Raw genomic sequence first — 144179 nt, 5'->3', positions numbered from 1 at the left:
ATCAAAAATCTGTCTCAGCCTTGGATATATTCACTGCTGTCTGGGGAAGAGAGCTCAATAATAGTCCTCTGAGAGATGAAGTCCTCCTCATCTCTGTCTTAAATAGGAGACACCTTATTTTGAAACTGTGCCCCCAGTTCTAAATTCCACCACAGGGATTCCCCCTAGCAGCACCCACACTGTCACTTCCCCTCAGAATCTAATATTTCAATAAGATCACCTTTCATTCTTCTAAACCCCAATGAGTATAGGGCCAACTGTTCAATCTTTCCTCATACGACAATGCCTTCAACCCAGCAATCAATCTAGTGAACTTTCTCCGAAATGCATCACAATTCAAATATATTCCTCATTAAATAAGTAGGCCAAAACTGTATGCTGGGCTCTAGGCATGGTCTCTCCAATGCCTGCACAGTTGTAGCAAGACTTCCCTACTTTTATATTCCATCTCCCTTGCAATAAATGACAACATTTCATTTGGCTTCCTAATTACTTGCTGTACCTGCGTGCTAATTTTTTGTGATTCTTCATGTAATGAGAACATCCAGATCCCTCTGTACTGCAGAATTCTGCAGTCTCTCTCCATTTAAATAACATTCTTCTTCTCTATTCTTCCCCCGAAGTGGACGTCACATTTACCCACAGGAGACTCCATCTGCCAAATTTTTGCCCACCCACATAACCTTTGCAGCTCTATGTGTCCCATCACTTCCTAACTAACTGGCCTTTAATTTCCTGCTTTCTGTCTCGCTCATTTCTTAGATAGAAGTATTACATTTGTGGTTTTCCAATCTGCTCGAACCTTTCCAGAATCTAAGGAATTTTGGAAGATTGCAACTAATCCATCAATTATCTATGCAGACACTTCTTTTAATAGTCTTAGATGCAGGCCACCACACCCAGGGAACTTGTCAGCCTTTAGTTTCATTAGTCTTCCTAGTACTTTTTCTCTAGCGATGGTGATTGTTTTAAGTTCCTCCCTCTTTTCCCCTTGATTCTTGGGATGCTTTTTGTGTTTTCTACCATGAAGACTGTCCTCTTGAAGTTTATTACTGTCCTCCTCACAATTCACAATATTTCCAAGTTTTATGTCATCCACAAATTTTAAAGTTCTGCATCGGACACCCAAGTCTACATCATATATGTATATTCGGAAAAGCAGGGGTCCTAACACTGACCCCTAGGAAACCTCACAGTATACCTTCCTCCAGTCTGGAAAACAATCGTTCACCACTACTTCCTGTTCTCTGTTTTGTATCCATGTTGCTACTCAGCCAATTTTGTTTCCATGTTGCTACTGTCTCTTTTATTCCATAGGCTCTAATTTTGCTGACAAACTAGTTTGTGACACTTTATCAAATCCCTTTTGGAAGTCCATGTATACCACATCAATCACATTATCCTTATCAACCCTCTTGTTAGATCATCAAAAATTTGAAACAAGTTAGTTAAACATTAGTTAAATATTTGTCCTTAAATGATTTGCCCCTTAGAGAATGAGGCTGGGGAAATAATAATGGGGAACCAGGAAATGGCAGAGGAATTGAATAAATGCTTTGCTTCAGTCTTTATGGTAGAAGGTACAAATAGCATTTTAAAAATGCTAAATAATCAAGGGGAAAAGAGGGGAGGAAATAAATACAATAACTATCACTAGAAAAAAATATTCAGGAAACTAATGGGCCTAATGGCTGATAAGTCCCCTGGGTTGCATCCTAGGATATTAAAAGAAGCAGCTATAGAGATAGTCGGTGCACTGGTAGTATTCTTCCAAGAATCCTTAGATTCTGGAAAAGTCCCAGAGGATTGGAGAACAGCCAATGTCACACTCTTATTCAAAAAGGGAGGAAGACAAAAAACATATCTATTGGCCAGTTAACTTAATATCTCTCACTGGGAAAATGTTGGAGTCTATTATAAAGGATGTTAAAGCAGAGCATTTAGAAATACATAATCTAATCAAGAAGAGTCAGCATGGCTTCATGAAGGGGACATCATGCCTAACAAATTTATTAGAATTCTTTGAGGAGATAACAAGCAGGATAGATAAAGGGGAACCAGTAGACATAATATATTTAGATTTCCAAAACGCATTTGATAAGGTACGACACAAAAGGCTACTTAATAAGATAAGAGCCCATGATATTGGGGGTAGTGTATTAGCATGGATAGAGGGTGGCTAACAAATACAAGATAGAGTTGGGATAAGGCAGTCATTTTCGAAATGGCAACCTGTAACTAATGGAGTGCCACAGGGATCAGTGCTGGGGCCTCAATTATTTACAATATATATTAATGACTTAGATGAGGGAAGTGAATGTACGATCTCCAAGTTTGTGGATGACACAAAAATAGGTCAGAAGGCAAGCGGTGAGGATGACACAAGGAGTCTACAGAGGGATATAGACAGGTTAAGTGAGTGGGCAAAAAACTTGACAGATGGAATATAATGTGGGAAAATGTGAGGTTATGCACTTTGGCAGGAAAAATAGAGGAGCTGAATATTACTTAGATGGTGAAAGACAGCAGAAGGCTGCAGCATAGCAGGATTTGGGAGTCCTTGTGCATGAATCCCAAAAAGCTAACATATAAGTTCAACAGGCAATAGGGAAGACAAGTTGAATGTTGGCCTTTATTTCAAAGGGAATGGAGTATAAAAATAGGGAAGTTTTGCTAAAACTATACAAGGCACTAATTAGACCACACCTAGAATACTGTGAACAATTTTGGTCCCCTTATCTAAGGAAAGATATACTGGCTTTAGGGGCAGTCCAGAGAAGTTTCACTAAGTTGATCCCGGGTATGGAGGGATTTTCTTATGAGGAGAGGTTGAGTAGTTTGGGCCTGTAGTCATTGGAGTTTAGAAGAATGAAAGACAGCCTTATTGAAACATATAAGGTTCTTAGGGGGCTTGACAGGGTAGATGCTGAGAGGTTGTTTCCCCTTGTGGGAGAGCCTAGGAGCAGAGGGCATAATCTCAGAGTAAGGGGGCGCCCATTTAAAACTGAGATGATGAGGAATTTCTTCTCTCAGACAGTAGTCAATCTGTGGAATTCTTTCCCGCAGAGGGCTGTAGAGGCTGGGTTGTTAAGTATGTTCAAGGCGGAGATAGACAGATTTTTGATCAGTAAGGGAATCAAGGGCTATTGGGAAAAGGCAGGAAAGTGGAGTTGAGGATAATCAGATCAGCCATGATCTCATTGAATGGCAGGGCAGGCTCGATGGGCCGAATGGCCTACTTCTGCTCCTACATCTTATGGTCTTATAGTCTAAAAAGGCATTGCTGAATCTGCATTTGTCCAAATGAATGTTCATTTTTTCTCGAGTAATTGTTTCTTAAAGCTATTCTGCCACCAAGGTTACATTGACTGGCCCGTGGTTACTGGGTTTATGCTTATACCTTTTCTTTAATAAGAGTGTAACATTTGTAGTTATCCAGTTCTCTGGACTACCTTGTACTGCATCAATGTATAATAATATACATTGGTGCACGTTGTGAAAGACACATATTGCGGTATTTACCCAGTTACTAATCTTTCAGCCTTCAACTCCATTCTTGTCCATAGAATTTTAAATGCATTAGTCAAACAGACTCACTAGCTTCCATAATCCTGACTGCCTTAGCAGTATCTCAATGCTAGCTCTTACTGCAGCAAATGGTGTCTGAGCAACTGCCTCTTTAACTAGGTGCCTGGTTCTCACTGTTATTCTCATTTTGCTCACAGAGAAATAAAGCTTCCCCTTTTCTCAATATTCACTCTCTGGAAACATGCTAAAGCACAGCATGCTGGACTACTTTGCACATTCGAATAAAGTTTTTTACTTTTTCAGAGCTTGTTTAATTGAGACCGACAAGGATATTATCAGCAAAACAATACAAAAGCCCCAAATTCCAAGGAATAAATCCAAAAATAAATGTTTAAAGAGCTATAAAAGTTTTATAGGGCTATATAATAGTTTAGATATTGTGGTCAGTGGTGAAAGAAAGGCAACAAACATTCATTACATTTATAATTATCTACGGATTTTCCATGGGATTTTGCATTGGAACTTGCTGTGATTAGGAATCGTTATCAGCACAGTGCCCTCTATAGGGATTTGAGACCTGTGTGAACAGGATAATAATAATAGATTATTTCCTAAACTAACCAGATGCAAGAATTCTTAATGAGACCTGTGTAATCTAAACCAGGAATATGTTATTCAGTAACATTATTCGAGTAACTCACCTCCTGACTCCCCAAAGCTTGATTGGCACCACATCCACAAACATTCACTCCCTCCACCATCGACACACAGTGGCAGCAGTGTGTACCATCTACAAGTTGCACTTCAGGAATTCATCAAGTCTCCTTAGACAGTACCGTCCAAACCCACGATCATTATCATCTGGAAGGACAAGGGCAATAGATAGATGGAACACCGCCACCTGGAAATTCCCTTCCAAGTCACTCATCATCCTGACCTGGAAATCATGTACAGAAAGTGAAATAAAGAAAGGCAAATAAAGATTTGATTAAAGAGAGAGAGGTAAAAGTAACAGAAAGAAAAAATTTGTAAGCACTTTTTTATTTTTTAAATTTTCAACGATAATTAAAATGGGAAAGAATGTTACTCCACACTTGTAAAAGTTCATTTTCAATGCCAGATATGTTGTTTCAGAATAATTAAGACTTATCATACAATTAAAAATTTACATACACCAGAATGGGCAAACCCCAACTTTTTCTGATGTCTTTAGTGGTGATCTATCACAGGAGGTACAGCAATTTCCTGCCATTCCATGTATATCAGTGGTGAGTTGCTGTTTGAGCTATCACAGTAGGACACCTTTTGGAGGAGCATGGCAACTCAGACAGTGGTTTCCTGATTTCCGTGTTTAACATTTTTGTTCCTTGGAAGTGGATGTCCGAATTATTCTACAATAACAGTGAGCACTGTTAGACTCATTTATTTTTACCACAAAATCTGGTGCCAAAGTTACTTTATAAAGGCTACAAGTTGTTAGAGGTCAGTCATCTCAGCTCCAGGACATCACTGCAGGAGTTCCTCAGGATAGTGGCCTCGGCCCAACCATCCTCAGCTGCTTCATCAATGACCTTCCTTCCATCAGAAGGTCAGAAGTGGGGATGTTCGCTGATGATTGCACAATGTTCAGCACCATTTGCGAGTTCTCAGGTACTGAAGCAGTCCATGTCCAAATGCAGCAAGACCTGGACAATATCCAGGCTTGGGCTGGCAAGTGACAAGTAACATTTGTGCCACCCAAGTGTCAGGCAATGACCATCTCCAACAAGAGAGAATCTAAGCATCGCCCCTTGATGTTCAATGGCATTACCATCATTAAATCCCCTATTATCAACATCCTGGGGGATACCTTTGACAGGAAACTGAATTGGAATAGTCATATAAATACAGTGGTTACAAGAGCAGGTCAGAGGCTAGGAATCCTGTGATGAGTAACTCACCTCCTGACTCCCCAAAGCTTGATTGGCACCACATCCACAAACATTCACTCCCTCCACCACCGACGCATGGTAGCAGCAGTGTGTACATCTACAAGATGCACTGCAGGAATTCACCAAGTCTCCTTAGATACCACCCTCCAAACCCATGACCACTACTATTTGGAAGGATAAGGGCAGCAGATAAATGGGAACACCACCACCTGGAAGTTCCCCTCCAAGTCACTCACCATCATGACTTGGAAATATATTGCCGTTCCTTCACTCTCGCCAGGTCAAAATCTTGGAGCTCCCTCCCTAACAGCACTGTGGGTGTACCTACACCAAATGTACTGCAGCAGTTCAAGAAGGCAGCTCACCATCACCTTCTCAACTGTAGCTTGGGATGGGCACCTAATGCTGGCCCAGCCAGCAAACCCGGTGAATGAATTAAAAAAAGGGGAAAATGCTTGGGATTGTTTCAATTAAGTCTTTGCTGAATTTATGCTGCATTCTGCCAATCCTGTCTTCAAACATGAGGTAAGGATATCATTATAGGCTATAATCTGAAGTGGAAGCTCAGGCACTCCAAGGCTTTATGTAAATCTGAATGTGTCGATGCAGACTCGATTGGCCGAAGGGCCTCTTCTGCACTATGTGATTCTGTAATTCTGTTAATCCACATTTATCAGGAAAACCTCCTCTTGAATTAGATAGAAATGACTATTATATTCTGATTTTTGATAACATGACCAAATAGTCCTTCCATAATAAATTTATCAGAGGCCCAAGCCAGGAATTAATTACTTCTTGGCTAGAGAAATTTCTATTGTTAGTCCTAAATATGTCTTTTACCAATTCGAACTATGTCCATTTGTCTGACTGTTACGGTTTTTTTAAAGAACACCAACTTCACTTTTTCCTCCATGGGGTTCTCTTTTAATTGCCTCCTATTAAAATTATTTTTTCTACAGCTATTATTCTTAACTCAGGTTTCTGTTGGTATGAGCCCGTCTCGTGGCTCCTTGTACCACTCTGCCATTTGAAGTCTACAATGTGTCGCAGTAACCAGAATTGGATGTAGCAACTAGGTGCAGTCAGTGCACCATACAGTTTTAGCAATGACACCCTCCAGCTTAAACTTGCCTGTTTTGATCACATGGTTCAGCATTTTATTTGCTTTGTTGCTAATGCCCTGTAGTGGCCTGAAACATCCCCAGCCAACTATTTTAATACCATTCACTGAGTATGTAGTTTGCCCATTCTTTTCTCTTATTAACATTTTACACCTATGCTTCACCTGCCACTGGTTCTTTCATTTAAAAGATGAAAAAATCCATTTATACAACATGACCACTGAATGTTTTGCAGCATTTCACAGCTAATGAAGTACTTTTCAAACGTAGCCACGATTGTAATGTAGGAAAATCTGTTATGCAAATTGAATACCATAAGGCACTAAATTTCCTCTGGTCGCTACTTATTTATAGTATTTGTCTGTGCTTTAAATGGTCAAAAAACTGATTTAAGTAATGTTTATGAATGTAAAATGTGCATTATAAATATTGGCTCACTGGAAATTTCAAAGCTAACAAACCAGTAAAATCAATATAGATTCTAATATCATGTCACTGCTATTTAATCTTGTAAAGTGGGTTTGACTATGATGTCCAAACGGCCGAATGACCTACTCCTGCTCCTATTTTTCTATGTGTCCTTACATTGGACATTGCACTCTGTTTCATGTTTTCACCACGTTGTGAGAAGTTTTCACTTATTCTATGAATGACTTGGAGATAGTCAGTATATAGCTTTTCTTGAAACTATTTATTTGCACTATTTACGATGACCTCATGGTAAGTACATGGTTCTGTGGACACAGACTGTTCTGTGTCATGTTCCTAGGAGCATCTTGGTCATCTGGCATGACGTCATGCTGACATCATCACTAATACATTGTCTCATTAACATAACCATTAACCCTTTAAATCTACATCTCGCCCAAGTATAATCTCAAAACTGCTACTTTATTTTGTTAAACTATTTACATTATGTTCTCACCATCTTTGACCTCATATCCTGTTTACAGTTTCCATCCAACTCCTACCTCCCCTTGTTCACAACCCCTTGAAAAGGAATTCAATAAACTGAAATTCTCTCTGTAGTCTTCTTCTGCATTGCACACTGGGGAAGGGTGAAAGCACCGGCTTGAGAAAATGAAGCACATTCGACTCCAATGAAGAACATCGAAGCTGTATCATTCATTGCTGCTGTAAAAATAAGGAAGGCATTTAATACCTGAGGCATGAATGAATCATGTAGATGAAAAGAAGAACGAAGAACATCCTGAAGACATTGTAGGATATGAGGAAAGGAAGACTTCGAAACTACTCTTAGGGTAGGAATTTCACTTGCTGTAGGTGGTGGTATCATTTCCACATTTGCTTCAGCATGAGACTGCTTCGCTGTAGACATTGAGATCGCAGTGTCAGCATGAGAAAGTAGGATTGCACCATCAACAATGGAATAAAACACCGGACCAGGATCTATATGAAAGTCCTTCAGCTGTAAACTGGTTCAAGAAGGCAGCTCACCACCACCTTCAAGGGCAATTAGGGATGGGCAATAACTGCTGGCCTAGCCAGCAATGCCTACATAGCATAAATTAATTATTTTTAAAGCCCTATAGTTTGGGTTTCTGCTTCTTTACTGAAAGAAGATTTGAGTGTATGAAGTCAGCTGCAGGCAGGGGTGGGCGGGGGGATGGTTGCAGGGGGGCACATTTAAAAGGACACCAGGAAGGACACTGGGAAGACTTATGGAACAAATTTAAGACTTTGTGCAGTGGCAGGACCCTCTTCAGAGGTGGTTAATTTCTGCTATCCTGCAGCACAGGCAGGACCAAATTGTTGAGGGATTTGAGACATGATGACCAGAGGACAAAACCAGGCTGGTGGCAATGGAAATGTCCACACGTAAACAGCCCCTCGTTTCTCTGATGACTGCTTGCAGGCCCTCCTGCAGACAGTCAGTGATCGACAGGAGATACTGCTGCCAGATGATGGTGAGTGGAAACCTCCACACCTAACCAAGAAAGCCTGGACAGAGATGGCGGGGATAGTGAGCAGTGCACTGGGTGCAGTGTCAGAAGAGGGTGAATGACCTTCTCCGTTCTGCAAGGGCGAGTAAGGTAGGCCGTTCACAGCTTGAATGAATGTATATGTGTTAGCATGCATTTGGTGGGGCTGGAAGGTGGTACATGATCAGCCCCAGGTGCAAAGGAGCCCTGTGCCCGGCCAGGCTGTTTAGGACTAGATAGGATGGCAGGCGCGCCTAGAAGGGAAAGGTGCTGCAATGTGTTATGCACATGGACCAGCAAATTTGGGGAGGAGCATGTACACCTCAGCCATATAGAATAGGGGCTCAGTAATGTGCTCTTGTCTTCACAGGAGAAGAGGAAACACAATGTGCTGGAATGCAACAGTAAAGGTGGTGGAGTCCCAAATCTGGCAATGCTGACGCTGATGGAGGAAGTCATTCTAGAGTTGGCGTGCAAGCAGGAGGTGAGATCTGCTGGTGGAGGCGAGGCGGGGTTTATGTGGAGGGTGAGAGTGAAGGGGATACACTTTCAATGGGAAGAGGGTTTCAGAAATGGAGGGCTCAGGGGCAAGGGGTTCAAGGGTATCTCCTCTGTTCCTCTGTGTTCTTGCATTAGTATATGTTGGAATTGCACAATGCTCATGTGCAGAATGTGGCAGCAGCTATTTATTCTGCTTATTTAATGCCCGTATTCTCAGTGCTGTTTTCTATCCATCAGATGGATCATCGTCCACACCAATTGAAGATCCAGATGGTCCACCATTAACCTCAGGAGGAGAGACCTTCAGATGCTGCTGTGTCACATCCTCACTCCGCACTTCACACCACCTCAGATACTGGCACCTCAATGGGGTTGAGTGCATCAGTACAGACAGTAGCACATACTGGAGGAAGCATATCACATTCGCCTGAGCTGCTGGCAGAGATTGAGAGTTCCCAGGCCTCTGACAGTCAGAGGAGTGTTGGAGACCAGGAAGATGCTGAGTCTTAGGCAGACTCTGAGCCTCTGAAGTCATCCATCAGGCGCCAAATGCTGGATGTCCAGTGGGAGGTATGTGGAGACCTGGCGGAGCTTCCAGATGGTATGTGAGCCCTGGAGCCCACGCAGGGCATGGGTGCTATGGTCACCCTCTCCTCTGAATGTACAGCATCCTCCATTGAAAGATTGGCAGTTCTCATGGACAGCCAGCTCCAGCAGCTTAATCAAGGGTTTCTGAGGTTGTGTTCAGGCCTGCAAGCCCACACACGGACAGTGACCCTCCAGGGCATTGCCAGTGTAAGAGATGGATGAGGGAGCCAGTGTCTCTGCTATCTTCTTGTCCATCTACGGTGAGCCGGGAGGTCCAAGCAAATCTTATGTTGGTGGATGAGTGGCAGCTCTCTGTATCTGAGGGCTCCTCTCAGGGTGCTCCTGATGATGACAGCAGCTCCTCCGCCCCTCTGCCAATGACAGTATTGTCTGAAGAGTCCGCGATGACCGAGGAGTGTCCCACCACTGGGCAGGACTCTCCTACCCAGTCGGGGCCCTTGCAGCCTCCGGCAACCAGAGGATGCCTGCCAAGGTCATCCAGGCCAATGGGGCATCTGAGTCAGCAGCCCGCCTTTAATGCAGCTGCCAGCAACGGGGGAGCACCAAGACGAAACCCTCATAAACGATTTAAGGCAATCACAGGTGAAATCTTTATCTGTGTGACTTGTGCATTGTCCCACATCACTTTGAAATTTGATATTTCATAAAGCTAACTGGAAGCTCCTTTGAATGAGAGCTACCCTCATCTCCCTTACTCCCAAAAGTTGTTGTCCTGGTGGCTCCTCAACATGCCCCTATGGCTGTGCAGGCTCTTGCTCAGAGTCTGTGTTGGATCCATCCTCAAACGTTTGCGGCTGTACATCGCAGTGTTCCTCCATCTGATCTCCCCGAGAGAGAGCCAGATTGTGCTGGGCACAACACACAATGAGTGACACGCAATCTGGAGCATATTGAATAGATCCCCCAGACCGGTACAGGCAACAGGACCTCATTTTGAGCAGTTCAATTGTCCTCTCGATTATGGCCCTCGTGGAGGCATGGCTTCAGCTGTACCTCTCTTCAGCGGGGATTTGATGATATCTTTAAGCTGTAATCAGCCATCTTCTTAGAGGGTATCCTTTATCCCCCACCAGCCAGCCATCCAATCATGTAGGGGAGATGAAAAGCCTTGGAACCTGGGAGTGTCGGCGAATATAAGATTCATGGCAACTCCCAGGATACTTTACACAAACCTGGAGGATCTGTTGCTTGTGATCACACACCAGCTGGACATTGAGTGGGTGGAAGCCTTTATTCACAAAGGCTACTAGCTCTCCAGCAGGTGCCTTGATCAACACATGGTGCAATCAATTGAGCCTGAATCTTTGGGAAGCCTGCAATAACTGCCAATCCTCTTGCACGCTCTGCCTGGCTATCCATATCTGTCCTGAAATGTATGAAGAAATGTATGAAAATGTATGTCTGAAGAGTGCATCTGTTACAAGCTTTATACAGCTGTGTGCTGCAGATTGTGACACATTGCTGAGATATTCTGGAAGGACCCCGAGAGATAAAAATTGAGGGATGAGAGTCACTTTCAGTACCATAGACACAGGATGCCCCTCAACACAGCTGGGTGCTATCTTAGGCCCAGTCATTTCACAGATGGAAGTCACAGTCTTCCTTGAGAGGCAGCGGATCCTTCTTCTGCACGGCACCTTGGTCATGTCCAGACAGCTGGATCTAACTCTGTATACTCTTCCAGCAGAGTAATGGTGTCTCTGCTGGCCGCTTCCCCCTTGCAAGCCTCACTGGCCTTCAACCTCTTCAGGGCGTGCTACTTGGTCTTGTGGGTAGACACGCTGATGGTGTCTCAGGCCAGCTGATCTCCCCTCTCCTCCTCATCTGAGGAAGAGCCTCCACCTGACAGAACAATTCCCATTTTTAAACCATTGGATTGCTGAGGTGCTGATTTAGTGATACTATGGCCAGTCTATAAATGTCTCTTTAAGGACAGAAGCCTCCTTACCTTAGAAAAAAATGAGCAATCTGTTTCACAGAGCAATCAAAGTCCAGACTTAAACAAGAAATGTTTACTCCTACCTCCACACTCTTTGCTCCATCCTCGGCCTTATACCCCACATAGCATTTAGAAAATCCTAACTGTGCGTTCCCCACCTGCCTGTCCAGCCCATGCACTGACCATTTAACTGCATGGGATGCTTTAAATTGCAGTGTATTGCCTTTTTAATTGGATGAATTGCCCCTTTAGTTTATATTGGGCAGGCTACCGACATTCAGCCATGCCCACCCACCAAAATATCACAATGCGGCATGAAGACATCAGGAACTCCTCCCAACGTCATCACACTCTATTTCACAGCACATTGAGAGTACTGTGTGTCCGTACCCATAGAGTTAAGCACTTCATTCTCCCTGGATAGCTTCCTGCTGTATGTTTGCAATTGTTGATACATGTCATCGGTGTACTCAGTGGAATAAGTAAACAAACTCACCTCTTCATTGCTTTCTTCAAAAAAAGGATGGTTCCCAAAAGAGACACAAAGACTTCAAGAGGCATTGGCAATGGAGTCAAAGAGCATAGTAAGATCTAAGACCTCTTCTTCCAACAGATCATCTACTTCGGCGATGGCTTCATTCCCTTGAATTCTATCCCAAAAGAGTCAACCAAGATCTAGAAGTTCCTCTAGTGGACGGTTACCATCTTGTTCAGTACAGTACTGTTTCTGCTTCTTCTAGCTTGTCTTCAAAGAGAAGTGAGAGATTTGCAATCTCCTCCTGTCGTCCCGTGGATGGTGTTTCTGCAATAAAGACTGGTTCACTGCATATGAGTCAACTTCAATTTTGGCTGCAGTTTTGAGGTTTCCCAGACCTGGAAACAACTTTGGAAATTCATCCCTGAGTATTGCTCCATCGTCCTCTACCTTTACCTCATCAGCCTTCTGTAGAAGACCAAGTCCTAAACACGCTGACCCACTAAGCATAGAAATTGGTTGGTTCTGTAATTTCTTTACCTTCATACCTAAGGGTTGTAGAGAACTGACCCTTCACTTTGAGGTCTCTGAGCTTTATGTTAATTAGAGGTATTTCCACTTCTTTAAACCAGGCCTAAAGCCAGTCCAATTTGTCTGATAAGACTGTCATCCCTGACCCCGTGTCCAGTTTAAATTCTGTTTTGTATTCTTGGACTTCCAGCTCTACAGACCAGAACTGCTTATTGGGCTCTTTAATTTCTCCTAGGAAATCAGGTTGGAATGCTATATTTCCAATTTCCTGGACTTCAAAATGATTGGAAGCTTGCTCCAGCTTTCTTCCCTTAAAATGTGCTTTAAATCTGCAGAATTGTTTAAAATGTCCGGGCTTGCCACCAAGAAAGCATTTGGCTCCCCTTGGGCATTTTCAGGTGGTGTTCTTTGGTGGTGTTCTTTGGTGCCGCATCTGGAACATCTTAATATAGGTGGAAGGGTTCTCTTGGACACTTCGGCAGTTTTGGTAGGCTTTCTCATGAGCTTTCTGGTAGGCAGGGCTCCTGACTTTGGCCTACATACTGCATGTACCCCCTCCCGAGCCTCAATGTCTCCCCGAAGTATGCTGTGATTCCGCTGTCACAGCTCCGCCTGTCTTACGAGCTGTTCATTATCCTTCTCTAACATAATCCTGGTTGGTTTGCTAAAGGTCTGACAGCGCATCATCGAGCACACTGACTACGATGTGGTCGCAAATTAACTCATGCTTTAAAGCCCTATAGCCACAACTACTGGCCAATCCATACAAGTCGTTCATAAATGAATCAATGGATTCAAATGGCTTTTGGCCCCTCTGGTTGAATCTCCATCCTTCAATGACTAGATTCTTCTTTGGGCTGAAGTAATTTTTGAAGGCCCTCATGACCGCATCGTAGGAGCTGAGGTCTCCTCAATTCCTTGTCTCGCCAGGATATCATCGGCTAGGGCCTCAATACAAAGGGCACAGGCTTGTTGTTTTTGAGCCTTTTTTTGTAAGCCTCAAGCTGTTCAGTACCTTCGTTGTCCTTTTTGTAGACCCTCAACGTTTTGGAAATGCTGTGGAAGGGGTAGTGGCTGTTCAATGGCTGCTGACATTGTGTGTGGTTCACTGTCCCCTACCAAGGTAAATTGTAGTTTTGTACTTCTATGTTGTGAAGTCGAGCTGTCTTCACCTGTGGGTTACCAATCTGTGGTCTCGGTTTCTTAAACTGCAGCCTCCAAGCTGCCACCATGTTATGAGTTACCACCATGTTTTGATGAGGTTTCACTTGTTCCAGGAGTGACTTGGAGATAGTCACTATATAGTTTTTCTTGAAACCAATATTTACAAAGACCTCATGGTAAGTACATGGTTCAATTCTGTTTCTTGCTTTCTGGGAGCCTCTTGGTTATCTGATCCTGATGTCATGCTTACATCCTCAATAATATCATTGTCTCATTAACATAACCATTAGCCCTGTATTCTACAGTCCACACAGTGCTAACCTCTCAATGGAGTAGGTTTTCAACTGAGCTGTGCTCTCAGTTAGAGATACATCAGTGAATTTGTACTCACAATGGAACAATCTGCAGCCATATCAATGCGCATGTTGATATACTGTTGATTTACAATATCTTTGTACAAAAACCTGTTACTTGAATGATTGCTAGTGACATAAATACTATACAGCCCTAACTCCTCTTCACTTAAACATGCTGGATTCACTTCAAGATTGTGAACTCCTTCTTGTGATGTTGTTGTTTTACATCATCACTGCAATGGGTTCTCTTCCCTGCTTTGGCCTTCACTCAGCAAGCATTTGCAAATGGCCTATCTTTTGGCAATTAAAGCATTTTGCATTTCTATACTAATATGTCTGCGCTTTTTGGTTGACATTACAGCACTAAATAAGGCACTAAAATACTACCACCAATACTCTTCTGACCAGGTGTCCCTATTTCAGGCTTGGCGAAAGCCATCTGACTTGGCAAAAGCAGTGGAAAGAAACTGCACTAGTCACTTGCTAGGATGAAATTCCTTAGCATTCTTTGATGCCATCTTACATACTATTTCAAATGTAAGATCTTCTGTTTTTATTAACTATGATTGGATTCCTTAGGCCACCAATCCACACATAAATCTGTATTGTAATGCATGATCTAAGAATGTGTCAAAGTAGCAAGATAAACTTCAATGCCACAAGGAACTCACCAACTGTTTCTCTACTTTTCTGTTTTCTGGTTCCAAATTTGTAACTTTCTGCTATCACTAGTGGCCTAGGATTGAAGTGGTCCTCCAACTTGGTGATGATTGTTTTGTATGGCGCATCTTTTACCTTGTTGGGAGCAAGAAGGTTTGTTAGCATGTCAAGCACTTCCAAGCCAAATTCCACTAAAGAATTGGCAGCATCGGCGGAGAAGAAAAGAGTTGACGTTTCGAGTCCTCATGACCCTTCAACAGAACCCTGATGTCATGTTCTGTTGAAGGGTCATGAGGACTCGAAACGTCAACTCTTTTCTTCTCCGCCGATGCTGCCAGACCTGCTGAGTTTTTCCAGGTAATTCTGTTTTTGTTTTGGATTTCCAGCATCCGCAGTTTTTTGTTTTTATCCACTAAAGAATTACCTTATCCTGAGTTTTGACCTCTTCATTTTCATTTTTGCGTTCCAAAATGTTATTACTTCTGAAACATGTGTCCATTCTTTCAATGTATAAATCAAGTGGTTTTTGAACTCTCTCATATGTCCACAGACTTCTGATGTATCACATGGGTGCAGCCATATTGTCCCATTTCAAATGCAACATTGATGTGTATCTTCACTGTACCAGTCTTTAACAGTGATAAAAAGCTAAGTCAAGTTAGGTATAACAATCTCAATCAAAACCATCTAGTCAGTGGTTGAATCAGATATTAGAAACCTGCAGCAGCCCATTTGACTGAATGTAGCCACGCAATGTCAGGGGCCATGAGGCTCAGCACAATCTAGTTTAAATCTCCACTATCCAGGCAGGTAGGTCACCGAGAACCAGCTAATTGTGTTCATTACAGACCCTAATGCTGTTTGCTACCAATCAAATGGCCAACAGCGCTCTGGTCGCAGCAGCACCCTCAGGAGCAGGGGCCACTGCTTGGATTGCATCCATTATCTGCTACTTTAAGGGCTTCAATTTGCCCACCGGCCTCCCAACGCCTCCCCCACAGTGTGTAAAATTGCAGTGAGGTCGGGGATGGTGGCTAGATACTGGGAAAGATGCCAATGGCATTGCACCCAACTTTACAAGCCTCCCTCCAGCAAGCTTGACCCCAAGGAGCATAAACCTCAGCCCCTTAAATCAGTGTCCTCTGGTTCTTGACCTTCCTGCTAATGGGAGCTGTTTTTTTCCTATGTCCAGGCCCTTCCTGATCTTGAATCTCCACCAAATCTCCTCTCAATTTTCTCCTTTCCAAAGAGAACAGCTCCAGCATCTCCAATCTATCCATGTAACTGAAGTCCCACCTCCCTGAACCATTGTCATAAAATGTTTTTGCATCTATCTAATGCCTTTGCATACTTCCTACAGTGCAGACTCCAACATTGGACCAAATACTCCAGTTGAGGCAGAACCAGTGTTTTATAAAGGTGCCCCATAACTTCCTTGTTTTTGCACTCTATTGCTCTATTTATAAAGTCCAGGATCCCATATGCCACTTAGCCACTTTCTCGTCCAACCCTGCCACCTTCAACAATTTGTGCACATAAACCCCAGTTCCCTCTGCTCCTGTACTCCCTTTAGAATAGTACCCTTTAGCTTATATTGCTTCTCCTTGTTCTTTATACCAAAATGTATCATTACACACTTCTCTGCATGACATTTCATCTGCCTCTTGTCCACACATTGCACTATGCTGCACCTTGAAGGCTATCACTATACTTTTTACAACTCACATAACTTATAGTTTTGTGTCATCTGCAATTTTGAAATTGTGACCTGGATACCTGACTCTAGGTCATTAATATAGATTAAGAAAAGCAGTGGTCCTAATACTGACCTCAGGAGTCCTCATGTTTACTTCCCTTCTGTCTGAGAAACAAGTTCATCACTACTCTCTATTTTCTATCACTCAGCCTAATTTGTATTCATGCAACCACTGTCCATTTTATTCAGTGGGCTTTTGGTTTGCTGACAAGCCTGCCATATGGCACATTATCAAGTGTCTCTTAGGAGTCCATATACACCACATCAACCATATTATCCTTATCAACCTTCTCTGTTACCTCATCATAAAATTCAGTCAAGTTAGTTAAAAATAATTTACTCTTAACAAATCCATACTTAGTTTCCCTAATCATCCACAATTGTCCAAGTGACCATTAATTTTGCCACGGATTATCATTTTTAAAAGTTTTCTGAAGTTAAATTGAAAGGCCTTTAGCTGCTGGCCTTATCCTTTTTCCAACCCAATGGTGCAGTTTGGTGCTTCAGCCATGCTCTCTGCCTCCATGCATAAATCTCTTTTTTGGTTCCTAATCAGCCCCACTCCTCTTTTTACCACTCTTTTACTATTTACATATAGATGTTTGGGTTCCTTGTTATGTTAGCTGATGGTCTCTTCTCATACTTTACCTTTGCTGTTCTTATTTCTTTTTGCAGTTCCCATCTAATCTTTGTACATTCACTTGTATAGTCCACCTGACATCTGTCATCTGCACCCTGTGTGTACTTCATTTTGTCTCTGCATTTGTTCGTCCTAATCTTTTTCCTCATTGAAATGTACCTCAACTGTATCCAAACTATCTCCTCTTTAAAGGCAGATGATTGTTCAATTATATATTTGTCTGCCAGTCTTTGATTCCAATTTGCTTGGGCTAGATCTATTCACATGCCATTGAAATTGGCCCTCCTGCAATTAAGTAATTTTACTCTGGATTGCTCCTTGTCCTGTTCCATAGCTAATATGCGACTATGATCACGTTCTCCTAAATGTTCCCTCATTGCACTTGATTCACTTGACACACTTTATTCCCCAGAACCTGATCCAGCAACGCCTCTTTCCTCATTGGGCTGGAAATATATTGATCTAGAAAATCCTCTTGAACACACTTCAGAAATCCTTCCCACTCTCTGCCCTCAAAATCATTGTTATCCCAGTCTATATTAGGATATTTAAAGATCCCCAATATATCTTTGGTAGCTCTCTGCAATTTTCATGTATTTGTTCCTCTGCTGTGTATCTTTCCCATTAGTTGCCCATTGATGCACAGTGACATCAGTGTTTACCATATACAAGATACACTGCAGCATCTCATCAACCTCCTTCAACAGCACCTTTCAGACCCACGACCTCTACAAACTGGAAAGACAAGAGCAGCAAACACATGGGAACACCACCACCTCCAAGTTCCCCTCCAAGCCACACGCCATCCTGACTTGGAACTATATTGCTGTTCCTTCACTGATGCTGGATCAAGATCCTAGAACCCCCTTCCTAAGAAGCATTGTGGATGCACCTATACCAGACGGATTGGAGCGGTTCAAGGTGACAGCTTACTACTACTTTCTCAAGGGTAATTAAGGATGAACAAAAAATGTTGGCCTTGCTAGCCATGTCATATCCCAAAAACAATTTTTAAAAATAACTTTCAATGCCTGGGTCTTGTAAATATTGCAATCAAAACTTGGCATGAATATCACTGCAGAGATCATTGCACTGAGTGTTGGCATACAATTCCCTGGATATCAGTGAACCTGTCTATGGCCATTCTTCCTTTGTGGGCTTGGAAAGTGAGAGTTAACAACACTGGGTCAAAAACATGGAACTCCCTTCCAAACAGTACTATGGGAATACCTACACCAGATGAACTGCAGCGGTTCAAGAAGGCAGCTCACCATGACCATCTCGAGGGCAATTAGGGATGGGCAAAAAAAGGTGGTCTTGCTAGTAATGTTCACATCCGATGAAAGAATTTTTAAAAAAGGTTGGTGGCTTATAGAATACGCCCAGTAATGTAATTGTACCTTTCATGTTTCTTATCTCTAACCAAATAAATTCTATTGACCTCTCCAGGACATTCTCTCTCTCCAGCATAATATTCTCCATAATCAATACTGTCACCTCTCCTCCTTTCTTTCATTCCCTATCATTCATGAACACCTTGTATGCAGGAATATTTAGTACTTGGCCCTGCATTTTTTAAGGCAGGTCTCCATTATCGCGATGCCAACATATTCCCAAGTGACTAAGTGCACCTGCAGCTCACCAACCTTATTTCCCAGACTCGGTGCATTCACACAGATGCATTTATCTTACTCTGACTCCACCTAATACTTCACAATTTCTAACTCTAAGGCTCTGTGTCTCTCCCAATTCTTTGTGTGTTTTGTCTTTCCTCTCTAATGTTACCTTTTGGATTCCAATCCTTCTACCAGTTTACTTCTACTTAGTTTAAACGCTCCCAATAGCACTAGCAAACCATCCCGCAAAATGGTGTGCTGGATATTGTTTCCAGCACTTTTTATGTGCTTTTCATGAATTGCAAACATTATGCCCTTGTTCAAAACAGGTTGTAACGATAAGCCCAGCACTTACAGACCAGTCATTGTAACTTCATTAGTGGGGAAGCTTCTTGAGACAATTATTTGGGATAGAATTAATAGTCATATGGAAAAATGTGGGTTGATTAGGAAGAGCTAGCATGGATTTCTAAAGGGGGGATTGTGTTCAACGAACTTCCAGGAGTTTTTTGAAGAGGTAATGGAGAGGGTTGATGAGGGTAATAATGTTGATGTGGTGTACATGGACTTTCAAAAGGCATTCAATACAGTGCCACACAACAGGCTTGTGAGAAAAGTTATAGCTCATGGAATAAAAGTGTCAGTAGCAACGTGGATACAAAATTGGCTGCATAATAGGAAACAGAAGGTAATAGTTAATGGATATTTTTCTGGCTGGAGGAAGGTTTGTAGTGAAGTCCCCCAGGGTTTGGTATTGGGATCCTTGCTTTTCCTGATACATACTAATGATCTCAATCTTCGTGTGCAGGGTACAATTTAAAAGTTTGCAGATGATATGAAACTTGGAAACATTGCAAACTGTGAGGACAGTATAGAACTTCAAAAGGACATAGACAAGTTGGTGGAGTGAGCAGATAGGTGGCAGTTGAAGTTCAATGCGGAGAAGTGTGAGGTGCTGCATTTCGGTAGGAATAATATGGAGAGACAATGTAAAATAAGAGGTACAATTCTTAAGGGGGTTCAGGAGCAGAGGGACCTGGGTGTATATGTGCATAGATCATCGCAGGTTGCAGGACAGGTGGAGAGAGCAGTTAATAAAGCACACAGTATACTGGGCTATATTAATAGGGGCATAGAGTGCCAGAGCAGGGAGATTATGCTGAGCTTATATAAGACTCTAGTTAGACCTCAGCTGGAGTATTTATTTATGTACAGTTCTGGGTGAACGCATTGGAGAGAGTGCAGAAGAGATTTACAAGGCTCCAGGGATGAGAAACTTCAGTTATGAAGATAGATTGAAGGGGTTGGGACTGTTCTCCTTGGAGAGAAGGCTAAGAGGAGATTTTCTAGAGATGTTCAAAATCAGGAGGTGGCTGGATAGAGTAGTTATGGAGAAACTGTTCCCGCTTGTAAAAGGATCAAGACTGAGAGGGTATAGATTTAAAGTGATTTGCAAAAGAAGCAAACGTGGTGTGAGAAAAAACTTTTTCACACAGCAAGCAGTTCAAGTCTGGAATGCCCGGAAGTGTGGTGGAGGCAGGTTCAATTGAGGCATTCAAGAGGGTATTAGATTATTTGAATAGAAACAACATGCAAGGGTATTGGAAAAAGGCAGGAGAATGGCACTAAGTCATAATGCTCATTCAGAGAGTCAGTGAAGACACAATAGGCCAAATGGCCTCCTTCTGCGCCATAACATTCTGTGATTTTGTGATTCTGTGACCCTTTCCAGTCTGTATAGGTCTCCCCTCCCCAGAACTGGTTCCAATACTCCAGGAATTTAAAGCCTTCTGACCTATACCAGGTCTCCAGCCATATATTCACCCGCTATATCCCATGTCTATGCCCACTAGCATATAGCAGCAGGGGTAATCCAGAGATCACTAATTTTGAGATCTTGCATGCTAATTTCTTTCCTAGCCCTCAAAAATCTGTGGGCAGTCTTCATCCTTCTTTCTATCTATGCCTATTTATGGACCATATATGGTCTATACTTGGACCACAACTTCAGCAAACTGCCTACAATAATGTTGCAGATTAAATGTTTTTTTCTCAAACCATACTACTAAAGTCTGGAAAAATCAAATGGGTTAATACTAGAATTCTAGGAAGGGTGAGCAAACACTGTGAGAAAGATTAGCAAACAAAGAACATTTGGATTTAGCAGCTTCTTTCAATTAATGGTACTAAGCGGTTGGAGCTAAGTGATTCCACTGAATAAGTAAACAATTTTATCTGCCCAGATAAGGAGTATCTGGTGTTATCACTGCAAGGTTATTCTCTTATCTCATTACAGTTTTATTAGAGGGCCAATAAATATGGGATTCAAATATCTTCCCTGACAGCCTGGTTTTCAGAGCATTCTCTGACCTACATATGTTTATATTGGAATGAGGCTTAAAATGAATCTGAGGTAAAATGCTTGGTTAGTCACATAGCACATGTGTATGAAAAGAGGGTTTTTCTTCATTAAGTGAATTGTTTTTTCCCAGCCAAGCATCAAAATTTTTGTATGGAAGAATCTGGGAAGTTTCAGAAGGCTTAGGAGTTTGTCATAGTTTTTCAAACATGTCTTGAAAGTCAAGAAAATGTTCCTGAAAAGCTTCAAGTTTACTCTTAACGTCAATGTTTAAAGTATATCTCTCATTGTTGGATAACAGTTCACATCTCTGAGAAAAAGGAGACAAGAAGTAAAGTGTAATAACTCAGTGAGGTATATTGAATAAGGCTGGCTACAGTAGGAAGAGAAGATGATGACGAAAGAGAAGAGGAGTACTATGTCTATGGATATGAAAGTACCTATGGATGTCCAAGAAAGAAATCCAAGTGTTCTGAAGGGAGACCAGGAGACATGGTTACATGGCACGTTATTGTTAACGAAAAATGTCCTAGTAATTCAAAGCTGTTATCCCGCTAGCTGTACAAGGAATTTAACTGTAAAGCAATCTTGCATTGATTCTTGGACAAACTGTTAGACTTTATAAAATGAAGCCCAGCTAAGGTGAAATACTGTAATACACTTAAATGATGTTTACACCATAACACTTTTAGCACCTGTCAGTTAATAATATATGCCTAAACACTAGCTGATAATTTAGTCAATGATATGGTAATCTAACTTCATTTTAATTGATATTCCTTCATGCTTTGTACATTTATCAGCTCGGGCATTATTGCATTTTGAGGGCTTGTCCATAACGTGAACTGACCGATATTATTTGGAGCACTATAACTATTAAGCTGGGTTTAATTTGATAAAGGCCTGTGTGGCTTAGAATTTATCTAAGAGCAATTGAGTGAATGCCGGGAAATTGGAGATTGAAGAAAGTTGCAAAAATTTGTGCTACAAAATGCTCAGGTTTTAGCCAAGTCAGAAAACTGCTTCTTAATGTTGAAAGGTTAGCTGCACCTTAGAGAATTGTCTGTGAAATAAGGGTTGGAGGACAGTACACAGACAAAAAAAAGTTTTCAAACTTGCTTTCTAGAAGTGAACCAAAAGGAATTTGATTTAATGCTTAAATATCAGTCCAAGCCAGCTTTAAACTGATTAATTTGATACTGTCACTATGACTCATGAATTGTTCCATCTAGACATGGTCCCCTGAAATTATATAGAAATTGCATGTTACTATTACAGTACAAGAACCCAGAGGAGAATAGGATACTTGGCAAGTCTAAGTAGAAATATTCAGAAACTTTATGATAACATAAAAGGTACACAAAGGGAAACAGGTTGCAAAATTGGGCTCCGTAATGCTGGTAACTTCAATATTTTGGACGCTGGTTTGGAAGCAATGTGTATATTCCATTTTCGCGCATTCCAGCACAGCCTGTGCTGAATGCCATCTTGATAAGGACATTGGCACAAGCATTGCAAGCTTGCGCTGAAAGTATATAGACTAGGAAGATTATGATGTTAGTCAGCTGCTAACGCTAATTTCACGCCACCGCTGTCATTTTGGACCTAGCCACTCTAGTCAATGCCCCCTCTTATCCATGTACAGTTGCATATGCCTTCAGCAGCAGGAAGGAATATTCACCAGTGCTATTAAAGGGATCATCAATAAATTGGAGCTTTGTTACTCAATACTTTCTACTGGCTCTGCTTGAGTTTGTGGACATGTTGGGTGTTTGGGGGAGTTGCTTAAAGGCGCTGAAGACTTCAGAGAGTGGTTCTGTGTGTGATTAAGATGTTACTTGCTGCTGCAAGGGCTCTGAGCACAACATTTGCTACCAGTTGTTGGTACCAGAATAGCAATCACTCTTGGGCTATTGTATGAGAGGGATATGTTGCTGCAGAAGCAGCAAAGCAGAAGAGAAGCTGCTCACAGGGAGAGAGGGAAGAATGGCTCTCAGCAGGAGGCCTTGCCCACCAAGGGACTTTCAGGACCCTTCTTCCTATCTCCACCTAAGCCAGGAGCAATGCATTTGGCAGCTGTAATTCACAAAAGGAGGCAGTCACAGAACTCTGCCACCTATTGGAACCAGACCTGCAGCCTCAGAGCTGTGTGAGGACGGCACTGCCAATAGTGGTGAATGTAACCATAGCCCTCAACTTTATACAGCTTGGGATTCTTCCATGTTGGAACAGGTGACATGGCTAACATCTCACAGCTTGCCACCCATTGCTGCATCCAGGAGATGACAGATACTCTGTATGCCTGGAGAGGGGTGTTACTTTCTTCTTTCTAATTAAAGGGCATTTGGAGTGTGTACATGACTTTTCCAGGAGATGGGGCTTTCTCATGGCATTGCATCTCAATGTCGAGGCCTCAGCCTGAGCTTCCACTGCAGCATTCAGACATTAATGAGCTTCTGTTTGTGCTGCAGTGAAAGCTGAGATGCTGGTTGTCAGATGCTGAATTGTGGTTGAGTCCACAAGTGCTGTCATGGAGTTGGCTACTACTTCCACATGGAAAGGATGGGCTCCAAGTCAACACTAAACCCTATGCCAAGTTGGTTTCACCATGCTCCTTTGGAGTGACCACAGACTTTCTGGAAGGCCAGCCAAAACACAAAGCATTTCTGTGTGCAAAATCATCAGCCTTTCTCTATATGCCAACAAATCAAAGTCCTCATCTGAGTCCATTGCAGCAGCACTCATGTGTAACCTTGTCCTTTCCTTCTGTGCTGACTGTATACAACTCATTCCCAGTGACTCACCCCGTTCAGAACCTTCTAGAGTATAAACAGTGCCAATATCTGATCTGCTGGCTGAAAATGTCAGATCAAGTGACAGTGTGTTCAATCAGTCCCTTCACCCTTTAGGCTTTCAGTCTCCTTTATCAATGGCAGATCATGCAGCAGTTGTTTTTTTTTTGCTGAGATGTGAACACCACTGGAAAGGTCAGCATTATTGCCCATCCCTAACTGCCCTTGAGTAGGTGGTGGTGAGCTGCCTTCTTGAACCTCTGCCTCCATGTGGTGTACGTACACCTACAGTGCTACTGGGAAGGGAGTTCCAAATTTTTGACCCAGCGACAGTGAAGGAATGGTGATATAGTTCCACATCAAGGTGTGTGGCTTGTAGATGATATTATTTTCCTGCATCTGTTGCCCTTGTTCTTCTAGGTGGCAGAGATTATGGGTTTGGATGGTACTGTTGAAGTAATCCCGGTGAGATTCTGCAGAGCATTTTAAGATTACAATAGCCAGTGGTGGAGGGAGTGACTGTTTAAGGCAATGGATGGGGTGCCAATCAAGGGGGCTGCTTTGTCCTGGATCAATTTAAGCTTCGAGTGTTGATGGATTCATCCAGGCAAGTGGTGAGTATTCCATCACCTTCCTGACTTGTGCCATGGAGATGTGGACAGGCTTTGGGGAGTCAGGAGGTGAGTTACTTGCACAGAATTCACAGCCCTGCTCTTGCAGCCACAGTATTTATATATATAAGATCCTGAGGGGTTTTGACAGGGTGTATGTGGAGAGGATGTTTCCTCTTATGGGACAATCTAGAACTAGGGGCCACTGTTTAAAAATAAGGGGTTGCCCATCTAAAACAGAAATGAGGTGAACTTTTTTCTCTCAGAGGGTCATGAGTCTTTGGAACTCTCTTCCTGAAAAGGTGTTAGAAGCAGAGTCTTTGAATATTTTTGAGGCAGAGGTAGAAAGATTCTTGGTAAGCAAGGGGGTGATAGGTTATCGAGGTAGGCGGGATGCAGATTTGAGGTTACAATCAGATCTGCCATGATCTTATGAAATGGTGGAGCAGGCACGGGAGGCTGAATGGCCTACTCTTGCTCCTTGTTCATGTGTTCATTTGTCCAGTTCAGTTTCTGTACAGTCAGGATGTTGATGGTGGGAGATTCAGCGATGGTAATACTATTATCATGGGGAAGAAAGTAAATGAGAATTTATGGTAAGGGAGAATTCATTTTAAGGGAATTAATTACTTAAATTAGAATCTATAGGCAGACCAGCGCAAATCAGTAAATCAACAATTAAACAGTTAAACCAGATGAACCTTATACACTCTCAAACTTTGTACACCCTCAGGGTTTGCAATCACTAGCAAGGTCCTGGTTGTTAGACTGGAGTCAGAGGTGGCAATAACATAGATTAAGTGTGCTCTTCAACAGATAGGGGAAGAACAGATGGTCCCAGCTTAGATAGGAAGGCAGGTCTTTGCCTGGGTGACAGTAGGGTCAGATGATGCATGTACCTTTGTACCAGAGACTTGTCTGTTTAATGTAAACCTATATGTTGACAAGATCAGAATCTGGAGGATGTTCTTGTACGTGACCAATAATGTATAAATATGATGAACACTTGTAGTTTAGCAGAGTACTGTCTCAAACTGTATTGAGATGGTGCCCTCCTTGCAATTGTTTGAATAAACGATCGTAACTTGTACCTGAGTCTCCTGTGGTCCGTTCATCAAAGACACCACATCACTACTGAACGTCAAGGGAGATGGTTAGATTGTCTTTTATTGGAGATGGTCATTGCTGGCACTTTTGTGGCACAAATGTTTCTTGTCACTTTCCAGCCAAAGCCTGAATGTTGTTCAGGTCACAGACTGCTTCAGTATCTGAGGAGTCACAAATGGTGCTGAATATTGTGCAATCATCAGCGAACATCCCCACTTCTGACCTTATGATGGAAGGAAGGTCATTGATGAAGCAGCTGAAAATGGTTGGGCCGAGGACACTCCACTGAAGAACTTTGAAGCAATATTCTGAGACTGAGATGATTGGCCCCCAACAACCACAACCATCTTCCTTTGTGCTCGGTATGACTCCAACCAGCAGAGAGTTTTCCCCCTGATTCCTATTCACTTCAATTTTGCTAGGACTCCCTGATGCCACACTCGGTCAAATGCTGCCTTGATGTCAAGGCCATCATTTACACTGACATCATGTCTGACATCATGCTTTTGGTCATCTTTGGTCCAAGGCTGTATTGAGATCAAGAGATAAGTGGCCTTGATGGAACCCAAACTGAGTATTGGCGAACAGATTATTGCTGCATAGGTGCCACTTGATATCAATGACACCTTCCAGCACTTTGCTGATGATTGATGGCACACAGATGGTACTTGGTCAGATTGGATTTATCCTGCTTTTTGTGAACAGGACATACCTGGACAATATTCCGCATTGTTGACTGGATACCAGTACCATAGCTTTACTGGGACAGCTTTGCTCATGGTGCAGCTTGTTCTGGAGCACAAGTCTTCAGTACTACAGTTGGGATGTTGTCTGGGCCTATAGCCTTTGCTGTATCCAATGCCTTCAGCCATTTCAAACAATGTCTGGATTTTAAAATTCCAATCAATTTTTTTCAAATCCCTCCAAAGCCTTGCCCCTCCTTATCGCTGTAATCTCCTCCAGCCCCACAATCCTCTAAGATATCTGTGCTCCTATGATTCTGGCATTTTAAGCATTCCTAATTCTAATTGCCCCATCATTGGTGGCCATCCCTTCAATTGCCTAGGACCCAGGCTCTGGAATTTCTTCCCTAAATCTCTCTGCCTCTCTACCTCACTTTCCCCCTTTAAGAAACTTCCTAAAGCATACCTCACTGAACAAGTTTTTGGTCATCTGACTTAAAATCTCCTTATGTGGCTCAGTGTTATACATTGTTTTATAATGCCTCTGTAAGTGCTTTGGGACATTTATGTTAAAGGCATTAGATAATATATATTGTTGCTGTTGTTACTTGATATCATGTGGAATGATTCAAATTGGTTGAAGACTGGCATCTGTGATATTGGGGACCTCAAAAGGAGGCTGAGATGGATCATCCACTTGGACCTTCTGGCTGAATATGGTTGCAAATGCTTCAGCCTTGACTTTTGCATTGAAGCGCTGGTCTCCCCTATTATTGAGGATGGGGATGTTTGTGGAGCCTCCTCTTCTGGTTAGTTGTTTAATTGTCCACTATAATTCATGACTGAATTTGGTAGGTTTTTAAACTTTTGATCTGATCCATTGGTTGTGGGATCACTTTGATCTGTCTATTTCATGCTGCTTCCACTGATCAGAATGCATGTAGTCATGTATTGTAGCTTCACCAAGGTGACACCTCATTTTTAGGTATGCCTGGTACTGCTCTTGGCATGCTCTGCTGCACTCTTCATTGAACCAAGGTTGATCTCCTGGCTTGTTGGTAATAGTAGAGTGAGGGATTTAGGAAAATACATAAGAACAGAAGTAATAGGGGCAGTGGTAGTCCACTTGGCCCCTTGAACCTGCTCTGTTACTCTGTTAGTCAATAAGATCATGGATGATCTGGTTGTGGTCTTGAGTCTGATTTCCTGCTGGTCCCCATAACCCTGACTACCTTGCCAATCAAAAATCTGTCTAAATCAGCCTTGAATATATTCAGCCTCCACTGCTTGCTGGGAGAGAGAATTCCAAACACTAAATACCCTCTGAGAGAAGAAATTCCTTCTCATTTCCATCTTAAATGGGAGACTCCTTATTTTGAAACTCTTCCCCTAGTTTTAGATGCCCTCACAAAGGGAAACTCTCTCTCAGCATGGACCCTGACAAGACCTCTCAGAATTTTTTATGTTTCAATAAGATCACCTCCCATTCTTCTAAGCTCCAATGACTATACGCCCAAGCTGTTCAGCCTTTCCTCATAAGATAACCCCTTCAACCCAGGAAGCAGCCTAGTGAACCTTCTCTGAACTACCCTCAATGCCTTCTTAAGCAAGGTGACCAAAGCTGTGCACAGTGCTCTAGGTGTCGTCTCACCATGCCCTGTACAGTTGTAGCAAGATTTCCCTACCTTTATATTCCATCCCCCTTGCAATAAATGCCAACATTCCATTTGCCTTCCCAATCACTTGCTGTACCTACATGCTGACTTTTTGTGATTCATGTACAAGGACACCCAGGTCCCTCTGTACAACAGCATTCTGCAATCTCACCATTTAAATAATCTGCTTTTCTATTCTTCCAATCCAAAGTGGATGACCTCACATTTTCCCACATTATACTCCATCTGCCAAAATTTTTGCCTATTCACTTAATCTATTAATATCCTTTGCAGGCTTTTTGTATTCTCCTCACAACTTGCTTTCCTACTTATTTTTGTATCGCCAGCAAATTTGGCTACAATCCAGGCCGATATGCTGGGGCATGATGTGCAATAGTCACTACTACGAATACTGTCATGGACAGATGCCTCTACAGCAGATTGGTGAGGACAAGGTCAGGTAGGTTTTCCTTCCTGTTGGCTCTCACTATCTGACACAGACTCAGTCTGGCAGTTATGTACTTGGGGGCTTGGCCAGCTCGGTCAGTGCTGGTGTTACTGAGCATCTCTTGGTGATGGGCATTGAAATACCCTACCCAGAGTACATTTTGTGGCCTCTCTACCCTCAGTACTTCTTCCAAGTGGTGTTCAACATGGAGGAGCACTGATTTGTCAGCTAGGGAGCACGCTAGGTGCTTACCAGCAGAGGGTTTCCTTGCCCATGTTTAACCTGATGCCATAAGGCTTCATGGGGATTGGGGTCAATGTCAAGGGTTCCCAGAGCCACTCCCACCCCTTTACACAACTGAGCCACCACCTCTGGTGAATCTGTCCTGCAGTGGAAGAGGACATAACCAGGTATGGAGATGGAGGAATCTGGGACATTGGCTGTAAGGTATGATTTTATGAGTATGACTATGCCAGGCTGTTTTTGTTGTCCCAAACTTGACACAAGTCCAGAGTTGTAAGAGGACTTTGCCAGGTTGACAGGGCTAGTTGTGCCTTTGTAGTTTCCGGTGCCTAGGTTGATGCCAGGTGGTCAGTATGATTTTATTCTTATTCATTTTTTCTGCCTCAGTTTGATACAACTGAGTGGCTTGCTAGGCCATTTCAGACACAGGCCAGACGAGGTAAGGACAGCAGATTTCTAGTATCTGAAAGCATAAAGGTACAAGAGCAAGTTTTGGTTGAAGCAGTGAGGGAGCACAAGATGTGCATGGTTACACCATCTGTAGTTTGTAAATCCGAAGAGATTGTGGGATGAGGGGAATGCGGGATGAGGAGGATTGGTTATGAGCATACGGCCATCTTCAATGGTTTCAGCCCCAGCGCTGCCCATTGCCTTAGATTTTTCCAGTACCGTCTCCATCATGGAGGTGAACACATGCAGCTGTGCCTGATCTTTGCTGGTTTGCTGCTGCTGCCACCTATTATGTGCCACCTTGTCAAGCAAAAGAGGAGGAAATTTGTCAGTGAGTGTAATGCACTATGTTTGGGTGATGTGCCTGCCACAGTTGAATAGTTAGCAATATGAGGGTGTGAATGGCAACAGTGCTAAGTGTGTGAGGATGAGATGGGACTGTGAAGGTGAAGTATGAGTTATAGCTGAAAGAAGTTTTTGGTCGATGAATGCTCAGGGTTTGGTGCATTGAGCAATATGTGAGGCTATCGGTGCAGTGGTAGGATACGGCATATAATGATGCATTCGCTGACCTTGGCCACTCATGTGAGATCATTAACCTTCTTTCAGCATTACATACAAGTTCTCAGAGCTAGACTGCTGGCATTGACTGCAACGGCTCCCTGCTCTCAGCGCCTTCTCTGGAGGGCCTTCTGGTCCCCTGAGGGAAGAAGCCCTTTCTCCTCTTCTACACTTCCTCCACCACGGCCTCCAACACAGCATCCGAGAACCCTGGGGCACACTTTCTAGTCTGATGTACCATCTCTCTATATTCTTTGTCTCTCTTCAGCCAGTTTCAGCCCTGCTGCAGCCATAATGGCCCTCACCTTTAAGATGTGTAGTCTGGCCTTAAGTAATGCAGGGTAGCTTTACCAGACCTTGAGCCCTGTGATGAGCCATACTCCGCTGAAGAGCTCATTCAGCACTGGACTGCACACTGCAATAATTATAATTGGCAGGCAACAGAGAAGTTTGAATGCTGTCAGCAACACTTTGAACAGGAGCAGGTTAATCGCCCATTGCAATCCTTCCACCCAGTTTTGGGAGCTAACCGATTTAACACCCAGAGATTTTAAACAATTGTTGAAAATGGGATCAGGCTATAAAAGAATTAAAGAGCATTTAATTCACATGGATGTAGGGGCCACAGAAGGAGCGTTCATGCTGCGACCCCTGTCAGGCATTGTATAGCCTGCGAATCCTTTTACAATGCTACACCCAACTCTCTCTCGACCCAGAGCCTGGAGGGACAAGGCAAGGGAAGGTATACCGGCATGACAAAAAAAATCAGAGATATGGAACTCAAAATGATGAAAGCAAACAGGAAACAAAAATGAAGCAATTTAAAGTACTTAGAACATTTTTGTGGGGGGATCACTTTCTGCTTAAATGATACAAATGGTTTCTCAAAATTACCAAAAAGATTTACTTTTCTAAACTAATAGCTAAGATAGCCCATTAATTAAGATTCCCCTCTCCACCCACACTGGACTAATATGAGGCTTCCACGTGGTTCCAGGGGGAGGGGCTTACTCAAGAAGGACTCATATTTCCCTCGGCAGGCCACCTTTTACAATTCCCTGGAGGTCATTTGGATAGGTGTAGAGACATATCAAGAGGTCTCCTTTCTCATGCTTCTGCACATCACCTACCTCAATGTGTTCCAGAATCAGGCAATTTTATGACTGTGACTCATTGTGGCTTTATAGAAAGACCCTTTCTAAATTTATAAATTTCCCTAGCGTGTGAATATCTGCACTGGTGCGAGTTTCAAGTCATACTGATTACGCTGCATGTTGTGGTGAGACTAGCTATAAGATTAGCTACTTGCTACTTCTGAAGTTCACTCCTGAAATCTAGAGAATAAGGAAATGCATCTGACGAGCATATGTTGCGACACAGATTGCACATGGCATTTTCTTTTTGCCAGACAACAAGTATAATTTTACACCCATAAAAACATGTTTGCTCAATTACAATTGTTCAGACAAGAAGTATAATCATCTTCCAGGTTTAGAATCATCAGAAAGGAAAAGCCCCCTATTCCATTATCTCCATGATTACCTCCTCTAGGCTAGCAAGGGGTTACAAGTGATGTACTCCATTGACAGTTTGACCTCAGTGGTTTCCATTGAATGCAGACTTCAGATAAGAAAAGAATATTGTACTCCTAAAGAACGGGTATTTTGTAATATGTATTTTTGATGTTAAACTTATCTATGTTCCCTTACAAATGCTGACTGATTTGTAGTGCATATCCATCATTTTACATTTTATCATCATGTTTTTGCAACATTATGCATAATGTACAAGAATGTAAAGAGCTCTGATGAAAGCTTATTGGCCTGAAATGTTAACTCTGTTTTTCTCCAAAGATACTGCCTGACCTGCTGAGTATTTCATAAACACAGGGGTGTAGTGCTGCCGGAGCGCCACTCCAGCATTTCCTGAGCACTGCTGGATGGTAAACTCTCCTTTGGTGATTGGCCATCCGTTCTGCTGCCCCATATCCAATTGTGATGGTGGTGGTGGCCAGGGCTATGCGGCCGGAGGTCCAGCTGGTTCTGTCCGAGGGGCAGCAGGAGCTGGCGCTGCAGGGTCCGGAGGTGGAGGAGCAGGTCCGGGTGGGCAGCCTGGGCCATGGACTGTACCAGCTGTCGCTGTTCATTAATCTGCAGCTGGAGGCTGACCTGCGGCAGCTGTCGCCTGAGCTTTGCAGCCTGAGCCAGCTCCAGAGCCTGGTGCTCAGGTCAAATCAGCTGGTCACCCTTCCCACTGAGCTGGAGCACCTCCAGGCCCAGCAGATCCTCAGTGTGTCCGGGAATGAGCTTGGCTCCCTGCCCAACAGCCTGGGCCTCCTGGAGCAGCTCAGCAGCCTGAATGTGAGCGCTAACCACCTGAGCAGGCTCTCCCCCCATCCACGCTGGCCTCGGCCGCTGCTTCCGCCTCAGCAGCCTCAATGTGCCTGGGAACCAGCTGCTGGCCCTGCCTGGGGACATCTTCTAGCCTGACCTCTCCCTCCCAAACTCCGTCACTGCCTCCGATAATCTGATCAAGGAGCTACCGCCTGGAGTTAGTCACCTAACAGCACTGAGGGTAGGTGTCAGCTCAAAATACACAGCCTTTGATCACCTTTCTATAGCAATAGAGATTATCCTTATATAATTATATATATTTAATAACCTTTCTATAATGTATAATGTTGCAACTAAAACCCAACCCTCTCAATGTGACCTCATAGTGCTTTATCAGAGTTCTTTATTCTTTCATGGGATGTGAGCAGCACTGGCAAGGCCTGTATTTATCCTGAAGAAGAGCCATATTGGACTAAAAACATTAATGCTGTTTCTCTCTCCACAGGTGCTGCCAGACCTGCTGAGTTTTTCCAGCACTTTCTGTTTTTATTCCAGCATGTACTGCCCTAATTGCCCTTGAGAAGGTGGTGGCGAGCCACCCTCTTGGCATCTGAGTGTTAGGGTTAGGGTAAATGTCTCGCTTATCTATTTCCAAGGGTAGATGCTGGGAGTTAAGGCCACAATCAGATCAGCCATGATCTTACCGAATGGCCTACTCCTGCTCCTATTTCTTATGATCTTATATGCCCCACTTGATTCTTCTTTCCACTGATCTCAGTGGAATCCCACTCCGTTAATTGTCTATCTGGATTTTCAATCTGTAAGATTGGTGTTGATTTTTACCCTCACTGACTCCAATATTGAAGTCACTGTTTCCAGGAGTAACACATGCAGGAAGTTTTGGCTCACTGATGGCAACAATTAGAACTGGAGAGAAATGCTCTCGCAACCACGTGGGGCTGTGTGACTTGTGATGCAGAGGCAGCTGGCACGGGGACCATGTCGAGTGACTTCTACTGCATTATGATGTGGGGCACAAGGGCAAGTTTGGCCACAAGTTTCTGGAGTTTTAGTTTAGGCCGGACAGTAAGAGTTGACTGAAATGTCCGGATCCTGCAGTGTGGCCGTTAATCCAGAGCCTAGGGAGGTTAAGAGGTAGCAGAAGGAAGGCTGGGCCCAGGGTCCCAGGCCTCACATTGTGCTGAATGTCTCTGAGTCACTGTGCAGCAGCAACAGCAGTAACCCTCTTGTACAGCTCCCTGACTGTAAACGAATACCATTAAAAACAGCAGTAACCCTCAGCACACAGCTTTCTCATAAACAGACATTTTCACTGCCTTTGAAGCTCAAAGTTCCCAGGATCTAAAGCAGCATCCTGTTGCGTTTGCCTACTGAACCTTAATTCCTTGACCGTGAGGGCCTGAGCATGTGAAACACAATATAATGTTTGTATTCCCTGCTGGCAGCTATGTATGGAATTTACAGCAGAGAAACAGGCCATTTGGCCCACCTCATCTATGTTGGTGTATATGTTCCACACAAGTTTCCTCGCACCTTTCTTGATCACACTATCAGGATAACCTTCAGCTTTCTTCCTCATGTGTTTATCAGTTTCCTTGAATGTATCTATACTAGAATCATAGAATGGTTCCAGTCCAGGAGGAGGCCATTCAGCACATTGTCTCTGAGTCAGTTCGCTGCAACAGCAACTCAGCTAGTCCCAATCCTTGATCTTTTTCCTATAGCCCTGTAAAATCTTTTCTCTTAAGATGATTATCTAGTTTCCTTTGGGAAACTGCAAGTTAACTTGTCACCACCACATGCTCAGGCAGTGCATTCCAGATCTTAACCACTTGTTGCATAAAGAAGTTTTTCCTCATGTCGCCTCTGGTTTTTTTGTTAATCACCTTAGGGTTCTTGACCTCCTGATGGGAACAGTTTCTCCCCATTTATGCTATCCAGGTCCAGGACCCTCATGATTTTGAACACATCCAGCAAATCTCCTCACAACCATTGCTTCTCCAAGGGGAACAGCCCCAGATTCACCAATCTATCCACATAACGGAAGTCTCTCATCCTCTGAACCATTCTCGTAAATCTTTTCTGCACCCTTTCTAAAACCTTCACACTGAGGCTGAACCAGTGTTTTATGAAAGTTCGTAACTTACTTGCTTTTATACTCTCTGCCCCTGAAAACCAAGATTCAGTGTAATTTGTTAACTGCTTTCTTAACCTGCCCTGCCACTTTCAATGACTTATGTACATATACACCCAGGTCCCTCTACTCCTGCATTTCCTTTAGAATTATACCCTTTATTTTATGTTACCTCTCCTCATTCTTCTGACCAAAATGTATCATTTCACATTTCTCTACATTAAATTTCATCTGCCACATGTCTGCCCATTCCACCAGCCTGTCTATATCCTCTTGAAGCCTATCACCATCCTCCTCACAGTTCACAATGCTTCCAAGTTTTGCATCATTTTCAAATATGAATTGTGCCCTGTACACCAGTCTAGATTATTAATATAAATCAAGAAAAGCTTGCTGTACCTTTAATCATTAATCAACACTCTACACTGTTAATGCTACTTTGCCATATGCTCACGCATCGGTTATTTAAACTTTTTCAGTAAACTGCTTTGTGTTTTATGCATTCCCAGCGATCACCGCCCCCATCCCCGTTCCTGTCCCCGCCGTCTCATCAAATTGTACACTCCATTGCTGAATGTTCACCTTTATATTGGTTAATTAAATGTCTTGCTGATTCATTTGTATTAGATCAGGTAAGTTTGCAGTGGTCAGTGTGTATTAATTGATGTGGGAATCAAACAAATTAGTCATTTTAGTGTAATTTATCAGGGATTTGCGCTGGTCTCACACTGTGTCATAAACACATACATTGTGGGTAATCCCTTTGGGATTTCTTAATTACCTCTAGATACCACCCCCCAGTCAGAAGTAAATAAAGATTTCTGCAATTCATGTTTTTAATAGGCTTGAATTGAATAATTAAACTGTTGCTTAATGAAATTCTAGCTATGCTAAAGACCAATGATTCAAAATACCACATGGTTTGAAATAAAATGCCTACCATCACAAATACTTTTCACTTGAAAAGCAGTTTTATTGATGTTTGGGAACTCAAATGACAAATACATTGGAGAACAACGTAATAGCAGATTTAGAAATGATATGGCCAATAAATTGTCTTAGAGCTCCTGCACCTCAAAATTACCCACTATACCACTGGGTAAGCCCTAAGCAACTGTTCCACTCAGAACTCAGTCTGACAGGAGACTCCCTGGAGGACAGCAAAAGTGCTTTAGGGATGTCCTCAATGCATCTCAAAAGAAGTCAAACGTACCCACGGGCTCATGGGAGACACGGCAGAAGCAAAGTCAAGGAGTTAGAAGGAGCACACAAGCCCCAAAGAACTCACCCACCCAACTCTTCAAACACCACCTGCTCCTTCTGTGGCAGAGTCTGCAGGTCGTGTATTGGACTTATCAGCCATTTCAGAGCCCATTGAACTGGAATGGATGCAAGTCATCCTCGATCCCGAAGGACTGTCATGAAGTTGATTTCCAGATTTTTTTACCTCAGGTTTCCAGTATTCACAGTATTTTGCTTTTGTAGAGTGTAAAAACCTTTGTAAGTAAATTAAATGTATTGAGATTGTCAAACCTGCATGTGAATAATAATGGATAGAAATCTTTTTGGCAGTTACATCTGTTTCCCTTTTATACCTGCAATTATTTCGTTATTGCAATGCCAAGGGCGACTGGGTCAATTTGGGTTTAGCATAATTAAGCTTGGAAAGAAAATCTTACTGAAATGTGGAACTAACATTGTTTGGGTTCCTGTCTCCACCTGTGGCTGCCTCAGTTTACTCGCATTCATCCTTGTTACTTATACTGTCTTCTTCCGTCCTCGGGCGTATGACGTGGAGAGGCACTGGTCTATGATAGCCTCCTATGCCTGCTGTACCGTTAATCGTTAATCAACGCTATAAACTTTGCCATATGCTCATGCATTGGTTATTTAAACTTTTTCAGTAAACTGCTTTGTATTTTATGCATTCCCAGCTATCACCACCCACACCCCGTCCCAGTCCTCGTCGTTTCATCAAATCGTACACTCCATTGCTGAATATTCACCTTTATATTGGTTAATTAAATGTCTTGCTCATTCATTGGTATTAGATCAGGTAAGTTTGCAGTGGTCAGTGTGTATTAATGGATGTGGGAATCAAACAAATTAGTCATTTTTGTGTAATTTATCAGGGATTTGTGCTGGCCTCAGTGTGTTATAACAACATACATTGTGGGTAATCCCTTTGGGGTTTCTTAATTACTGCCAAACTTGTTGTGATTTTGCATGAAGTAGGTCTGAAATACTGCAGTTCTTCTAACAATGTGAAATAAAAGGCAGCTTTCAGAAAAAACGTGGAACTAATCTGGGAAGAAACGTTTACTCGGCAGCTACTGTTTTGAACCCTATAGTTCTATAAGGGGCGCTCGAAGGTAAAATCTAACTAGCACTACAATTTCCTGCCCTGGATAGAGCTGTGACACAAGGCATGCACACAGCGTCACTCTCAGCCGCTCAAGCTAAATATTCAGCTACTGCACGCATTTAACGAATTCTTTGTAAGTTTAATTGTCCAGGAGGTGCAAGTCTTTTAACACTGTTAAATCCAAGTGGCGTTAAACTATCTCTTCCAGAGTCAGGTCAGGCCATAATTGATGGTCTCACTAGGAAAGATTATCATTAAGTACTAAACTTGTACCTTTTAAAAATAAATTCCATGAGTGACGGTGAGTACTTCGAAGTGTATCTAACCAACACTGGGAGCGACACTGTTGACAAGAAAAACATTTCTGCTAGTTTAATGTCCGTATTACAATTGCAACTGAAATGTCTGATCCATGTTGTGGGTCGGAATAATCCAAATGTATCATGTTGCATTACTAACCTCGACTGAAAAAATCGTGTTTCCGAATTCGTTCTCCAACGATCTGTTTATACTTTCGCCCCGATTTGTTAATTGAATTTTGAACACTTATACGTTATGATCCTTTACTCTTTTGAGTATAATGTGCCATTCGTTTGAATTTGACTTGAGTTACACTCCTTTTAACGAAATCATTGTGACTCCTCTAACCCATCAGAAATCATGTCAGACCTTTTTGGAGTTTCCGTCTGCAATTACCAGGAGCGGTCCGTGGATTTTGGTCAGGTCCAATCTACATTTTCCCAATAAATCGAAATAAAACGGAATAAAATCTAATAGTTTGATGAAAGAAATCAAGATACAAAGGTAGGATTCTACACATATAGATGCGTCCTATATATATCAAGTAAACTTTTAAAATATTAACTATTATTTCCGTGTCGTTATTTCATCAATTTAAATATGTCATATTCGTTAAATCAATTTATGTAGAATACCACCACAACACGGAAATTATGATCTAGTAAATAGAACAGCCCGTCATTTAAAAGTTTTACTTGAAATATGTAGTTCCATACTCCAAATAGCAAGTCTGACAGCATCTGCGGAGAGGAATACAGTTAACGTTTCGATTCCGACTGGTGAAGAGTCATACAGACTCAAAACGTTAACTGTGTTCCTCTCCGCAGATGCTGTCAGACCTGAGTTTTTCCAGGTATTTTTGTTTTTGCTTTTATCCAAATAGCAAGGCTGGACACTGGCTCGCCCTGCTTCCCCCACAGGGACCATCTTTGCTACGGGCCTGTCTTTCATTCAGTTACTCGCTAAGCTGTTTACATTTTCATTGCAGACAGTTGGCAGTTTGGTGTCGCTCGCCCGCCTCTGCTTTCCTCTACACTACCTGAATAGAGGCGAGAATCACTTGCAGACACGCAGAGATTAAGAAAGTTGCAATTGCGCCTCGTGAAACATATTGAAAGTTTAGTAGGCTTGGTTCCGTGATGAACTGGACCCGAACCCTCCCGATGGCTGCTCTGTACAGCTGGTGGCTGCAAGGTAACTCCCTGCGCACAACTGGCTCATTCTTGTTGCCTCGTCCCTCTATTGTGGTGCATCGAAATAAATCTGTTGCCTAACCCTGTGTGTACGATCTCTTCCAGCTGTACTGCAAGCAGCGGCCACTGGAACCAGTCCCAAGGTTGTAAATGGAACGGTTAATGGGACTGTATTCCTGGCAATGCCATCCGTGGTCATCGCTCAACAGATACTTACAATAGAGTGGAAATATCTGAGCCGCACGACCCGGCGATCTATCGTTCAGCTGATGCTGGATAAAGGCAACCAGAAACCACACTGGTTCAGCGATTACCGTCAGCGGACACACATCTACCCGAATGGCTCGCTCTCCATCCAAAATGCGATGCTGAACGATTCCGGGATATATTCCTGCACCGTCACATATCAGAATGGAGAAGAGTTAACCCAGGAGGTGACAGTGAATGTGCTCGGTGAGTATGCCCACCTATTCGGTGTGAAATGCAGGAGAAATTGAAGGACTGATTAATCATTGCAACCCATGAAGCGAATTTGTAAGTATTAATTTTCATAAAATATAACTATTGGGGAAACACAATTGTAAGCAGGATGGCCTTACCTTATTGTTCTGCAATTAAATCCTTGGAGCAAAAGGTTTTGCAATTTTTGAGATGTCCTGGCTTGAGGCTCACAGGTCGTCATCCATATCTATCGTTAACAAAACACAGACTACTCGATAGACCAGGTAAGATCAATGATCCCCGCCTCGAGAACTCGCTCCTCAAATCATTACCTCCCAGTTTCAGCAATGCAATGATTCCACAGGGGAGCTCCACTAGAGCAGAGACAGGGCTGAACTGTAAAGCTGTGATTCTCCCCTTCAAACCCCTTCCACAGCTGCTCGCCATCGGGAATCCGGGAGCTGTGTTTACTTTGGTGTCGAATCCTCGAAACTAAATTGTAGTTTATATGTTGCCACAGCTCAATTTTTACAGCCTAGAGTTTCGACTAGAAATATAAATGATTACCTCGTTTTGTTATCGCCAATCGTTTTATAGTGCATTAGTTAGCACATAATTCAAATTACATATACACGACCTCTATTGTGATCAATACAATTCTCAGAGCTCCTTGTAGCCGGCTCGACATAGGGCAGTGAGAATAGAACCACTTCTCCCTTTGGCCTTTCTGCTTTTTCGAACGAATCCATAAGGAATATCCGAGGTTACCCCAGTGCCAGCACCAAACCAAAAAGACCGCGTTTTTTTAAAAAAAAAGCACAACTAGTAAAAACGTATATTAAAATAGACATTCGACAAAACAAAAGGGAACGTATACAATTAAATGATATTATTCCGGGCCTCCATCTCAAAGAAACTTCAGTGCTCAAATGTCTGGGAAAGGGCATTTTTTCCAGGAGTTCTGCCATTGGGAAAAGAAAGCCCTTAACAATGTAAACACAGGAAAGATATCCGTGCCAAATACAGATATTCATCGCAAAAATCTGTGTACCTGTGCAAACAGGAGGAAGGGTCGTCAAAATACCAGTTAGTCTGCATTAAGGTCAAAAGGAATCTGTCATTGAGACAAGTGGTTACTCTGAGCCCTTTGAATGCGAATGAGTTATTGATGTACACCTCCACATGTCTGGCGTTTTGATGGTCCACACTTAAAATTCTCATTGAAGCCTCTGACCTAAATTTCATTTTTTTTTAGTTCTCTTTTCGTTATCGCATCTCACATGTTTTCCTTTCATCTCTTCCCTCTAAACGTAATTAAATTACTGCCTTTATTTTCTGTGGGGGTCAAACAAGAGCTGGCAGTGCTGAAAGCCGCAATGTTCAGCTTTCGCACGATCCTGGTGGTGTAACCATCACGTAAGTGGGAAAATCCCAGGCAGTATTTAAAGGTTAAAGAGAGTTTCTTTAAATTCTGTAAATATGATTTTTTTTTGCGGCAAGCAACAACCTCTTTAAGTGGCTGTGGCAGTACGTTTCACTGAGGAGTGAGGGTCGGGGTCGGGGTCGGGGTGTGGGTCCGCAAGCTCTCCCTCCCAAGTGGCCTTCTATCTGACGGGAAAGCCAGCCGGAGAAAAACTGGCGGACAGTCAGGGACAATAATCTGTAGGGATTGTTGGAGGTACCTAGTATACATTTGCATGAGGTGTCAGCTGTGGCTCAGTTCATAGCACCCTCGCCTTTGAGTCAGAAGGTTGTAGGTTCATGTCCCACTCCCGGAAAAAAAAGTCCAAGAACTGTGAATGTACTCGGAAGAGTTACACATTTGCAGAAAGAAGAGTAATAAAAAGGCTCCACAATGAAACAATACAAACAGAAGTGGTCGCACAGGCTGAAGGAAGAAAATGTTTTAACAAAGAGGGACCATTTTTCCTCAGTTTTGAGCCAGTCAGTCTGCCTGTCAAGCTTTGGTGAAATACTGTAATTGGTTGAGAATTTGAAGTCAGTTTAAATAAAAAGCTGTCATCATGTAAAGTTATAAAAACAAAAAAACTACTGCGGATGCTGGAAATCCAAAACAAAAACAGAATTATCTGGAAAAACTCAGCAGGTCTGGCAGCATCGGCGGAGAAGAAAAGAGTTGACGTTTCGAGTCTTCATGACCCTTCAGCAGAACTGAGTAAAGTTAGGAGAACTCATGTAAAGTTGTTGGATTGTTTAAGAAAACCCAACTGGCGCATTAACAACTTTCGGGAAGGACACCAGCTCTCCTTATCAGATCGGCCTATGTGACTCCAGTCCCACGCCAATGTGCTTGCCTTGCTTGCTCGCAGCAGAAGGCATTCAGTTGTATCAAACTGCTACAAGCACGAACTGCAACACCACCACCTTCTCCAGGCATTTAGGAATGGGTAATAAATGCCAAGCTTGTCAGTGACATTAAGCAAAAATAATTGGTCATGGCAAGCTGAAGCCAAGAATTGTGGGCAGGGTATGAATATGGGTGGGCTTCTGCTAGTCCTACAGCCATTTTACCAGCAGCTACACCAATATCAACAAGTTCTTAATTAATCCCTTTTCTAATTTGGAAAAGGAAATATGTTGATAATTCTGCCAGGTTAACAAATTGAACATAATGGCTTTTTGGCATTTTTATCATTGCACCCTGTTTCAGAAGTCTAACAACTGTGTACTATTCTCTCACTTTTAAATTGTTTTGCTTCATAGATTTAGCAAGGGATTAGCACCATTCAAATGGATCTTACTCGTGTTCTGCCTTAATGCATGTTTAATTAGAGGTTGCTGATGTCTGTGCAAGACCTGTGCGAGAGGAATCAGCAGAAGCACCCTGTTTAAGGGCAATATGAGCACAGCATCATACTTGTGCAGTGACTGTAATTTTACATGACAATCCACCAACAGCAAACATTTATGGGTCTAGCTCCCCAACTCTCTGTTAGCATCATTTAATCATAAATCCATATTTTCCTTCATTGGTCCTTGGGCTTGTTTGCATTATAGAGTATATCTCACTGGTGAAAACCCATACAATTGCAGTTGGCTATGCTCCTACAGTGTAGAGGTTTTATAAACTGAGTAAAGTGATTGCTGCAGTTTGTGAGATTATTGGGTTTGGTGTTAGATTAGATAAGGATACTGTCCAATTTCTAAAAGTAGCCAAGCATCTGCTGCTTAACATATCTGCAAGTCCTTTCACATTTATAGCTCTGACAACTATAGTAATTTTCTTCACACCACGTTTTAAAAATGATAATCATTAGGTAACCATTAGCACAAATACGGTCCCATTTATGTTACTAGTCCATCTTGGTGAGTCTTGGAGGCTTCATTGACCTGTAGACCAGTTGCCAAATCAAACGGGATTGGTCCATGTAAAAACAACAATCATGTAAAAGATCTGTCAGTGGCCCAGCCAATGGAAATTAAATAATTCCCATAGCAAATAAAAAAAATGTTTTGGCTGCATGTACCATACAAAATGTCTTCATTTGCCACTAGCTGCAGTCTCTGCTGACCTCCCTGCTGATTCTTTCTAGGACTGTGTTCACCCTCCTTGGTAGTTTCCTCAGTCTCCAATTTCTATCCAGCCTTCAGCATTTTTTCACTGGTCTCCATCTGTGAGCAAAGCTATGGGAGATCAATTAACCATCATTAATAAATTGCCTGCACTTTGTAATATCTCGTACATCTGACAGTATCCTAATTCACAAAAAATGTGTATTTGTAACAAGGGGCTAATCCATGTTTGTTATTAATTCCTCATGAGCATTTTTATTTCCAGGGGGAGTGGTGATAATAGGTGAATGGTGGAATGCAAGTGCAGATTCTAAGCTAACTCTTGTGAAAGCCAATGAAACCAATGGTAAGAATGCTGTTTGACTGCTCTTTTTTGTAAAACTAGTACATACCTTATAACACCAGAAACGGCAAATTGAACTTATAACATCCCAAGTTTAAAAGTTAATATGTTTCTATAATTTCTGATATTCTGTTCTTCTTTCTGCCAACTTCTAAAAGCTACCCCCAACCATTCTAAACATCTCTCCAATCCCCTTTATACACTTGATTGAAATATGTGGAGGAAGTTGCAGCCTTTTGACATAACTAAAAGATGTTTATCTCTTTTAATACCTTTGTATGACACAAAGCCCAAAACAAGATTTGAACTCACATGTAGGCGGACAATCCTGTGGCAGACAGTATGAGTGCCGTATTGTTGGAGGTGTTTAAACTGAATTCTTTGTCAGTATGTAGATAAGAGCGAATGCATATCAACAGGCTTCCATTTTTCCTGGTCAAAGAGTTAATTGTTGTAGCTAGCAATTTAACTTGCTTTATACAAACGTTTGACTGAGATCAAAACCTATAAGATAACATTGTCCATTAATAACTGATTATAAAAATGTAAATTGCACAATTCCTGCTGCAGATGCTTATTGAATTATGGTCACCTTTATTTACGGAATATCTGTTCAATGCCACCTGCTCTCATCAAGTATCTTTGATTTACTTTTTAGATTACCTCATGATGAATTGTGGTTTCATAGGTGCATTCTCTGGAGCAGGAACACTGATCATCTTGGCTGTTTTAACATGGGCTATTATGAGATATTGTAAGAAAAAGTCAAGTAGGCAAGGTAAGTGAAGACAAAGTAAAATTGTGAATTAAATTGTTGGGAAAGCAAAAAAAAAATGGATTCTATGCTAGGTACAAATCATGGAGCAATAGGGGATTGAAAAAGAATTAAATCTCTTTTTTAAAAAAAAATCTGTAAATAGCAAAATTCAGCTGGTATCAGTAAATTGGAGCAGTTGGATTGTCAGAAAAAAATAATTAATTTGCAAATGCCTTTTAGTGAAGAAACCTGCTGTCCTTACCCTGGTCTATGTGAACTCCAGTACCTCACCAATGTGCTTAACTCTTAACTGCCCTCTGAAGCAATCTATCAAGCCACTCAATTGTATCAAAGTAATATTGTTATGACATGGCAGATAATGTGTGCCAGACGGACCAAATCCACAAGGGAAACTTGGTCGCGCTATCACAATGGTTTTACAATTTGTGTTTATTACAAGATGTGTGTGCTGAATTCAGAAATAATAAGTCCACAAAGACCTTTGAAGTTTTTAGAAATTAAATTAAAATATCTATTAACAAAATAAAACATTTCAAACACATACATAAGACTACAATTACTACTATAATAACTTCTAAAATTCCTAATTAAGCTGACCCCCAGTGACACTCCTTTTAAGGCAAGGGTCCACAATAGATTTTGGATTTAAAACAAACTCATCAAAGTAACACAATACCCTGGATAATGAAATTCCAAATGGCTTTTTCCCAATTTCAGCTTTGTTAGACAGCACACTTCTGCACAAATGCTGGAGGCTTCATTAAGGCTATTTCACACACTTCTGTTAGATTACATGGCCTTCTGACACATAACCTTTCATTCTCCTTTATATTTGTTTCTCTCTTTTTAATATGTAAATTCCATTGTTCCATATGTCTTTGAAACTGTATCTTCCTCATAACATAAAAAATTTCATGGTGCCAATATTGCTAGTAACCTTTGGGAAAAATAAACATATTCCTTAGCCTTGTTTATCTGGCTAGTTGTAAACAGACTAAGATCCTATTGAAATCCAAATATCCCTTCATTTATCTAAAAATGCAAATTTCCTTCACACCTTACATGCCAAGCCAGCATTCATGGGCAGAATTTTGCCTTTGTTGGATGGGCTTGATGGGGGTCATCAGGAAGCTGACCACCACCCGTGATTAGCAGACCAATTACCCTGTCACATGAGTAGGGACATGTTATAAATGAAATTTGAAAAATTTTATTTTATTTTTATTTGATGTTGGAAACCTCATCCCGCCTTAATAGGCCTTTTGATTGTTGGCGGGCAGGCTGCCGATTCCCACATGCGCCTGCCAACTGAAATATCGCGCGACTGCGCATTGACATCAGGACACTCGCCCAAAATCAACACACGTCATTTTACGCTTGAGCGGGTCAGGGAGACGCATGCCCACTGAGGTAAAAATTTTGCCCCATGTTTACTCATTAGCATGACAAGCACCTAGCTTCTTTTGATAATTTTAAACTTGCAGTCTACTTGACTCCAAATGTAGTTAAATCAAATATAGACCCAACTATACTTACCCCCATAAACCTATTTCACAATAAACCAGAAAAATATAATGAAACATTTGTTATTTCATGACGGCTATACAGTGCAAGAAGAAGGTCCACCATCACCTTCTTAGGACAACTAGAAATGGACAATAAAGGTTGGCCTTGTCAGCAATAACTATATTCAAGAATTAACTTAAAGAAAAACAACGCAATATTGTAAATGCCCATAACAGTTGATTGGTCACTCTGCAATTTATTTATAAAATATGGATTACCAGTTCAAAAATTGACATACCAATGCAAATTCACTGAGAGGCTGTAAATGACTGCACAAAAATCAGGGAGAAATACCTAAAAGTCTTGTGTTAAATTTCTGCAGGGATTCTCTCCCTTGTCTGCCCTGTCTTTGGCAAAGACCTGTGGGAATGCACCCCATTTTTTTACAAGAAGAACAATTTGCATTTATACAGAGCTGTTAATGTGATACAGGGATAACTAGGAAAAAATAGAGACTGAGCCAGAGAAGGTATATTAAATATTAGGAAAGCTGAAGAAAAGCCTGATCAAAGTTTTAGGAGTTTTAGGGAGGAAAGGGAGTTGGAGAGGTTTAAATCACTAATTAAAACATTAATGTACCAAAACAATAAACATAATTAAAGAGGTCACATATCATGATTAGATTAATTAGAAAAGTTAAATTATTCTCTTCCTGACAGTTAATTTTTATCAATAAAGTATAATGGTGATTGCACAGAGGTGCAAAAATATTTATGTATTTTTAAATGTTTTGCATCACTGTATTTGCTAGCTGTGATTGCTTAATCTCATTTCACCCAGAATCCTTACAGCATTTTTTTACCACCTAGTAAGCCATTCATAACCACCTATAATTGTAACGGCTTTGAAAAATGGAACTTAAAATTTTACAGATGAAAATGTTCTGAAATGTTCTCTAGAAATAATATAGTTAAAATTTATCACCACATAAAATCAGTATTGCATTTATTCTAAATAACCCTGCGTAACTACTAAAGTAGTTTTTAAAACTAATAGTATAAATAAACATAATCATACATCAAATAATGCTTTCTGCAATTTTGTAGCCACATCTTCACTGTTGTATTGTTCATCAAACTGGTTGTTATACGGCTTTGGAAAATACAGGTCACGTCACAGACCACAACCACAGACATCTCGTGGCCTGAAGAACCACAAACATTGCACGCCAATCTTTTACATAATGCTGATTGCACAGACATGTAAACCAGTGTGCATACGTGGAAAGAATACCGCAATTACTTTACATCAATTACAATGTAATGGACTTATGGCATGCTTCATAATAAGTCAACACAGCTAACAACTCATTCTGAGAGTGCAAAATAACTCATTCTATCAATGCCTGTACCTGTAAATGTCATGTAAGCAAAATGTACAACATCATCAGGATATAAACCGTTCTGAATATCCAAAGAAAAACCCTTATTTTCTTGTAGTGGATACAATATATAGGGTCATTCATATACATGTTTTTGGGATAGTTTCTTAGAACAGCATGTTCTGGAGACAACCAGAGAGCAGGCTATACTAGACCTGGTAAGAGCAACGAGATAGGATTAATTGATAACCTCATAGTGAAGGCACCCCTAGGTAGCAGCGATCATAATATGATTGAATTTTACATTCATTTTGAGGGAGAAATGAGTGCATCCAAGACTAATATTTTAAACTTAAATAAAGGCATTTATGAGGGCATGAAAGCAGAGCTAGCTAAAGTGAACTGGCAAATGAGGTTAAGGAATACATCAATAGAAGTTCAGTGGCAGACATTTAAAGGGATATTTCAGAATATGCAGAATATATACATTCCAGTGAGAAAGAAAAATTCCAAGGGGAGGGTCCACCATCCGTGGTTAAATAAAATAGTCAAAGACGGTATCAAACTTAAAGAAAAAGCATATAATTACGCAAAGACAGGTGACAAGTCAGAAGATTGGAAAGAATATAAAGAACAGCAAAGAATGACATAGGGCAGGATTTTCTGCTTGACATGTGGGGGGCGGGCCCCACACGTCAGCGTGTAAAATGATGTGTGGTGACGTCGGGCGAGTGTCCCGGCATCACCGCGCGCCATCGTGGTATTTCGCTGGGCGGACGCGCGATGAAGTTCAGTGCGTGCCCGCCATTAATTAGCGGGCTAATTAAGGCCCTTAAATCGGCAATCGATGCCGATTTTCAGGCACCCTTGCATTCTTCAGGTCGGCGCACAGGCACAATGGGCAGGTGGGTAAGAGACTTTTTAATAAAACTCATCCACGGGTGGGATAAGAGGGCTCAGTGCAGTTGTCAATCTGGTCTGTGAGTATTTATTGCAGAAAGTTTTTTAAACTTGCCTGTGTGATCTATAGCAGTTCAGAACGAATACCAGCAGCTTTCTGTGAACTTTTAACCTTCAGCTCAGCACTCTGCAGTCAGTAATCTTTATCGGGCCTGCAGCTTTTCGGAGGCCTTCCTTTAGCTTGTGTATGGGTTCTGACATGTCCACTGTAAGCAGCTCCTCTGAGGAGGAAGGGAGGATTAGAATAAGTAGGAGGCCAGGAGTGGACAATCCGCCTCCAGGGGAGCCACCTTTGGGAGTACAGGCACAGGCGCAAGGGGTGTAATGCCAAGAGGTAGTTCAAGGTGGAAGGGGCTGCAGAAGACGCCACTATCTTGTTGCCAGGGTATACAGGCGGCGAAGCAGCTACCTCAATATGACTGAGATGCAGTGCCGAAGGAGGCTCTGGCTGTCAAGGGAGACAGTACACTACACCTGCCAGATGATTGGTCCTGAGATCTCTCCACCCATGCCAGCAGCTCTGAAGCTTACAGTTATCCTCCAATTCTATGCCTCTGGCTCCTTCCAGGGCTCAGTGGGTGATCTTTGCGATGTCTCCCAATCACTTGTGTCAAGCAGGTTACAGACACTCTGTTCAGATGGGCATTGACCTTCATCCACTACCGCTGGGACCAGGCAAGCCAAACACAGTGAACCAGAAGCTTCATGGCCATTGCTGGCTTCCCCTGCATCGAGGGTGCAATAGACTGCACACACGTGGCCATCAAGGCACCAGCAGGTGAGCCTGGTGCCTTCGTCAACAGGAAGGGCTTCCACTCCATGAACGTGCAGATAGTGTGTGATCACAGGATGCTGATTCTATAAGTTTCTACAAGGTACCCAGGCAGCTCTCACGATGCCTACATCCTCAGACCCTCCAGGTGCCGGGTCTCTTCAGTGCTCCAGCTCAGCTTGATGGTTGGCTGCTGGGTGACAAGGGCTATCCCCTCATAAGGTGGCTCATGACACCTCTCCGTCATCCAAGAACAGAAGCTGAGGAGCGCTACAATAGGAGCCACAGCACCACAAGGGCTGTGGTGGATAGCGCCATCGGTCTTCTCAAGGTGCGCTTCCAATGCCTGGTCCGCTCAGAGAACACACTCCAGTAGCCCCCAGATGGTATCTCAGTGATAGTGGTTGCATGCTGTGCTCTCCACAATCTTGCGCTGGAAAGGGGGGACGCAGTGGACGATGAAGACGTTGACACAGTGGATGCAGCTGCACACGATGAGTCCAGCACTGATTCTGAGGATGAGGAAGCACAGGGGAATGATGAGGGGCTGAACGCTGACCTGGGACTACACCAAGGAGGCAGGGACACCCTGGAGACTTTAATCCAACGAACCTTCAGCTAGCTCCACACAAATGGATCGGGAGGACCAGCCTTGCCTGGCGCTTCCATACTTGGCACTTAAGTGCTACATCTGCCACTTCATCAGCTGCAACTAAGGGCTTAGGACATAAACCTCAATGTCCACACAAACACTCAAAAATGACATGTCTGTAAAACATATGAATGCAGAACAAAAGAGCCACCCTCTGCCATGGTAACACATCTGGTTTTAATTTTCACCATCATAAGGTCACACAAAATCAAACCAAAATGTTTTTCAAGCATAAACAAATAATAAGTCCCAAATCAAGGGCCAACACAAAAGCACCAGTGAGAAACCCATGGTGTACCTAAGGTGCCTTATGCTTACGTTTACAGATGCTACGTCTTGGTGCCGCCCCATCGCTCAGAGTGGCTTCTGAGTCTGCTGACTCTGCTGTCCTGTTGGCCTCGATGACCTTGGCGACCGTCCTCTGGCCCGTGGAGCCTGTGCTGGCCCCACCTGGGAGGGATCTGCCAGATCCACAGTTGGCATCTCCCCAGTCATCGCAGCCTCACCTGATGAAGTGGCCACTGGGAGAGGGGCGGAGGAGCTGTTGCCCTCATCCTGAGCGTTGCAAGAGGAGCTCGCAGATACAACAGGCATCTGCTCCGCCGACATGAGGTCGCCCCGGACCTCCCTGCTCACCGTCGATGGATGGGCAACAAGCTGGGAAGCTTGAAGCCCACACCATCTCCCACATTGGCAATGTTCAGCTGTGGCCACTGGCGCTGTGAGGGCTTACGGGTCCGAGCGTAACCCCAGGAGAAGCTGCTTGTTCTCCTGGAAGCCCCTCTCCACGAGAGTCGCCACTCTCTCCATGGAGGAAACATGGCGCTCGGCCATGAGGCTCATTGCACCAGTGATGCTCCACGTGGACTCTTCTACCACGGACACCAAGTGAAGTATAGTCTCATGCAACACTCCCAGATGCTCCCGCACACCCAGCTGCATTTCCTGCAGCTGCTGCATCGCGGACGACTCCAGAGGCACATCATCACGCCCCAACTCAGCATGTGCCTGGTCCCCTGCAGCCCTCCGACTGCTGGCGCCATCGGCACTCTCTGCCTCAGCCAGCTCCTCCAGCGATTGTGAAGTGCCCTCTCCACTGTGCCCCGGGACACTAGCCGATGTTGCAATGCCCACTGATTTGCTAATATCTGCGCTGGTGCTTGCCTCACAGAAATGGTGTGATGTAGGTGACAGCTGAGGGCCCTCAGGTGTGAGAGGGGGCACTGCAATTACTCCTGGTCGACAGGCTCTGAAAGTAACAACAAGGACAGTGGATCAGTTAGCGTGCACACAGTGACACAATTCATCCCTTTCCCCCAGGCTCATTATGCGCTCAACCTTCCAGAACCTATGGAGACGAATATTGGTGGGGTGGCAAATAATCAGGAGGAGACCCTAACATTACAGGCAGATACAGACGGGCTGGTCAGATGGTGTAAGGAATGCCACATGGAATGTTATGTGGATAAGTGTGAGGTGAAGCACTTGGGCAGGAGAAACAAGGTACAGGTATACAGTAGGAGTGGTAGGACCGTGGAAAATAAGAAGGATCAGAGGGGTCTTGCTGGACATGTCGACAAGCCCGTTAAGTTAGCGGGACAGGTACATAAGATGTTTAAGAAGGTAAATGTAATACTTGCCTTTATTAGCCGAGGAATAGAATATCGGAACAGGGAGGTCATGTTGCAAGTGCAGAATACGCTGCCTAGGCCACAGCTATAGTTCTGCGTGCAGTTGTGATACGTGCTTCACGGGAGGGATGTGAATGGAGTGGAGAGAGTGCAGAGGTCGTTGACCAGGATGCTGGCTGGGCTGGAGAGTTTGACTTATGAGGAGACATTGCACTGACTGGGGATATTTCCCCTGGAGCAGAGGAGATTGAGGGATGACATTATTGAGCTTTATAACATTGAGGGGCATAGATAGGGTGAACAGAAAGGAACTTTTCCCCTTGGCGGAGGGATGACTAACCTGGTGGCATTGATTTAAGGTAAGGGACATGAGGTTGACAGGTGAGGTGATGAGGAACTTTTGCACACAGTAATGTGGGACGCACTGGCTGAAAGGATGGTGGACGCAGAAACCCTCCTAACATGTTATAAGTATTTGGATGTGCAGTTGTGATGCCATGGCGTACAAGGCCATGGGGATAGTGGTCGGAAATGGGATAAGGTGACTTTGGAAGGTGGTTGACATGTGCATCTTCGAAGGGCCGAGGGACCTTTGTCTATGACCCACACCTCTGACACTGTCACTCTGTGAATGAGCAGTGTTGCTACATTAACAATTCCAACAATCATCAGTGCTATGGATAGTGGGAAGACAGAGCGGATGTCACTGTGGACTTCAAATACCTGGCCGTTCCAGCCCAGCCTCACCGACACCAGTGAACCTGGGCACATGGCGCCTCTCAAGCTCCAGGGCCTCCTGCTCAAATCAGCTTAAAATCATCAGCTGGGCCTGGCTGCCTCCAGTCCGCAAACACTCATAGACATTGTGAGCATTTTTCTCCTGCAAAACAGAGAAGACCATTCATTGTGGCTAATCGCACATGGACTCTGCACACGCACGCTGCACCCCAACTACAGTGGCCCATATCAGGCCTCCAGTGCCTCCTCTCCACACTACTGCTGATCAGTCACACAAAGATAGTACACCTGCTCCCAACCACCCCCTCCCCCCCACCAAATGGCCACCTTGGACACATTCTGCGTCCATCAATTTAGGAAACACACGGTCTTGGCTCCCATAGCAAGGAGGCGTAACTACATGCAGCGTCAAGGGCAGCAGATGGCTCTTGGCCACGAGACCTTGAGGCTCCCCTTCCATAATCTCATCACCATGAATAGGACATGTGTTGGAGTTCTGAATATGTGCCTAGCTGCATCTCCTGCAGGTTGCCCCCAGACAAGTCATGTGCGACTAAGAGCAACACATGGTGCAGGGGAGAACTCATCTCCCCATGAGCCTCTCAGGCTGATGTAAGCATGGGCACTATCTGCTTGCCCACCCAGTGTACGAGAAATGGCAAACATGATTCACTGCAGTCATGACAGTAAGTCTTGGCGAGGGGGCCCTCAAGGCTAAGGCTACCTGCTGGGTTAAATACCCAATGCCAACATGGTACTCATCCTTCCAGAGCACAACAAATAATTGAAGCGCTTACGGCACTGGATCCAGGTGTGCCGCACCACGTCACGGGAGCTCAGCACCTCCACCACCTCCTCCCATGCACGTTTCGTCATGTGGGGCGGCCTCCTCCTCCCATCCTGGGGAACCAGCACCTCCCACCGTGCCGCCACCTCCTCGAGGAGGGCAGCAAGGCAATCATCAGAAAAGCGAGGGCCACATTGGCCCACCTGCTGGCCTACCCTGCAGCCTGCCTTGCTCCTGTAGCAGACCCTGCAGCCTGCCCTGCTCCTCTGCCCTTCCCTCCAGAGTGCCCTGCTCAGCCGACCCCCCTGAGGATGGATCTCCAGGTGGCCATTGTGAGCAGCCTACTGGAGGCTGCCAGGCCTTCTTTTAAACAGCCTGCCGGGATACCGTTGGACCCAGCAGTCTGTGCATGCCCGCTGCTGCCCGCACACTCCCACTATCCACGGGAGTCGGAAATACGCTGGGCGGGCCTTAATTGGAAAATGGCGGCATGGCACCGATCAAGGGCGCCGATCGGGTCCACGTCCACTCCTGCTCCACCCGGCTGCCAAATGGAAAATTTTGGCCATAAAGATTAATAAGGAGGGAAAAATTACAGTACGAGAGAAGGCTAGCTAGTAATATAAATGCGGATAAAAGGGGTTCCTTTGGATACTTAAATAAGGAAAGAGTTAATAAAGTGAGCATTGGTCCTATAGAGAGTGTGTCTGGAGAATTGATAATGGAAAGTAGAGAGACGGTGGACAAATTAAACAGGTATTTTGCTTCGGTAACATCCTGGAAATAGCTGTGAATCAGGAAATGGAAGGGAGGGAGGAACTTGAGAAAATTACCATCACCAGGTAAGTGGTATTGAGCAAATTGTTGGGGCTGCGGGCTGACAAATCCCCAGGTCCAGATGGACTTCATCCTAAGGCCTTGAAAGAAGTGGCTAGTGAGATAGTTGATGCATTGGTTTTAATTTTCCAAAATACCCTAGATTCTGGTAAGGTTCTATTAGATTGGAAAATAGCAAATATAACTCCTTTATTCAAAAAGGGAGGGAGACAGAAAGCTGGAAACTATAGGCCAGTTAGCCTAACACCTGTCATAGGGAAAATGTTAGAAGCTATTATTAAGGATGTTATAGCAGGGAACTTAGACAAATTCAAGGCAATCAGGCAGAGTCAACATGGTTTTGTAAAAGGGAAATCATGTTTAACCAATTTATTGGAGTTCTTTGAAGGAGTCACATGTGCTGCAGGTAAAGGGGAACTGGTGGATGTACTGTATTTAGATTTCCAGAAGGCATTTGATAAAGTGCCACATCAAAGTTTTTGCAGAAAATAAAAGCTCATGGTGTAGGGGGTAACATATTGGCATGGCTAGAAGATTGGTCAGCTAACAGGAAGCAGAGGGTTGGCATAAATGGGTCTTTTTTCTGGTTGGCAGGATGTGACGAGTGGTGTGCTATGGGGATCAGTGCTGGGGCCTCAACTTTTTACAATTTATACAAATTACTTGGATGAAGGGACCAAAGGTATGGTGGCTAAATTTGTTGATGGCACAAAGATAGGTAAGAAAGTAAATTTTGAGGAGGGTGTAAGGAGCTGACAAAGTGACATAGGCAGGTTAAGTGAATGGGCAAAGATCTAGCAAATGGAGTACAATGTGGGCAAATGTGAAATCATTCATTTTGGCAGGAAGAATAAAAAGGAAGCTTATTATCTAATTGGTGAGAGATTGCAGAGCTCTGAGATTCAGAGGGGTCTGGGTGTCCTAGTGCATGAATCAAAGGTTAGTATGCAGGTACAGCAGGTAATTAGGAAAGCTAATGGAATGTTTTCACTTATTGTGAGGGGAATTGAATACAAAAGTAGGGAGGTTATGCTTCAGTTGTACAGGGCATTGGCGAGACCATATCTAAAGTATTGTGTACAGTACTGGTCTCCTTATTTAGAGAAAGATGTAAATTCACTAGATACAGTTCAGAGAAGGTTTACTAGACTAATACCAGGAATGGGCGGGTTGTTTTATGAGGAAAGGCTGGACAGGTTAGGCTTGTATCCACTGGAATTTAGGAGAGTAAGAGGCAACTTAATTGAAACCTTTAAGATCCTGAGGGGTCTTGACAAGGTGGATGTGGAGAGGATGTTTCCTCTTGTGGGAGAACCTAGAACTAGAGGCCACTCTTTAAAAACAAATGGTCACTCATTTAAGACAGGAATTAGAATTTTTTTTTCTCTCAGAGGGTAGTGAGTCTTTGGAACTCTCTTCCTGAGAAGGCGGTGGGAGTAGAGCCCTTGAATATTTTTAAGGCAAAACTATATAGATTCCTGATTAACAAGGGAGTGAAAGGTTATTGAGGGTAGGCAGGAATGTAGGGTTGAGATTACATTCAGATCAACCAAGATCTTATTGAATGGCGGAGCAGGCTCAAGGGTCTGAGTGGCCTACTCCAGCTACTAATTCATATGTTCAAAAAACAAAATACGCAAATGTTGGAAGCCTAAAATAAAAGTAGAAAATGCTGGAAATACTCAGCAGGTCATGCAGCATCTGTGGAGAGAACAGAGTTATGTTTCAGGTTGATGTCTTGTTCATACACCTATTTGATATTCAGTGCTAACATAAAATAATGTGTAGGCAGAGCATAATTATTTAGAAAAGACATAATACATTCTAAGATTTCAAGAATTGAAGTGTAGCATTTCAAAATCATGCAGGTATGTTCAGATGCATTGGTAGGAATCTTAACCTCAAAAAGTTTGTGGCTTTGGATTGGGTTGGGAGGTTGAAGTGTTAAAAATCTGAATCTGAGTCCAACCTTCTGCTAACCCACCCACTTCTCTGCCGCTGTCAGCTGTGGTTCAATTACCACTTGGGACTGAGTCAAAAGGTTGTGGGTTCAAGAACCACTCCAGAGGCTTGGACACAAAAAATCTAGGCTGACACGCCAGTGCAGTACTAAGGGAGTGCTGCACTGTCAGAGGTGCCATCTTTCAGGTGAGCCATGAAACCAATGCCCTGTCTGACCTAACAGGCGGACATAAAAGATTCTATGTCACTATTTTGAAGAAGAGCAGAGAAGGTAATCCTGGTGACCAGGCCATTATTTATTCCTCAATCAACATCACAAAAACAGATTATCTGATCATTATCACATTGTTGTTTGTGGGAGCTTACTGTGTCAAATCGGCTGCTGAGTTTTCTGCATTACAAGAGGACTATACTTCAAAAATACTTCATTCGCAGTAAAGAGTTTGGGCACATCCTGTGATTGTGAAAGACAAGATATAAATGCTATCTTTCATTATATTTCCGGTTTTACCAGAGGCAGGATGGGGTTGCGCAAGTGGCCAACCCACTCCCAGGAGGCAGGTTGACAATTTAAGTATTATTATATACATGCCTCATATCCCCACCATTTCAAATTTAATCCTGGCTGTCCAAGCTTTTGCCTCCACCACTCTTGGGTCTCCAATCTCCCTCTAACCTCTGAATCCTAAGGCTTCCAGACCTATCTGGTCCTGAGGCTCCTTCTTTGGCATTCCCTGTCCTACTGGAAATAAAGCCTGGCTTCTGAGAGGGGAACCTGTCAGTGTTGTCACATGCTGAAAAACTCCACAATGTGGGAAAACCTGGAGGTCCGTGTTTCCCGTGTGGGACCAGGCACCCTCACTCCCAGCAGGCCAAAATGTTAAAATCACCCCCATTGCCTGGGAAAATACTAGCTATGGTTTTCCTATAGAGATTGCTAATGGCTTTGAAAAGCAAATTGACAAGTATATGGAAGAAAATTACATTGGCTTTGGCACTGATATCTTCATTGACTTCAGTGGTCATAATGTAATGCAAAAGCAGCCTGTGACCCACTGAGAGGTTGATTCTCTGGTATCTTCATGGGTGAAGCCAGAAGCTGCTATCCTTTTAGATCACCCGTCCCAGGCCACTCAATGCAGTTCTTTTTTTCCCCTCAGCCATTCAGGAAATTGGAAGCTCTGGAAATAAAATTATAAAGCATAATTTCAAGGCAATCATTCTTGGCAGTTATATTTTTGTTGCTTTCATGGTATGAAATTTGTCCAGTGTAGATTTATATCAAAGTACCACAATTTCAGGTGACACTGTAACCACAATGAAAATTTAAAAGACTGGCTGGGGGAGAGAAAGGAAGGGAGACTCGTCCGACAGAATTCGATTGGCAATGTGTAATTAGAATTATTTAATTACAGTCAGGCTGCCATTATACAGCTTGTGCTGATCCGAAACCAATATTCATGTAGTGTAATGGACAGCTGTCATCCCCAGTTACAGCTGATCACCTGGAGTTTTGCTTATGCATGCTTGGATGCTCATTTTTAATGTTAGGAGTGCAGGGGAAAACCATTTACATTTTAACTGATAAATATTATATGCTTAGTCTAAATAATGCCTGTATATTTTTCAAATGTAACATTGCAATAAGTCACAGACATGCAACACTTGCTGGGAATTTTAATTGATGTGAGAGTTCCTACCAGACAGTTTCTCACGCCTCCAAACTTCATTGGTCTCAGTAGTCAGATCACGAACTGACTTCCAAGTTAGACCACTATTTTCATTTTGATGCACATCAGAAACCTCTTCACATCAAAGTAAAAGTGGCAATCTATAAAATAGCAGGATCAAATTGAGACATTGGCCTCAATTTAAACCCACTACTGCCCGATGGGCAGGAGAGGGAGAATGGATTTTGCAGAAAGATATTTAATGATACACACTGTCAAGGTGCTTCCAATATAGTTTATGATAATATGTTTTCCTTGCAGCTAAAAATACATGCTTTTATTTGGTTGCTGCACTCTACTTAAAATAGGGAATAAAAAGGGAGTTAGTGTTTGTTCTCGGAGACCAGAGGCATTTCTATTAAATAACAATGGTCAAATAAAATGATTCTAGTTGTCTATAACAGGAAGGTAGGCTGAATATCACTTGAATCAAGGTCATGAATTTGGGTCTAAATTGTGCAGTGTCAGCTGCTTCCTTATGTGATTTACTTGTGGAAGTCAATTGCCACTGCCTTAAGCCTACTAGCATGGTAAAGAGTTACCTATAGTGTTGCTCACTTATGCCCTCAAGAGGCCAGGATTAAGCATTGTTTGCCAGACCTCCACTGCACATCTTCTGGAGTTTGCCAATGATTCCCCATGTGGTGAGTTCACGATAATCATAGATAAGCCAACAATGAAAGCATTATTAGAAAATGCCATTTTAAATAATGTTTTTAAAAAGCCATCATTGTGTTCCAGAAATGGGAGGTGTCTCTGCAGGATGCTTTTTAAGACCACCTATTAAGACCTCCTGTTTACCTTCTAATCTGAGGGTGTGGGGAGGTTTTGGAGAAGGAGGGTATAAAATAATTACATAATAATAGGGGAAAACAGATTTGATATGGCAATCTCACTGCTTTGTGCTGAAGTAATATAGTCACAAAGCAATATTCTAAAGCTCCTAGTCAAATGGAAAACACATCACATCTTACAACCCAAGTTCAGTGTGCAATTGTATATAAATATCATTTTTCACCCATTTCTTGAAGAAGCATTCACCATAATTTTATTTTTTTTTATCTCAACAGGTAAAAGAGCCAAGGGTGAACAATCCCATAAAAATGGAAAATGTGAGAACGAGGATGTCTATGAAAGTATGGGGAGGTTACCACAATAAGTGTGAACAAAGCCATGTAAAAATGTAATGATGTCAGTTATGCCAAAGTGATCTTTTTTTTTTAATCCCTTGATCAGTGAAGGGATACAAATCCTTGATGCTTTCTACATACTCTTGCTGTACCTCTGGTGAGAATGTAGTGGAAAGCCTGTAAACTAGGTCGGGACTTAGATATGCCAGGCTTTGCCTTATATCGGGAATTGAAGTAGCCTTTGTTTGGGGTGGAGCTTCCGGCCACTCCAAACAAAAGCACCAGCACTGAGAAGCTGGGCATTCCAGCGTTTGTTCCTGTACCTATGACTTCTCAAAAATATGGCATACTGGCTTCCAAAGACATGCTAAAGAGATGGAGGAATACTAACTTCTTACAAAGGGGCAGCAGAGGGCATATTTAAGTGTCTTTTAGGGGAGGGAAAACAGCTCAACACCAAGGCTGCATTTTCCAGCCTTATCTGGCAGCCTGAGATGTATCCCTGGAGGTACTGCTGCTGAGCTTTTGTCTGTAGCTGATGTGACTTTGTAATGAATTGCTATAATCTAGCAGCACCTGTGTCAGAGGGCAGCGGTGAACCTGCTCCTAGCATTCATTTTCAAGAATGCTAATTGGACAACTTCAGTGCATAAATATGTAACTTGGCTTGCAGTTTTATAGACTGTCCTTACCTATGTTAACTGGTTACAAACAGTAACTTGTTTAATTAACTACTGACAAGAATTACTTTTGGAATCATAGAATGTTATGGCACAGAAGGAATCCATTTGGTCCATCATTCATGTGCTTGTCTATTGAAAGAGTGATTCACCTTGTTCCATTTTGTTGCTCTCTTCCCATATTCTTTTACTTTTTAAAAAATCACTTTCCTTTTAAAAGTTAAAATGCAACTTGTTTCTACCACTAGTAGGGCACTCCATTTTCTAACAACTCTGCATGAAAAAATTCTAGGGCAAAATCTTCGGCTCGGCGAGTGGGGCCGAGGTGTAAAATGACACGTGATGACATCGAGCGTGCGCCCCGATGTCACCATGCGTCATTCAGATTTTCAGTTTGGCCTCGGCTGTGTGCCCGCCGATCTGTCAAAGGCCTATTAAGGCCAGTTAACTATCAATTAAAATAATTAGCTGAGCTGCCCATCCAACCTTAAAGTTGGCGGGCAGGCAAAGAGCCCACGCAGCCTTCGTATTTATCATGAAACCTCATCCACAGGCAGGATGAGGTTTCATGAAGGTTTATAAAGTCTTATAAAAATTTTTAATAAAATTAATAGACATGTCCCAGCTCATGTGACAGTTTCTTACAATTTTTTTTTTCCTTTATTAAGTTTTTTTTTAACTTAAACTAATCTCCCTGAGGCAGCTCTGTACCTCAGGGAGATTTCTGCACTCTTTTGCACGAAAGAGCGCAGGCCCCGGATCAGGCAACCCCCCTCCCGCCCACACAAGAAGCGCTCTGTGCTTCTGGGCGCGTGGCACGCTGGGCTAGCCTTAATTGGCCCACCCATGTAAAGTGGCAGCGCCCAGCCAAACACGAGCAGCGATCGGCTGCCTGTACACCCGCGCCTGCTCCCGCCCAACCCCTCCGGGGAGAAAATTCTCCCCCTAATCTTTCTCTTTATTCTTTTGGTGATCATCCTACTTTATGCCCTCTCGTTACTGAGTCACTAATCAGCGTGAAATCATTTTTCCTTACTTACACCATTAGGACCCCTCAGAATTCCAAATACCTATCAAGCTCCTCTTTACCTTCCCTCCAATAATTAGAAGAGTCCTGATTTCTCTAGCGTCACATCCCTGGTGTCATCCAAATGAATCGCTTGTGACAGTGACAAAGAGCACCCAAACCTGGATACAATATTCAACCTGTAGCCTAATCAAAGACACATACAGATTTTGTGTTACCACTTTCTCATGTACTTTGTGTCCCTATTTATAAAACCTAGGATGCCAAATGTTTGCTTTTTCCAGCATTATCAATTTGCCCTTCCACTTTTAAAGGTTTGTCTGTCTGCTTCTTTAGTTCTTTTTACAATTTTAACATTTAGTACATTTATTTTTTCCTTTCCTTCCTTTTTCCTTTTCTATTTTTATAACCCATATTCTTCTTTCAAAAATATATCACTTCACACTTCTCCCTGTTCAATTTCATCCAGCATCTATCTGCCCAATTTAATAATCAATGACCTTCTCTGAAATTGCACAGGCTGGGAATTTCCTCAGAACTGTTTTCGTTCCCCTCACCAGACTTCATTGGATGTGTCACAGAAACCCTATTTACATGTGTAAACAGGTTGACACTACACTTCCAGCAAATTACAGTGGCAGAACAAGAGCAGTTCTTCTGACTAGCCTGTGAATGAATCTCAGAAATGATGAAGGGCTGTGTGTGTTTTTTTAACTGAGTGGAAATTTGGTAAAGGGAATTGAGTTAGAGAAGGTTTATACTAAGTGGACATCTGTTTAAGGCAAGAAAGTATGCACCATCTTTGTTTTATATATCAGACAGTGTAGGGGAATATCTATCTCTGTGCTAAATTGTGTAATATTTGTTCATCTACCTTGTGTAAATAAAATTCTTTATTTGTTCAAGATCCATGACTCTTGTTGTACTTTTCAGTACATCTTTTGAGAGAAAGAGAGAGGGTGAATTCATGTAGTAGCATGTGGTATATGCTAGTTGCCAGTGTACAGGGCAAAAGTTGCCATTATAATTTATTGGTCTTGCTATCATTTGCTGCTGGGCAAATAAAGGTACACTTCAAATTGGAGGGGACTTGAGATCAACTTTCAGAAATAGCTGGTGACTCAGAGCTCAAAATATCTAGTCTAATAACCCAAAACCTCATTCAATGCATAGATACTATAAAGAAACAATTTCCATGGAGGTTTCCCAATCTAACTTCAGTAGAAAAGTGATGCAAATGGTGATAATATTGTTCTTCCAGGATATGTGTGGATCTTATGCCAGTTATGACAATTGGGCGAATGTCCCAGTTATTCAACACCATAATGTATATTCGATGACAAAATTGGGCAGAACGTCTTGAAAATGCAGAAATACAGTTTCATTCTCTCTCAATATTGTACATAGTCATTGTGGAGACAGAATGGAAAATATGGAGCAAATTATTCATAATCAGGTGATGTTAGTTTCATCCCAAAAATACATTCATAAATCTTTTACCTATCCTTACTTAAAGAACTATTCAGTAATCGTGGTGTTTTGAAAGATAAAATTACATGTAAATATTTTATTTTAAATAAATTAATTCAATTCTATGAGAGAGATTGCTACAAAGGGGGAGAAACTGGGCCTTGTTGCATCTGGGTTAAAAGTTGGGACAAAAACAACCAATTTTTCAGGGTTTTGTCCTATGGCCCATGTAAACCTGAAAAATGTGTTACGATCTCTGTGGAGACTTATAACTTCTAAAAAGTGATTTGAACTTCCAGTTGATAACTGAAAGAATGACACAACAAGATTTCACATTTTAATACTTTTACTGTAACAAATAACTAAAAACACCAGCACTAAGCATAATTTCTTTTTGTAGGCAACTCATACTTTAAACTACAGAAGTAATCATTCCCCTTTCATACATGTCACACATTATGCCCCTTATTGCAAACAGTCCACAGTTGCTCTCAGCAATAGGATCACATTTCCCCTTTCGCTGGCTTGACCATCGGCCGGGTGCTTCTCTTAATTTTCAGAGAATTCCTAAATCCACTACCAGCAGTAAAGCCTGTTCCAATAATTCTTCCTCCTCCTGGCCATGCTGCTGGCATCCATAGATGGCTGTAGAATGCATCAGTTCAACTAGAGACCATCTCCTTCCCCCATCTGGCTGTGGTAGTTTGTAAAGCCAAGCAGCCACCTCTCTTGGCTGACTACACAGAACTTCTGTCTGTCTATGATGTTCATTGATTTGTAGGGAAGCCTGTAACATGATCTCAAATATGGCTTCCTCAGTACTCTTCCCCATGGCAAATACATTAATCTTGCACCCAGGTAGAAATGTTGATTAGCTATTCTTGACCTCATCTCTCTTTCATCTTAGAAATAAATGGACATATTACAGCACAACTGTTTACCACCTGATATCTTCAACACCTTTCTGGGACTTTGGGAAACTCAGACTATAGCCATTGTAAACTCACAGGCTGTTGCCATTGTCTCCAAGCATAAATACCTTGCGCCTTCTTCCCAGTAAAACAATCTAAGTCTTCTTTTGATCCATAACAATTAAACCACCCAGGCTTACTGCAGACTTCAGAACAGATCACATTATCCCTTCATTCAACCTAAATTTAAAGATACCAGTCCCAAAACATAATCTTATAAATCTTACAATTGTAACAGTAAGCATTTTTTCAGGCAACCCAAGCACCCACCAAAAACAGGTTTTGTTTCCTAGCAAATGTTAATGAAGGCGCTAAAGTACATTTTCATTATTTACAAAACATTCAGAAAATTTAGGAGGAGGTCTTGTGGTGCAGAGGGTAGTATCCCTCCTCTGAGCCAGAAGCTCCAGGTTCAAGTCCCACCCCAGGACTTGATGGCCAAGGAAGGTGCATTCAAAACACGGCCAAACAAGTTGCAAGTCCTTCCAACATACACCAATGACAGGCAGTAAGAGCGGGAGAGATTCCTGGTCAGCCAGATGATGGATCGAATGTTGGAGCCTCTACCATCACTATCCATAGCTTCAGAATACAACATGTATGTAAAAGTGCATGTTGCCACAGCAACTCAGACTCCCTGAGTGAACTATAACACACCACCAGTAAATGTAGGGAAGGAAATGATGGAGGGAGTCTGGCAGTATTGATTGAAACAATTAGGGAACATGAATCATAATATCATCAGGTCTAGAAAGTTGTGGAAGAGGACAAGAAATAATCCAGTGTAAATTTATGTAACTGGAGGAGGGCTAACTTCAGTGAGTTGAAAAGGGATCAGACTCAAATGGATTGGAATCAAAAATTGGTAGGCAAAGCAATAATTAAAGAAAGTAAAGCCTTCAAAGTGGACATGGTTTGGATACAATGTAGACACGTTCCTGTGATGGGAAAAGAAAAGGCATCTAATACTAGGGCCTGAATTTTACCCTTGGCGGGCATGCATGATTGGCGGGCCCAAGAATGGCCAGAAAATAAACTGGCAACCATGATTTCATGGTGGCTGGCGAATTTAAGGCCAGCCAGCGTGAAATGTGCACTGAAACACTCAGCGTTGCTGGAGTGGGGGCTGGAAGGGGGCAGGTGATTACATCAGTATGGGCGTGGGCGAGTGCTGCAAGTAAGCCCCCTGAAGGCAGACAGCTGCCTGAGGGGGCTGCAGACCTGCCAATGATGAAATAAAGGTGTAAAAAGTGGCAGAAAGATGTCCATGCATCACAATCGGGCACCTGAAAGCATACCTCATAAAAATGCTGTCCACAGATATTTATGTTTATTTTGTTTCATAACAGAGATTTCACCCATCCTTGGATGAGATTTGATAAAAAATGTAAAGGCCATCTGGCCGATTTGCTAGTTTGGTAAGATTGGACGGCCATGAAAAATCACAGACAATTGCACCATTTAGAGCTCTCTGAATGGCTAAAGCTAAAGAGATAAGATAAGATGCAAAAAGGAGGATGTGACAAATGTCAGGTTCCTAACACAATAGAGAACCAAGCTGAATACAGAAAGTAATGAGGAGATCTTCAAAAAAAGGGATTGAAAGGCAAAGAAAGATTCTAAGGCTAGATTAGCAGCTAACATAAAAGGGAACCAAAAAGTATTTTGTAAACATGTAAAATAGTAAAAGGGTAGTCAAAGTAATGATGGGCTGACTATAGAACTAAAAGGAGATCTTTTCTAAGGCTTTTCATGGCTGAGGTACTAAATGATTACTTTGAAACCGCCTTCTCTAGAGAAGAGGAGGCTGCCAATGTAGCAGAAAAACAGGACATAGTAATGACATTGAATAGGATAAAAATAGGTCAGTAGGGGATTCTTTAAATGTTAATAGTTCTCAAAGTTGAAAAGTAACCTGGTCAGGAGAGGATGCATCCTAAACTACCGAGGGAAGTAAGGGTGAAAATTGCAGTGGTTCGAGCCAATATCTTCCGATCCTCCCTAGATATGGAGGTGGTGCCAGAGGATGGGAGGATTGCAAATGTTGTAACCTTGTTCAAACATGGGGGATGGATAAACCTAGCAACTACAGGCCTGTCAGCCTAATGACAGTGGGTGGGAAACATTGAGAAAATAATCCGGAACAAAATTAATTGGCATTTGGAAATGTATGGGCTAATAAGTGAAAGTCGACTTACAGTTGTTAAAGGCAAATCACGTTTGATTAACTTGATTGAGTTTTTTGATAAAGTAACAGAAAGTGCTGATGAAAGGTAGGGTGGTTTATGTATGTACAGACTTTCAAAAGGCATTTGATAAAGAACCACATCATGAACTTGTTAGCAAAAGTAAAGCCCATGGGGATAAAGGGACAGTGGCAATGTGGACATGACATTTGTTGAGGGACAGAAAGCAGAGAGTAATGGTGAATGGTTGTTTTTCAGGCTGCAGGGAATGTATACAGTGTTGTTCCTCAGAAGTTGGTATTAGGACCACTGCTCTTTTGATAGATATCAATGGCATGGACATTATGGTACAGCTGACAATAAATGCTGAGCTGCATAAATCCCAGAGGGAAATTTGAAACAACTGCCACAACTTGTTTTGCAATTTATATGAATTTCGAGATGTATGCCTTGAATTCAGTAGTAATAAGACCACCTAGTCTTATAGGGTTTTTACAAAACTAAATTAAACCTTTATTAATAGAAGAAATTACTTTAAATACATACATAGATCTATAAACTACTACTATGATAACTTTTAAATCCCCTAATTAATCTAACTCCCAGTTATACTTCTGTTAAGGCAACATTAAGTCACATAGGCCAGAATTTTCATGTCAGCGTGCGGAAGCAGGCCCCGCACACCGACGTGTAAGATGACGTGCAGTGACGTCGGGAATGCGTCCTGATGTCACCACACGTCATTCTGATCTTTCGTTAGGCGGGCGCACCCTGGAGGTGGTTGCGCACCAGCCGAACTGCCAAAGGCCTGTTAAAGCCATTAATAAACCAATTAAATTAATTCTCAATGCTGCCCGTCCAACCTTAAGGTTGGCAGGCAGGCGAAGAGCCCAAGCGACCTTCACATTTTTCATGAAGTCTCATCCATGGGCAGGATGAGGTTTCATGAGGGTTTTATCAAATTAATAAATAAATTTTGCTCATTTCATAAACATGTCCCAGCTCATGTGACAGGGGGACATGTGTAAATGATTTTTAATTTTCTTTATTAAAAAGTCTCTATACTAACTTAATCTCCCTGAGACAGCTCTGTGCCTCAGGGAGATTTCTGCGCAAAAGAGCACAGGCCCTGACTCTTCCTCCTCCTACCACCCGCACAGGTAACTCTGAGCGTTACCGGGCGCACGTCATGCTGGGTGGGCCTTAATTGGCCCACCCATGTAAAATGGCGGCACGCAGCTGATCACGGGCAGCGATCAGCTCAGCGCCTGCTCTAGATCAGCCCGCCCGACGGAGAAAATTTTCCCCATAGATATTAAAAGACCCAGGCAAAGAAATATGCTACCATGAACAATCCAATTCAAAGTGAGTTTCCTTAACTTCAGTTCTTAGTAGACAGTGGCTTGAGGCTTAGTTGCTGAAAGCTTTTCACACTTGTTTAGATCTTAGAATGCCTGCCATTAGACACGATCTTCGCTCCTTTAAACATATTTTCCCCTTTGAATGCAAATTCCCATTGTTTCACTATTCATTTGGACTTTACCTCTCTGACAATAAAAATCTCTTATAGTGCTAATTTTACCAGTAATCTTTGGAAAAATAAACACACTGTTTCTGAACTTCACCTAGCTAGGTGACACATTTCACCCCTCCTTTGAAAACAATCTAGTCTGGTTTACTTAAAAATGCAAATGTTCCCTTTACGCCTATTTCTACCTACTTAACATTTCAAACCTAGCTTATCTTCTAATACATTAAAGCCTTCAGACCAGCTGCCTTTAATAAAATTAATTCACACACACACACAGACATAAACACAGGCCCCACTATTATTCCACTTAACAATAAATTCCAATAACATTATAACAGTTATATCTTCCTGACATCCCCCTCCTTATTAAAAATAACTGTCATAATTTAAAATGATGGCTTTATTTTCTGAACTCATCTTACATTACCTCCTATACTTATTACACTATTACATTACCAGATCCATGTATTAACATAACAATATATACACATCCTTGGTATCAACAGAAATCATTCCAGTCCAAAGTCCAGGTTTTTAAATGTCCAACTTTCCGTTTAAGCTTCAAACACTTGACAATGCATCTGCAAACAGATTTTCTCATCCCGCTACATGTATAATCTGTAGGTTAAATGGTTGCAGTAATAAACTCCATTTGAATAGCCTTGCATTTCTGTCTCGAAATTTGTCCAGAAGCTTTAAAGGATTGTGGTCTGTATAAACAATTGTTTCTGACGAATTGTCTGCAACATAAATATCAAAATGCTGCAATGCTAACATCAGATTCGAGGTCTCCTTTTTGATCGTTGAATATCTTCTCCGTTGTACATTCAACTTCCATGAAATTATCGGTTTTGTTGTAGGCATGAGGAAACCCATGATAGCCTTGATCTTCACATTTCTTGGAGCCATCTTACCACATCCAATGGTAGATGTGTAACTTACACTTTTTCAAATTCACTTTTATCCAAGTTCAGCACCAAATTAGCTTCTTGTAGTTGAGTAAATAATTCTTTCAAATGTCATAAATGCTCCTTCCATGTCTGACTGAAAACTATCACGTTGTCAATATAAGCAGAACAATTGCTCAGACCTGCAATTACTTTGTTTGTCAGTCTTTGAAACATTGCAGGTATATTTTTAATTCCAAACTGCATGACTTAAAGCTGATATAGTCCATCTGGTGTCACAAAAGCCAATATCTCCTTTGCTGTCTCCGATAACGGTACTTGCCAATATCCTTTTAGCAAGTCAATCTTCATGATAAATTTTGATTATCCCATTTTCTCACTACAACCTTCTAACCTTGGTCTAAGATATGAATTTGCTTTTGTCACCACATTCACCTTTCGAAAGTCCACACACAGTCTCAGTGTTCCATCCAGTTTCGGTACCAGCACAATAGACGACCTCCAGTTACTGCAACTAGACTCAATGATATCATTTTGAAGCATGAATTCAATTTCTTTCTGCACTTGCGATAACTTTGCTGGGCTTAATCTATAAGGATGTTGCCTTAGCGAAGATGAAACTTCTACAGACACATCATGTATAGCTAAATTTCTCCTTCTGAACTTATTTCCACAAATATCTTTGTGTGACCACAATAGCTTCTCCAAATCACTTTGACACCTGTCTGCAAGGTAACTCAATATTACATTTAAATTTTCAAGTACCCCCTCATTATCCAGTTTGATTAGAGGAAAATCAATTTCAAAACTCTGTATCTCTATTTCTTTCTCAATAACTACCACCATTAACACCTCCTTTGGTCTTCTTCCCTGTCAAAGTACTTTTTAAGCATACTTACATGATGCACCCTCTGTTTCTTTCTTCTATATGGAGTATTTATTAAATAATTTACTTCACTCAATTTGTTTTCAATTCTGTATGGCCCACCTTGTCTTTAATGAGCACCCAGTACTGGTAACAGAACTAACACATTCTCCCCAGCAACAAAACCACAAGCTATAACTTTCCTGTCTGCTTTCATCTTCAGCACTTGCTGTTCCCTAGCTAACTCACACGTTCTGTCCAATCTCTCTCTGAAATTTGAGACATAATCGAAGGGAGTAGTTTCTGAATTTTGACTCACCAATTTCTCATGAATCAATTTCATTGGTCCTCTCAGCTCAAAACCATAAACTAGTTCAAAAGGACTAAAACCAGTCAATGCATTAGGAGCATCCTTAATAGCAAATAACAAGAATGGAATACCCCTATCCCAAACCTATGGATATTCCTGACTATACATCCAGCCATGTGCACACCTCTCAGTGCTTCCAGCACACGACTGCTGCAAAGAAGACATGGCCCTGAAATGCAAAAAGACTGCAGCCCCCGGGTTTAATGACGTGTCCCTTGAGTGCCTTTTGGACACAGTGGAGGCTCACTGTGATGTCTTCTACCCCCGCTCTGGCCATAGGATGGGCAGTAATTTCACCAATCCAGCTTGGGAGGCGGTGGCAGCAGGTGTCAGCACCAATGCCCTTCAAAAGAGGACAGCCACCTAGTGCCTCAAGAGGATGAATGATCTCTTCCGTACCACCAGTTCTCATCACTCTCAACTCACACACTCACAAACCTACAACACACCCACAGGGCCCTCGCTCACTGCCATTTCAAGGGACATCACATTCACTCTCACACTCACATTCATTGTCCTCATCCCATCCATGGGGCCAATCACCATCCACACATGCCAGGCATGTTTATCATCTGGCCTGGCAGGCATCCTGCTTACCCTTTCTCCATCTCTATTCATGCAGGACAAGCTGGCACACAAGATGGATAGGTCACAGATTGGTGCAGGCATACCTGAAATCAAGTCCTCACGGACTTTGAAAACAGAGCCATCCAGCTGGCGGGCGAGGATCTGGACCATTCCTGTGCTGACGGTGAGGTTGGCGATGCTCTACCAAGTGAGGATCCAGCAGTGCAACATCCATCAGACAACCATGCTGTGAGTGATGTGTCCTGTTTCACAGGCCACTGCCATGCACTAATTATCTCCCCTTGCTTTTGCAGGCACATCTGCCAAACAGTCGACAGAGTCCATGACCCAGAGCCCCCAATCAAGGCCCAAGGAAACCTCTGAAGAGGAATCTAGAGGCACCCTTCTTGAAGTCCCGTCACAGTGCTCACCCATACCCTCCACCAGGGCAGAGAGACGCACCTCGGTGGGACCTAGCTTTAGAGTAGCCTCGGGATCACAATCTGGTGAGCACATTGTCTGATCCGTGGCAGGCGACAACAGGGACTTCCTGAGGAGTCTAGCACCCGGAGGACTCTTGGAGGCCAAAAATTTGCTGAGTCCAAGTCAGATGACGAGCCTCTGGGCTCGGTCATGTCAGTTGCTGGAGCTGCAAAGGCAAGCTCGGGAGCACCAGGAAGGGATGTCTGCTGCACTCCTCAGATTGCAAGGCATGATGGAGGAGTCCGTCCGCCTTCAGGCTAAGGTGATAGTGCTGGCATGCCAACGCACCGAGGTCAACACTGGAAGGATGGCGTCTGCCATGGAGACCTTGGTCCAGGACATTGCATCTGTGTTGCTCTGTGGGAGTGTTCAGCCCATCCGAAACCCCTCCTCTTGTGATGTCAGCAGCTCCAGCTCCACAGGCCGAGGAGGATGCCATTGCCACACAGCAGGACCCTGACAGAAGGCCAGGGCCCTCCAGGTCTCGGCCCTCCAGAGGACGCCTTCAAAGGTCAGCTCAGACAGGGCATCACAGTCAGCAGTCTGCCTCCACCTTCACTGTGGATCGCCAGGGAGCACCAATACATTGTGGCAGGGATAGGAAAGTTAAGGAGATGTGGTTGCACAGCCTGGGCACGGGTGTTAATCACTTGTACATACTGTTCACTATTGTCAATAAACTCCCAAGAATGTCTCCCTGCCTATGGCCCCTTGTTCTGATGAGCAGAGTTCGTTTCACTCAGATGTGAAAACATTCTGCACAAGATAAAGTCAGATGTCTTAGTCCAGGGCCTCTTCCCTGTGCTTTGTGTAGCCTTCAGACCAAAGTGATTGTCTGGCCTCACACTCCCTGGACACATTAGTGATGCCTGCACCTCGACGGTGCTTGTCATTGCTGCCAGAATGTTGTGGGCAGACGTCACAGAGTTCTGTCATTCTCTCTGTGTGCTCTCAGCACCTTTAAGGTGGGTCTGGCCCCCATCTCTTCCGCATCTGTGACCTGTGACACTGTGCTCCTGAAGGGCTCAGGGGCTGAAGGTGGACAAAGAATCAGATGTTTCTAAAATTTCATGGCTGCGTTTCCATGATATGATTCTGATCACAGTGTGCAAGTGAGCTGCCCTCAGCCAGGCAGGACTCAGACATTCTCAGAGGCTATGTGAAGGTCTCGAGTGTCCTCACTGCATGTCGTCATCATTCTTCTCAAAACGAGTGACTATAAGGGCCTCCATTGCATCTCCATGGCAGGAGCATTATCATAGAGGATAGGTGCATTGCCATAAGCCAGATTGGAGTCAAGCGTTCATAGGTGCAATGTGAGGATCTATGGTGCCTCCTCACTGCATGCCATCATCATCCTCCACAAATCTAGCAACTATGGCAGCCTCCCGAGCGCATCTACCTCATCTGGCCTGTGTGAGGGCTTCACCTCCATCATTGTTGCCTACAAGGACCTCCTCACCCTCATTCTTGTCGGCGTCCTCCTAATCGGAGGAGACTGTCAGCTCCTCCATCTCCTCCTCAGCCAGCTCTTCTCTCCATTGCAATGCTAGGTTGTAAAGTGCACAGCTGAAGACAACAATGCATAACACCCTCTGTGGACTGTATTGCAGGGCTAAACCAGGGCAGTCCAGGCACCAGAACTGCATTTTCAGCATCCTGATGATCTGCTCCACCAAGTTGCAAGTTGCAGCATGAGCCTCATTATACTGTCACTCTGCTGCAGTCTGAGGCCGCCGCACGGGTGTCATCAGCCACGGCCTCTGCGGGCAGCCCTCATCCCCGAAGAGCCATCCCTGCAGTCTCTGTGGACCCTGGAAGACGACAGGGATCTTTGACTGACTGAGAATGTAGGAGTCAGGGACACTCCCTGGAAACCGTGCAGGATGCGTTTGTGATGGTCGCACACCAGCTGCACATTCAGTGAATGGAATCCCTTGCGGTTGACATAGTTGACTATGTGTTGTCATGGAGATCTGAGTGCCGCGTGAGTGCAGTTGATGGCACCCTGCACCTGTGGGAAATCCGAGATCTGGCCAAATCTAATCACTTTTATACCCTGGCTGTTCTGGTCCCGGGTGAAATGTACAAAGTTGTGTGCTGTCGCAAAGATGGTAGCCATGACCTCATGGATGCATTTGTGGGTAGATGTCTGTGATATTCCACAGAGGTCACTTGTGAAGCCCTGAAAGGAGTCCCTGGCATAGAAATTGAGTGTCACAGTCACTTTCATGACCACTGGCAGTGGATGCCCTCCTTTACCCCGTGGTGCCAAATCCTGCAGTAGCTGGCAGATGTGACGGACCAGTTCTCTGGACATGCGCGACACTAGTTCTCAGTCATCTTCAGAAATGAAAGGTGGCGTCTATAGACCCTGGGTCTAGCTAGGCGCCAACTACCAACGGCTTGCTGTGGCTCTTCGGCAGCGTGTACGGGAGCCCAGCCACCCCTTCTTCCAGAGGGTGCTGCTCCTCCCTCTGTGCAGCCGGGCTCCACAGTCGCTCTCTTCTCAGTCGTCTGCCTCAAATGCAGGGCAGCTCTTACACACCTCCACAAGTCGCCTCAACCTCTAAGTCCAACAGCTGAGCCAGACAACCGCTCCACAATATTACTGTGTACTCACCTCCGGGTTCCCCTCAAAGTGCAGCCCGCCAACTGTACGCCTTTTATATGCTGTTGTGAAACATGTCGGCGTGCAATCACGATTCCAGCGGGCTGGACTTATAATGATATGCAAATGTATTACAGTAAGGTTCACGATGTCCAATGGTGGGAAACGCGACCTGCCATCAGCAGACAGAACAGATGATCGCAAACTGGTTTTACGACACCGTGAAACTAATTTTTGGCCTTCTCGCCATATTTTCCACTTACACCACCGAACACCCCCGCGCCAGCGGGCACAGACAATTCTGCCCAGAATATACAACTTGCACACCAGCCAAGTGGGATGAAAATGGGACAGACACACACACCCCCCCACTCCAACCCTGCTGTGGAATGTGAAAAACCACATCTCCCGTTGGCCTTCACACTATCTTCAAACTCGTCAAAAGTTTCTGAGTTAAGCCATGAGTGCAATTATCTGTTTAACCAAACAATGACTGCAGCAGAGGGTAACCAAATTCCTCTGTAATATACAGCCATCAGGGCTTTTAAAAACTTTTTTACCAAGCCAGTGAACAAGAAGAGATCAGAATGCTGTACTGAGAAGCTACAACAAAGTTGTTTCTTTCTCTCTTTCTCAAAAATATTGTGCCCAGGTTTGCAAAGTAACGATCCTGAGAAGAGGAATCTACAGCAAAAGTGAGATCTATCGGGAATAAAATGTGGAATTCTGCTCCATACAACCAGACCCAAGAAGCCAATTGAACAAAATTCCCCCCACATGGAATCACCGCATTGAGATCAGCCAAAGGACAGTTAACTTTTGATTATTTTTCTCCTTTGATTATTTATCTTCTTTACAAACTGTAAAACATCTTTATGCATATGCTCTTATTCTACCAGCTGCACTAATGTGTGTGTGTAAGGATCATGGGAATGTGTGTGACATATGAATGGTGGTTGCAATTTACCTAATTTTGTTTGAGCGGGGGGAGGAAGTAGGGTCAATAAGCTTATCTTGTATTTTGTTCAAACTCAGAAAACCTGTCTGGCTGATTCTTTATCATTTGAAAACATACACAGTGAGACTTCTGCAGTATTGCAAAACACGTCCTTGCTAAATTCACAAGAAAAACCCTGTTGTGGTCAGAATTGGAGTGGTATAATAGAGAAGTCATTTTTAGTAGGAAGAATGAGAAGAGACAATATGAACTCATGAAGTCATAGAGTCATAGAGTTATACAGCACAGAAACAAGCCCTTCAGCCCATTGTGTCCGTGCTGGCCTTCAAGCACCTATCTATTCTAATCCCATTTTCCAGCACTTGGCCCGTAGCCCTGTATGCTATGGCATTTCAAGTGATCATCTAAATACTTCTTAACTGTTGTGCCTGTGGCTCAGTTCATAGCACCCTCGCCTTTGAATCAGAGGGTTGTGGGTTCATGTCCCACTCCTGGAAAACCAAGAACTGTGATTGTACTCGAAAGAAGTTGCAATCTGTGACTGTTGGTAACTCGAAAGAGTTTCCTGCCTCTACCATTCCCTCAGGCAGTGTGTTCCAGATTCCAACCACCCTCTGGGTGAAAAACTATTTCCTCAAATCCCCTCTAAACCTTCTGCCCCTTACCTTAAATCTATGCCCCCTGGTTATTGACACCTCTGCTAAGGGGAAAAGTTTCTTTCTATCTATGCCCCTCATAATTTTGTATACCTCTATCAGGTCTCCCCTCAGTCTTCTCTGCTCTAAGGAAAATAACCCTAGCCTATCCAGTCTCTCTTCAAAGCTGAAACACTCCAGCCCAGGCAAAATACTGGTGAATCCCCTCTGCGACCTCTCCAATGCAATCACATCCTTCTTATAGTGTGGCGACCACAGCTGCACACAGTAATCAAACTGTGACCTCCCAAAATACATCACTCACACTTCTCAGGGTTAAATCCATTTGCCACTGCTCTGCCCAATTTATCAGCCCATCTATATCACCCTGTAATCTAAGGCTTTCCTTCTCATTATTTACGACACTTCCAATTTTCATGTCATCTGCGAACTTATTGATCAAACCTCCTCTATTCCTGCCTAAGTCATTAATGTGCATTACAAACAGCAAGGGTCCCAGCACCGATCCCTGTGGTACACCACTCATCACAGGCTTCCAATTGCAAAAAACAACCTTTAACCATCACCCTCTGCCTCCTGCCACTAAGCCAATTTTGGATCCAATTTGCCAAATTGCCCTGGATACCATGGGCTCTTAACTTCTTGACCATTCTCCCATGCAGGACCTTGTCAAAAGCCTTATTGAAGTCCATGTAGATTACATCAACTACAGTACCCTCATCTACACAACTAGTCACCTCCTCGAAAAATTCAATCAAATTTGTTAGAAATGATCTCCACCTGGCAAAGCCATGCTGACTATCCCTGATTAACCTCTGCCTCTACAAGTGGAGATTAATCCTGTCCCTCAGAATTTTTTCCAATAGCTTCCCTGCCATTGACGTTAGACTAACTGGCTTGTAATTACCTGGTTTATCCCTACTGCCCTTTTTGAATAATGGTACCACATTCAATGTCCTCCAGTCCTCTGGCACCTCTCCTGTGGCCAGAGAGAATTTGAAAATTCATGTCAGAGCCCCTGCAATCTCCTCCCTTGTCTCACATAGCAACCTGGGATACATCTCACCTGGGCCTGGGGATTTATCCACTTTTAAGCCCGCTAAAACCATTAATACCTCCTCCCTCTCAATGCTAATTTGTTCAATTCAATAGTAAAATTTTAAAAGGGGTGCAAGAACAGAAAAATTGGAGAGTGTATGTGCACAAATCTTTGATCAGAATAAATTAAGAAGGAAGTTAAAATTCCATATGGGTTCCTTGGCTTTATAAATAGAGGATTGGAGTACAAAGACGAAGAAGTTATTCTAGGCCTTTACAAAATAATGTTTCAGCCTGTCATGACAGTTTTTGTATGATGGTATTATAAATCTTGAAAACTGTATTTTAAAAGTTACATTTTTAAAAATAAGGGACTGAATTTTAAAATGGCTGCATGCTACCAGACAGTTTTTGTGGATCCAGCTGTTAACTTTAGAGAGGACGAAGACACTCTTTAATTTGTTGCAATGTTTGTTGGACCACGAGGTTAACAAAATTCCATCAACACTCATTGTAAGATTGCAAATTTGGTCTTGGCCAGAAGAAAGGACTTGACTACTGCAGGTAGGAGAAGGATTCAGACTGTAATTAAAATTACCACAATGCCCTATTTGGGATCATGACTCGACTCGGATGTAAAGTCATATGGTGTAGGGGCCATCTTGGTTCCGTGCTAAATATACAGCAGAAAATTCAAGCCTACCTGAGAAACCAACACCCGGCACGTCAACTTTAGGAGCCATCACAGCTGCTGAGGTATCGTTTCAAAGCCTTCACTTCAGACAACATAACAATGCAACTATGAGGCAACAGGCCTGCACCAAAACAGGGACTGAGTTAAATTCCACTTTTATAATTTTTTTTTTATCTTCACCTGTACTTAGTTTTGCATGTGTGTGAGAATGTGAGTGAGAGAGTGAATGAGACTTCTTTATTAACCACCAGGGCAAGGATGTGGAAAAATAAAATAATCTTTTCCTTTTACCTATGAGAAAAGCTTGCTGCTGGGTTATTTAAGCTGGCTCAATCACTCTGAAGGTAAGTAATGCACACAACCACATACAAATATTTTCGATCCCGGGCAATAAAAGATAACACCTTAAAATTGTCCAGAATCACCCTCAGTTGGAGTATTGTGTTCAATTCTGGGCAGCACGTCTTCGGAAAGATGCCAAAGCTTTGGAGGGGGCACAGGAGAGATCGACTAGAATGGTACCAGGGATAAGCCCGCATTTATGTGCAGAGATTGGAAGGTCTGGAATTAGTCTGCTTAGAGCGGAGAAGATCAAGAGGAGATTTGATAGAGGTGTTCAAAATCATGAATGGTCTTGATAGAGTAAATAAGGAGGGAATGGGCTGAGTAACATGGTTGCTCGCCGACAGCTGGTTCCACACCCGGCATTCCAACTTCCGGGCCTGCTGTCAGTGCATGCCCGATAATAAGCTAATTGCTGTGAATTAGCAGCCAAGGCGGCTTACAGGCTGTTGTCCCATCCAAAGGGTGCTGGAGGGCGGGATGTCCAGTCTTGGAAGCTGCAGGCACATGGAAAAAGGCAAGGGCCAGCATTTTAAAGAACACCCTGGCGTTTGACATTCAAGAAGCATGCAAGAAGCTTGAGACCATCCAGGACAAAGCAGCCCATTTGATTGGCACCACATCCACAAACATTCACTCCCTGCACCACTGACGAACAGTAGCAGCAGTGTGTACCATCTTCAAGATGTACTGCAGGAATTCACCAAAGCTCCTTGGACAGCGTCTTCCAAACCAATGACCATTACCACCTAGAAGGTCAAGGGCAGCAGATAGATGGGAACACTACCACCTGGAAGTTCCCTTCCAAGTCACTCACCACCCTGACTTGGAAATATCTCGCCGTTCCTTCACTGTCGTTGTGTCAAAATCCTGGAAATCCCATCCTAACAGCACCGTGGGTGTACTTACACCACATGGAAACCAGCGGTTGAAGAAAATAGCTCACCACCACCTTCTCAAGGGCAACTAGGGATGGGCAATAAATGCTGGCCCAGCCAGCGAAGCCCACATCCCACGAATGAATAAAAAAAACAGTGACCGATCAAATGATCAATCAAGTGCATCTACTATACATAGTGAAGATTGTGCCTCTTCCAGTCTGGTCAGATAAGTCAATTTAAATTTTAACTAAAATGAAAGGAAATTACTTCAAATGTTGGAAATATGAAATAAAACAGAAAATGCTGATAAAATTCAGCAAGTCTGGAGGTATCTGTGGAGAGAGAAACAGACTTAATGTTTTGAATCCGTATGATTCTTCTTCAGAGCTGAAGAGAGGTAGAAATATGCAAAAAAAAAGATAGAAAGGTAGAAAACAGGTAGAAAAAAGACAGACGTAGAAATATGATGGGTTTTATACTATTGAAGAAAGGGGATGAAGCAGGTGGGAAAAGAGAAGGTCAGGGATAGGTGGGAGCTCAGGAACGAGTTGACAAAGATGTCATAGATGCAAGACAAAGGGAGCAGCAATGATAGTATTAAAGAATAAAGAAGGTGCTAATGGTGACATAAAAGGTCAGACAGCAGAATGCATTAATAGCAGAACAAGAGTCTTGGCTGAAAGCAAAAACATAAGAACAAGTTACAGACTGGCCCTGTGGGGGGAGTGGGTTGGGAAAAAATATCAACATGAAGGACAGAGTTCATGGTCTGAATTTGTTGAACTTATTGTTAACTGCAGAAGGCTGTAACATGCCGAATCAGAAGATGAGGCACTGATCCTCTTTGCTTTGCTTTGGGGAACTGGAGGAATAGCACCTCATCTGATTAGGTACTTTGCAGCCTTCTACACTTAACAATGACTTCAACAACTTCAGACCATGAACTCTGTCCTCCATGATGCTATTTTTCCCCAACCCACTCCCCCCACAAGGCCAGTCTGTAACTTGTGCTTATGTTTTGCTTTCAGAGAGCACTGACACTTATTCTGCTATTAACACTCTCTGCTATCTGATCTTTATGCAACTTTTAGCAACTGGCCTTTGTCTTTTATCCATGGCATATTTGTCAAATCTCTCCTGCACTTCCACCTATTCCTGACTGTAGTACTGAAGGTATAGCCTGTCTGCCAGGGGTCACGTGATTGTTCTTGGAGACTCCAACCAATGAGCCCTAAGCGTGGCTAATCCCAGGGGCGGGGCTTTCTTGTCAAGGGCCTGGTTCAAGCATGTAGCATTTGAAAATCGTGCTGTAATAAAGTTATCTGTTTCTAGCTAAAACCTGTCCAGTATGTAAAGTCATTACACTGACCTTCTATTTTGTTCCACAAGTTCCATCCCCTCTCTTCAACAGTATAAACCTCATCACATTTCTACCTCTCTTCAGCTCTTCAACTCTGAAGAAGAATCATATGGACTCAAAACATCAGCCCTGTTTCTCTCTCCTTAGATGCTGCCAGGCCTGCTGAGTATTTCCCGGCATTTCCTGTTTTTATTTTAAATTTTAACTAATCTCTACCAACCATGTCAAACTTCATAGGTGGCAGAAGTTTTAAAATTCTGTAAGTCTCCCACCTTTTGGCATTGAGGAGTTGCACATTTATAACATATTGCCATGTATAGATGTCTGCACCGTCACAGCAAGGGGAGAGGTGTTCTAGTAGGGGAAAAACTGCCTCCAGATTCAGTGAGGCCATCCTTGGTGTCCTCCTCCCTGTAATACATGATAGAATTCACCAGCTCATACCGAGCCCTGAGAAGAGGATGAAGCTCAGGCAGGCTCCTGCTGCGTGGGAGGGGTGGCCAATGAGATCAAGAGTGTTGAGTTGATGAGGAGGACTTGGTCCCAGTGCCACAAAAGGCTCAATGACATTATGAGGTCAGTTAGATCTCTACCTGTATACCCTTGGGGTGGCATAAGTTCATCTGTGCCTCCACTGAGGGTTTCTGGGTTCCTCCTGACCCTCGGGGTCTGGCACAGCTCTGTCCCCTTCCTGAGGAGCCACACCTCCCTGTGTCATCATCTTCCTCTCACCCTTCTCCTCCTCCTAATCCTTCTCTCCTCCTCACTGGAGGTTGTGTCTCCAACTGAACAACAATCCCCATCTGTCTCAGATGCTTTTCACTCCTCACCCCTGGGCAATGGACAGGAAAATATTCCATCAAAAGAGCCCTCTGAATCAGTAGAGACTTCTCCATGTGAATGTCCAAAAGGTTCATCTGTCCACTCAAATGAGCAGTCCCAGCAGTCAATGGAGTTTGAACTGCAAAGCTGAGACTCTGCTCTCAGCAGCAGTTTTAAAATCTGCCCAAACAGGTTTGCCCTTAAAAAGCAGATTCCCCACCTGTCATAAATCTTACCCTGAAGGTGTATTATTGACTTCTGATTGTATTGTTGCAGTGAGATGGGCAGTCAATTGGCTGAATTGCCTTTTAAATTGATATTTAAATAACGTGGGTGGGTTCCTGGCTTTATGGCCCGCCCATGTGTGGCATTATCGGAAACTGCCGTGATGACATCATAAACGGTGCCCAACATCCTCACACCTCATAATACGCTCTGCAAAGCGGGAAACACTCCCAATCTTGGAGCATAAAATTCAGCCCAATTTCTAGTGGCAGAAATGTCAGTAACTAGAGGACACAGTTGACTAAAGAACAAGAGGTGACATGGGGAGACTAAAGCAGATTCAACACTAATTTTCCAATAACTGCATGAAAGACTATGGGGAAAGAGCATAAGCATGGAATGTATTGGACCACTTAACCAACGAGCCAGCATAGGCATGATGGACCAAATGACCTCCTTCTGTACTGTAACATTCTGTAAGAACATAAGAATATAAGAAAGCAGGAGTAGGCCACTCAATCCCTCAAGTGTGCTCCTCCATTCAATAAGATCTTTGTTGATCTTTAAACTCAACTAACTTTTCTAAACTATCTTCAAATACTAAATAACTGAAACTTATTCTAAACTTAGTCTTAAATGGTCAACCCATTACTCTGAAACTGTGATGCTTAGTTCTAGACTCCACAGCCAGAGGAAACATCCTCCCAGCATCTACCTTGTCAAGCCCCTTAAGAAATGCCTTTGTTTTAACGAGATAACCTCCCATCCTTCTAAACTCTACAGATATAGTCTAGTTTATTCAATCCCTCTCATAGGATAATCCCCTTACCCTGGAACTCAGTCTGCTAAATCTTCATTTCACTCTATCTAAGACAAGTACATCCTTCCTTAGATATGGAAACCAAAGCAGCACATAATACTCTATTATTCTTCTTTATTCTTATACTCATACATTTTATACTTTTATTCTTATACATTTATAATTAACAATGGTATAATAACATACCTTTCCTAATTGCTTGCTGTACCAGCATGTTAGCTTTCTGTCATGCCTGTCCAAGGAATTCCTCTGTATGCCACCATTTTTCAGTCTCTCACCATTTAAAAATTATTCTACCTTTCTGTTTTTCCCGATTCTATTATTCTCATATTGCTACACAGAAGGAAGCCATTCAGCCCATCATCCCCATGCTAGCTCTTTGAAAGAATTACCCAATTAGTCCCAGATTGGCATACCACTAAATGCTGCTTCGATGGGAAGTCCAATGTTAAATGACAGTTGTCCGGAGACACCACCTGGTGGCATCCTCATGGTGTGTGCCAATGTTAAATAACACTGGCTGCAGCAACTGTCACACCACCAGGTGGCTCTGTATTACCTTTCCTTCACAAATTACTCAAAATACTTTCTGTTAAAGCATTTCATTCACTATTTTTACCTTGGCAATTGAGATTTCAAATGTTCAAAATAAGTTTTAAACAAAATAACAAATAGAAAAGAATACAAACTTCACAATAACTTGATTACATTCATCTAATAAGTTAGATTTTCTGTTGTTCAATGCCTTCACTGAAGCTTTTATTTGAAGAATAAGCATATATTTCAGCCTCGCTCAAAAACAAGGCTTGAATTTCATAGTTTTGCACATTGCTGTGATGGAGTAATTTGAAGAAAATTTCAAAGATATGAAATGCGAATGACTGTCAGTTATCTTCCATAGTTATCTACAAGCATGTTTATTAATTGCTTCATATTAACCCAAATGGGTTCCCGAAAGGTTTGAGTGTTTGACATGTTTTTGAAGTTTCACCAACTCATTTGTTAATACAAGTATAACCAGTAACTTGCTGGAAGCAGAGTACAAAATAGGGCTTATGAGGGGACTTTGATATACTAGACAAGAGCAGGAAACAAAGTGGTAGTTAAGGCTCCAGCTGCTCAGGCAATAGTTCTGCTGCCTTGACTATTCAAGAGCGTCCCTACAGTACACACCAGAGTGAGTTTCAAAGCTCATAGCAATCTGCTGCATCCTCCATGTATTTCCATTACATGGATACAGCCATTACTCCCAGGAATCCAAAGGCTACTTTGGGAGGAGGAGGAGGATATGGAGAGACAAGAGAAGGAAAAGGATGGAGAAAGAAGATGAGGAGGCAGAGAGATATTGCAGACCCTTTTGGCCTGGACAGGCTGAGAGAGAGGCATACCCAAACTATGTTTTCAATGAAGTTACTGCCCCTGACCAGGGCCCCGCCATTCCCCACTACCACATCCAATTGGGATGTCATTTCACAGAGTCCCCTTTGTCACCATTCAACAATAAAGGCAACCCACAAAATCCTTCTCATTAACATCTTTACCCAACAACACACAATTATACAACTGAAATCAACTATTTACCCTTGTGCAATTTCTTAGTGTCTGTCTTGTGGGTGCCCTTGCCTGACCTAGTGCTCTTACACAGTGTCAAATACGGGTAAGGAAACCTCCTGTTGATTACCACTGCCTTCACTCAGCTGATCGATCAGTACTGCTCCATGTTGAATAGCACTTGGAAGTAGCACTGAGGGTAGCAAGGGCACAAAATGTACTCTGGGTGAGGGGCTTCAATGTCTGTCAGCAACAGTAGCTCAGTAGCACCACTACTGACTGAGTTGACCATGTCCTGCATTCAACCACAATATGTAACCTCAGGCAAGGCAAATCCCTCAACATTACCATCAAGCCAGGGGATTAAATCAGATTCAATGAGAAGTGTAGGAGGACATGCCAGGAGGAACATCAAGTATACTTTAAAATGAGATGCCAGCCTGATGAAGCTACAGCACAGGATTACATGCATGCTAAAGGCAGAGCAAAGCAATCCCATAATCGATGGATCAAATCTAAGCTCTGCTGTCCTGCCATAGCCACTCATGAATGATAGTGAACAACTAAACAGCTAACTGGAGGAGGAAGCTCCACATCAGTACAAAAGACAAGGTTGAAACATTGCAATCATCTTCAGCTAGAAGTGTCGAGTCGATGATCCATGTTGATCTCCTTCTGAAGGCCCACCATCATAAAAACCAGTCTTCAGACAATTTAATTCACTCCACGTGATATCAAGAAATAGCTGAAGGCACTGGATACAGTAAATGCTATTGGCCCTGACAACACCCTAACTCTAATGAAAACTTGTGCTCCAGACTAGCACAATTGAAGTCATTGGGAATCAGGGAGGAAAATTTCCATAAGTTGGAGTCATACTTAGCACAAAGGGAGGTGGCTGTGGTTGTTGGAAATCAATCATCTCAGCCCAGGTTATTGCTACACAAGTTCGTCAGGGTAGTGTCCTCAGCCCAATCATCTTCAGCTGCTTCATCAATGACCTTTCCTCCATCATAAGTTCAGAAGTGGGGGTGTTCACTGAGCATTGTACAGTGTACCATTCGCAACTCTTCAGACACTGAAACAGTTTGTGCCCATGTTCAGCAAGATCTGGACAGCATTCAATCTTGGGCTGATAATTGACAAGTAACATTTACATCACACAAGTACCAGACAATGACCATCTCCAACAAAGGAGAATCTAATTATCTCCCCTTGACATAGGGTTAGATTTTCCAGCCCCACCTGCCGCTGGGCTCATCCGGTCCCACCAAAAGTCAATGGCTGTGTTTTGGCTGGGCCGCTGAATATCCTGCAGCAGGTCCAGCTATGACGGGACTAGAAAATTCCAGCCATTGTCACAACCATTCCCTTAATAGCATTTCCTTAAAGTGATGCGTGAGCTAAGAATTTGCATGTGTGTATGTAGCCACTTTTTAATTTATGAGTGATTCAATTAAAAATAATCCCAGCGGACAAGCTCTAATCTTAAACAGGATAAAGGTTAGTTTATTGTAAAGGCTACTGCTGAAAGTTACTTAGGTAAAAGTGATAAAGGTATTAACTAAAAATACAAGTGCAAAGATTAAAATGCAAATAAAGGGAAAAAAACTTAAAGATGAGATTTTGGATCAGTCTCTGTGAAATATCGTTGTGGGTCTGTTGCTTTGAATTCCTTCTTTCTGAAGTGAAGGGTTGAAACTTGAAGTCAGATTCAGCAACTGTGATGTCCTCTGTAGTTGACTGTCTGGAGGTTGTCTGTACAGCTGGACTCAGCAGGTTAACAGCTTTTGAGAGCTAGCGCGGGCCCCTATTTTTATGGGTTCTGCCAGTATAATGCTTGAAAATTGCCTGGTTTCCTCTTTCAGCAGAACTGTGATGTCTTTCTTCTGGGCATCTCCCTCTGTAGCTCCAGATGGCAGGGAACCTCAGCTCTCACATGTGTTTTGGCTGAGAGCTGTCTGTTGGTAGTGTCTCTGAAAACCATCATACAAAGTGGCTTCTTACAGCCCTTTTTATAATTCAAAAACACAAAATGGCTGCTATGTTAATTTAGGTAAGTCATTATACCACAAAGAAAAGAAGTGTAGTAAGTTGTAGTATGAAACAATTGCTCTCTAATTCATTCCAGATAATGTCATAAAACAGCCAAAGAGCTGCCTTTACATCAATAAAGTTGCTTTTTAAGGCCATACAAATGTTTTATTGTATTAAATGCTTGATTGGATCACCATATGTGGATTATATGTACTGGGTGGAAAACAGCCACTAACAAGGTCAACATTTGGCAATGGTTATGTGTCATGCGTACTAATGGAATAGTATACTCTTCATAGAGCATAGAGGTGCATAAATTTCTATGTGACTGTAAATGGTGAGAACGCCATATAACCCAAATAATTAGGTCTTCCTTTGCAGCTAATACTGCATCTTGTTAATATTTTCTGGAGTCAAATTTGCACCAGAGTTCCTCAATTTCCCACCCTTAGCTTGAACAGGAGATTGGCAGAAATGGCTGTTTCTTCAGGGTTATATTGTTTCTTCAGGGTTTCCACTGATCTTCCATGTGGGGAGAATCACTGCGGAAAAAGACTGGTGTAAGTAAGCAGATAGAAGATCACACACATTGCCTCTGTGATGTAGCAGTAGCCCTATTCTGATTGACCCTATTCTGTTGGCACCTGACTGGATACACTAATGTTAAATTTTAGTCTGGTTGTCATTTTCACTTCTATTATTAATGCCATCTGAATAATCCATCATTGCTTCCAGGATCTAACAAGTGATTGCATTGTTAATGAGCTTCCACCTCCACAAACATTTTTCTTTGCTGAGGCCTATCTAGCATGTACCCCTGCAGTACCTGCATTACATTTGCCAATATTGAGGGTGCCTACAGCCACATAGACCCTCCTGTCTAATTGTAAGGACAGATGTGTGTGGAGGTATTAAAGAATTACAGAATTTTCAAATAAGTTTTGTGCACAGCAAAGCAAACATTAGAACTCAAACCATGCTCCTTGTCCCATTTTGGACTGGACAACAGAGGAAATGCCAGTGACTTCTATTGGTGGGCCTCAAGAGTTTGGTGCCATGTAAGAAAAAGAGCACTATCCAGAATACCTTTTATTTGGGGATGGACAAGGTAGAACATTGTTCAGACAGTGGTTTAAAGCCCTGAATTACTTACGGGCATATTGAACTTTTAAAGGAAGTTATACAAGCAAAGGCAATGAGCAAAAGATGGCTGAGAATGTAAAGTACCCTCTTTCTGGAAAATTCCTATGTGGATTACACTTGACCGACTAGTCCTGAGAGAACATGGAATGTTGCTCCTAAAGAGGTTTCAAGGCCTGCTTCAGGCAGAGACATTGAAAGGAAGAGATGAAATGCAAAAGACTGAACTTTAACCTCCTGTGGTTGCGGAAGCAATAGAGACTGATTGCCTCACCTCAACAAGACATCCAAAGTCATCTCCTGTTGATTCATATCTCAGAATGTGTAAATGGTCTGAGTTGAAAGAAAACGGACTCTGGGCGAAAGACATGTTTGTTTTTTTCCCTCCAGGATACACAAGGAAATGGGTTAAAAAACTAGCTGCAGACCTTACCTGTGTGTGCTAGTGTCCTCGTGGGCGAGTGTGCTGTGACAGCAGTAGACGATCAATTAGGCACCCCTGCAGCTTGGAGGCAAAAGGTTCTTTCTCTCACTCTGTTGCTGGAGGAAGTCAGCAAAACCGCAATCAAAAAGGAAATAGAATAGCTTCTTCGGCCCAGCTGCAGAACAAAGTGTCTCCAAACCAAGTGCTAAACTGCCCAAGTCAGTTCTACCAGAATCACCCAACTTAACGGCCGCAACTTTTCACCATCTATGCCTCACAGACAAGCAAAAGACTGATTTGTATATTCTCTTTAGCTTTTATTTGGACTCAACTTATCATTTCTGATCTGAGTGTATGTGTGTTGCATTGTCATTATCTTTTCTCGGGTTTTTAGTAACAAATAAACTTACTCTTTCTTTGAATCAAGAAATCTGGGTTAAATTGGCTCCTTCTAAAATATAAATACATTTGGACTGGGCAAAGGTATCAATGGGGGAAGGGATCCATTTTAAATTAACCTTGTTGCGACAAACCAAGGGGAGGGATTGAATAAAGAAGGGGAGCCAGCTCATCCCTCCTCACCCAGGAGCAGAACAAAATTGGCCTCCCGTTCAGGAAGTTAACAAATTGGAGGACCTCGCCCGGGGACCAGTCATAACAACATTGCGTGTCACGCATAATCTCTCCCTCCATGTGAATTCCCCAACACATATTCAAGGCCAACCCCTTGGCCTTGCCATCTCACATGACCTAGCAACTCCCATCATATCAATCACAGATTAGGCCATTTCTGATCAATGCCTTGTATCACTCTCCATCCATATACCACTTCCGCCTCCAAGCCCCACTTCCTTCTGTGTCCACCCCTGGAAAAAATTCTTTTCCAGTTCATTTAAAACTGCACTTTCAAAATCTTAACGATCTAGCCTTTGGCTCTCCATTCACCATGACATGTCAGCAGCCACCAATCTGCTCAACCACACTCTCGCATCCACTTTTGATGCCCACTCCAATTAAAACCATTACTCTCTCTCTGACCATTGCCCCTGTTACGATTCTCATTTCCATTCCCTTAAATCCCAAAGACACAGACTTGAAAGGATATGGTGGAAAATTGGTTTAGTCATTCACTGCCAGATCTGGCTGGGCCACTTAAAGCACTATTGAGTCCTGCTCTCATCAGCGAAAACTATTCACTATTCTGGGATCATCCTGTAATACAAAGGTAATGCTCAGCTTCTTTTCTCTACTTCTCTTTTTTCAGCCATCTTCTTAAACCCCGCTCCCCTGCCTCATCCATCTTCATCTCCAACAAGTGCGAGGAGCTCATAGGTTTCTTTGTCACTAAGATTGAGGCCATCTGATCAACTGCCATTACCACTTTCCTCCATCCCCTAGTCCTCCAGGCCAAACTTCCTCTAGGGGTCCTCCCTTCCCTAGCCCTGAACTCACAACTTTCTTTAGTTTCTCTCTTATCTCTCCTCATGCCCTGTCTGAGTTCATCTTGTCCACGGGACCCACTTCTTGTGCTCTCAACCCTATTTCGACTGAAACACTGACCACGTAGCTTCCCTTCTTGGCTCCCAAGTTAGCTGATATTGTTAATGGCTCTCTTTTCTTAGGTTCTTCCTGTCTCTTCTTTAAATCTTCTGTCATCACACCTGTCCTCAAAAAATCCACCACTTGACCGCTCAGTCCTTACAATCTACCATCCATCTCCAACCTTCCATTCCTCTCCAAAGTCCTTGAACATATTGTTACCTCCCAAATTCATACCCACCTTTCCCTGAACTTCATGTTTGAACCCTTCCAATCAGATTGCAGCTCCTGCCACATTTGGGACAAAATCAAAGCTTATGTGGTTAAATGTGTACTAATTAAGGAATGCCAGCACGGATTTATTAAAGGCATATTGTGTTTAACTAACTTGATCTAGTTTTTGGATGAGGTAACATGCAGGAACCTGGAAAAATCCCAAACACAAAATTGCCACATGGTTAAGAATTTATAATGCCTTTGTGCAAAGTAATATGGGCTGAAAATGCGACTACATATCAAAAGCAGGAAGGCAGATTGAACTCATTTCATTTGCGCTGCTTAAGAAAGACCCTCGGGATCCATTAGCAGCATAGCATCCACAACGCAAGAGTACTAAATTCTTAACTCAGAAAGTGCTGTGGTAATGCTCAAGCGACATTGACTATGATGGCTAGGCCACATTGTTAGAATGGTCGCCTACCAAAAGATGCACTTAATGGAGAGTTTGAGGGTACCAGTAGACCTGTTAGATGGCCAAAACAAAGATACAAAGATTCATGCAAGCAAGACATCATTTCATGTCAGATTGACCTCACTAACTAGGAACAGTCCATACATGGCCAAAGCACTTGGTGGCAAAATCTCCGCACTGGATCCCAGAAATTTAAAGAACTTCATCTTCAGATTGTCTCAGAAAAGCATCACAGGAAGAAACACTTGGTTATAGCCCCAGCTTCAATGAATAATGACCTACACTACAACCTACAATGCCTTACTCAAGTAGGGCTGTACTCCCACTTGAAGATTCATAAAGATGGGCAGTAGATGTGAACCATCGACAATGATGTAAAGCTGAAGAATAAGAATGCATTGACCAAGTGCCACATAATGGGCTTGTCAGCAAAGTTGAAGCCCATGGAATAAAATGAACAATGGTGGCACACATAAGAAATTGGCTAAAAGGCAGGAAGCAGAGTGTAGTAGTGAATTGTTTTGGACTGCGGGAAGGTAGAGATTAGGATTCTCCAGAGATAGATACTGGGACCACTGCTATTAATTTCTTGGACTTGGGTGCACAGAGCATAATTTCAAAATCTGCAGATAGCTCAAAACTCAGAAGTGTAGATGGTGCAGAAAAGATTCAAGAGAATGGTTCCAGGGATGGGGGACTTCAGTTACATGAAAAGATTGGAGAACCCGAGGTTGTTCTTCTTAGAGAAGGTTGAGAGGAGATTTGATAGAGGTGTTCAAAATCAATGAGGTCTACTCTTGACAGGTTAAAAAGAGAGAAACTGTTCCCATTGAGAGAAAGGCCTAGAACCAGAGAAGACAGATTTAAGGTGATTGACAAAAAGGCCAGAGACGACATGAGGAAAAGCTTTTACATGGTGAATAGTTTGGATCCGGAGTACACTGCCTGAGAATATGGTGGAGGCAGATACTGTCATTGTTTTCTAAAGGGAATCGAGTAGGTACTTGAAGAGTGAGAGTAGCTGGGTTAGCTCTTGCAAAGTATGCCATGGACTTGACAGGCTGAATGGTTTCCTCTCTGCTGTAACCATTCTGTGATTCTATAATTCAGTACCAAAACTATCAAGGACACAAATGAAATCCTTTTTGACAGTAACAAAGGTAAACTTTCCCTCCTCATCATTCTTGACCTGTCTGCAGCCCTTGAGCTGGTTGATCACACCATCCTCCAATGCCTCTCCGTTGTTTTGCAGCTGGGTGGGACTGCTCTCACCTAGTTCTATTCTTAGATGCTATCTAATCGTATCCAGAATATCACCTGCAATGATTTATTTTGCCAGTCCCACACAGTTTCCTCTCATGTTACCCAAGGATTTATCATTCACCTCCATCTATTTCTCATCTACATGTTCCTTGGTGACATCATCCGAGAGCAGGGCATCTGTATTCACATGTATGGCACCCAGTTCTACCTCACCACCACCCTCTTGACCCCTTCACTGCCTCTGAGTAATTGGAACGCTTGTCCTGGATGAGCAGATTTTTCCTCAAATTAAATATTGGTAAAACCGAAGCCAGCGTCTTCGGTCCCCATCACAAACTTAATGTTTATTGACTCCATCCCTCTCACTGGCAACTGTCTGCGGCTGAATCAGGCTGGTTGCTGCCTTGGCAGCGATTTTTTAAAAATTTGTTTCACATCTGTGGTCATCGCTGCCTAGGCCAAAATTTATTGCTCATCCCTAATTGCCCTTGAGAAGGTGGTGGTGAGCTTCCTTCTTACACCGCTGCAGTCCATGCGTTGTAGGTACACCCACAGTGCTGTTAGGGAGGGAGTTCCAGGATTTTAGCCCAGCGACAGTGAAGGATTGAGATGAGTTTTCAGCCATATGTTCGTGCCACCACGAAAACCACCTATTTCCAGCTCAGTAACATTGCCCAACTTTGCCCTGACTCAGTTTATTAGCTGCTGAAACCTTCATTCCATGCCTTTGTTAGTTCTAGATTACATTATTCCAATGCACTCCTGGCCAGCCTTGCATGGGCTATTCCCTGGATGTACTTTAGATCAAACAAAACTCTGCTGCCTATGTTCTTAATCGTGCCAAATTCTGCTCGCCCATCATTCCTGTGCTAACTGACCTACAATGCCTCCTGGTTAAATCAACACCTTGATTTTAAAATTCTCATCCTTATTTTCAAACACCCCCCATTGCACCACCCTTCTCTATCTCTGTGATTTCCTCCAGCCCCACAACTCTCCAAGATACCTCCGCTCCTCTATTTCTGACCTCCTGAGCATCTTTGGTTTTAATCAGTCCAACATTGTCAGAGCTCTGGAATTTCCCCCCCCCCCCCCCCCCCCCGCCACTAAACCTCTCCAGCTCTCTAACTTGCTTTCCAAGATATTCCTTAAAACAGGGCTTCCCAAACGGTGGGATGTGACCCAGAGGAGATGTGGGGCTCCGAGGCAGCAAAGTCTGCCCTGGAGCTGGGACTGAGTGCTAACGGCTGTGGTCCCTTTAAATCTTCCAGTTTTTTTCACTTGGTGGGATTGGCCGAACATTTTTGTTGCGTGATTGCTGCTGCAAAACAAAAGCCTGTGAAAAGATAGAAGTTTGTGTTTTTTTTTAATCAGCAGTTTTAATAATTCCCACCACGTTCAACCCCACACCTCACCCCCAAGCTCTTGGCTAATTGCCGGTTGTGTGAACTAATCACATGACGGCGCTATTTATTCCAATACAAAGTAGTCATGAGAATACAGTGAGCCCTGTATGTGAAGCAAAAGCACCCAGTGAGACTGTGACAGCACCTGTTGTTTTACCGGTTTCACAAAGCTGGTATACAGAGCAGGGGCTTTCCAGTCACGAGAACTCAGCCATTAAAGGCTTCTTGCTGCTCGCTTTAAAAAATACATGTTTCTGGAGCCGTGCGACGATCTGCAAATGAAACTCTTTACCCTTGTACTACTGGCCGCTGTTGCAGACGGTGAGACTCCTTTACTTTTTATGTACTCATCGAATTCTAGGCTCTAGTGATCGAATGTGAATAGGAAATTAAAGGGAAAAAAAATATTGGAGAAAACGTTGCTCCGGTATTATCCAGCAACGTATCAACATGCTTACAGAAAAAAACTAAAACGATTATAAATGACAATCAGATTAATTAAAATAAATGCAAATGTGAAAATTACTAATAATATGGTCGAATATTTACATTAAAAAACAACCCAAATGAAAACACCGGATGTTATCATGAAGACCTAAGTTTATCTTTACAGTGAAATTAAGTGGAGCATTTTAACATTGGAGTAATAAAAGCAGTACTTCCAACTTACCTATCCTCTCTCTATACTGGAGGTTGCTCCTGTCTACGGTTTCTTCAGTTTTTCTTAAGCCTCTGGCTGGGTTGGGGGATTGAGTGCTTTTGGCATCACTTTGAGAGGTATCCATTTCTTGGTACTATTTGGTCAAGTACCTTCTGTTCATCCAGAAAATGTATTTGAGTAAGGGTTTAGTGCTATAGTGGCATGTATCAGATGTTATGCCCTGAGTGTCAGCCCTGTATAAAACCTTCAGTGTGATGCAGTCTTAAGGAATGTTGCCAGTTCAGGGAGGTTAATGCCAGTCAGATGAACATCCCTGATTTTAATCGCTCTATCATTGGTGGCCAGTCCAGATTTGTCTTTTGTCATGCCATCATTTGACCATGTGAACAGAGACAGTCGATTTAAGCTGCTGGAGAAAATTGGCTGCCCATTGAAGCTGCTCAATGTGATCTCCTCTTTCCATGACAACATGATGGGTAAGGTCAGCTATGACGGGGTAACATCGAAACCCTTTGAGATCTGCAGGTTAAACAGGGTTGTGTTCTGACAACAACTCTCTTTGGCATATTGTTCTATGTGCCGCTGATATATTCATTCAGGTCGTCTACAGTGGGTGTCTACTTACATACTAGAACTGACAAGAAACTGTTCAGCAATGCTCACCTGAAATCCAAGGCAAAGATACACCACATCCTCATCAGAGAGTTGCTCTACATTGATGAAGCTGCACTAACATTTCATACTGAGGAACATCTTTAGCAGCAAATAGACAGACTCTCTCACGCGTGTAAAAAGTTTGGTTTGACCATCAGCCTCAGGAAGACGAACAACAGCGACCTGACTGAGAGCACCAAACTGTGAGTATACCAGGTCTGCATCCTCAGCACACTCCTCTACATTGACGAGGCCTGGACAACAAATGCTAGGCAGGAGAAAAGGCTGAATAGTTTTCAGTTTGCTGTCTCAGACATATCCTCGGAATCTTTTGGCAAGTCAAGGTCACCAACTCAGAGATCCTGTAGTGTGCTAATTCCATCAGCATACACTCATTGTTAAGTTGCTGGCTCAGTCATGTTTATCGGGTAGATGGTGACCATACACCCAAAGACCTTCTATATGGTGAACCGGCCACAGGGCCATGACCTCCTGGGCGTCCATACCATGTTTACAAGGACAACTGAAAGCGAGATATGAAGATGGTGGACATTCACACTGACAACTGGAAACAGTTGCTGATGTACATGATCTCTGGAGGCTGACTGTTTGGAAGGGTATTGGAAGAGGCAAGCAGAAACGAAAAGTTCAGCTGGCCGAGAAGAGAGTCCAGAGAAAACAGAGGTCAGGGAATCATACACCTTCTCAGCCTACTGTCTTCATCTGCAGAAAATGCAGCAGAGGTTGCCATGCCAGAATGGAACAAGAGTTGACCATCACGGCGCAAACCATCATCTTACGAGATAGAAGGGTGCCACCAGGTATTGGCGGCCATGCCTTCAGCTGCCTGACCCTAAACTCTCCTTCAACCTTTCCAACTCACTACCTCTGTGAAGTGCCTTGGGACAGTTGATTATATTAAAGGTGCTATATAAATATAAGTTGTTGTTGAATTGAACCTTTGTAAACTCATGGGTAACCATCAGGTCCTAGGGCTTTCCCAGAGTTAAGAATTTGAATTAACTCTTTGCCACAGGGTAGAGTAATAGATGATTCTGGAGCCAATTGTGTCAGTTTTGAGAAGCGTTTCTTTTCTCAAGTTTCTGCTCATACTCACTTGGCTAACACCAAATGTAATATCTGTCAAGAACCAGTGCAAACAGGCAATATTTTATAATGTAAGCTTTTAAAATTGTTTTTAAAGATATTCCTTGGTATGTTTAAGAGTTGTAACTTATAAGGTTGAATAATCAGCTGAAAAATGGGTTTTAGTCACTGTGTCAATCCACCACCTATGAGTAACCTAATTTTTAAATTACTCACTTACTTTTGAAATATACACAGAACCATTTGTTGGTTATAATATGGCTCAGTACTCAGTTTCTTAGTAAATTAAAAAACAAAAGCTTTTCAAATGTACCTATTAGTCTTGTGTACCCAAATAAAACGTAATCATAAGAGACTCCTTAAATGTCCACAAACAGGCACAAGGAACCCCCAAGAGGTATTGAAGTATTGGTATTAGAGATGTGTTATTTTTCCCCTCCCCCTCCCCCAGCAATGGTAAATCTTCCTTTTGAACTTATTGCTAAATTAAAACCTCAACTAAAAAGAAATTCTAAAATATCATAAGAGCTTAATCAGCTATGCCAGATAGCAATTTGGTCTTAAAAAAAATGGCCTTTCTTTTTCAGACTAAAGTTTTCAAACTAAACAAAATTACCTCAGGAAGAAACATACACAGTACAGTACAACAGATCTGTCTCTCTTAAAGAGTCTCCTCTATTAGACTAAGAGTCTTATAATTCAGAATTCTAGAAGAGTTAGGTTAGTGAGGTTTACAGATTGAGTTTACAACCTTTTTAGTGGTTACTGTCTAATACTTTATTTTAAGCTTAAATCTTGGATTACATTATAATATTGTTTTGAAAACTACAAAATGTAAAAAATACTAACTTCAAATCCACTTGGGTAATAAAATTGTCAGGATATACAACCAAAAAATAACTAGGTTTAAACTTACAATTCAAAGAATAAAGCGTAGTTTCAGCTATTTTTGTCTCAGTTTACGGGGAGATCTAATAAGATTTCAACCGCCTAACTGCAGAGATGTGACTTCCTCATGGAATTTGTAGATTTGACTACTTGTTTTCCTATGTTTGTAATATAAAGAAAATCTGTTGCATATGAATAACATGACTATTGTCTGTTTTACAGTTAGATCTCTTTGTCTTGAGCAATTCTTTAGAATCAAAACAACTTATTTTTTTCAGTAAACAGGTGTTATGTCGTCAGTTTAAGCTTGGTGAGCTGTTTGGAAAGGCCTTACTTTCAAGGCTTCTGTCTGTCTCTCTGGGCAGAATTTTCTGGCTGACGTGCTGATGGCGTAGCCCGCACATCAGCACTTAAAATGTCGCACGCTGACATCGCGCGAGCATGCCAATGTCAGCGCACGGCATTGCCATATTTCGGTCGGCGGGCACACACAGCAATGGGACCCAGCGCGCCCGCCATTAATTAAAGGCCTCGATAAGGCCCTTAACTTGCCAATTGTCCAGGATTTTGAGGGGCCCGTGCGAACTTCGGGCCGGCGCATGGGCCCAACGGCAGGCAGGTAGGAGATTTTTTAAATAAAAGTCATGCACTGGCGGGATATGTGGACTCAGAGGGGTTGCTCATGTTTTCCACGAAGTTTTAATTGCAGAAACTGTTTTAAAGTTGCCTGAGTGATTGTTTGCAGTTCACATTGATTTCCAAGAGTGTTTTGTGTACTTTGAAACCAGTCTGCAGTCAATAATCTTTATCGGGCCTGTAGCTTTCTGGAGGCCTCCATTTAGCCTGGGAGTATGGGTTCTGACATCTCCACTGGAGGCATCTCCCCTGAGGAGGAAGGGAGGACAATCAGCCTCCAGGGGAGCCACCTTTGGGAGGCCAGGCGCAGGGCCAAGAGGTTATTCAAGGTGGAAAGGGCCGCAGGAGATGCCACTATCCTGCTGCCAGGGTATACAGGCGGTGAAGCAGCTACCTCAATATGACTGAGGTGCAGTGCTGAAGGAAGCTCCGACTCTCAAGGGAGACAATCACCTATATCTGTCAGATGATTGGCCCTGAGATCTCCCCTAACTGTGTGGGTGGACACCCCATGCCAGCGGCTCTGAAGCTCACAGTTTCCCTCCACTTCTTTGCCCCTGGCTCCTTCCACGGCTCGGTGGGTGATCTTTGCGGTGTCTCCCAATCAGCTGTTCACACTTGTGTCAAGCAGGTTTCAGACGGGTATTGACCTTCATCCACTTCCGCTGCAACCAGGCAAGTCAGGCACAGCGAGCTAGAGGCTTCACGGCCATTGCTGGTTTCCCCCACGTCCAGGGTGCAATAGACTGTACACATGTGGCCATCAAGGCACCAGCAGGTGAGCTCGGTGCCTTCGTCAACAGGAAGGGCTTCCACTCCATGAACATGCAGATAGTGAGTGACCACAGGATGCTGATTCTGCAAGTCTGTGCAAGGTACCCAGGCAGCTCCCACGATGCCTACATCCTCAGACACTCCCAGGTGCTGGGGCTCTTCAGTGCTCTGGCTTGGCTGGATGGTTGGCTGCTGGGTGACAAGGGCTATCCCCTCAGAAGGTGGCTCATGACGTCTCTCCGTCATCCAAGAACAGAAGTTGAAGAGCACTACAATAGGAGCCATGGCACCACAAGGGCTGTGGTGGAAGGAGCCATCGGTCTTCTCACGATGCGCTTCATTTGCCTGGACCGCTCAGGGGGCGCACTCCAGTACCCCCCGGATCGCGTCTCTCTGATAGTGGTAGCATGCTGCGCTCTGCACAATCTTGCACTGGAAAGGGGGGATACAGTTGATGATGAAGACCTTGACGCAGTGGATGAGGCTGCACATGATGTATCCAGCAGTGGCTTAGAGGATGAGGAAGCACAGGGCGATGATAAGGGGCAGCATGCCAATCTGCTACTACACCAAGGAGGCAGGGACACCCAGGACAATTTGATCCGAACAACCTTCAGCTATCTCCACACACATGGATCAGCAGGACCAGCATTGCCTGGCACTTCCACACGTGGCACTTAGGTGCTACATCTTCCACCTCATCAGCTGCAACTAAGAACTTAGTACAGAAACATCAATGTCCACTCAAACACTCATGATATGCCTGTGAAAAATAAAAATGCAGCACAAAGGAAACACCCTCAGCCATGGTCAGAAAAGTGGACTTTATTATGTCCAAAATATAACAGAAACTTCTCCATTCCAAACATAACTATTTGTTCCCTATTCTAAGGCCAACACAAAATCACCAATGACATACCCGTTGAGTGCCTAACGTGCCTTATGCTTTCGTTTGTGGGTGCTACTTCTAGGTGCTGCCCCATCAGTTGGAGTGGCTTGTGAGACATCCTGCTGACTCTGCTGTCCTGTTGGCGTCGATGACCTTGGCAGGCGTCCTCTGGCCCGTGGAGCCTGTGCTGGCCCCGCATGGGAGGGAGTGGCCAGTTCCAGAACTGGCACTTCCCCAGTTGTCGCAGCCTCAACGGATGCAACGTTCACTGGCAGAGGGGCGGAGGAGCTGCTGCCCTCATCTGGTGCGCCCTGAGAGGAGCTCACAGCGACGACAGGCAGCTGCTGCACCAACGTGAGGTCACATTGGACCTCGCTGCTCACTGCACATGGATGGGCACCGAGCTGCGACACTTGGTGCCCAGAACATCTCCCACATTGCGAATGACCACCTGTGGCCATTAGCGCTGTGAGGGCTTGCAGGTCAGAGCGTAACCCAATCAGAAGAGTCTCAATCCGATCGAACTCCCTCTCCATGAGAGTCGCCAATCTCTCAATGGAGGAAGCCTGAAGCTCTGCCCTGAGGTTCATGCCTTCACGTGCACTCTGCCTGGACTCCTCCATCACAGAGACCAACTGAAGCACACCCTCATGCAACCCTGCCAGATACAAACGCGATTCCTGCCACTTGTCCTGCAACTGCTGCATTGGTGACATCTCCAGAGGCACATCATCAGTGCCGGACTTAACATGTGCCTCATCCCCTGCAGCTCTCCGGCTGCTGGCGCCATTGGCACCCTCTGTCCCTGCCATCTCCTCCAGCGATTGTGAAGTGCCCTCTCCACTGTGACCCGGGACACTAGCCAACGGTAAATTCCCCACCGAGGTGTTTGTGTCTGCGCTGGTGCCTGCTGGCTGAAATGATGTGCCGCAAGTTGCACGTCTTGGCCCTCAGGTGTGGAGGGGGGGCTGCAGTGTCTTTGGGCGTGGCCATGCGGTGGTGATGCCGAAATTAACAACAAAGACAGTGCATCAGTTAGCGTTCAGTCAGTTAATCCTTTCATCCCTTCCCCTCCCCAGCCTCATAAGTCGCTCACCCTTCAAGACCCAAAGGAGACAAACATTGGTGGGGTGGAAAAGAGTCAAGAGGAGGCCCAAACATTAGACCCGCATACAGACAGGCTGGTCAGATGGCCTCAGGAATGTCACATGGAATGTTATGTGCCATTGGAGTGGGGAGTGTGCAGAGGTAACTGACCTGGATGCATGCTGGCCTGGAGAGTTGGAGTTATGAGGAAAGATTGCAAACACTTGCGACATTTGCCGTGGATCACAGGAGATTGACAGGTCACATTATTGACCTTCATACCGTTATGAGGGGCATAGACTCGGTGGGCATATGGCAACATTTCCCCTTGGCGCAGGGATGAGTAACGTGGTGGCATTTATTTAAGTTGAGTGCCATGAGGTTGACAGGTGAGGTGCTGAGGACCTTTTGGACAGAGTAATGTGGGGCGCACTGTCTGAAAGGGTGCTGGAGGTCCCAAACCCCCTAAGATGCAATAACTCTTTGGCTGTGCAGCAGCGATGCCATTGGCATGTTAGGCCATGGTGATCATAGTCACAAATGGGATAAGGTGACTTTGGAAGGTGGTGGAGACGCGATTCCTCAAGGGGACGAGGGACCTTTGTGTATTACCCACATGTCAGAGTGTCTCAGTCTGTGAATGAGCAGTGTTGCAGCATTAACGATTGCAGCAACCATCAATGGTTTGGATGGTGGGCAGACAGAGTGAATGGGACTGTGGCCATCAAGTACCTGGCCGCTGCACCCCAGCCTCGCTGCCACCTGCTGTCCTGGCCGCCTGCCTCCTCCCCAGCTCCATGGCCTGCTCCTCGTAGGTGGTGAGGCCCTGGAGCATGGCGTGCCCACTACCAGTCCTCTGGTGCTCCTGCTGATTGTGTTCAGTTTTTGCCTGCAGAACAGAGAAGAGGATTTATTGGGGCTGATCGCTCATGTACTCTGCACGCGCACGCCGCACCCCAACCACAGTGGCCCATCTGAGGCCTCCAGCGGCTCCTGTCCACACTACTGGTGATCAGTCACCAGAAGATAGTATGGCTGTTTCCAACCCCCTCCCCCAACGGACACCTTGGACACATTCGGCGTCCATCACTTTGAATAACACATGGGTCTTAGCGCCCATGGCAAGGAGGTGCAACTAGGTGTGGCGCCGAGGCCAGCAGATGGCACTTGGCCACAACACCTTGAGGCTCCCCTTCCACCATCTCATCACCATCAATATGACATGTGTTGGAGTTCTGAGTGTGTGTCTAGCCGCCTCCCCTGCAGGTTGCCCCCAGACTACTCAAAGGCGACAAACACCAACATATGCTGCGGGGAGAACCCATCTTCTCCTCAACCACTAAGGTTGATGTAAGCATGGTCACTATCTGTTTGCCCACCCAGCGTGCGCCAAATGCCCAGTGCAGTAACGACAGTAAGACATCGCGGGGGGTGGGGTCTCAAAGGCTAAGGCTACCTGCTGGGTCAAATGGCCAAGGCTGACATGGTACTCACCCTTCCAGAGCGCAGCAAATCATTGAAGCGCTTGCAGCACTGCGTTCCTGTGCACTGCACATCGTCATGGGCGCTGACAGCGTCACCAACCTCCTCCCATGCCTGCCTGGTGACATGGGGGGCCCTCTTCCTCCCATCATCTGGATACAATACATCCCGACGGCTGAAAACCTCTTGGAGGAGGACAGCAAGGCATGCATTGGAGAAGCGAGGGGCACAGTGGCCCCCCTGCTTGCCTATCCTGCAGCCTGCCCCCCTCCTCTTGCTCATGCTGTCCTCCACTCGGTCCTCCCTCCCTCTCTCCATGAGTGGCCATGGTGCACTGCCTCAAGCAGGGTGCCTGGCCACTCTTTATACAGACTGCCAGTTCCCCTTAATTGGCCCGCCCACGGAAAATAGCGGCGTGGCCCATTTCAGCGGTGGCAATCGGCTGCCCGCCCACCACCGAGTCGGTCGGGCCCACCCGCCCATCAAGGGCAAAATTCTGGCCTCTGTGTCTGTGAAAGTAATGTGTATTTCTCACAGAAGACTTTTAGCTGTATTTTCTTTTGAGTTAAATTTTTAACCCTTTCATAGACTAAGTCAATTCCACAACAACCCCCTCTTGATTCGAAAGAATTCTCAGTTGTTCCAAATGGGAAAAGGATGTTATGGTATTGGAGTCAGTAAGGTCTCTAATGGCCAAATGTGTCAACATCAGAGTATGATGTGTATACGTTTGTGCTTGAAATTCTTGAATCTCTTTATCAGTGATTTTTTTCATTTGTTCTCTTGAATTCTGTCTGTTTAATTGACAGATGTTCACAAATAATGTTCAAAACGAAGGGTGAATATTCTTTGTAAGGAAACAATTGTTCTGACCTAAGGCCCTCTAAGTGTTGAAAATTTAAATCTTCAAAGTGATATCTAAAAAGCGGGTACACTGGTCCGTGAACAATATTAGGACTTTTATTCTTTTGTGTGAGTATGTGACATCATCTTGCTTATGAAGCTGGGTTTTTCCCAAAGAATTCCTCAAAACGTGGGTGTCCCTCTTATCACAAGAAGTCTTCAAATAAGTAACAAAACAATTAAGCTGCTTCATTGCTTTCTCGTAATCAATGCAGTGGTAATCAACGTTATTTAATTTTGTGTTTTTGCATAGAAAGCTGTCGTTTTTTGACAAGTACAATTATGCTGCTGTTGATGGCCCACAGTGCCTCATGGTTGCCCAATTTTGAGTTGCTCGATCTGTTCAAAATCTATCTCATTTTGCACAGTGGTAGTGCCACACAACACGATGGAGGGTATCCTCAATGGGAAGGTAGGATTTGATCTCCACAAGGACTGTGCGGTGGTCACTCCTACCGATACTGTCATGGACAGATGCATCTGTGGCAGGCAGGTTGGTGAGGATGAGGTCAAATATGCTTTTCCTCTTGTTGGTTCCCTCACCACCTGCCGCAGACCCAGTCTAGCAGCTATGTCAGTTAGGACTCGGTCAGCTCGATCAGTAGTGGTGCTCTCGAGCCACTCTTGGTGGTGAACATTGAAGTCCCCCACCCAGAGTACATTCTGCACCTTTGCCACCCTCAGTGCTTCCTCCAAGTGGTGTTCAACATGGAGGAGCACTGATTCATCAGCTGAGGGAGAGCAGTACGTGGTAATCAGCAGGAGGTTTCCTTGTCCATGTTTGACTTGATGCCATGAGACTTCATGGGGTCCAGAGTCGATGTTGAGGACTCCCAGGGCAACTTCCTCCCAACTGTATAACGCCACCTCTGCCCTGCTGGTGGGACAGGACATACCCAGGGATGGTGATGATGGTGTCTGGGGCATTGTTTGTTAGATATGATTCCGGGAGTATGACTGTGTCAGGCTGTTGCTTGACTAGTCTGTGAGACAGCTTTCCCAATTTTGGCACTAGCCTCCAGATGTTAGTAAGGAGGACTTTGCAGGATCGACAGGGCTGAGAATGCCGTTGTTGTTTCCAGTGCCTAGATCAATACAACTGAGTGGCATGCTAGGCCATTTCAGGGTGCATTTAAGAGTCAACCACATTGCTGTGGGTCTGGAGCCACATGTAGGCCATACCAGGTAAGGACAGCAGATTTTCTTCCCTGATGGGTTTTTACAACAATTGATAATGGTTTCATGGTCATCATTAAACTTTTAATTCCAGATTTTTATTGACTTCAAATTGGATTTGAACCTGTATCCCCAGAGCATTACTCTGGTTCTCTGGGTTGCTAGTCCAGCGACATTACCACTATGTCATCACCTCCCCTTGGTAAGGCAGGAAGAAAGCCATTCACACATACCCAAGAGGCCATTGTCTCGGTCAGTTTTGGTTGATATAGACTGGGATTTTCCAGCCCCGCCGTGGCGGGACTCACCATGGGGGATGCAGCGGCTCAGCCAAAAGTCCATTAACTTTCGGTGGGACCTGGCAATCCTGATGATGGGTGGGGGCGGGAAAATCCCGCCCATACTGTCCGGTGGTTAGCCACCGCCCCAGTGACATGTCCTGACTTGTCTATATCCTTGTTCAGTCTTTATTTTTAAAAAGTTCCATATAAGCATCAGCATTGATGTCTTGGATGAGAATTTTTCTCCCTTCGTCCCAATGTCCTCCGCGCTCCATGTTCTCACCACTCGGTTTTGAGCCCCACACCACAACTGGTTACATTTTACGCACAAACAGAAATACAAGACATAATAAAAATGCCTTACAGCATAACAGGAATACACAAAATATCAAAATGTCTTATAGCATCCACCCTTAAGTGTACAATTTCACATACGAACATTGCTGCACTTGTGAATCTAATCCATTCACCTTATCCCGTCCCTTTGGTAATATTCACTTGTCCATAAGCACAAACATTCAAGAATACCTGCATACCCAGTCTAACAGGTGAAGCTGGGGTAAAACAAAACATTCCATCCTGGATAGGGCAGATCAGATCCTCGTACTGGTATTCCCGTTGTATGGTTGTAATAGAATATTGCCTTTTCCCTTTATATGCCACATGGGCGGGGAACTCTGCTCCCCGGGTCACCATGTTGGACCCTTCCTTATTCCAAGTGAACAAACAGGTTGGTGCTGCGTTTTCAGTTATATTATATGGGCAAACAAAAGCATCCCGTCTCCGAATGCACCCACACAAATCCGGGGCTACCCAAGTAATCTCGTCCACTTGTGCCACATACCTAGGGTGTTGGTCATAATGTGGCATGTGACCCTGACTTTCTACCCCAACATTTTCAACTCTAAAATGAGGATAAGTTTTCTCCCCTTCCTTTAGAACAGGATAATAGAGAACCAACCCTAGCATGTCCATGCCACTGTTCCCTTGATTGCACTCATCCAGTGTGAGCTTGGGTTGTCAAGTGGCAAGTGACACAAGTGCCAGGTAATGACCATCTCCAACAAGAGAAAATCTAACCATCACCTCTTGACATTCAGTGGCATTACCATCACTGAATCTCCCACTATTAACATCCTGGGGACTACCATTGACCAGAAACTGAACTGGACTAGCCACAAAACACTGTGGCTATAAGAGCAGGTCAGAGACTATGAATCCTGCAGCAAGTAACTCACCCCCTGACTCCCCAAAGCCTGTCCACCATCTCCAAGGCACAAGTCAGGAGTGTGATGGAATACTCTCCATTTGACTGGATGAGTGCTGCTCCAACAGCTCTCAGAAGCTCGACATCATCCAGGACAAAGCAATCCGCTTGATTGGCACCCCATCCACAAACACTCCTCCACTGACGCACAGTGGTAGCAGTGTGTACTATCTACAAGATACACTGCAAGAACTCAATAAGGTTCTTTAGACAGCCAAACCCACGACCGCTACCATCTTGAAGGACGAGGGCAGCATACGTATGGGAATACCACTACCTGGAAGTTTCCCTCCAAGCCACTCACCATCCTGAATTGGAAATATATTGCTATGCCTTCACTGTCACTGGGTAAAAATCCTGGAACTTCCTCCCTAAAAGCACTGTGGACTACAGTGTTTCAAGAAGGCAGCTCACCACCACCTTCTGAAGGGCAATTAGGGATGGGCAATAAATGCTAGCCTAGCCAGTGCACCCACATCTCATGAATGAATAATAAAAAAACTCACGTTTCACTGGGTATACCTGCACCAGTCCTCTGATTTTACAGATATTAGTGGTAAGTTGGTAAGTGGACACAGCAACTAAGATGTTTATCAGTGACCCGGAAAGGCAATCTCCCTTTTACAACCCTTTGGAGGTTTTCATGGGCCTGTTCCACTAACCAAGAACCAGATGTTGTGCAAACATAATTTTCAGCAGTTTCCACAGAGGCATTTTTATCCTTCCTTAGAATTTCGTTCATGCGGTAGTCATGCCTTTCCAATTCCCACCACTGCATCTTGCAAATGCATGGTCATAATTTGATCTTCATCTAATTCATTCTGTTCCACATTATTTATCCAATTTAATATTTTCCTTTAACCTACTTTTAATTACCACTTTGCCTAAAGTAGCTGAATCAAAAACTATTTACAGGTTGTGTCCCGGTGTTAAATATGGTTCATTAAATATCATTAATCGAGCTACGTTGTACCTGCCCACGAGTGAGATTTTGTTTGATTCCATGAACCCTCATACAGACTAGCGCACTCATCCTCATCAATTGCAGTGCTGGTTCGTTCCCAGAATTCCCTCAAAACTGGGTGCAGCATTCAATTGTATAATGCTCAGGTTTTATGTTTATGCCTGGGGGGTAGTCCCATATCCATTGAATTCATCGTCACTGGCACTACCTCTTGGTGCATATTGTGATATTGTACCATTCGTGTGGGTATAACAACCAGTCCATTCTTTGGCCCTGGGGTATGTTTGGGGCATCTCACATTACTACTTGTGTGAGGAAAGGCTTCCTAGGCAGTGTCACTTGGATGCCCCACACTCTGCTCATCATGCTACTTGAGCAACACAGTTCCTCACACACATAGATGCCTACCTCTTCAACTGCAAATTGCTTCCAACAAAATGTCTTATTGTGTCCCATGGTGTCGCCAAGAATACCCACCCTTTGATAATCCAGCAGTCTCCATATCTCTGACTCTTATTATTTGCAGCCTGGGGGGCATTTTCCCCTCCCCAGAATATTATCTCAGGCCTACACCTATCTTTTGTACATGGGGAGCACTGTGTGCAAAACAGTTTTCCCCATTCCACATCTACATCAGTTCGACTCACAACTGTCTTTTTAGAGCAAGTGTTTAATATTGCCCTCCTATCCACAACACTCGTGACTGTCATTTGGGAGTCTCCCTTCCCCTTTTCCTCCAGTCTGAGAGATATAACTTTTGCCCAACGGACCGGGAGTTGTGGATTTCAAATCTGACTCGGTCCCCTCTCTTCAACGCTTGTTGTGCCGGCACCTTCCCCTCACTGGTTGCTGTGGCCTTAAGCCACAAGGGTCCCACTTGCCAGGGACGTAGGGAATTTACAGAGATCTCCTCCTGAAGGCTAGTGAGTCTCAGATTGATGGGCTTAGGATCGTCACATGTGCAACAGGGGAGCAACTGCCGAATAATCATGCACCATGGGATGTCGCGACTGGGTGTTTGTAATAATCCCTTTGGATCACAATGGCCATATATTGTTGTGGTTCGATGTCCTTCCCCTCCTCCACATATTCGAGCTTCCTTGCTGATTTTCTTTGTACTTCCCGCTCTTCCCTCTGGGGGTACCAGAATACCAGAAGCACTCAGGGTCTAATTCCGTTCAAAGATCATAATAGCTGCTGCTGGAGTCTCACAGGCAGTAGTGGGTTTGCATTTGCATCATTTACACTGTCACCACCGTTATCAAAATCACCCTGTTGTGACACTTGTGGGGACTCCCTACAATCGCACACTATTGGTATGATTTGACCCATCATGCACATAACAGTGTCTGGTCGGTGAGGTGCCTTGGTTTGGAACGTTGCTAACTTCATCTGGTTAATGTGGAACCATTTTGCCTACTTGGGCAACTGTACACCATAGGGCTAGCCATGTCCACTGTGCTATAGGGTCCTTTGTAAAGGCATTCAAACACACCCACCCTCACAGTTTTAAACTATCACCTGGTCACCTCTGCACCATTCCTGCTGGTTTGAAAGAGGGCGGGAAAAAAGCCCTTATATGGACTAGTGCTGTTTTCATCAGCCCCCACTTCTTAAAAAGAGCTGAATAAAAACATTGCCATACTCTGTGGCTAGAGTTTGAACTGGGTTTTTATTCTAAACAAGGAAAATTACCTGAATCTTTCCCTTTAGACTTGTTTTTTTGGTTTCGATCTCTTGTGATATACTTTTTCTTACAACTCCCTCAGATTTCAGGATGTTCTGCTCAATATTTTAAATCACTCTTCCAACTGTTTCAAAATTCCAAGTTTTCCTTTTTTCCTCCCAAGTTTATTTTTAAAAACAAGAAACAAATGCATCCCACGAACACAAACCAGTTCAAGCTGTTTCCTGCTGGACAAAGAAAGGCATTTTAAACTTTTATGAATTCCTTTCCCGATTTATTTTAGAGGAAGAACTCCAATGGCTCCTGCAGCAAAAAAGGACCTTTTAACATTTGTAAAAGGTTGTAAAATCCTGATTCCAATTTGCACTATCAAACATTTAAAAACTACCCCGTTTTTACATGTGTGATTTCGTATCCAGATTAGAATTTGCGCACGTTTATCAAAATATCCTGGAATCATGGCCAGAATTTTCCCGTCGGCAATTTGGGGGCGGGGCCCGCTCGCCGACAGGACAATTACACAGGATGATGTCAGGAGGAACCCCCGACGTCATCCCGGTCCCTTTAAATTTTTGGAAGGCGGGCAGACAGCAAAATCAGCTGTCCACCCACCGACCTGTCAATGGCCAATTAAGGCCATTGACAGACTAACTGAGATTGTTAAAGACCTGCCTGTACCAGCTTAAGGCTGGCGGGCAGGCCAGGAGCCCCAGCGGGCTCCTGAAAATACATGAAACCTCATCCACTGGCAGGATGAGGTTTCATGTCCATTTTTAAAAAGTTTAATAAAGTTTATGTCGTTTTTATTAACATGTCCCATCTCGTGTGACATTGTCACATGAGGGGGACATGTTAATAATATTTTTATTTTTCTATTTTTTAAGTTTTTCAGACTGTCACTGATCTCCCTGAGACAGCATTTCGTCTCAGGGAGCAGTGTGCTCTTTTGCGCGCATGCGCGAAAGAGCGCACTTTGACAGCTGGGGATTCCCTCCACCCCCGCACAGGAAGCCCATAGCGCTTCCTGTCGGGAAGGCCGCTGGGCGGGCCTTAATTGGCCCACCCATTCAAAATGGCGGTGGGCCCCGCTTCAGCGGCGGGGGTCGGCTGTCCGCCCACATGCCCACCAAGGCAAAATTCTGCCCCATGACTCTAGCCATTAATCATGACTCCAGGTTCATAACTTGATAAATTTACTTTATTAATTACTCTTCCCTTTTGTTAGTTTTAAACTTGAAACTGAAACTACTAGCACAATTTGGGGAATAGAATCGCTGTAGTGATTGAAGGTATAGCTTTTCCTACTGCCTATTAAGGGTCACATGAATTTTCTTGACGAATGAGCCCTAAACGCGGATAATCCGGGGACTGTGGCTTTCTAATCACGGGCCTGATTCAAACATGTAGCTTCTGAAAGAGTTCCCTGTAGTAAAGTTATCGGTTTCAAGTAGAAATCTGTCCTCTCTGTCAAGTCATTACATTTGGCAATGAGGTTAAAATAGCTCAGACGCTGTACCTCACCTTGTGGATGTGAGTACCTCAGTTCTTAAGAAAAAAAATAAAAGTATGCTAACCAGCCATGCCACTATTTGGCAGAATCGACCCTTAAGACATGTCTATGAAAGACTGGAGCCAGTATGTAGAGCACCTTGGTTTTTATTTGCGGCAAATGAAATTACTGCTGAGGAGCAGCAGAAAACAATTCTTTTGAGTGTCTGTGGTAGTAAAACATATAACCTCATCCACAGTCTTATGGCCCCAAAAGGACCCAATTCTAAATCTTTTAACAAATGGGTAGACCTCGTGAAGATACAGTTTCAGCTGAAGCCATCGGTAATAATGCAGAGGTTTAAGTTTAACTCTAGAATAAGGGCCCCGGGAGAGCCCATCATAACCTATATAGCAAAGTTCAAACAGTTGACAGAGCACTGCGACTTCGGAGGCTCGATGACATGTTGCAGGACCAGTTAGTTTTTGACGTTCACAATGATGCCATTAAGTGTCGTTTACTCGCAGAAGTTAACATCAATTTGAAGCGCGCAATGGAAATAGCGCTAGCAACGGAAAGTGCTGCGAGAGACCCACAGGCTTTACAGAATGTGCAACATGGCACCATTCTTCAGTTAGGGCGGTGTTAAGACCGATGCAGTTGGTAAAGCGGAGTTATTTAAAATTCCCAGGGGGAAACTTTAAATAACTGTCATAACCTATAATTTTAAGTGTTATGTTTGAGATGAGACTCTAAATTCAGGAATTAGACCATCAGTTCTCGAAGTTTTACATTAAACTAATTGAAACATTTTATTAATTTACACAAGTTAAAATATATATACACATGGCTACAAATTACTACTATCATAACTTTTAACAAATTCCCAAACTAATCTCCACTAAGGCAGCAGCAATCCATAGACTTAACCAAACACCAGGCAAAGCATTTTCACCTTAAGAATTCAAAATGAGGTTCTTTTCACTGTGGAGCCAGTTGGAGGCTTACAGCTGCCTTTTGATCTTACATTGCCTTTGCCTGCACACCAGAAAACTACTGAAGTTATACCTACCACCACTGATCAAATTCAAATTCTCATTGTCTCACCAGTCTCTTTAAACTTTACCTTTTAACAACGAAACCTCATTCATTGAACCAATTTTATTAGTACTATAAACATATTGCTTGGTAGCTGCTGGAAAGGCATCAAGTTTTCACCCTCCTTGAATGCTCTATTCAAAAAATGCAAATAGACTCTATTTCTCTGTTTACATCTCAAACTAGCGCATATCAAATCACCCAGACTAGCTGACTCTAATCTAATTAAGACACACCAGTTGACTCTATTTTAAAAGAAAAATATTTTCCAAAATATTATTTACATTAGTAGCTTCATGACAGCGGGAATCTACCACCGGGTGTGGCGCGAAAATCAGAGACACAGCAGCAAAGCAAGAGACAGTCTCTTCTGCTGGAAAAACTGAAAGGCATTTCAGCAGTGACTTTCAAGTTAATCTGTTATAGATATGGGGGTAACCACGTACCCGACACCTGCAGATGCAAGGAGGCAGAATGCCATTACTGCCATAAGAAAGGGCACGTTTTTTTTTAAATTCATTGACGGGATGTGGGCTTCATTGGCTGACCCAGCATTTATTGCCCATCCCTAGTTGCCCTTGAGAAGGTGATGGTGAGCTGCCTTCTTGAACTGCTGCAGTCCATGTGGTGTAGGTACACCCATAGTGCTGTTAGGAAAGGAGTTCCAGGGTTTTGACCCAGCGACAGTGAAGGAACGGCAATATATTCCCAAGTCAGGATGGTGAGTGAATTGGAGGGGAACTTCCAGGTGGTGGTGTTCCCATCTATCTGCTGCCCTTGTCCTTCTAGCTGGTAGCAGCCTTGGGTTTGGAAGGTGCCTTGGTGAATTCCTGCAGTGCATCTTGTCGATGGTACACGCTGCTGCTACTGTTCATCAGTGGTGGAGGGAGTAAATGTTTGTGGATGTGGTGCCTATCAAACAGACTGCTTTGTCCTGGACGTGTCCAGCATCTTCAGTGTTGTAGGAGCTGCACTTATCCAGGCAAGTGGGGAGTATTCCATCACACTCCTGACTTGTGGCTTGTGGATGGTGGATAGGCTTTTGGGAATCAGGAGGCGAGTTACTCGTCACACGATTCCTAGCCTCTAACCTGCTCTTGTAGCCACAGTATTTATATGGCTAGTCCAGTTCAGTTTCTGGTCAATGGTAACTCCCAGGATGTTGATAGTGGGGGATTCAGTGATGGTAATACCAATGAACATCAAGGGGTGATGATTGGATTCTCACTTGTTGGAGATGGTCACTGCCTGACACTTGTATGGCGTGAATGTTCCTTGCTGCATGTCAGCCCAAGCCTGGATATTGTTCAGTTCTTGCTGAATTTGGACATGGACTGCTTCAGTATCTGAGGAGTCACGAATGGTGCTGAACATTGTGCAATCATCAGCGAACATCCCCACTTCTGACCTTATCTTGGAAGGAAGGTCATTGATGAAGCAGCTGAAGATGGTTGGGCCTAGGACACTGCTCTGAGGAACTCCTGCAGTGATGTCATGGAGCTGAGATGACTGACGTCCAAGAACCACAACCATCTGCCTTTGTACTAGGTATGACTCCAACCAGTGGAGAGTTTTCCCCCTGATTCTCATTGACTCCAGTTTTGCTAGGGCTCCTTGATGCCACACTCAGTCAAATGCTGCCTTGATGTCAAGGGCAGTCACTCTCACCTCACTTTTGTTCATGTTTGAACCAAGACTGTAATGAGGTCAGGAGCTGAGTGGCCCTGGCGGAACCCAAACTGGGCATCAGCAATAAAGCAATGCAGGGCGAAATCAAGACAGCCCTTAAGGCAGCAGACCAAAATGATTGAAGTGAATAATCTAACAGAACCGGAAGCTGCCGATACTGATACCTATTCCTTGTACAATGTCAAAGCAGTAAAAACTGAACCTGTAACCGTCACAGATCAAATGAATGGGAAGCTGCTAGTAATGGAGGTAGATATGGGAGTATCAACCACAGTGGTGGGAGAGCACACATTTAAATACCTGTATGAAGGTACTGAGCCACTGAATCTGGGGCAAACCATGGCTCAACTGAAGACATACACTGGAGAGTCCATACAGGTAAAGGGCATCGCCACAGTACCTGTGTCCTAAAGGCAACTGACAGCCCAGCATCCAGTGATCATAGTGACAGGTGAAGAACCTAGACTTCTGGGCCGAAACCGGTTACAAAAAATTAAGCTCAACTGGTCAGAAATATTTCATGTGAGAACAGGAGGAATTCCTGAACTGTTAAGGAAATACGACAGTATATCTCGTGACAAATTGGGAAAGTTAAAAGGCTTGCAAGCAAAAATGTATGTAGATTCGGAGGCGACACCCCGTTTCTTTAGGGCCAGACCTGTGCCTTATGCCCTAAAGGAGAAGGTGGATGCAAAATTGTGTCACTTAGAGAAGCTAGGCATAATCAACCCATCCAATTCTCGGAATGGGCAGTGCCCATAGTCCCTGTGAAGAAACCTGATCAAACTCTTCGCATTTATGGGGACTACAAATTGACCGTGAAGAAGACAGCTAAACTAGATAAATATCCTATCCCGAGGATAGACAACTTGTATACAAAACTAGCAAGAGGCAAACCCTATACCAAACTGGACATGAGTCAAGCATACCAACAGCTAGAGCTGGATAGCGCATCTAGAGGGTATGTAATCATCAACATGCACAAGGGCCTGTATCAATATACTCACCTACACTTTGGAGTATCATCTGTTTGTAATCTTCCAAATGACCTTGGAAAGCCTATTGCAAGGACTTCCCCGAGTAGTAGTGTACCTAGATGATGTTCTGATCACAGGATTAATGCGGAAGCCAAATGTTTGGCCAACCTGGAAAAGGTTTTAAGAAGATTCTTAATTGGAAGCCAGTGTACAATTAAAGAAAGAGAAATGTACATTCCAAGCACCAGAAGTCACTTACTTGGATCCCCTGGCTGGATGCCATGGGGTTGCCTCTAGCGGAGGAAAAAGTTAGGGCAATTAAAGAGGTGTCCTCTCCATCCAGTGTAACTAAACTCAAGTCTTTTTTGGGCATGATTAATTATTATAATCATTTCTTGCCAAACTTGTCAACAGTGTTAGCACCATTACACTTGTTATTAAAAAAGAATCATTGTTGGTCATGAAATTTGCAACAAGAAGAAGCCTTGGTGAAAATTAAGAAGCTATTACATTCATCATGTCTACTGGTACATTATGACCCATCAAAATAATTAATATTAATCTGTATTGCAACTCCTTATGGTGTGGGAGCTGTTTTATCACACAGGATGGAAGACGGTTCTGAAAGGCCAATTGGCTATGTCTCTAGAACTCTCTCTGCAGCTGAGAAAGGTTATCCACAACTAGAAAAGGAAGATTTATCAGTAATATTTGGAGTGAAGAAATTCCACCAGTATCTGCATGGCCGACATTTCAGTATGTGTTGGACCATAAACCATTAATGGGTTTATTTAGTGAGGATAAAGCTATTTCACCAATAACATCAGCAAGAATTCAATGTTGGGCTTTGATTTTATCTACGTAATTTTAAAATATGGATGCTCTCAGTAGTCTCCTGTTACCAGATAGCATTATACATGCTCCAGTGCCGCAAGAAAGTTCTTGTGCTGAATTTCTTGGACTCTTCGCCTGCGTGTGCGAAGCAAATAAGGAATTGAACGAACAGAGATCCAATTTTTTTTGTAAGTCCGAGATCTTGTATTGCAAGGGTGGTTGAATTCACCAGTGTCTCAAGAGATGCCCGTGATACAGAGTTACGTTGTCAAGATGGAATATTGTTGTGGGGATCAAGAGTCACGTCCCTTCACAAGGAAGAGGACCACTCTTGACAGAGCTTCACAGTGCACACCCAGGCGTATCGAAGGTGAAAATGCTTGCGCAAAGCTCTGGTGGCCAGGCATAGACAGTGTCATTGAAAGCATGGTCAAGCACGGTCTCCAGTGTCAGCAACAACAATAGTTGCCTGTTTCAGCTCCACTGCATCCAAGGGAGTGGCCTGGTCGACCCTGGGGTAGACTACATATTGTTTATGTCGGTCCATTCTTAGGTACCATGTTTCTATTGATCATAGATGTGCATTCTATGTGGATGGATGTGTATGAAGTCAGATCACCGACATTGAGTGCAACTGTTGAAAAGCAATGTCAGTGTTTTAGTATGTATGGCCTACCAGAAGTAATTGTTTCAGATAATGGTACTGTCTTCACTAGTACAGAATTTCAGAGATTCATGAAATTAAATGGAATCAAATATATTAAAACTGTATCCCTCATCAAATGGGTTAGCTGAAAGAGCTGTGCAAACTTCCAATTCAGGAATAAAGAGGTTATCCCAAGGTACTCTAGAAACTCGACTTTCCTGCTTTCTTCTCAATTATCGTACGACTCCTCATTCAACTACGGGATCAACACCCGCCTGAATTATTGATGAAACGCTGCCTATGTACAAGGTTAAATCTGGTATTTCCAAACTGAGAGGGGAAGGTAGAGAAGAATCAGAGTAATCAAAAATTGAATCATGATATTCATAGATTTACTGTAGGAGACACAGTTTTCATGCAGAACTTTGGAAATGGACCTTGTTAGTTTCCTGGTATAATTGCCTCAGAAACTGGTCCCTTGTCCTTCCAGTTGGAAGTGGAAGACTGAATTGTTCAAAAACATATGGATCATCTTAGGAGTAGAGACACATTCCAACATCCAGCTATTCCGCCTGTGATTAACGTCAAACCATTAACCACTGAGGTGACAGATCAACCTACATTAGACATACCTGATATCTCTGTAGATATCTCTGCCTAACCTTGAACTGCCACTTTCTAATGATGTATCTGATACTGCAGTTCCTGATCATGTTTATTCAGTGGGAGAACCTGAAGCGGTAGAGCTACACAGCTCTAACTAAATAAGAAAACACCTCAGAGACTTAATCTTTAATCACCTGTCCTGTATATATGTATATGTTGTGGATTAAAATGTTCTTTGTAAATAGGAAATGCAAAAAAAACTAAAGGGGAGGAAATGTAGTGATTGAAGATATTGCTTTTCCTACTGCCTATTAGGAGTTAAGTGTTCGTTCTTGACGAATGAGCCCGAGGCGCAGGTAATCCAAGTGGCGAGGGTTGTGGTTTTCTAGTCATGGATCCCGTTCAAGCATGTAGCTTCTGAAAGAGCTCTCTGTAATAAAGTTATCTGTTTCAAGTAGAAACCTGTCCGGTACATCATCATTACAGTCATCAAAGGTTGAAGCACACAAACATCATTCACACAAGGGACAGAGTTTTTCGCTTTGCTTGAGCATGAAATGACACGCATCGATGTTGGCCGAACATGCCGATGTCAACACAGAGTCACGCAATAGTTCAGTCAGTGGGCGCACGCCAGAGCTGGCAGCGTGCCTGCCAACAGTTAAAGGCCTGTTAAGGCCATTAAGTAATCAATGAATGCAAATTTTTCGCTGCCCATCAAACCTAATGGTTGGCGGGCAGGCGAAAAGGCCAAGTGGCCTTTGCATTTTTTTGGAAACCTCATCCATGGGTAGGATGAAGTTTCAAAAAGCAAATAAAAATAAAATAATAACTTTAATTTTTCATTAATAACATGTCCCTGCTCATGTGACAGGTCACATGAGGGGACATGTTTTATAACATTTTAATTTTCTTTATTTTTTAAATATATCTCTTCATCTCCCTGAGGCAGCTCCATACCTCAGGGAGATTATGCTGCGCGATTTCGCACGCATGCACAAGTTCATATTCCCCCCCCCCCCCCCACCACTCCCCTCCACCTCCAACACAGGCAGCGCTGAGCATTGCCACTCACGTTTCATGCTGGCCGGGCCTTAATTGGCCCACCAGCGTGAAATCGCGGTGCGATGCCGATCACAGGCGGCGGTCAGCTTCCCAACTGCCCCCGCCAAGCCTACCCACCAAGGGCAATATTCTACCCAAGGAAACAAATTACATTTATTCCACACACAAGCAGAGAAAAATAGCATGTGTTTCAAAAAAAGCCAGATACGTGACTTGTCTTCTTTCCTTAAACTTTTAAACTCCAGAAATTAAAAGCTCAAAACAAAGTTAATTGCTAAAAAAAACTTAACATATTGGGCAGAATTTTGCCCTTGATGGGCGGGCAGGCCCGACCGGCTTTGCAGTGGGTGGGCAGCCGATCGCTGCCACCAAAACGGGCCCTGCTGCCATTTTAAGTGGGCGGTCCAATTAAGGCCCACCCAGCGGGCCACCCGACGGGAAGCGCTATCTTCCTGTGTGGGGGGGAGGGCTTCCCCAACTGTCAGAATGCGCTCTTTCATGCATGCACATGAAAGAGCACACATCTCCCTGAGACTAAGTGCTGTCTCAGGGAGATCACTTGACAGTGTTTAAAACTTCAAAAATAGAATAATAAAAAAATTATTAAAATGTTCCCCTCGTGTTAAGGTTGGACGGGCAGGTCCTTTAATTGGCTTAATGATCCTGTCAATGGCCTCAATTGGCCATTGACAGGTCGGTGGATGGACAGCTGATCGCGCTGTCCGCCTGCCTTCCTAAATATTTAAATGGGGCGGGATGATGTCGGGGGTTCCACCCGATGTCATCCCGCGTCATTTTCGTGTCAGCGAGCGGGCCCCGCCCCCAGCTTGCCGATGGAAAAATTCTGCCCATTTAGTCTAAAACAAAAGGAATCCTGCTTCCACATAAAAGAACAGGGCAATTAGTGCTTTGTCTTTACAGCTTGTTAAAACCTCAAACAGCAATCTCTGCTGACACATTGATGATTGACAGACACACTCAGCAATCACATCCACACTTCCACATTTCCACACAACCTAGAAATGTGAACTATAATGAGTTACGAACTCAAAATGCCAAATAACACATTAAAACTTACACACACACATTATTATCTGAAGCTTCCTTTGCATTCTCCATTCTTGCAACATTTGAGATCTGTTGTAGGCAGGGTGCCTGGTGGTGAGCCACCATCCCAGTGACAAGTGCTGACATGTCTGTGTGTGCATCTGTCTGTTTAGCTGAAACTGTCTTTATTTTTAAAAAGTTCAATATGAGCCTCAGCAATGATGTCTTTGGTCAGAATTCCTCTCCCTTTGTTCCAATGTCCTCCGCACTCCATATTCCCCCATCCGGTGTTAAGCTCTGCATGCTGGTCCACACCACAACAGGTTACATTTTACTCACAAACAGAAATACAAGACATATTAAAAATGCCTTACAGCATAACAGAAATACACAAAATATCAAAAATGTCTTAGAATTTGCATTTAACTAATGGGCTATTTTTTAAACAAAACTTGATCGATATATGGTGCTGACTTTTTGTATTATTATAATTGATGATAAATCCCAATAATTTTCTATCTTGTGCTTCAGTGGAGTTTTACTTCAAAATCACTAATGTTGCACATATTCTTTGCACAAAAATATACACAAAATTGCTGGTTTGTTCATTTTAGTCAGGACTGTTGCTTTAATATTTGGTTCATTCTTTCATGATGTGCAAACACATGCCTCTGAATATGTGTAAACACAGGTAAGTGCAGTAATTATGCTTCAAGTATGACATGACCATGAAAATAATATGATGAAGAAATTGTGGGAGAGAAGTCCTGACAGATACGGTGTGGTGTCTGAAAGAACAGAGGGAGGAAAGAATGAGTAGTCATCTAGAATTGTAGGAATAGAGTCTGCGTGAAGAGATGGACAAATTTCTGAGAAAACGCCAGTTTCCTGCTGCGATGGGAGGTCGTTGCACCACCCTCCAGAATGCCTCCATTCCAGTCTGCAGTTGCCAACCGTCCAGGATTGACCTGGAGTCTCCAGGAATTAAAGATTAATCCCCACAATGTTGCTGAGAGAAATCCAGGGGAAAAAAATCATAACAATGTTGAAAGGAAAATTATTTTTATTTTTATTAGTTTATTTTTATTAGTTCTAAAAGTATTTGAGAAGGGGAAGTGGCAATACATCCAAATATTAACAACCTCATTCCAGCCCTTGTTACATATCTTCCCACCTTCAAGGCATTTCTGGTCCAGTAACTGCCCGGCTACCTCTTCTTCTACATAACTGCTGGAATTTCAATGGCAGGCTCCCTCTTAGTGGGGAGAATCATGCCAGAAGCATGCTGTGCATATGGGTTGAACCCCAGACTGGGAAACCGGGTCAAGCGGAAGTCCTGTTCCACTAAAACACTGGTGCTGGAAGGATAATCCCAGCCCCTGTGTCCCAATTGGGCAGGGACCTCAGGCTGCTTGTGCTTGGGAATTGCCCAGATTGACAATCAAGGCTGCTACCATGAATTGGAAATCTTCTATGTGGTTCCTACACAGCTGTTCAGATAAGAACTTAAGGTGTGCTCGCTTGAATTAAACTATTTCCGACATATCAGTTATGAATGACAATGAAATAACTACTGCTCCCAATTTTGTCAAGCTGAATAAGTGTACATGAAGCAAAAATTCTCCAGCTGATCCTTCTGAATCAAATCATGTTTCAAGAAGTAGAGATTGTTTAGATTTAATTCCTTGTGAGTTGAATATAATGTAATAATGTTGTCATTAGCATCAGTTGATTCAGTATTTCAGAATTTCCCAAAGTGCTTTACAGCCAGTTAAAAATGCATTTGAATATAGTCACTGTTGTAAAGTAGGAAATGCAGCTGCCAAATTATGCACAGAAAGGCCCCACAAACACTAATGTGATAATGGCTAGATAATCTGCTTTAACGATATTGTTTGAGGGATCAATGTTGTCCAGGGCACTGGGGATAACTTCCCTGCTCTTCTCTGTGGTATCCCTTACATTCACCTGAGGTGACAGATGTTTAGTTTCTCATCTGAAAGACAGTACTTCCAATAGTCCGCACTGGCAGTGTCAATCTAGATTTTGCAGTCAAGTTCTGGAGTGCGACTTGAACCCAGAACTTTCTGACTCAGAGTTGAGTGCTACCATTGAGCCACGGCTGACAGAATAGTCCACTGTAATACCTTATACCTTATGAATACCTCTGAATACCTTAGAGCCGAATACATCACAGATGATGTTTGTGGAACAACTGATGTGTTTTACTATATTTTTCTATTTCACAGGAAAACTGAATGTGGAGACGCAGGAGAATGTGACAGCAGTATTAGGTGGAAATGTTACCTTCAGCTGTATTTCACATTTAGAAGAAATTCTACAGGTCACCTGGCAAAAGTTAAATGGTCAATCTGAGGACAATATTGCTACATTTAGTGAAAAATATGGGCCCAATGTATTTGGGTCATTTAGTGGTAGAGCTGATTTCATGCCATCAAAGGTGCAAGTGTCCACTATTGTATTGTTTGGAGTGAAGCTTGAAGATGAAGGATGTTATCAGTGTATCTTTCATACATTTATAAATGGCCAAAACATTGGGAAGACCTGCCTCACTGTAGATGGTAAGACTGATACAAATAAGAATATAAAAAAAGTTTGAAACCAAAAACGGCTGTTCAGCTCATCAATCCATCTCCTTCCACTGTCCATATATGGCTACTTTAATCGTGGGTTTCTTACCCAAGATCCCTGTACTTTCTTTCAAATTCTGATATGAATTAAACAGATCTATTACTACCTCTACAACTCTTCCTCAACGGCTATTTGACCCAGTTTCTTTTAATTGTATCATTGGCTTTGAATTAATAGCTTCCCTGGGAGTCTGTCCCACAAATCCATTATTTCATGTTGACAGAGGAATCTTGCAAGATACTTGTGAAATCTGTGCTTCCTGTTTGAGATAAATAACTTATCTTTACCTTGCATTACTTTAAAGCACAACGTTTAAACTACATTTTAAGCCTTGTTTGTACATTGTCTATTTGTATTGAAAATTGCACTTAAGTGAATTTTTTGGTTCCAACTTAATTGCAATGATTCGTTGATTAGAATTTGAGATGTCTGTTTTGCCATGGAGTAAAGTATACAGCTGAGCATTGAATCAAAGGTTTTTGGCACTTTACTGCTCATCAGTTTAAGCAGACCACAGCTGGGCTGTTGCTGAGTTATGTCCCAGAGGGCATAGCAGAGCATGTTTAAAACTGATTTTTAAAAGCAGTAGAATACTGTCATATATTTCTGTCATAGCTCACTAACAAAGTTAATAAACAGCAGCTAAATTTCCAAAGTGTAGCGCCAATAGGCGGAATCTTCTGCTCTCTCTCTGGTGACAAGCATGCAGGCGGAAAGTGCATTCAATTAGTTGGGATGGTGACATACCTGAACTCTGCCATCTTCCCACCTCTGCCAGAATGAAGTTCTGCACGAGAAGGCCTTCCTGTTCTGCTGTCAATTTAGGCCCTTAGGTTACCAATGAATGACCACTTAAGGGCCTCATCCCACTGCCGCTGGTATTAACCCAGAGGTAGGTAGGCCTGTCGCCATGCAGAGTGCACAGCAGCTATAACCACATGGCCAGCTTGTTGTCTCCTGGGGTGGAGAAGGGTGTTCCCTCAATCAAAGGCATTGCCAGAACTGGCCATTGAGAAGGAGAGGCCCACTCAAAGCCAAACCCTTGCTGCTGCCAACCCCTCTCCCCACAACCTCCACCCTGCGAAACACCACCCTCTATCCCCCCTTCCCCCCTTTCTGCCCCCTTCTCCCCTCCTTCCACCACCGCCCCCTCCCACCCCCCAATTATTTTCCTGTGGCTTGGGTCACTCTTCAATCCTGGGACTTTGGTGCCTATCTTTCCAGCAGCCGCCACCTACTACCAAGTGGCTCTGTTAAGCACAAGAGCTGCCAGCCTCTGATTGACTGGCAGCTCTTTGTAGGTGAGACTTCCGCCCCCCGGGGTCTTGATTCTGGAGAAGGCTCCCTGCTGGCCTTGCTACTGCTTGATTCACGTGTGGTTCAGTCGGCCTTCCCGAAAAGAGGCAGTGCAGGCCTCTCACTGGCTCTCTAGCCGGCAGGCGAAACCCCTGACATCTCAAGATTCTGCCCAATATTACCCCTCAAACTTTGGGCAGGAAATGATGAGCAGCACAAGAAAGAAAAAAAGCAGATTGTACTTACCATCTAATTTTCGTCCAGTCCATCTCTTCCATTTTTGCTACTAGAACTGGGAAAGAATAATACGAACAATCTTCTAGAAATTAAGATGTTGCAATTTAAAGTGCAAGAATACTAGGATGAATTATAAAACAGCAACCAGGGACCAAATACAAACTGAAATATGGAGTGGGTAGTATTTCAAACACACAGCCTACAAATTGATTCTTGCCCAGCAAACTCTGCAACAAACATAACCTATCATGCCATAGCTGAAGAAGAGGATCAGGTATAATTGGCCCTTGTTTGTGATCAGGATGTGACCGGTGGGGACGGCAGTCACATCACAATGGGCAGGACAATGGCCAGGCTGAAGATGAAGATCAGTACTCCTACTACTCCTGACTTCATATTCAGGAAAGTAAAAAGCTATCCTTGGTAACAGCATTGAACAGACACTTTAAAACCCTTTGGTGTGGCTGCTGTGGACCAGAGAAAATTGAGGGCTCAGTGCAAACCAATTAATGACCAAATTATCTATTTTAATAATGTTCACTGAGGTATTAATATTGACCAAACACTGGGGGAAACTCTCCCACTCTTGATCGAATATGATATATGTTACATTCTCCTGAGAGGGCTGATGGGGCCTATGTTTAACATCTCAACTGTAGGATGGCACCTCCAATAGTGCAGTGCTCTCTCAATACTGCACTGCAAGTGTCAGAGTGTATAGAGTTTGCAGCCAATTTCTGGAGTGCAACTTGAGCCAACAACTCTGTGACTCAGAGATGAGAGTACTACCAAAGCCACATTGGCATTCAAAGTCCTCTGTAGTTTCTAAACCCCTGAGTACTTCAGAGATAAATACTTTACAGAAAATGTTTGTGGAACAATTGATGTTTTACTGTATTCATTTTCCATTTGACAGTAAAGGATATAAATGTGGAGACGCAGGAGAATGTGACAGCAGTTTTAGGTGGAAATGTTACCTTCAGCTGTACTTCACATTTAGAAGATATTCTACAGGTCACGTGGCAAAAATTGAATGGTCAATCTGAGGACAATATTGCGACATTCAGTGGAAAACTTGAAGTGAATTTTTCTGGGTCATTTATTGGTAGAGCTACTTCCATATCATCAAAGGTGCAAGTGTCCACTATTGTACTGTCTGGAGTGAAGCTTGAAGATGAAGGATGTTATCAGTGTGTCTTTCATACATTCAGAAATAGCAGAGACATTGGGAAGACCTGCCTCACAGTACATGGTAAGATTGATACAAATAAGAATATAAATAAAGCTTGAAGGCAAGAAAGTGAACTTCATTATCAATATCAATAAGTTAAATGAAAACCAAAAATGCTGGGGAGAGAACAGCATTTATATTTCACATTGTTAACCTTTCATCAGAACTCTATTGTCCACTGTGCAGGTGAAGACTTCTTACTAAAGATATGAGCCCTGTTACAATCTCCATCGAGATCAATAACTTTTAAAGAGAAATTCAAACTTCCAGTTGATAGCTGAAAGAATGACTTGACAATATTGCACATTTTAAAACTTTTACTGTAAAAAATAACTAAAAGTACTATCGACTAAACACTATTCTTTCTGTAGGCAACTTATACTTTAAGTTACAGAGAGGAATATTCCCCTCTTATATTATCACACATTACACTCTCCACAGAATTAGTCCTTGTAGCAAATAGTCCACAGCTCATCCTAGTTCATTCCAATGGGTTCCTGAATCCCTGCTTCGCCCAGTAGTAATTTCAAATGACCATCTCCAGGTGCCACTAGCAGCAGTAAAGCCCATTGTGGTGATTTTTCTACTCCCTGGCCATGCTAGAACAAATCTCCCAGAATCTGTGGAAGGCTTCAGGATGCATCTTTTTGACTAGAGACCATCTTCCCTGCACATCTGGCTGTAGTAGCTCACAAGGTCAAGCAGCCTCTTCTCTCTGCCGACCACACAGAACTGCTGTCTATCTGAGATATTCATTGAGTTGTAGGGAACCCTGTAACTTGACCTCAAAAATGGCTTCCTCTGCCCTCTTCCACATGGCAAAGTGAAACACGTTAACCTTGTATCTAGGTAAAAAGGCTAATTAGCTATCCTTGATCCCAGCTCGCTGTCATCTTAGAAGTATATGGATAATCTGCAACTTACTGTTTACAACCTGATACCTACAACACCTTTCTGGGACTTTGGGAGACTCCGGGTCAGCCCTTGGTAAACTCAGGAACTGCTGCCATTTTCTCCAAGTATAAATACCTTGCACCTTCTTCTCAGTAAAATAGTCTAAGCCTTTCATCGAACTCTAACAATCAAACCACCCAGGCTTACTGTCAGGCAGACTTCAGTACAGGCCTCATGATACCCTTCATTAACCCTAAATTTAAGCTACAGTCCAAAATATAATAATCTTATAAACTTGCAAAGGCATTGGAAGAAGGTCTCGGCATCACGTCGAGCTTGAGAGTTGAGCCATTGAGGTGGGAGAATAAGAGGATGAAGCTGAGGCCTTTGCTGAGGAGTGAACATTTGGGAAGACGGGAAGGTCATAGTGCATAGTGAAAACACAACAAAGGTTAAGATTGGAAGGAGGAATGGGGCCAGAAGAAATTGCAGATGAAGAAGGATGGGGTGTGGTTGGTATCTAAAGATCATTGAAGCTTGCGGTCCTTGATACTTGAAGTAAAAGGAAAGTGCTTTATTAAAGCTTTGGATGAAGCAATTACTAAAATGGAACTAAGGTAAAGATAGCTCTGAAGTAAAGTGAGTTGGTTATACTGAAGGTCAAGTTATGATGAAAGGTTATCGACCTGAAATGTTAATTTTGTTTCTCTCTCTACAGATGTTGCCTGACATGCTGACTATTTTCAGCATTTTCTATTTTCATTTCCGATTTCCAACATCCACAATTTTTTGCATTTGTTTAAAATAACTAAATGACTTTCAACACCAAACAATCATATCACCATCATAGATTTAGTTTTTCTGGGATATGTGAAAACAATGGCATGCCTGAAAATGGGTGGCATTATGTTAATGTTAGACTGGAAAGGGCCTAGAAAGATGAAGCATGCCATGTGAGTATGCAACTGGTTATGGTGCATTTGTGTGTGCCAAAAAACAACATAAAGCATATACTTCAAGCAACAATCTTCCTTACGATATTGAACTTATTTCTTCACCTAGAAAGAAGGTCTATTAATATTAGAAATTGCATTGACTTGATCCACCACCTCTTCCCATGCAGCCCTGACAGATGCCTTTGAGGAGAGGGTCCAAAAGTAGCAGCTCCCCTTTGAATTGCCTCCATCAACATAACTTCTAAGGCTCTGTATGAGAATAGGTTGACTGCCCAAAGCACTTGCAAATTTCCAGCTCGTCCTCCAACAAACCTAGCACAAAAATTAAGGTACAAAAATCTTCAGAGGAAGTGCAGATGGCTCGTTAAGGAATTACATCTGCATTTTTAGCCTCTTGCTCTGAATCCATCTCCCCTAGGGCCTCCAAACTCTCAGTACTTTTCTAATCTATACTTCATGTAAATGAGGGAACACAAAATACCTTTTGGCATATTTCATGGTCCACCATTCTGAGCATCCCTCTCGACCCGGCAGAAAATTTGCTTTAAAAATATTTTTAAAGTTTGCTTAATGCAGGCTCCTATATCTTTGCAATCATACAATTGACTGGATACAAGATTAAAGTGGGGACAAGTTAGATTTTTATTAAAGTTCTGATATTTGCTTGTCTTCTGGTAAACAAAATTCTTTGAAAAACTTAATCTTAAAATGCAGAAATACGTGGACAGGAATAACTGATTTCCCTTAAAAAAAAGACTTCTGGCATTATATTTACTTTTTTAATATTTCTGAACAACTCACACAAAACCAGGACTATCTGACCAAAATTCATAATTAACAACACTACAAAAAGAAAAAAGAACACAAGGGGCAGGAATTTTTGAATGGCAGTGTTTCCCATCCAGCCACTGAAAGAATCGGCAGAGAATGCTGATCAGGGCAGCCCCACAGTCATTTAACGGTTTGAGGGGCATTAATTAGCTGGCGATGGGACATCTGCCCCTTACTCAGGCAGAATTCCTATCTCAGAGAGCTGTCAATCAGTCTGATTGGCCACAAGCGCTGTAGTCCCAGCAGCGCCACGGGGAGCAGTGGCCCCTGGTGGAACTACACCCAGTCCCCAGAGTCAATGTGCTGGAGTCCACAGGACCAGGTAGGTGCAAGGTCTCATGGCGGAGGCAGAAGGAGAGTCCCTGGGATGGTGGCGAGAGGTGGGTGGGGTTGTGATGGCAAGGCCAGGCAGAGAGGGAGTATCCAAGGGGGAACTTGGGCAGAAGGGGTTCCCCCTCTTTCCTGCCCGAGACCCAAGCAGGATGATCTGCCGGACTTCCTCCCCATCCTTGAACTGCTCCCACCAGCCTCAAAATTGCAGCTGGGCTGTTAACGGCCCTTAAGCGACCAATAATTGACCTCCAGGTCCTCTCCCACCGCCACCAACCAGTGTAAAATTGAAGACATGTTGGGGCAGGTGGGAGGGCATCCATCAAATTTTATTGCCCCTCGCCACCCCTCACTTGCAAACACACCAGTGGGGAACCATAAAATGCTGTCCATCCCAGCTTTCACCAAAGGTATTCATATTTCCCTTTTGTGTTTTTGCAGCACACACAAAATCGCAGCTCCATGTCTGGATTACTTTAGTACTGGTAATAATTCTGATAGCTATATTTACATTCAGCTTCTACTGGTACAAAAAGGGGAGACACCAACAAAGAAAGGTAAGGAAACTTTATTTGCTTTACACAATGGTGCAGAATTTTCTGCAACAGGGCATCTAGTGGCTTTCCCATTAGGTGTTTTCCCTCATCCTTCAGCTTGAAAGTTGTTTGGGTCAAAAATTGGTGAACGTGTGAGCTGTCACTAGTAATAGGGCATTTGGTAACCTTGGTGAATGATGGAATCAATAGTGTATCTCCTAAACCCATGAGATGTAAAGATAGAGAAATAAACAAAGAATTGACAGAGAAGAAAATAGGTCAAACTAGATAAAGAAAGGCAAAGAAAGATTAGATTAAGAGACAGAAAAAAGGGACAGAAAAAGAGAAAATACAAAATTTAGTTTTTTTTTAAATCTCTGGGAATCTACAGGAATGAAATTGCACAGTTTCAGTTATTGCCTTTCTGGGCTGAGAGAGGTTTAGTGGCATTGCAGGAACATAAATCTCATCATTAAGAATCTTACGTTGTTATTATGTGTAAGGCCTAAGCATCTGCAGCAAGTTTAATTCATTTGAACAGCACAAATACAGCAATTTCTTAACTTACTAGGAGATTGTCCCTTTTTCACAAGGCTAATGGCAGATGGGTGCAAATCGTCCTGCAATTCATGGCAATTCGCAATTTGATGCAAATCTTTCTTGCCATGAATTGTTCGGTTATTTACACACTAATAAGGAAAATCACAGTCTCTGATTTTTGCCCAAGTAGCAAGGTGAATTAGAAACTGACTCGCTGTTACAGAAATGTGGCTTGGACTATTTTAATTCCCAGGGGCTGGATTTTTAGAGTTATGGAGACTCCGCGGACCTTTCAAAAAGGTGGCCAGGACTTGATTCCTGGATTTCCGACCCCATTCCCAGGCTTTCTAATTTTCACCAGGGCTTTTTAAGGATGCAGTTCAGGTCGTGTGCCCTGGCCAGCTCCATTGCGGGGATAGACATGTCCTAATCCTCTGCAATTTTCAGGGAGTCAGGCCAGCTTTACAAAGAGTCATGGTTCACAGCACCTCAGAAGTGTCACCAAGGACCACAACTTTATGGATTTGACATTGCTGCTGGTTTACACCAATGATAATCAGACGTGTTTACTGTGGCTATCAATTTCGCTTTCATTACGCAAAAAGCTGGCCACTTTAGAGAAGTGTTGCAAACATTAAGACCCATGGTGTTAAAGATAAATTGGTGGCATGGATAGGGGAGGCATAAAGCAAAGTAGTGAGTAGAAGTAAATATCTGTTCCTTGAAATGGCAAGAATGTAGTTGGAAATGTTTTTCAAGGGCAGCATTGTGACCTTTTCTCTGTGCATAGATAAATGTTCTGGATTAGCAACGAGGCACATGAATACAAGCAATGGCATCTTGTACTCAGCAGATGCAACATGTTTGGCAAAATTATGTCTTTCTAGATTCATGCCAACATATGGCATCAATTACAGCAGTAATGTCGTGTTGAACATTATCATGATCTGAATATCATCTTCTGCTAGCTCTTGAAATAGTCAAGTGTGAAGGGAGTTGAGTACAGTTTTCACTTGCATTGACAGTGGCTTTCAGATATTGCTGCTTGGCTGAAGATCTAGTCTGAGGAAGTGGTACTGATCTGAGGTTACACCCCCGTTGAGGCAAAACTCACTTTTACACAATTTGTCACTGAGATCTTGGTATGAGGCTTATCTGCAGTATTCACATTGTGTTGGAAAGTGAGACTTGAAAAATATATGCTGATGAGGGGTAATTTGAGAGATTGGGAAAAAGTTGAATGCCTCATTTCCCTAAATCAGAAGTGCACTGCTTTGGACTGTCTGCTGACTACCAGCAGGTGCAGTATCCCAGTTTGTTTACTTATTGCAAAAGGAGATAAGAACATGAGACTCTGCTGTTTTTAGTCTTATCACTTATTCTATAGTTTTTTGGACTGGAGGAAGGTACATAGGTCATATAGTGAGATTACCTAGGAGTCTGTACAAGCAGTTTCAGATATTAGTGACTTCAACTTGGGTTACAGGGCACAATACAGAATTTGCGGATGGCATAAGACTTGGAAGCATTGTGAACTGTGAGGAAGATAGTGATAAACTTCAAAAGGACGTAGCCAGGCTAGTGGAATGGGTAGACACTCAGCAGATGAGATTTAATGCACAGAAATGTGAAGTGACACATTTTGCTAGGAAGAACAGGGAGAGAAAATATAAATTAAAGGCTACAGTTCTAAAAGGGGTGCAAGAACAGAGAGATTTGGGGGTACATGTGCACAAGCTGTCGATTGTGGAAGGGCAGGTTAAGAAAGTGGTCAGAAGGCATGCAGGATCCTCGGCTTTATAACTCAAGGGAGGAAGTTATGATGAACCTTTGTAAAAGACTGTAGTCTTGTGTCCAATTCTGGGCAGGGACTTTAGGAAGGAGTGAAGGCTTCAGAGAGGGTGCAGAAAAGATTCACAAGTATGGTTCCAGGGATGAGAGACTTTATTTACATGAGTAGGTTGGAGAAGTTGGGGCTGTTCTCCTTACAAAAGGATAGATTGAGAGGAGATTTTATAGAGATATAAAATCCATGAGTGGTCAATACAGAATAGATAGGAGGCAACAGTTTCTGTTGGGGGAGGAGTCCAGAACCAGAGGATGCCAATTTAAGATGAATGGCAAAAGAAACAATGGCGACATGAGGAAATATTTTTTCATGCGAAGAGTAGACAGGATCTGGAATGCACTGCTTGAAGCTGAGCTGCAGAGGCAAGTTCAAACATGACTTTCAAAAGAGAATTGGATAAGCACCTGAAGATAAAAATTTGCAGGGTTATAAAGAAAGAGCAGGGGATTGGGACTAGTGGAATTGCTCTTGCAGAGGGCTACATTGACATGATGGGTCAAATGACCTCCTCCGGTGCTGTTACCATTCTATGATTCTATGCCCATATCCTTAGAGTAGGGAACCCTGACCATCTGCCTCTCATGATATTGAATCATCCATGTTATGATTTTCTTTTATTGTGTTCTTCCTGTCAGAGATTGCCAGGCATGATGGGGCAGCCATAATTCAGAATTCACCAAAATTCATCGCCTTTAGGTAATAGCAGCTGTACTACTCATTGGGCAGAATCTTCTGTTTGGCATGTGGGGGTAGGCCCCGCACAACGACACGTAAAATGACGCACAGTGACATCAGGCATGCATCCTGACGTCACCACGCGTCATTCTGATCTTCCGTTCGGCGGATGCGCAATGGAGTCAGCTGCGCACCCCCCGAACTGTCAAAGGCCTGTTAAGGCCATTAATAAACTAATTAAAGTAATTAAAGTGTTCTGATGAAGAGTCATACAGACTCGAAACGTTAACTCTGTCTTCCTCTCCACAGATGCTGTCAGACCTGCTGAGTTTTTCCAGCAATTTTTGTTTTTGTTTCAGATTTCCACCATCTGCAGTATTTTGCTTTTAATTAAAGTGAGTGTCAGAGCTGCCCATCCAACCTTAAGGTTGGTGGGTGGGCGAAGAGCCCAGGTAGCCTTCGCATTTTTCATGAAATCCCATCCACAGGCAGGATGAGGTTTCATGAAGGGTTTATTAATTAAATAAAACTTTTTATGAAAATTCTTAAACATGTCCCAGCTCATGTGACACTGTCACATGAAGGGACATGCCTGAATAATTTTTTTTTTCATCTTTATAACTGAATTTAATCTCCCTGAGGCAGCTCTGTGCCTCAGGGAGATTTTTGCACTCTTTTGCGTGCATGCATGAAAGAGCACAGGCCCCGACTCTCCCTCCCTCCCCTGCACAGATAGCGCTAAGCGCTACTGGGCACGTGTCACGCAAGGCCCGCCCACGTAAAATGCCGGCGCACAGCCCGCTCCCAACCGACCTGTCCAACAGGGAGAAAATTCTCCCCATTAGCTCTGATGGTTCCGCTTTGTGTTTTAACAAGTTTTAAATGGGAGAATGAACACAATGTGAAAATTAAATCATTGCTGAATTAATTCAACATGAATTACTAAGCGACTAAAGCAAATGCAACCTAACACTAGGGCTGGGATTTTGGGTGGGACTGGAAACTTCCATCCGAAATCAACGGACCTTTGGCTGGTCTGTTAAATTTTCCGTCCTGCTTGCGATGATTACCCCCTGCCAGTGGGACTGGAGAACCCCTTAGATACATGCATTGGAAATAATTGGCCCCAGGAGAGAGTTTTGGCATGTGGAGAAAAGGCCTAGAAGCAGCAGAAACAAACCAGAAGCCAGTGGATCAGCTTCCATTGTATTTCTCACTCAAGACTAACTTGAGTTTTATCAGTGCTCCCAACTTTAGTGGAAAATCTAGTCCGTGAAATTATGCCACTTGTACATTCTACTTGCATCCAAGAAATGAGAGAAGAAAATTGGGAATAGATAGACATAGGTATTTTACCCAGCAGAAATGAATTAACTTTTTGTTTTTCTTCTTAAAGTAAGAAAAGGAAAAATATACAGAGCGTGAAAATCAGATTTTGTACCGGCTCAATTTTAATCTTGTTTGGAGTTTACTGACTCAAAAGCCCCTGTACAGAAACCCCATCAAGGTCGAATGAGCCATTGTTTTTCACTCAGCTGGGAAAACTCGTTTGGGTGGATGGATATATTTGGGAAAATTCTGAAATGAGTCTCAAGAGATTGAAAGCAGAAGTTAAAGGGACTCTGACTAGTTTTTAACTGTTATGCTGTGATGGGTAAAACATCTTAAAAAGTGTATTGTAGGCTTAGTTTACTACTAGACTCACCATTTAGTAATAAAAACAAAAAGCTAAAAGCTACTGCGGATGCTGGAAATCCAAAACAAAAACCATTTAGTAATATTGAAAACATGTTAAAGTGAGATTATCTGTATACTTGGTTACCCCAGAATATGTTTCAGCAGGGTGCGTAGGATGTCAAGTAAAAAAGAATATCAGCCAATTATACAACCGCATATCAGAAAAAAACCTTTTGAAGTATATGAAAAAGTAGTGGAGAAGCATGTCAATAAAAAGATGTAAATTTTCTGATATTCTTTCAGAAGATCTTACTATTTGAAATAGATTCTGGAATGACTCTCATTCAGTTCTTTTCTTTCAGAGGATGCATGAGCACAAAAAATGACATCTAATATTGTTGTTGCAGGCATAAGGGTGTGTGATTACACTTACGTGTAAACTTTGCCAGGCCCCATTCTAGGTAAAGCTCCATTTAACATGGGCACAAATTGGAAAAATTGATCACTGAGATCAGTGTGCTTGATTAGTGGAACTACAGCTCGAGGGCAGGTGGGTTAGTGGCAAGATGGCCACCTGGTGAATTTTACAGGCTGCTCGCTGCAAACTTGCAAATCTGCCCAATGTGTTGGTATTTTGCCAGTTGTTCTACTGGGTCTGGACTATTCTGAACTTATCTCTTCCTTTGCCTTGCCTTCTTTGTTATTATAATTTGTAGAAATGAAGCTTCATAGAGAGAGAGACACACACAGAGGCAGCTGCAAGGCTGTGTTTTATGTTCAAAAATTAGAGTCTGATTATTATCAAGCCTGATCTCTTCTCTGTTCTCCCAATGTTTTTACTTTTTCTTTCTCACATGTTAATTTTCTTACATAAACTGTAGTGTTGACATGTGCTGTATGTTATAGGTTATAGCAAAGCCTACACCTTGCCCATGTGATTCCTCAGAACCCTTTCCCTTCCAGATGAATATGTCGTGTTTTTCTTTCAGTGATCTGCTCTCAGTTGGCCTGAGGAGCTATGTCACTTTACAGCCCAAGTTCCATGTCTTGTGCGCATTATTGACCAGCGGCAAATTGTCTGTCAGTCCTGTGCACATGGTCCTGATATTCCAGCTTACCAATCAAAGAGTTGGCATCTTCTTTCTTTTTGTCACTTGCCTGGTGTGATGGATTTTGTCCATTTGTTGAACAGGGTATCTAAGCTCCAAGACCCATTTGAAGCAGATGGACTGTGGTGGGTCAGCATCTTCCTAGTCAGGGGGCTGCCTGACTTGAGGTGGGCGGTGGCTGACCACTGGGATACGATGCTCCCTTCCACAGTCAGGGATAACCCATAGTACCCTTTCTTTACGCCAAATGAGTTGAGCTTATCACTTGTGATTGCTGTCTCTTGTGTTGCGTTAATGCTCTGCATTGAAACTGGAGTGTCTTCTCCAGGGCACAAGCCTGGAAAAGGTGTATGGAGACCCTGTGCTGCCCAAACATCAGGGCCCCCCTCTCGGCTTCCTCGGTTAAGTCTAAAGGAATGCAAAACACCATGTCTGGCACCAGCTTGGTTGAAGGAGCTACTGGAAAGATAACATGTTTAGACATATCTTTGGGCTCCACACCAAATATTTTTGTCGGATTTTATTCCCTTTTAGCCTTCAACTCTCCCAGTGTATCCACAACTATTCTTCCATTGCTAGGAGTTTGGTTCATGAATGCCAGGGGGTGTCTACATGCCAGTAGGCCTGCACTCTGCATGTCTGGGGTCTAAACCTCCCCCAAATTTCTCTAAAGCTTTAGCCTGAGACTGAGGGATCCAGTTTCTGTGTGTCACCCTGAGGAAGCACAGCTGAGGAATTGGTAATGAAGAGGCTGGGTACGGATGGAGAGACTTTGGCAGTGGTGTAGGCTAAAAATGAGAAGCAAACTAGCACACAGAAGGTGAAAACATGCTAACACGCTTCACCCACACACTAGAAGCATCACATCAACCTGTTGGATGTAGTTTAGTTACTCTTGTAATGTAGGAAACACAACAGTCAATTTGCACATAGCAAGCTTCCACAAACAACAGAGCTTATGACCAGATGCAAAATCCTGCAGATTTGGAAATTTAAAATAAAAATAGAAAATGCTGGAAATACTCAACAGGTCAGGAAGGATCTATGGATAGTGATATGACTAATCAGATAATGATCAGATAATCTGTTTTAGTGATCTTGGTTGAGGACTAAATATTGAACAGAACACAACAACAACTTATATTTATATATAGCATATTAATAAAACATCCCAAGATGCTTCGCAGGAGCATTATAAAACAAAATATGACACTGAGTTGGCACCTAACAAAGCCCCACTGTGGTTCCTGTCGAGTCTATTTCTATCACTGGAAAAGGTGGAAATAATTGATCTGTGAAGGGTGGCTTTGACTCTAGTGCCCTGGTGGCCAGTTAATGAGTATATGTCACTTTTTCTGGCTGCCCACGGGTGAGATTATGCTCATCAACATATGTTTTAATTGGGAATACACCATGTATATATCTACATAAAAACAGTATGTACTGAATTTCAGTAATGCATTTGTTTGAGAAAGATTAATATTCCTGGAACTATTATTTGCTTCTGCAATTTAGTGTTTTTGCTTCACATTTTTTAAACCCACTCCCACCCTTACTGCAATCTCCTTGTAGCTTCATGTCTTAGATTTGAATCTGTAAACAAGCTTAAAGCCTTAATTGCAAATTCAAAATTATTTTCAGAAAGCAGAACCTTTTTTTCACTCGGTTATATGTTTGAGTGTATCTTTGAGTGACTGAGAATATGCTTGAGTGATTACAAGAAGTGTTATGGTCTGATGCTCATAAGATGAGCACATGTGTTTGTATTTCTCTGGTAAGTATTTTTAAATGCAAACTTCTTAGTGTGTTTAACAGTTAGCTACATCCCAACTGGATCTGCTCCACTCCTCCACCCAGCATTGATTAATTGATTGTCTATTAATAATAAAATATGGTATCATTGTTCATGTAGAGTTCATATTAATTATTTTGAAAGGAAATTAGACAGTTGCTTTAAACACAAATAATAAATACAATAGGGTGCCACCAGGAGAATAGAAAATGAGAAGTGGTTCAAGTGGAGAAAACCACTGGGCCATTTGGCTGATGGCTATGTTGTTTCAATGATTCTATGAATTGGAAGGTAAGTTTGAGACTTTATAACATATGTATGTAAATCCCTAAGGCCAATTAAATACTCTGCTGTCCAGTAAAACTGGTCAACTGATTACCTTGGTAGCTCCATTGTAAATTAATATGTTTTCTTTTATTCTTTCACTGGGTGTGGGCATCTCTGGCTAGGCCAGCATGTATTGCCCATCCCAAAATGCCCTTGAGAAGGTGGTGGTGAGCCGCCCCCTTAAGCCACTGCAGTCCATGTGGTGTAGGTACACCCATGGTACTGTTAGGAAGGGAGACGTTTACTAGTATTGTAAAAAGCCATAAATCTGCTGAGAGGTAGTGGGAAACATCTTTCTACTTGCAAGACCATTCTTAATAAAACAGGAGCCTCCATCAGCATAACATTTGCCAAAGCAGGACCACTCAGTTCCAGACTGCATTCCAGCCTTGGCCCAAAAATGAATAAAAAAGATGATTCCCAGAGGTGAGGTTAGAGTGACCGCCTTTAACATCAAGGCAGCTTTTGACCGAGTGTTACATCAAGGAATCCTAGTAAAATTGAAGTCAATGAGAATCAGGTGGAAAACTTTCCACTGATTGGAGTCATACCCAGCACAAAAGAAGATGGTTGTGGTTGTTGGAGACCAATCATCTCAGTCCTAGAGATCACTGCAGGAGTTCGTCAAAGCAATTTCCGAGGCCCAACCATCTTCCGTTGTTTCACCAATGGCCTTCCATCGTAAGGTCAGAATTGGGATTGTTCGCTGATGATTGCATAGTATTCAGTACCATTTGTAACTTCTCAGATACTGAAGCAGTCCGTGCCCACATGAAGCAAGACATGGACAACATTCAGGCTTCGGTTGATATGGGGAAAATATCATTCATGCCATACAAGTGTCAGGTAATGAATATGTCCAAACAGAAAGAATCTGACCACCTCCTCTTGACATTCAGCAGCATTATCATTGCTCAATCCCCCACTATCAACATCTTGAGGGGGGGGTCACCATTGACCAGAAGTTCAACTGGACCAGCCACATGAATACATAAACAGCAGGTCAGAGGCTAGGAATTCTGTGGTGAATAACTGACTTCCTGGCTCTCTAAAGCCTATCCACCATCTACAAGACACAAGTCAGGAATATGATAGAATACTCACCATTTGCCTGGATGAATGCTGTTCCAACAACACTCAAGAAGCTCAACACAATCCAGGACAAAGCAACCCGTTTGATTAACACCCCATCCACCACCTTAAACATTCACTCCTTCCACCAAAAGGCCTATAAACACTTGTCATTGATATTTGTGAGCCATTTAAAGGCTGTTCCATATAAAGACATGCCATGAGACCTCCACCATGCTAGGTTTCCTTGGACATGCTGGAGTCTTTAGGTTCCCATATACCCAGGCCCTGGGAGTGTCCTTCCTGCCTTCTCTTGGATAGACTAATGATACTCCTACATGCCTCCGATGGGAGCTTCCTAGCCGTATAATGTGACAAGGCTTTAAACTAGTAAAAATCCAGTGGAATTAATTTCTATTGTTATGTTGACTTTACTGCCCTGTTTGTACAACAATGTTGATTGTATTGGCACCAAAACCTAACCATTACTTAGGTGGAAAAAATCTTTATTTTTCCTAAAATTACAAGTGTATAAAAGTACTGTAGACATTGGACTGGTGTTACTAATATACAGTATCATAATTTAGAATTGTATGTGGCATGGTCCTGGTCATGGCCGTAGGATCTCTCATGCTGGTGGCCATCAGTGTTATTGTGCCAGGGTATGGTGCTTAGTTGGAAGGCACCTGCTCTGTATGGTGATGGCAACTCCTTTGTCACCATGATGCATCTTAGGACCCTGCCTATGTTCCTGGAAACTCTGGTGTCTGCCTGCTAACTATGGACCAACACCCATCTCCTGCTGGTCCCTGATTGAGTTTGCTACATTTGCTACAGCACCCTACAATTTGCAGCAAAGAAAATCTATTGGTAAAGGGACTTAGCATAAACTATATTTCAATATCATAATCATGGCACTTGGTGAAGGACTTTGTCCTGATTTCAAAGGTTCTTCTCAAACCAGATCTGGTCCTAGTTTCTGACTACATTACCTCAACATAGGCGACAGCAGCCTGGGCTGGCTGGCTGACAGGCAGCAGCAAGGGCACTGGTGCACTAGAAAGAGGATGAATTCTGTAATCCTGTGAGAGGGCAACAGGTTTATGCTTCTAGGAGCCACTGCTACTCCAACGGTGCAGCACCTCTCAATGTTTTAGAGGACAGATTGCTGAAATGCTGTGAAACCCTTTTGAACATGAGCATCCACAACTATAATGGCAGCAGGCTGAGGTTCAATGAGCAGTCTGAACTTGCATGATTTCAGTCTGACCTTCCACTGCAGCACTCCAAAGTTGAGTGGCTTCTGTTTCTGCTGCAATGGAAGCTGAGGCATTGGCCATCAGACTCTGCATCATGGTCCGGTCTGCAAGTGTTCTCACAGGTTTGGCCACCACTCCCATGCTGGAAAGGATGGCACAAGCTCTGTGCAAAGCCCTGTGACAAGTTGATGTTGGACTCCTCCATACTCTTGACATGACCACAGGTTTTCTGGCAGGTCTGTGCATCAAGCTTTTCTGCGTGTATATCCAACTGTCCCATTGAAGTCCTCAGCTGAGTACTCTGCAGAAAAACTCACGTGCGGCCTTGCGCTCTGATGAGCTGGCACGTTGTTTGTCCCATCCAGGCTGCTTGCAACCAGTGTCTCACCACACACAGATCCTACTTCTATGCTATCCTCTAAAATACTTGCTGTGTCAGTATCTGGGCTGGCGGCTACGAGTGTGGGGGTGAGTGACACTGTTTCATCCTCATCACTTCCTGCTTCCTTCACTTTCTTCCTACTCTGATTTCTCTTTCTCCTCCTCCTTTTCTTTCACCACTGCCTGGCCAGATGGAAGCTCTTGGATATATGAATGGAAAAAAGCACAAAGGTTATGATGAATGGAGTGGGTTGACATAGGTGCATGGTTACACCATCTGCACTGTGTAAATATGAAGAACTTGTGGGATGAGGAGGAAGTGGGATGCGAGAAGGAAAGGTTGATATGAAGATACTGTCACATTCAATGGTTTCAGCCCCATTGCTGGCCATGGCCTCAATTATGGCTGCTCCAATGATGTTGAACATTGTCTTTCCCATTGATATGCAGACTCGCCTGCCCCTTTCAGGTTAGCTCCTGTTGTGTCCAGTGGTGCTATGTGTTTGGCTGATATAGTTGTCATGAACAGCTGGCAGTATGTGCAAGTTTTGAGATATGCATGTAAGGCTTGCAGAAGTGCTACGTGTGAGGTGAAGCTATAAATATTAGGTATGAGTTCTGATTGATAGAGGTTATTGGGTGGCAAGTGAATTGAGCAGTGACTGGCTACTGATGTAGTTGTTGGGATATGACATTTGACCTCACTCATGTGACGCCATTGAACTTCTTTCAGCACTACACCCAGATCTTTGGAGCCACATTCCTGGCATTGACCACCACAGCTATCTGCTCCCACTGCCTTCTGATCAGTTGTCAGCAGGGCCTCCTGCCCCATGCGATGGACAATATCTCTCCTCCTACACTCCTTCTCGACCAGGGCCTCCAGTGCAGCATAGGAAAATCTTGGAGCCAGCGCTTTGCATGTTGTGCCATCATTTCTTATTTTTCTTGCTTAGATTCTCTTTAGTAATCAGTGCCAGCACCTGTTGCAGCCACAATTCACTTCCTGAAGTGCAGGCTTGCTTTAAGTGGTGCGAGTCTCTTACTATTTTGCGTCCCCTCCTCAGGCATGCAGCCATTCAACAGTGTGCCCACCACTGGCTACACACACAAATCATTTAAAGGAGCTGGTAGCACCAAGTTTGCGTACTATCACAGCAGAAGCAACAGACGTGGGTTAATCACACGTTGTGATCCCTGAATCTGTTTTTGAGTCTTATACAATTTCATAATCAGTGTTTTTCAGTATTACATATATGAACTAAAAATGTACTAATTTATCCAGTCCAAGGAGACAAGTGTAGTCTAAGAGTTAAATTACTCCAGTCTTGGTCCTGTCAGAAGTGAGGAAGGTGGTGCAACTTAATGTTGGTGTTTTCAGCTTGGGTTTTCTTTGGAATTCTCACCAACCTTTATCAAACCTCAAAGAGGAAGCTGGTCAGTTTCCTGTTATTTATGGTGTCCCAAGCCATGGTTGGACACAGGAAGAATGAACCTTAAATCCACAAATTCAAAAGGAAGGAAATAACTCACTGGTCAGGTCTGTTTTTAACTAGGGAAGTATTGCACGCTCAATATAAAAGGCATTTTATGCTTATACTGTACAGAATATTGGTCAGCTCACATTAGCTCCTCTTTTTCTAAGCCCCAAAACTCCGATTCTGGGCAGAGAGCAGGTGGGTTGTCTGCCTGTGGCTTGATTTTCAGGCTCAAACCAATTCCACCAAGATTCAGCCCTATTTCTTCCACCTAGGAGACATGGTTGCGTCTTCCATCATATATCAATGGTGTGGGGGAGGGAGGGTGTCTGGGGAGTTACCCAGGCTACCAAATGAATTCCATCTAACCCCCTCTTTTCAAGATCTATGGAGAATTCTTGTCTGCTGTCAGCTGGAGTGAGGGCTTTAGGAAAACCCAACCATTGCTAGTGAAAGCTAGCCAATCCCATAGACCAGGAATTTTCATTGGCCGGGTGTGCTTGGCGGGAGTGGGCGGGGGCAGTTGTGGAGTTGACCACCGCCCGCGATCGGCTCCACATCGCGATTTCATGCGTACGGGCCAATTAAGTCCCGCCCAGTGTGGAACGCGAGCGGTAGCGCTGAGCGCTACCTGTGCGGGCAGAGGGAGGAGGGAGAGTCGGGTCCAGGACGGAGCTACCTCAGGGAGATTGAAGCGATTGTTAAAAAAATAAATAACTGCAGTAAAAATTTAATGAAACATGTCCCCTCATGTGACTGTATCACATGAGATGGGACATGTTTTCATTTTTCAAAGAAATTTTTTATTTAAGTTGTATTAGCTTTAGGAAACCTCATCCCGTTCGTGGATGAGGTTTCCTAAAAAATGTAAAGGCTGCTTGGCCTTTCCACCTGCTGCCAACCATTAGGTTGGATGGGCAGCATAAAGTTGAGGTTAATTACCTAGTTAACGGCCTTAATAGGCCTTTCAATTATTGGCGGGCATGCAGCCGATTCTGGCGCACGCCCGCCGAATGAAATATCGTGCGTCATTTTACGTTCCGGCATGTCAGGCCCGCCCCCACACGCCAAATGTAAAATTCTGCCCATAGAAGATTTATTGCTTGCCGTTGAAAGCCAGAAGAATTCCCACAAGGATATTGGCCACTCCAGCACTTCCTCACTTTTGCCAGAGCAATATGTTGCTGGTCTGACAATCTTCCCCAGCTAGATTTGGCGTTCTTACTATATTGACACACTCACCCACATATCTAAGTGACTCCAGTTACTGTAACTTAGGTTGTGGTCTGGGCCTGTCCACTTGAGAAATTAGGAAGTAGCATACAGGAGTACTGTACTGTTGCTCTTTGATAGGTATGATGCAGCATAAAACTATTAATCTCTATTATTACAGCTATGGCCTTTGGACTAGCTAATTACAAATTATGTATAAAGACTCTTTGGGACTGATTTTAGTGTCAACTACCCCATTACCTGTCCCCACTTTCGAACAGAGGTGTTTGGGTGCACGAGTTGCTGATTGGACCTAGGATTTACATTGGAAGGCATGAAAAGCTTTTATGTTTTTGGACTTGTATTGTGAGACATTCTCTTTGAAATTTCTTCCATTTTTTAGAAGAATTGACATGTAATTTTCCATCCAACCAATTGTGTGATCCTTAAAACGCATCGGAGTTTGTACCTCATTCTTGAGAAATTATGCAAATGAGCTGTCCGGGCACTCGAATTTGTACCTTCTGACTCAGGGGGAGGAAAGCTACTACATAGTGAAAGGCTCACTCCTTGTGACCGAGTTGAGGTCATTAAAATTTTTAACACTGCTGGAGGTCCTTGGGGTAATGGACGTCCCACACAACCACAGTCATCTTCTTCCACATTTTATGTTGCTTTATAAAATTATGGTATCTAATTACTGCATTTTGGTCTCTCTCTGTGTTAAATTTATTCTTTTACAATCCATAATTTGTTGCTTTTTTTTCTAGGGTTAATTAGTTCGGTGACTAAATCCTCTTGGATAGCAGATCAGCTGACAACTCAGGAAGAACCCTTAACTTCTGACCACAAGTAATTTGATCAAAATCAGATTTACAAGAAATAGCACCAGGCATACAGTGACAAGCTTGCTGCTCCTATGTATAGACAGTATTTCCTGGCAAGGTTACTATTTGATTTCAATTAAATATTAAACATATGCTACTTGCATACCAATGCTTACACAGTTCAAATGAAATTCATTTTAAAATTATTTTAGAATTAGTTCATTAATTTTAACAGTTAATACCTAATTTAAAATAATGGACAAAGGAATTTTATATTTATGCTAATATACAGCATAATGTCAACAGTATTGAGAATGTATTTATTATCAAAATGTAAAATTGATTGAAGTAGCATTGTTCTTCTGTTTTCATATCATAAATATTGGAAATATCAAGTTTTACTGCGAACTCACAAGCTTTACACACTTGAATTATATTTGAATTTTTTTCATAAAGATATTGTGGCTTTAATTTCATGTGACTATAATTGATTACTGATTCACATAACGTCACAATTTTTCATGCCATCGTATCTTGCCTCTATTTTTATAATGTGAGCTGAAATATGGGCCTTTTTTATTGTCAGTTGGCCAAGTGGTTTTATATCTATGTCTATGTATAATATAATAATATATTTGCACCTCTGTACCTTTTCTAACATTAATCACTTCAAATATCGTTCAAGTTGCTTCCAGTTTTTTTTTTACTATTGTTGTGAGCAATATACAAAAAGAGAGGTGGCTAATTACTTAGCTTTGAGTGTTTGATATCAAGGCCAATTTCACAAACTTCACTGAGCTGTATGTGCATGGCGGGAAATCATGAGAACTCATCCCCACCTGTAATTTCTTAATGTGGCAGGCAGGACTCCCTCTGAGGAACATGCATTCATAATATTAGCCCAATAGAATAGTTGTTTGTTTGTGCCCCTGGTCATTTGTACATTTTGCCAATGTGAATTATAAGCCCCAAGTTAGATGCTAAGAACGTAGCCTTCCACAACCCTCTGCATTTGCTGTTTTGTAACTCATTCCTGAGAAAGCTATAGCTGGGGCTCTATTATTTCCCTTGATCTCTCCCTGTGGTTTCACTCAGCCTGATTCTGTTTTATATCCATTCTCAGGATGTGAGCATCGTGAGCAATGCCAGCACATAGTACCCATTCCCTAGTTGTCCTGGAGTGGGTTACAAGGCTATTTTAGAGAGCGATTAAAAGTCAACTGTACTGGTGTGGAACTGGAGTCACATGTAGGCCAGACCAGATAAAAGATACCAGGTTTCCTCTTTTGAAGGGCATTTGCGAACCAGTTGTAGCTTTTACAACAATCCAATAGCATCTTGTCTCAACATTTGGCGAAACTCCACCAGCGCAAAGAGTTTCAATGGGTTACATAAGCCTAAGATAAAAGCAAAAAACTGCGGGTGCTGGAAATCCGAAACAAAAACAAAAATACTTGGAAAAACTCAGCAGGTCTGACAGCATCTGTGGAGAGGAATACAGTTAACGTTTTGAGTCCGTATGACTCTTCACGGACTCGAAACGTTAACTGTATTCCTCTCCACAGATGCTGTCAGACCTGCTGAGTTTTTCCAGGTATTTTTGTTTTGGTTACATAAGCCTGTTGTGCGCCCAGTTTGCAACACCCTACATTTTGCAACAAAGGAAATTTTTAGGCAAATGGAGTTAGCTTAATCATATATTTCAATATCATAATTATGGGAATCAGGTTTCATGTTAAGTTTCAAAATTTTACAGGAAGCTTTACCCCACCACATATAAAATTTACACATGATTAATCCATTAGCATGGCCTGTTAAAATTGGATTCTTAATTTGTGTTGAAAAGTTAATTCTAAAGTTGATGATTTTCCAGGAAACACTTATGTTGAATTACATATAAGCTTTTTTTTATGTAAGACTTTTCTCTTGCATGATTGCTTGCTGCTATATTTGAGATTACAGCAAATAAAGAACTGAGAAAATCACTTGAGGCAATTCCTGTAATATTTAATCCCCAGAAGACAATTTGCATTCAGAAAAATACAACATTGCACAATGGGCCTTAAACAGATATGTTCCATATTTGAATATGCAAAGAGCCTAGAGCTGGTTTCAGGCATGGGGGTTGGCTATATCAGTATGGTGCGCTTCTAAGGAGTGTGCACTTTGTGCCTGTCACTTTGGAGATTTAGGTGTCACTTTGCAACTGAAAAATGGGGCATCACCAGATTTTATTTAATTAATTAATGGGATATGGGCTTCACTGGCAAGGCCAGCATTTATTACCCATCCCTAATTGCCCTTGAGAAGGTGGTGGTGAGCCACCTACTCGAATTATTGCAGTCCATGTGGGGTAGATATGCCCATAGTCTGTTAGGGGGGGTGGAGTTCCAGGATTTTGATCCAGTGGCAGTGAAGGAACAGTGATATATTTCCAAGTCAGGATGGTGAGTGACTTGGAGGGGCATGGACAGGGTGGATAGGGAGCAGCTGTTCCCCTTAGTTGAAGGGTCAGTGACAAGGGGACATAAGTTCAAGGTGAGGGGCAGGAGGTTTAGGGGGGATGTGAGAAAAAACTTTTTTTTTTACCCAGAGGGTGGTGACAGTCTGGAATGTACTGCCTGGGAGGGTGGTGGAGGCAGTTTGCCTCACAACCTTTAAAAAGTACCTGGAAGAGCACTTGGCACATCATAACATTCAAGGCTATGGGCCAAGTGCTGGTAAATGGGATTAGGTAGGTAGGTCAGGTGTTTCTCACATGTCGATGCAGACTCGATAGGCCGAAGGGCCTCTTCTGTGATTCTGTGAGGAGAATTGGTAGTGGTGTTCCCATGCATCTGCTGCCCTTGTCCTTCTAGGTGGTAGAGGTTGCGAGTGTGGAAGGTGCAGTCAAAGGAGCCTTGGAGCATTATAAATGACCACTTCTGTGACTATCACTTTTAAATCAGTTGATACTTCCAAACCACAATTTATGACATATGCCAAATCAGTCAGCTGAGCACGGATATTCTAAGGGGAAATGCATTGTTCATTTCCCATGAGGGAAAAAAAAAAGCATAGACTCAGCAGAGAACAAAACTTACCCTGGGTGGCTGTGATTTTCACAGGCTGAATTTTATAGAACATGGTGGGGTCACATTGATGGAAGATGAAGCGCACACTTACCTATTCCCACCCAAATCCCTATTCCCAAGTGCCAGCAGGCCAATTAGCAGCCAGCTGGTGGGAGTGCCCTGTGGAGATAGGGTTGGAGAGAGACAGAAAGCAAGGAACTATAGGCAGTTAGCTTAACATCTGTCATTGGGAAAATGTTAAAATCCATCATTCAGAAAGTAGTAGCAGGACATTTAGAAAATCATAATATAATCAGGCAAAGTCAACATGATTTTGCGAAAGGGAAATTGTGGTTGACATTGATTCGAGTTCCTTGAGGATGTAACAAGCAGGGTGGATAAAGGGGAACCAGTAGATGTAGTGTATTTGGATTTCCAAAAGACACTTGATAAGGTGTCACATACAAGCTGACTACACAAGATAAGAACTCATGGTGCTGGGGTGAAATATTAGCATGGATAGAGAATTGGCTAACTAACAGGACAGTACACAAAAAGAGGGACAAATACAACCCAGCCAATTACCATCCCATCAGTCTACTCTCCATCATCAGTAAAGTAATGGAAGGGGTCATCAACAGTGCTATCAAGCAGCACTTGCTTATGATTAACCTGCTCACTGACGCCCAGTTTGGGTTCCGTCAGGGCCACTCAGCTCCTGACCTTGTTACAGCCCTGGTTCAAACATGGACAAAAGAGCTGAACTCCCAAGGTGAGGTGAGAATGACTGCCCTTGACATCAAGGCAGCCTTTGACCAAGTGTGACATCAAGGAGCCCTAGCAAAACTGGAGTCAATGAGAATCAGGGGGAAAACTTTCCATTGGTTGGAGTCATACCTAGCACAAAGGCAGAAGGTTGTGATTGTTTGAGGTCAGTCATCTCAGCTTCAGGACATCACTGCAGGAGTTCCTCAGGGCAGTGTCCTAGGCCCAGCCATCTTCAGCTGCCTCATCAATGACCTTCCTTCCATCATAAGGTTAGAAGTGGGAATGTTCACTGATGATTGCACAATGTTCAGCACCATTCACAGCTCCTCAGATACTGAAGCAGTCCATGTCCAAAGGCAGCAAGACCTGGACAATATGCAGGCTTGGGGTGACAATTGGTAAGTAACATTCGCGCCACACAAGTGTCAGGCAATGGCCATCTCCAACAAGAGAGAATCCAACCATCGCCTCTTGATGTTCAATGGTATTACCATCACTGAATCCCCCACTATCAACATCCTTGGGGTTACCATTGATCAGAAACTGAACTGGACTAGCAGGTCAGAGGCTAGGAATCGTGCGACGAGTGACTTGCCTCCTGACTCCCCAAAGCCTGTCCACCATCCACAAGGCACAAGTCAGGAGTGTGTTGGAATACTCCCCGCTTACCTGGATGAGTGTAGCTCCTACAACACTGAAGAAGCTGGACACCATCCAGGACAAAGCAGTCCACTTGATTGGCACCACATCCACAAACATTTACTCCCTCCACCACCGACGCAAAAGTGTGTACCATCTACAAGATGCACTGCAGGAATTCTGTGCTGTTAGGGAGAGAGCTCTGGGATTTTTACCCAATGACAGGGAAGGAACAGCGATTTATTTCCAAGTCAGGATGGTGAGTGGCATGGAGGGGGACTCCCAGGCGCTGGTGTTCCCATGTACCTGCTGTCCTTGTCCTTCTATATGGTAGCGATCGTGGGTTTGGAAGGTGCTGCCTAAGGAGCCTTAGTGAGTTTCTGCAGTGCATCTTCTAGATGGTACACACTGCTGCCACTTTTCATCGGTGGTGGAGAGAGGCTTGCCTAGGCTTGCCCAGAATTAATAAATGAACCCATAATCCCTTATGAGCGATTGGTGCCTTTATAACATTATAAAAACACAACATGGTGTTTAGCAGTGGTTCCTTCTAAACGACATGGTGCTTAGCCTGGTAGCAAGATTCAGTACCGATACAACATGGTGAACAGTTTTAGATCATGGAACATGTCATGAGATGACCCTTGACGTTCTGGTTAGACTGCAACAAAGCCGCAGCATTGGAGAATGTTAAAACCGCAGTATGGTGAGTATACACTGCAAAGATTGTGCTGAAATGAATAGCTGTTCAGAAGATGAATCCCTCACGGTAAGCGCGTTGAGAGGACCAGCACTAAATTAGCTCAGTCAGGAAAGGCAAGTGACCAGGGTGTGGGCCGGATCTATAGCAAGTGAGGGAGAGTCAAACAAAAAAGAAACAAAGTCATGAAAATCGGGCCAGAGAAGGTTATGATTACAATGGAGTTTCAGAAAAGCGCGCAAAAGCGACTACATTGACAGTCAACCCAAGTACAATAGGAGAAAGAAAGTCAAAGGTCTACTGTCAGAATGTCCACAAAATAACCCAGTTTAAATTGGAATGAAAATTACTTGCAAATCGAATTCAAAAATTTGAAACAGTATACAGAGCTATGGTTTCTTGATTCAGGTGTTTCTGAACCCGACGAGCAAGCCATAAAAATTTGCCTAGCAATTGGGCATGAACATCTACACAGGCTGAATATGTCGGGATTAATAGCAGAAGAGCTAAAGGATCCCCAAAAGATATGGACTACATTGAAAGTCTGGTTCAGAATCAGATTCAACTTCTGTATTCATCAACGAGAGCTCATGTCATATTGTCAACAGCCTACAGAATCCATAAATCCTCTTCATCAGCAGATGCAGAGAAAAGGGTAGATGCTGTGATTTTTCAAATGCAGAGGTAGCAGACAGAATTGTTGAAATGGTGATCAAATCCACTCCCACAGAAGAATTCCAGAAATATCTGCAGGACAAGCCCATAATGTATAGCATCGAAGAACTACTCGAGGATGGACGTGCGTACAAAGCTTACAGGCTCTAAGTACAACCCTAATTGTTGACATACTTAACACAAAAATGAAGAAAGATATAATCATTAGAAAGAGCACAAGAGCATAGTAAGCCATGTGGAAGGTGTGGCTTTCTCTATGCATCATGGAAATGCCAAGCTTTCCAGCAATTCTGCAAAGTATTTGGCACAAAAGGCCATTGGAAGCAGCAGTGCACTAGGGCAAAGGATGATGCAGTTACAAAGAGCTGTGCATTGATCCAAACAGACCTTACACAATGAGTATATTCAAGCAGTAAGAAAGACCATCCGGTATCCCATCAGAAACATATACATGAAGTGATTGACAAACTAGAAAATTACAATGATTGCAGAATGAGACAAAGAGCGGTGAACATTTTCACCCCATCAATCTCATGGAGAACATAGATTCTGTGTCACCATCTGAAGTATTCACCAAAATTTGAATTGCCTGCCCTAAGGAAGTTGATAACTACACGTTATTGGCCAAGATTGACACAGGGACAAGTGTCAACACACTACCCCAGCGATTCAAAACAACATGCATCCACAGACATGGAACGCCATGGTGAAACATACAGCCGTGAAACCCTCAACGTACAATGGTTCACTGATTCCGTGTGCAGGTTGCATTGTCCTGGACTGCAAGTACAATCAATCCTCCTGAGTGCCTTAGATATTCTACACCATGGAGACTAAAGGCCGAGTAATTGCAGGTGTACCAGTATGTCGTGACCTCACACTATTGACAATCCACGGAATTAGTCAGACCTCATACAGCAGATCAACCTCAGAAACTACTCCTGTCACCTCAATTCATGACCTAACATCAAAATATCCAGAATGTTTCAATGAAGTTGGCACCTTTAGGGGAGCTGCAACATTACACTTTCAGGAGAATGCAAGTCCATCGATTGATCTAACACCTAAGTGCAGCATCCATTTATAAGACAAATTTAAGGTTGAACTGAATTTAAGGTTACACAAAATGAAGAAAGATGCAATCATTAAAAGAGTACAAGAGCACACAGATTGGTGCAGCTCAATTATGTTTGTCATAAAGAAGGACAGATCATTGAGAGTATGCCTTGATTCACATTTAAATGCAGCTTTGAAACATTGTCCTTACAAAATACCCATATTAGAAGAGTTGAATTGAGATACGCAGGTGAAAATTCTTCTCAAAGCTCGATGCTACACAGGGCCACTGGTCAGTGCATCTCGCAAAGAAGTCACAAGAGCTTACAACATTTCGTACCCCGTTCAGACAATACTGTTTTCAATGACTTCCTTTTGGGCTCTCTGTTAGCCAGGATTTCTTTCAAGCTCACATCAACCACATTACGTGCACTGTGCCAGGATGTATCACCATGACATTGCTGTTGTGGGAAGGACAAAGCAAGAACATGACCATAATCTGCACTTATTGATGCAAGTGGCACGTAATGAATGATTGGTCTTCAACAGTCTGAAATGTGCCATCAATATGCAGCAGATCAGCTTTTTGGGCTCTATTTACTCCAGTGCTAGAATACATCTTGAACCAAGTAAAATAGAGGATGTTAAGGCCATGCCAACTCCTTGAGATAAGGACCATCTTTGAAGGTGTCTATGTCTCTTTAATTTTTTGTCCCCTTACATTCCCAATTTCACTCAAAAATCTTCATCGCTGAGGGAATTGTTGAGAAAGGATGTGCCTTTCCTGTGGCACGAAGATCACCAATACCTGTTCAAAGCTCTGAAACAGTCATTATCAGAAACATTAACATTGCAATTTTATAATCCTAGGGAGATAACTACCCTAGGGATAGATGCCTCACAGAAAGGTCTGGGAGCATGCATACTACAAAAAGGCAAACTGATTGTACTTGCTTCAAAATCTCTGCCTGTAATGCAATCCAACTACTCCAACATCATGCAAGAACCATTAGCTTTAGTGTTTGGAATCATGCGTTTTCATACCCATCTACTTCGCAAAAGATTTGTGGTAGAGACTGACCACAAGACACTGGAGGCGATTTGGAGCAAGCCATTGACCAGTACATCACTGAGATTGCAAGGTCTCTTGATAAAGATTCAAGGTTATGACTCTGAGATTAGGCACAAGCCAGGTAACTTGATGATCACATCAGATACACTTCGCAGATTGCCTAACAGTTAACACCTAACAGATTACCTACAGTTGAGACAACAAGTTTGGGACAACCAGGATCCCACAGAAGGTATGTGGCAACCAGCTGAGATGACAAGGATTTGTTCGGAACCTATGCAGTTATCACACACAAAGGCGCAATGGTGAGATGTAACCAAGGGTAAATCAGACCCATTCCAGATCCTCAACCATTGCATCCTATTGCATCTAGGACAAGATTCAAAATGCAACCAGGAACAATATCCAAGAATGACAATCCTACAGA

The 144179-nt window shown here is 43.1% G+C and overlaps 2 protein-coding genes across 2 annotated transcripts; both read left to right on the top strand.

The window, feature by feature from the left end:
* Positions 1-37843: 37843 nt before the first annotated feature.
* On the top strand, positions 37844-42363 carry LOC144691870 (uncharacterized). Its single transcript, XM_078560446.1, has 3 exons — positions 37844-38026; positions 38131-38478; positions 42266-42363. Exons 1-3 carry the CDS (start codon positions 37972-37974, stop codon positions 42361-42363), a joined length of 501 nt encoding a protein of 166 aa, XP_078416572.1. The 5' UTR covers positions 37844-37971.
* A 46448-nt stretch (positions 42364-88811) lies between these two features.
* Positions 88812-137257, top strand: LOC144691580 (nectin-3). The gene is made up of 5 exons (XM_078559793.1): positions 88812-89053; positions 114885-115211; positions 117731-118066; positions 121498-121613; positions 135733-137257. Exons 1-5 carry the CDS (start codon positions 88972-88974, stop codon positions 135736-135738), a joined length of 867 nt encoding a protein of 288 aa, XP_078415919.1. The 5' UTR covers positions 88812-88971; the 3' UTR covers positions 135739-137257.
* Positions 137258-144179: the final 6922 nt, after the last annotated feature.

Source organism: Cetorhinus maximus, chromosome 16 (assembly GCF_964194155.1).
Source record: "Cetorhinus maximus chromosome 16, sCetMax3.hap1.1, whole genome shotgun sequence".
NCBI lineage: Eukaryota > Metazoa > Chordata > Chondrichthyes > Lamniformes > Cetorhinidae > Cetorhinus > Cetorhinus maximus.
The sequence above is the reverse complement of the archived record's forward strand: the minus strand, read 5'-3'. Positions and strand labels throughout refer to the sequence as shown.

Bases quoted from the DNA above. Each gene is read 5' to 3' on its own strand.
- LOC144691870 (XM_078560446.1), top strand. From the start codon at position 37,972: ATGAACTGGACCCGAACCCTCCCGATGGCTGCTCTGTACAGCTGGTGG. The intron at 38,027-38,130 runs GTAACTCCCTGC...GATCTCTTCCAG, and splicing joins GTACAGCTGGTGGCTGCAAG to CTGTACTGCAAGCAGCGGCC. The intron at 38,479-42,265 runs GTGAGTATGCCC...TTTTATTTCCAG, and splicing joins GGTGACAGTGAATGTGCTCG to GGGGAGTGGTGATAATAGGT.
- LOC144691580 (XM_078559793.1), top strand. From the start codon at position 88,972: ATGTTTCTGGAGCCGTGCGACGATCTGCAAATGAAACTCTTTACCCTT. The intron at 89,054-114,884 runs CTTTACTTTTTA...TCACAGGAAAAC, and splicing joins TGTTGCAGACGGTGAGACTC to TGAATGTGGAGACGCAGGAG. The intron at 115,212-117,730 runs GTAAGACTGATA...TCCATTTGACAG, and splicing joins GACCTGCCTCACTGTAGATG to TAAAGGATATAAATGTGGAG.